Genomic DNA, 126,975 nt, shown 5'->3' with positions numbered 1-126,975 from the left:
GCCCCTCCGCCCGCCTGGAAAACGGAAGCGGTATGGGCGGCAGGGCGGGGCCAGGGCTCCTCAGGCACTAAAGTGAAAAACCAAGGCGAGGCCTCCGCTGAGGCTGAGGGAACACAGGGTTGGGGATGAGAAGTCTTTAGCTTCAGCTGGACCGGTTTTCCAGGCGAGTCAGTGGACCCCCACCTGGGTGTCCTCAAGCAGGGGTAGCCCACACCGCATCCATGCCCCGCACGGATCCAAGAGAACAAGCAAGTCCTTAACCCAGGGAGGGTAGGGGATGGGGTGGAACGGAGAACACCATGGTGGTGTGCAGGCTACATGGAGCCCAGCCTTGGTCTCCGCAAGGTAGACGAGCCCCAGATCATGAAAACCATCCTCAGTCTGGACTGCAAAACACTGAATCTTTCTAGGTTGCAAGAGGCCTGATAAACAAGATTGACAGACACCCCAGCGACAGAATGAACGTTTGGACCTCTTGTAACAGACAAAAGATGAACATGGCTAATAAAAGAGCTCCTTATAGAGATGTATAACTGAATCACTTTGCCGTCCACTTGAAACTAACACAACATTGTAAGTTAACTGTACCTTAATACCAATAAAAACAAAGCAGAAAAGGAAGGGGGAGGGAGAGCTCCCAGAAGCAGTAAGACAGTCACCAGGAAATGTTAGCATTTAATAGGAGTTGATTACCATTTCCCTTCTAGGAGAACTGGGTACCCCAATGAAAGAGCAGAAGAGGGCCTGCCCAGGCCCAAGGTGAAACACTTGTTCATTCCTTATCTCTTCTCCTCCTCCTGCTCCTGATTTGGCTGATAAGGCAACTGAGGTGCCGGCAGCACTTCTCTGGTTAACACTCGTGATTAGCTCCACGTCACCCTTGGGATAAAGTGCAAGCTTTTCAGTCTAGCCCTCTGCCCTCAGCCCAGGCCACGTCTCCGGTAGGAGGGATCTCACCCCTCTCATTCCCTTACACCCTGTGTGCTAGTTTCAGGAATACCTGACTACTCCAGAACTACAGAAGCTCCCATCCCTCTGGGCCTTTGCTCAAGTGGTCCCTCTTGCCTAGAATGTTCTCTCCTGTGCTTTTGCTTGGCTAACTCACCTTTCAAGACTCAGCCCAGAAATAGACCTCCATGAAAGAGGTAAACCTATAAAGCATATAGAATAAAGCATAAAGGAAAAACTTACTGACCTTAGATTTGGCAAAGATTTCTCAAATACAACCAAAAGAAAAAAGCAGAAAAAAAAAAAAAAAAAAAAAAAAAAAACACCAATAGGACTTCATTAAAACTTTTGCTTTTTAAAAGACACTGTGACCGGGATTTGCCTGGTGTTTGAGTGGCTAAGACTCTGTGTTCACACCCAGTGTAGGGGCTGGGGTTCCATCCCTGGTGAGGAACTAGACCCTGCATGCCACAACTAAGACCCAGCACAGCGAAATAAATAAATAAATACTAAAAAAAAAGAGAAAAAGACACAGTGATGCAAGAAAAGAGGCGTCTTTTAATAGACACCTATTCTATTTAATAAAATAGAAGAAATATTTGCAAAAATACATTCAACAAAGGACTTGTCTATACAATATGTAAAGAATCATATGATTCACTAATAAGGCAAATAAGTGAATCTTTTAAGTGGGTAGAAAGTTTCAGCAAATAATTTACCAAAGAAAATAGATGGATGCTAACTAAGCACATGAAACAACATTGAAGTTCATCGGTCATTTTGTTGTTGTTGTTCAGTTGCCAAGTCATGTCCAACTCTCTCAGCCCCCCAGGTAGCAGCACAACAGGCTTCCCCGCCCCTCACCACTTCCCGGAGTTTGCCCAAGTTCATGTGCATTGAATCGATGATGCCAACCAACCATCTCATCCTCTGTTGTCCCCTTCTCCTCCTGCCCTCAATCTTTCCCAGCATCAGGGTCTTTGCCAATAAGTTGGCTCTTCCCATCAGGTGGCCAAAGTATTGGAGCTTCAGCTTCAGCATCAGTTCTTCCAATGAATATTTAGGGTTGATTTCCTTTAGGATTGACTAGTTTGATCACCTTGCAGTCCTAGGGAGTCTCAGGAGTCTTCTCCAGCATCTCAGGTCATTAGGGAAACGCAAGTTAAAACCGGTATGACATACCACTATATACCTATTCAAATAGCTAAAATTAAGGGCTGACTCCTCCTGCTATTGAAAATGCAGACAAAGGAGAACGTTTACTGCTGGGGGGAACATGAAATGGTACTTGCCAGAGGCCAAAGGCCAGAGTGTGCCCCACCACACTCTGGTATAAAGGTTATGCTACTTTGGTATAAGGGTTATTTTGAGCTGAAGACAATTGAGAAACAACAAATGTCAGAAAACCACTTCTCTGCTTTCCCCCTGATTTGTCTGAAAGCAGGCTTAGACAACTCTAGACTCTTAGCCTAGGGACGGCACCCAAAAGAACTGGCATAACAAACCTTTCCAAATTAACCCTTATCTTCCATGAGTTTCCCCGGTATGCTTACCCTCCTGCTGCTTGCTGCCCCCAAAGGCCTAAAGTCTTTTTTCTTTATCTTGTCACCTCTCTACACCCTTATTCTGTTAAGATGCTACATAAGCCTCAGTTCTAAGGACCTTTTGACTAATTCAGCACAGTGTTTCTCCCACATGAATGAACCCTCTGCGTTTTAACACACTCAGCTTCTCTTGTCAATTTATCTTCCCTCGGTTTAATTTCCAGGGCCCCAGGTGGAGAACCTAGGAGGGTAGAGGGAAAGGTTTTCTTCCTCCTTTACAGTACAACCACTTGGAAAAACAGTCTGGCAATTTCTTAAGCGCCTAAACATACACCTGCCACTCAACCCAGCCATTCCACTCCTAGGTATTTATTTGCAAGAAATGAATGCATGTGTCCATACCTGAACATGAATAATCACAGTAGCTTTATCTGTAAAATCCCAAAATGAAAACTACCCATCTGCAGGTAAATGGGTAAACAAACTGTGGTGTGAACATACACTGAATAATCAGCAATGAAACAGAATGAACCACTGATCCATACAACATGAATAAATCTCAAAAGGATTCTGCTGAGGAAAAGAAGTCAGACCTTCCCCTAAAAGAGTACTTACTGTATAATTTCATTTATATAAAATTATATCTAAATAGGGCTTTCCTGGTGGCTCAGATTTCAAAGAATCTGCCTGCAATGCAGGAGACCTGGGTTCAACCCTTGGGTCGGGAAGAGCCCCTGGAGAAGAAAAATGGCAACCCACTCCAGTATTCTTGCCTGGAGAATCCCATGGACAGAGGAATCTGGCAGGCTATGTCGACTTTGGGGTTGCAAAGTCGACATGAATGAGTGACTAACACTTATATATAAATTATATATGAAGTATATATAGAAATACATAAAATTCCAGGAAGTGTAAACTAATATAATCAGCAGTTCTCTTGATGGGGGGGAGGATTACAAAGAACCATGAGGAAACTTTTGGGAGTGATGAATAAGTTCATTACATTGATTGTGGAGATAGCTTCCCAGTATACTCATGTCAAAATTTATCAGTTTGCATCCTTTAAATATATAGAGTTTATTATATGTCAGTTACATCTCAATAAAGCTGTAAAACAAACCAACTCAGCTCAGACTTTTCCTGAAGTTCTTCCCCTTGCCTTATGGGTCCCTGGCTGAGGTCCCTGTCCCCCAGTAGCTTCCATCCTGACTCTAAGATCCTTGAAGATAGCAAGGATCGTGATACTCCCTATATCCAGTCCCTTTGTATTAAATGATCTCTTCATATTAAATGAAGGAGGCTTAGCAGGGTTAAATTCCCTGCCAGTGGTCACATAGCTCACCTGGGACATGAGGGAGGCCAGGTGTGTCTGGCTGTAAAGCATACTGAAGTTCTACAACAATGAACTGTCTAGAAATCCTGGGCCTGAGGTGGTGAGGAATGAAGAAAGACTAATATCTTTTTCTAACATTGCCCAGTCTCCATTAATACAGGTCCAGGGACTGAAAACCACAGCCAGACCAGGCAGCAGTCCAGTGTTAGGGAGCTCAGACTGCTAAAAAGCTTGGCCAATATGAAGCCTGACTGTGGCTCCAAAACCTGGTTGGACCTGGTTCAATCTGATCACAGCACTTCCACAAAGGACTGCAGTCACATCTGGGATTCATGACTTATCATGTATATATATTTCAACACTAAGCTTTTATTTCCTCGTCTGGCAAAACAAGGAGTCATAACAGCATCAGCTCAAGGGGATGTGGTGAGAATTAAATCAGCTCAAGATCTGTAAGAAGCTCAAAGCTGGGCCTGGCACAGGAAGCCTGCAGTGAGTGTTAGCTGTTGTTTTTTCTGAGAGTGGCATCTAATTCCCCTTTCAGGGCCCCCAAGAGCCTTTTTCCTATCTAGAAGTTTCTGGATGGTTCTGAATAGGGTCAGGCTCACTAATATCTGACAAACTTTGCTCTCAGTTGGGAGTTTCGAACATCAGATTTCTCATCTTAACTTTTTTCTCGAAAAATCATCTTTGAAGTAATTCCAAATATACAGAAGTTGCAGAAATATTACAGAGAATTCCTGTATGTTTCCACCTAGATTCACTAGTTGTTAGGTTAGAATTTGGTCCCTTTTGTTTAACCATTCATTCTCCCTCTTTCGATTATATATGTGCTCTTTTTGACATACATCTATGAATTTTTTTTTCCTGGCTCATTTAACATGTAGTATATCCAGAAGACTGTCTCTGGTAAGCTGCAATCCAATTATAAACATCAGGAAATTTGACTTTCACACACATTCATTATATTAAAGCGTACGTTCAAATTTCAACAATTGCCCTCAAAGGTCCTTAACTGCCCTTTCCCTCAGTCCAGGCTCTAACCCTTGCATTTAGTCGTCCTGTTTCTTTGCCCTCTTTGCCTTCTTGTATTCCATGATCTTGTCTGGCCATGATCCGGACCTGCAGTTTCGCAGACGATCCTGCTTTTGACTAGATCCCCATCTCTTAAAGAGGATCATCCCGCCCACCCCACTGGGCTCTGCAATCTAAGGTGTGAAGCCCCCAGCGCTGCTCCTGGCCGCAGGGAAGTGTTAAGTCTCCTAAAACAGGGGTGGGAGGGAGGCGGGCTGGGGAGCCGCGGGAGTGGGAAGAGGAAGAGGGCTCGCTGGGGGCGACTCAGCCGTCAGCCAGGACCAGCGTGATCCAGGGAGTCGCCGCAGCCGCCGCCGCCGCCCGCCGGGTAACTGGGACTTTGCCCGCAGAGATTAAGGCGGGAGCAGCTGGAAGCTGTGACTCAGCGAAAACAGATCTCGGGACCGTGACTCAGCGAAAAGCTGCTGGGGACCGTGACTCAGCAAGACGTGCTGGGAAAGGATTGCTCAGCAGGGCAGGCAGAGCCCGGTCACGTGCGCTGGCGCCCAGGCCGTCCGCAGGATGGGGACAGCGTTCTGGCCTTGACCCCCTGACCCCTCCTTACCGCCTCACCTTCCTGAGCTCAGCTAACACCAGCGCCAACCGTACAGGGCTGGCTACTGGGAGGCTTAAATGAGCTCAGAATGGCAGGCGTTCACAGGGTACCTTAACAAATGACCTGGAGCCAGCCACTTGGCCATTCACTGCCTCCAACAGCGTGGGAACTGTTGGAGCCCTGGGAAGGTGGAATTGGCACAGATGAGTGATCAGCGACTTCCTTCTGCCCAGTTCAGTAAACACTTGGTTGTCTCTCTGGATCTTCAGTTCCTCCATCTTAAAACTGAGGAACAAAGATAAACTCCCTTCACTTAATAACATTTCATGAATCTGTTATCCTCTTTGAATTTTAAATAAATACATTTAAAAAAGAATCTGTTTTTACCTATCACTTATGAAAGTACTGGGCTTCCCTGGTGGCTCAGTGTCTGCAAAAGCCGCCTGCCACTGCAGGAGATGCAGGTTTGATCCCTGGGTGGGGAGGATCCCCTAGAGAAGGAAACGGCAACTGTCTCCAGTATTCTTGCTGGGAAATCCCATGGACAGAAGCAGCTGGGGGAGCTACAGTCCACTGAGTCGCGAAAGAGTCGGACACAACTACAGCAACATCTGAAAGTACTGCATGGCCACTTGGCTCACTGAAGTTTGTAATCTCACACTTGCAGAAAATTAGAGTTAATATGCTAGGCAAACTGTAGCATACTCACAAAGGAGTAAATATACAATATGATGTAAGGTAAAAAACAGTGACCACAGTTTAAGAAGTAGGTGTCTTTCTTTACAGCCTTTTTCTGTGCAAATTCTGTATGTTGTGATTATGTCTATTTTGTGCCTCCCCCCTTTAATTAACTGCTTTCTCAAATTATCACAACCGGCTTGTAGGCCTCATTTCAAAGGCTACACAAAAATCCACTGAGTGGGCATATTCATTCCTTCAAAATGTAGTTAATCTAAATAGCCAGCACTACAATAAACCTTTGGGCTGCTTTCTGTTTCTTTTCTCTTCCTTCCTCCCTGCCTCTGTCCCTCCCTCCCTTCCTTCCGTCAGAAGGGAAAGATGAGTATTTAAAACAAACAAAAATAACCTTAGTGGATTTCACATCCTAGAGGAGGGGCATAATTCATATCAGAGATTTGTCCTTTTTATTTTTGAGCACATTTTGCCTGCCCCACACCCATCCCACAGGGTCTGAAAGGATAAGGTGAAACAGAAGGAGAAAGAGTGAAGAGGGAGGGGCTTCTTAGAAAGTCCTTCAGCCTCAGCTGGAAAGTCAGCCCACGAAAGTCAGAAAACAGTCCTGCTGCCACACTGAGGTTTAGGGTGAGAAAGTTGTGAGTGGCCACTGGGCTTGTGGGCAGAGGCAGCAAATATGCAACTTTAAGGCGCTGCCTGTGCTGTGTGCCCTGAAATTCTCTACCACCACCCCAGATCCTCAGGCACAGGTTCAGGTACAGGACTTGATAGGAAGGAAGGAGAAGAAACGAGATGGCAGTTTCAGAAGCAGGAAAGGAGGGTGGCTAGGGGGACTGTGAGCTCCCCCAACAAGCAGTGCCTTGTTGCGGGGGGGGGGGGGGGGGGGGCTGGGAGCTTTGCATTTGAAAATTAGAAAACAGGGTGCTTCCACATAATCCAAGAAGTTGGGGTGTCAGGGAGGTACAAGCTGGGTTACCTAGCATTGTGAATATCAACAAAAGGAACACCTTCAGGCAAAGTGTTTCCTTATATAAAATAAGTAAACGACAAAGCCCTACCGTGAAGCGCAGGGACAAGTCCACACTGCAACTAGAGTAGCCCCCAGTTTCCACATCAAGAGAAAAGTCTGAGCCCCTGCAAGACCCGGCACAGTCAGAATAAATAAAGGAAAGAAAGACACCTGAATTATAACTAGGCTAAGAAGGTTCTTTGGGACACCATCTTCTCATCTGCTGGATTTTCAAGTAAAGTCACTATTCCTTGCCCCAACAACTTGCTTCTTGATGCACTGGCCTGTTGTGCGGTGAGCAATATGAACTTAGACTTGGTAGCACTTAGGGAATGTTGTGTCCCTCCAGAATTCATATGTTGAAGCCCTAACCCCCAGTACTCAGATGACTGTGTGGAGATGAAGTCAACACAACGCCTGTAGGGTAGCCGTAATCACTGTGACTGGCGTCCTCCTAGGAAAAGGGGAGCTACACAGAGCCCTGGGGGCACGCAAGGGGAAGGGTCACCTGCAAGCCAAGGGAGAAGCCTCAGAGGAAACCAGCCCTGCCGACACGCCCTTCCAGCCTTCCGAACTGGGAGGATGAATGTGTGTTGCCAGCCAGTCTGTGAACCACGGTCCTGGCATCCTTAGCAAATGAACACAGGGTCCCAGACTCTAAAACCCAAGGGACCCTGAGAGATCAGGCTTGTCCAGTTCCACCTTCCTCTACCTCTTCTCTCCCCACGCTCCCCCTTAAAATTTTTAAAAAATGTATTTGGCTTTGTTCTGTCTTTGTTGCAGCACGCCAAATCTTTGTTGCTGTGCTCTGGCTTCTTTAGTTGTGGCCAGAAGGCGTCTCTCTAGTGGCGTGCAGGCTTGGTTGCGTTGTGGCGTGTCAGATCTCTGCTCCTCCCTGGTCAGTTATCAAACTTGTGTTCCCAGCACTGGAAAGTGGATTCTTAACCACTGGACCACTAGGAAAATCCCTCTTTCTCCCTTAAAAAAATTTTTTTTAAGTCTACTTTTTAAGTCTTTATTGAGTTTTTAAAGTCGTTATAATATTGCTTCTGTTTAATGTTTTGGTTTTTTGGCCAAGAGGCATGTGGAACCTTGGGGCCTTAGTTCCCGAACCAGGTGATCAAACCAGCAGCCCCCGTACTTGGAGGTGAAGTCTTAACCTCCGGACTGCCAGGGAATGCCCGCTTTCTCCCCTTTCATTGTGGAAGCATTTCAGACCTCTGAAAAAGCTGAACAGAACAGCACACCCTTCCCTGAGGTCACACACTGGTGACACTTCGCTGCTTTTCTTTCTCTTCCTCCTTTTCTCTTTTACAGCAGAACTTGGGAGATCTTTGCAGGTTTGGATCCAGATCACCACCATAAGGGAAACGTTGCAATCAAGGGAGTCGCATGATTTTTTCGGGTTTTCTCAGTGCATATCAGGGGCTTCCCCAGTGGCGCTAGTGGTAGAGAACCTGCATGCCGATGCAGAAGACATACGAGGCATGGGTTTAATCTCTGGGTTGGGAGGCTCCCCTGGAGGAGGGCATGGCAACTCACTCCAGCATTCTTGCCTGGAGAGTCCCATGGACAGAGGAGCCTGGCGGGATACAATCTATAGGATCACAAAGAGTTGGACACAACTGAAGTGACTTAGCACGCAAGCACACACAGTGCATATCAAGGTTATATTTATACTGTACCGTAACCTAAGTATGCCATAGCATTATGTCTTAACAAAAAAAGATGTATATACCTTAATTTGAAAATTCTTTCCTTATCATACTAAGTGAAATAAGTCAGAGAAAGACAAATACCATGTGATACCACTTATATGTGGAATCTAAAATATGACACAAATAAAACCTATCTATGAAACATAAAGAGACTCACAGAGAAAGTGGACTATTGCCAAGCGGGGAGAAGGTGTGCAGGAGAGATGGAGAGACAGGTTGGTGTTAGCAAATGTAAGCTTGTATATAAAGAGTGGATAAATGGCCAGACCCTACTGTACAGCACAGAGAACTACATCCGATATCCTAGGATACTGACGTTTGTACACTACTATGTATAAAATAGATCACAAATGAGAAGCTACTGTATAGCACAGGGGAAAAAGAAGAAGGTACAATCTGTCCTTAGGACATAAATTCAGTTAACCTTAAAAATGCACTCCAGGACTTCCCTGGTGGTCTAGTGGTTAAGACTTCACCTTCCACTGCAGGGCGCGTGGGTTCAGTCCCTGGTCAAGGAGCTGAAATCTTACATGGCCAAAAACAGAAAACATAAAACAGAAGCAATATCATAGCAAATTCAGTAAAGACAAAAAAATTGCACTTCAGTAGAGACTGAAATTGAAAGAAAGTGTTAGTCGCTTCAGTTCAGTTCAGTTCAGTCGCTCAGCTGTGTCTGACTCTTTGTGATGCCATGGGCTATACCCTGACAGGCTTCTCTGTCCAACGGATTCTCAGGCAACGGATTCTCAGGCAAGAATTTCCTTCTCCAGGGGATCTTCCTGACTTGGTCTTGCATGCAGATTCTTTACCATCTGAGCCACCAGTGAAGCCCATAGATGTTAGGTGCAGATTCCACTTCTACAAGACTCCTAGAATAGTCACATTCGTAGAGTCAGAGAGTACACTGGTAGATGTGGGGGGCTGGGGGTGGGTGGGGAGGAGGGGTAGGAAGTTAGTTTTTAATGGGGACAGAGTTTCAGTTTAGGAAGGAGATGGATGATGGCTAGAGTTTCACAACGGTGTGAATGTACTTAGTGCCACTGAACTGTTCAGTTAAATATGGTTAAACAGTATGTTTTATATTATGTGACTTTTACCACAATAAAAAAACATTTAAAAAATCCTGTGATAAACCATAATGGAAAAGAATATTTAAAAAGGAATGTATATATATGTATATTCATAATGCTAACTTCTTAGCTTTACAAACATATGTATAATATATATTAAAAATATATATATATACAGTCAGCTGTACAGCTAAGAAATTAACACAATATTGTAAATCAACTATACTTCAATGAAAAAAATTCTTTCTAAAAAATGCTAACCATCACTTGACAATACAGGGTTGACACAAACCTTCAATTTGCAAAAAAAAAAAAAAAAAGCAGTATCTGCAATCCCAGTGAAAAGAGGTATGCCTGTACCTTTTTCCAGCACTGTTTATAAATAAACTGAAGATCTCATGACCCTTTATCTGTGAGAACAAGGGCTCACAGTAGCACTATCACAATAAAGTGACCACTGACTCCGTGACGTCCTTCGTCTGTCCACCTTTCATTTCCCCAGGAAGCCCCCAAAACAGTTCTTTAAATGACAACTTCCTCCCTTCTAACCCAGTCAAGGTCTACGTCTTCCTCTTGGTTGTTTTTTAGTGTCTTTTGTGACATTAACTCACAAAGAATTGTTTTGAAGAGTCAGGTCAGTTGCCTTGAAAATGTATGTCCCATGTTTTAGATTTGTCTTTTTTTCTCCTGATTAGATTCTGGTAAGAAAATTAGAGATACCAAGGGAACATTTCATGCAAAGATGGGCTCGATAAAGGACAGAAATGGTATGGACCTAACAGAAGCAGAAGATATTAAGAACAGGTGGCAAGAATACACAGAAGAACAGTACAAAAAAGATCTTCATGACCCAGATAATCACGATGGTGTGATCATTCACCTAGAGCCAGACATTCTGGAATGTGAAGTCAAGTGGGCCTTAGACAGCATCACTATGAACAAAGCTAGTGGAGGTGATGGAAGTCCAGTTGAGCTATTTCAAATCCTGAAAGATGATGCTGTGAAAGTGCTGCACTCAATATGCCAACAAATTTGGAAAACTCAGCAGTGGCCACAAGACTGGAAAAGGTCAGTTTTCATTCCAATCCCAAAGAAAGGCAGTGCCAAAGAATGCTCAAACTACTGCACAATTGCACTCATCTCACACACTAGCAAAGTAATGCTCAAAATTCTCCAAGCCAGGCTTCAGCAATACGTGAACCGTGAACTTCCAGATGTTCAAGCTGGTTTTAGAAAAGGCAGAGGAACTAGAGATCTAGTTGTCAACATCTGCTGGATCATGGAAAAAGCAAGAGAGTTCTAGAAAAACAACTACTTCTGCTTTATTGACTATGCCAAAGCCTTTAACTGTGTGGATCACAAAATAAACTGGAAAATTCTGAAAGAGATGGGAATACCAGACCACCTGACCTGTCTCTTGAGAAACCTGTATGCAGGTCAGGAAGCAACAGTTAGAACTGGACATGGAACAACAGACTGGTTCCAAATAGGAAAAGGAGTACATCAAGGCAGTATATTGTCACCCTACTTATTTAATTTATATGCAGAGTACATCATGAGAAACGCTGGGCTGGAAGAAACACAAGCTGGAATCAAGATTGCCGGGAGAAATATCAATAACCTCAGATATGCAGATGACACCACCCTTATGGCAGAAAGTGAAGAGGAGCTAAAGAGCCTCTTGATGAAACTGAAAGAGGAGAGTGAAAAAGTTGGCTTGAAGCTCAACATTCAGAAAACTAAGATCATGGCATCTGGTCCCATCACTTTATGGGAAATACATGGGAAAACAGTGGAAACAGTGTCAGCCTTTATGTTTTTGGGCTCCAAAATCACTGCAGATGCCGATTGCAGCCATGAAATTAAAAGACGCTTACTCGTTAGAAGGAAAGTTATGACCAACCTAGATAGTATATTGAAAAGCAGAGACATTACTTTGCCAACAAAGGTCCGTCTAGTCAAGGCTATGGTTTTTCCAGCAGTCATGTATGGATGTGGGAGTTGGACTGTGAAGAAAGCTAAGCGCCGAAGAATTGATGCTTTTGAACTGTGGTGTTGGAGAAGACTCTTGAGAGTCCCTTGGACTGCAAGGAGATCCAACCAGTCCATCCTAAAGGAGATCAGTCCTGGGTGTTCCTTGGAAGGACTGATGTTAAAGCTGAAACTCCAGTACTTTGGCCACCTCATGTGAAGAGCTGACTCATTGGAAAAGACTCTGATGCTGGGAGGGACTGGGGGCAGAAGGAGAAGGGGACGACAGAGGATGAGATGGTTGGATGGCATCACCGACTCGATGGACGTGAGTTTGAGTGAACTCCGGGAGCTGGTGATGGACAGGGAGGCCTGGCGTGCTGCGATTCACGGGGTCGCAAAGGGTCAGACACGACTGAGAGGCTGACCTGAACTGAACTGAACTGAAGAATTTTGGGCATTGGAAAAAATACCATGTGGTGTTGTTAAACCCATAAGGTAAAATAAGGAAACTGAGACCTGGCTAGTTGGTGGCAGAGTTTAGATACATCTTATTATCAGATTCTTAATTTGCCTTTATTAGGTCTATGATTGATTACGTAGCACTTTCAGGAAAAGTGCCTTTGTGTCAAGTGGGAGATGCTCACTAAGCAAAGGAAAATAGGATTTATTACTATAAACGATGCTATTGCTTCCTTATAAAGCCTGGTGGTTAAACATATCTAGACCATATTACCAATTATGAATTTCATTAGTAATAAGCTTCGTGATCTAGGCAAGTCTTTTATGTCTTTGGGCCTGGGGGTTTTTTAATCCATAAAATGAGGATACTAATAGTGTCTACCTCCTAGCTTGTGTGAAATGAAGTTACCCATGTCAGATATTCAGCATTGTGGCTGACTTGTTGCAATTGCTCAGTAAAAAAGAATTATTTCTCTGGATGTGTTTTTTTTTTTTTTTTTAATTTTTAACTATTTTCCTTTTAATAAAAAATGACATTAAAAAAAGTTTTTAAAAGAAGCTTCTCCACATGATGGGTCAACTATTTTTTCCCTCAATCACCTCATTCTAGGACTTCCCTGGTGGTCCAGTGGCTAAGACTCTGTGCTTCCAAAGCAGAAGACCCAAGTTTGACCGTTCATCAGGGAATTAGATCCCATGTGCTGCAACTAAGACCTGGCTAAGACAAATTGAAAAATCACCCCATTCCTTTAAGCTATTTTTTAAAATTTTAATATTTTTAATTGCAATATAGTTGACTTACAGGGTTGTGTTAATTTCTGCTACATATCAAAGTGATTCAGATATATATTAATGTATATATAAATATACATTCTTTTTTAAATATTGCTTTCCATTACAGTTTATCATAGGATATTGAATATAATTCTCTGTGTTATACAGTAGGACCTTGTTGTTTATCCATATTCTCTCTCTCTCTCTATATATATATGTATAAAATGATCACATTGTACACCTTTAATACAAATGTCTATGTCAATTATATCTAAATAAAATTGGGGAAAAATAAGTAAAACAGTGGAGTGGCTGAGAGGAGGGATTGTTTCTTACCTCAACGTCACCTGGTCCATCCTGATACCCCATAACCATCGACACTCTTTTCCCAAGGGCCTCTCCTCCTGGCGGCCGCCTCGTCTCTCCTTCCTCTTTGTCCTTGTCAGCCCACTTCTCTCCCATGCTCCTCCCCAAGTGCCTTTCAACCTTCATACCTGCTGCTTCCCACACACTCAGGGGATGGGACCTCAGTTCTGCCCGCCACAAGGCTCCCATTTTACAGAGGAAGAACCAGGGCTCACAGGGCTGGTGAGGAGAGATGGAGACAGGAGAGCAGGGGAGACAGGGGTTGTGGTGAGGGGCAAGGACCGCGTCGCACTCGTCTGTGGCCCCTGCAGAGGGGCACGGCTCTGGCTGGACAAGCTACCCGACTGGCCATCTCCTCAGACTTCCCAATGAACCACCTGCTCCCCTCCCCATACAGGGGGCCCCATGGTGCTGAGCATCAGCGGAGCCTGTAGGGAGGTTCTTTAGAGGATTGGGATGGGCCCTGGGTGGCACCCCTGAGATTCTAGATCTTACTGGGAAAGTCATTCACCTTCTGGGCTTCACTGAACTCCTCTGTGACACAGAGATTTGGGATTAGATGAGAAAACCTGAACACAGAGGCCTCCAGGGGCCTGGCAGGCTGTGTGAGTAAGGGAAGCTAAAGGTTTGGGATGATTGCCTCGCCCAAAGCGAGATTGGAACTCAGCTCCGGCCAGCTCATCATGAGAGACATCCTCATTCATGTATTAATTTTTCAAAGACGAATGAGAATTTTCACGTTTTCGTGTGTGTGTGTGTGTGTGGAACATTGACAAAAAACCCAGTTGAAAAAAAATCCCCCTATAAGAGTTGACAAGGCCCACAAACTGCCAGTGTGAACCCTTTGGGTTAGCTGGGTGTTTCATTTCCTTCGGGTCTCCATCTGGTTTTTTGATTGTTTGTTAGGTCTGTGATTCCTGGGGGGTCAGGTGGGGTTGAACTTAGATAAGATTTCAGAGATGGCAATTCCTGCCTCCTGTCCTTCGGCACATCCCCAGGCTGTCCTGTGTCAGTGAACATTTCCAGGAGGCCGCAGGCTGCACCCCGCAAACATTCCAGGTGAGGAGTGTTCAGGAACCAGAATTGCCCGGTGCCGCTGTCATCATTTCAGCTAGGTGACGTCTTCAGGGATGAATCATCGTGGGCCAGCCCTGCAGGCCTTTAGGGCTGGGCCAGGTTTCACGTAGACTGGAGGCCTGTAGCTTTGTACCAAAAAAAAAAAAGAAAAAAAAAAAGTCCTAGTGTTCTCTGTGTGTCTGGGATGACAAGGGCTCTGACTTATTCCTTGAGGCATCTTCAGAGCCTCAGAGCCTAGCACGTAGTAAGCTCCTTGCAGGGGAGGGTCACAGTGACTGTAGTCCCTTCAGGGCAGAGGCAGGACTTGAAACTGGAATTATTAAGCCCAGATTTCTTAGCTGAGGGGGACAAGACTGAACGAAAACAAATCAGGATCAAAGAGGGTGAGGTGCACCTAAGGGTTTGCCTTAACTGTTAATTAGACTTTTTAGAGTAACCTTTAAATGATTACTTTAAAAGTACACAAGCTTATAAATTGTGAAGCCCAGAGGCAATGCACTTTTAAAAATTCTGATAAAAATACATAACATAAAATTTACCATTTTAACCATTTTAAAATATATTTACTTATTTGTCTGTTTTGGGTCTTAGTTGCAGCATGGGGGGATCTTCGATCTTCATAGTGGCATGTGGGATCTAGCTCCCTGGCCAGGGACTGAACCCAGGCCCCCTGCATTGGGAGTGAGGAGCCTTAGCCACTAGACCACCAGGGAAGTCCCTTTCAACCCATTTTAAGTGTAGCTTTTAGTGGCATTAAGTACATTCACATTCTAGAGCAACCATCACTACCATCCATCTCCAAAACAATTTCATCATCCTAAACCGAAACTTTGTTCCCATTAAAAAATAAGCCAATCAGATTTTTTGGTTGGCTTAATGGTGGGTCAGTGTTGGAGGTCTGGCCAGGTGACATGGGCTTCTATGGGAAGTGGCAAGTGCCCCGTTACTAGGGTGAGCAAGCAAAGACTGGGTGTCAGATTAGGGCTTAGTTGATGGCAGTGGTCTATGACTCCATACTGGTCTTTACCAGAATTCTGTCAGAGGATGAGACAAAAAATCTGAGTTGGGAGGTTTTCTTGTGTGGGGTTTTTGTGTGCTCTAGGGGACATGATTTCACCTGCAGTTTTGTTGTTCAGTAGCTAAACTGTGTCCGACTCTTTGAGACCCCAAGGACTGCAGCATGCCAGGCTCCCCTGTCCTTCACTGTCTCCTGGAATTTGTTCGATTTCATGTCCACTGAGTTGGTGATGTTATTTAACCATCTCATCCTCTGCTGCCCTCTTCTCCTCCTGTCTTCAGTATTTTCCAGCATCAGGATCTTTTCCGATGAGCCAGATCTTTGCATCAGATAGCCAAAGTATTGGAGCTTGAGCTTCAGCGTCAATATTTGCAATGAATATTCAGGACTGATTTCCTTTACGATTGACTGGTTTGATCTCCTTGCTGTCCAACTCTCAAGAGTCTTCTCCAACACCACAGTTCAAAAACATCAATTCTTTGGTACTCAGCCTTCTTTATAGTTCAACTCTCACATTTGCACCCTACTACTGCAAGGAGATCCAACCAGTCCATTCTGAAGGAGATCAGCCCTGGGATTTCTTTGGAAGGAATGATGCTAAAGCTGAAGCTCCAGTACTTTGGCCACCTCACGCAAAGAGCTGACTCATTGGAAAAGACTCTGATGCTGGGAGGGATTGGGGGCAGGAGGAGAAGGGGACGACAGAGGATGAGATGGCTGGAGGGCATCACAGACTCATGGATGTGAGTCTGAGTGAACTCCGGGAGTTAGTGATGGATAGGGAGGCCTGGCGTGCTGCTATTCATGGCGTCACGAAGAGTCGGACAGGACTGAGCGACTGAACTGAACTGAACTGGAAGAACGATAGCTTGACTATACAGACCTTTTTTGGCAAACTGATGTCTCTGCTTTTTAATATACTGTCTAGGTTTGTCATAGCTTTCATCCTAGAAGTGTTTTTTAATTTCATGATCACAGTCACCCTCTGCAGTGATTTTGGAGCCCAAGAAGACCTGCAGTGTACCCATATGAAAAACAAGCTGTCCAGTAAGGCTCTGTTATACCTCACACAGCCCACAGTCTCCTCAGGCCAGCCTGAGTCCAGCCCTCAGACATGGTGAGTTCATTCATGCTCTTGTATTGGAGTGGGCCATTTCCTAAGCCAAGGGACCTTCCCGACCCAGGGATTGAACCTGAGTCCCTTGTGTCTCCTGCATTGGCAGGCAGATTCTTTATCACTGTGCCACATGGGACGCCCGCCCATTCCCTCCCCTTCCAGAAATAGATGCTTGCCCCCTCCACCCTGCAAGAGGGTGCAGTGTATGGTAATACGGCAGACACTGTTGACTGTCTATTCAACAGCCATCCCCTGCTGTCACTTCAATTACAGACCTCCACTTTGGGATTCAAATGAAAACATACTCAAGGGAGGTGTGCCTAGCACCAGGACATGAATCATGATTATTCTAAGGTATGGATTCCAAGCCATCTTGTGATTATTCCATTCCTCTCTGCCAGTGTAATCGGTGCGGTAAATTCCACAATGAATGGATGACTTGGTCAGGAGTGGCTTGTCTGAGTTGAGCGCTGGAGGGTGAGTGAGCTAACTGGCGGTTGGGGTGGGGTGGGGCAGTTCTAGAGAGGACAGCATGTACAAAGGCCCTGTGGTCAGTAGGGTGGGAAACTGCTGAGATGAGAAAACCAGCCTGGGTGTCAAGAGGGCAGAGGATCTGGAGCGTGTGGCAGGGCCCAGAGCCCAGGGGCCTTGCAGGTCAAGGCCAGAAGTGGGCCCTAACCTGAGAGCAAGTGGAGGGTTTTGTGTTTGTGTTTTGGGGTGCAAGTGTTATAAAACATGGACAGATTTGCCTTTTACAATTTATTCTGGCTGCATATGAGGAATTCACTGGGCAGAAGGCAGAGCTGCTGGGTTTAATCCTCTAACTTTATGTCCAGTAGAAGTTCAAAATCCTCCGAAGTTTCAGAGATTCTTGGGCACTTATGTTTTCACCACTTCCCCTGTTGCTCTCGCTTCTCCCTGAATGATTTCTCCTCGGTACAGTGCTGACTCAGATGTGAAACTTGGTCCCTTCTGCATTTCCATAAAACTCCCATCTTGACAAACACTTGTGAGTGGAACATACAGATCTTGGGGTCACAGAAAGCGGTGAAGTGCCACACAGAAGGCACTGCACAGGGCACCTTTCTCCTGGAACTTTCAGGGGAGCTCTGCCCCCTCCCCTCCCCCAGCCCAGTAGTTCCTCTCCAGACCTTCCTCAACCCTTGGTCTGGTCACCCTGGCTCCTCTCTCCTCTTCCCCTCCCCTCCCCCAGGGCTCCCCACTCCCCCTGGGCTCCCCTCCCCCTCACTCTGGGCTCCCTCCCCTCACTCTGGGCTCCCTCCCCCTCACTCTGGGCTCCCTCCCCCTCACTCTGGGCTCCTCCCCCTCACTCTGGGCTCCCCTCCCCCTCACTCTGGGCTCCCTCCCCTCACTCTGGGCTCCCTCCCCCTCACCCTGGGCTCCCTCCCCTCACTATGGGCTCCCCCCCCTCACTCTGGGCTCCTCCCCCTCACTCTGGGCTCCCCTCCCCCTCACTCTGGGCTCCTCCCCCTCACTCTGGGCTCCCCTCCCCCTCACTCTGGGCTCCCCACCCCTCACTCTGGGCTGCCCCCCCCTCACTCTGGGCTGCCCCCCCTCACTCTGGGCTCCTCCCCCCTCACCCTGGGCTCCCTCCCCTCACTCTGGGCTCCCCTCCCCCTCCCCCTGGGCTCCCTCCCCTCACTCTGGGCTCCCCTCCCCCTCACTCTGGGCTCCCTCCCCCTCACTCTGGGCTCCTCCCCCCTCCCCCTGGGCTCCCTCCCCTCACTCTGGGCTCCCTCCCCTCACTCTGGGCTCCCTCCCCTCACTCTGGGCTCCCCTCCCCCTCCCCCTGGGCTCCCTCCCCCCTCACTCTGGGCTTCCTCCCCCTCACTCTGGGCTCCCTCCCCCTCACTCTGGGCGCCCTCCCCTCACTCTGGGCTCCCTCCCCTCACTCTGGGCTCCCCTCCCCCTCACTCTGGGCTTCCTCCCCCTCACTCTGGGCTCCCTCCCCCTCACTCTGGGCTCCCTCCCCTCACTCTGGGCTCCCTCCCCTCACTCTGGGCTCCCCTCCCCCTCACTCTGGGCTCCCTCCCCTCACTCTGGGCTCCCTCCCCCTCACTCTGGGCTCCCCTCCCCCTCACTCTGGGCTCCTCCCCCTCACTCTGGGCTCCCCTCCCCCTCACTCTGGGCTCCCACCCCTCACTCTGGGCTGCCCCCCCTCACTCTGGGCTGCCCCCCCTCACTCTGGGCTGCCCCCCCTCACTCTGGGCTCCTCCCCCCTCACCCTGGGCTCCCTCCCCTCACTCTGGGCTCCCCTCCCCCTGCCCCTGGGCTCCCTTCCCCCTCACTCTGGGCTCCCTCCCCCTCACTCTGGGCTCTCCTCCCCCTCACTCCGGGCTCCCCTCCCCCTCACTCTGGGCTCCTCCCCCCTCACCCTGGGCTCCCTCCCCTCACTCTGGGCTCCCCTCCCCCTCCCCCTGGGCTCCCTCCCCTCACTCTGGGCTCCCCTCCCCCTCACTCTGGGCTCCCTCCCCCTCACTCTGGGCTCCTCCCCCCTCCCCCTGGGCTCCCTCCCCTCACTCTGGGCTCCCTCCCCTCACTCTGGGCTCCCTCCCCTCACTCTGGGCTCCCCTCCCCCTCCCCCTGGGCTCCCTCCCCCCTCACTCTGGGCTTCCTCCCCCTCACTCTGGGCTCCCTCCCCCTCACTCTGGGCGCCCTCCCCTCACTCTGGGCTCCCTCCCCTCACTCTGGGCTCCCCTCCCCCTCACTCTGGGCTTCCTCCCCCTCACTCTGGGCTCCCTCCCCCTCACTCTGGGCTCCCTCCCCTCACTCTGGGCTCCCTCCCCTCACTCTGGGCTCCCCTCCCCCTCACTCTGGGCTCCCTCCCCTCACTCTGGGCTCCCCTCCCCCTCCCCCTGGGCTCCCTCCCCCCTCACTCTGGGCTTCCTCCCCCTCACTCTGGGCTCCCTCCCCCTCACTCTGGGCTCCCTCCCCTCACTCTGGGCTCCCTCCCCTCACTCTGGGCTCCCCTCCCCCTCACTCTGGGCTCCCTCCCCTCACTCTGGGCTCCCCTCCCCCTCCCCCTGGGCTCCCTCCCCCCTCACTCTGGGCTTCCTCCCCCTCACTCTGGGCTCCCTCCCCCTCACTCTGGGCTCCCTCCCCTCACTCTGGGCTCCCTCCCCTCACTCTGGGCTCCCCTCCCCCTCACTCTGGGCTTCCTCCCCCTCACTCTGGGCTCCCTCCCCCTCACTCTGGGCTCCCTCCCCTCACTCTGGGCTCCCTCCCCTCACTCTGGGCTCCCCTCCCCCTCACTCTGGGCTCCCTCCCCTCACTCTGGGCTCCCCCTTCTCCGGGAGCGGGCTGTGGGCATTGGAATGCGGGATTCGTCTTGCTCTGATACACAGAGCAGTTCTGCTCTCTCCAGGCCGCCCTGCAAGCTTGCAGATCCCGTCACAGTTCACAAACCTGACTGTGACTTTTGCCCATTTTCTCCAACCCCTACCTTTGATGGTGCCCAGCCTCCCATTTGCAGCCTTTTTTAACACTTTCAGCAGTTTTGTTAACTTTCTTTTTACTGTTTATTTTTTGGTCAAGCCTCTGTAGCATGTGGGAGCTTAGTTCCCCACCCAGGGATGGAACCTGCCCCCCTTGCAGTGGGAGCTCGGAGTCTTAACTACTGGACCCCCAGAGAAGTTCTCTTGTTACTTTCAAGCATGAAAAGGTTCAAAGTTAAATTTCTCATCCAATTCCCACTCCGCTCCTGCTCATCCCTCAGCTCCGAGGTCCTTGCTGCAGAGATTTGGAAGGGGTGAGGCGGCCTGCTCCTTCACCCCCACTTTCCTCTGTTCTCTGGATCCCTTTCTTCTCTGGTGGCCTATGGTGGAGATGAGAAAGACAGAAAGGTCCTCATCTCTCATCAGTGGCTGCTGCCGTGGTCCTTACTGTGTGATGTCCCTGTGTCTGCAGCCCTCACTGGGGGCCCTTGATGTCCCCTGTGTGGCAGGCATCTGTGCAGTCTGGATAGACGGTGATGGAAGGAAGGAGGTTATACTGGCATTTGGGTTGGATGAACTAATAGAGGGATGGTGGACGGACCGGCGGTGCATGGCTAGAGAGATGGAGGCGAGGCTGGACGGCATTGGGTGTTCTCACCTGGAGGTCTCTGACCACCCTGCCTGGTCCTCAAGCACCTTGGCAGCATCTGAGAAGGCTCAGCAGTGTCACTCTTGGTCCTCAGGGGGTGGGCAATGGGTGGAGCTCTCGGTGGGGGAGTAACTGGGGAGGGGTGAGGAGCACAAGGGGTGGGGCTTCTCACCACAAGTCCGGGTCTAAAAGCTGAGGTTCTCAAGGGTCACAGAGCGTAGGACAAATGAGACTCTAACACTTTGATAGCCTGGGTTGCAGGTGTCATGTGTGCACGTGTGTTAAGCTGCTTGTCCGATTCTTTGCGAGTCCATAGACTGTAGCCTGCCAGGCTCCCCTGTTTATGGGATTCTCCGCACAAAAATACTGGAGTGAGTGGCCATGCCCTCCTCCGGGGAATCTTCCTGACCCAGGGATTGAATCAAAGACTCTTATGTCTCCTGCACTGGCAGGAGGGTTCCTTACCACTAGCGCCACCTGGGAAGCCCCTGGAGGTGTCACAGAGAAGAACAAATCTGACTCCATATTGGATCTGTTTCTTCAATTTAACCTGTGTATTCTGTTGCTTTTGCTACAGGTTAGTCACTAAAAGAATGCTGCCTGTAGCCTGAAATATGGGATAATTCATTCTCAAGACTCTGACCTTTAAAGGGATAACACTTTTCCATTCACATAGAGATAAAAAGCTGCAGAACGGAGAATACATGTGTCTTGGGACTTCGCTGGTGATCCAGTGGCTGCTGCTGCTAAGTCACTTCAGTCGTGTCCGCGACCCCATAGACAGCAGCCCACCAGGCTCCCCCGTCCCTGGGATTCTCCAGGCGAGAACACTGGAGTGGGTTGCCATTTCCTTCTCCAATCCTAACACTCCTCAATCCCAATGTAGGTAGATGGCCTGGGTTTGATACATAGTCAGGGAACTAGATCCCACATGCCACAACTAAGAGTTTGCATGCTGCAACAAAGACCAGCAAAGCCAAACAGATAATAGATATTAAAAAAAAAAAATTATTAGTAAGAGACGGGCCTAGAAAGAAGGGTCAGGAACATAGTGTCTGATGGCTGGGTCTGGAGGCAGGTGAAGGAGTACTTCCCCCCAAATACAAAACACACACAAAACACACAAAAAAGCACACTTGTTTTGTTGGAGGTTTATAGGAACATCGTGACCAGATGCATAAGCTAGGACAAAGGATTCGGGTACCAACAAGTTCGCAACACTCAACCACACCCCCTTCTCTTTCACTAAAAAAGAAGTCTGAATTCTAGCTCAGGTAAGATGGTTCTTTGGGACACTAGTCACCACCTTCTTGGTCTGGTTTTACAAACAAAGTCACTATTCTCTGTCCGACAACTCCTCTCTCAATTCATCAGCCTGTTGCGCGGTGAGCAGTATGAGCTTGGACTCAGCAACAGAGTCGAGGAGGGAGGTGGGGAGCAGACTGCGTCCATGAGGGAGGGGCCGGCGCAGAAGCCAGGGGTCAAGAATGGTCGTGTGTGGCAAAGGTGAAGGCCGAGACCTGTGGGCGCCTGGCACGGTGCAGCAGCCCTCGGCTCCAGCCCTTCGGGTGATGGGGCTGCCCCAGACAGTGGATGGGCCCAGTGGGGCTATTTCTGACTGGAATGAGAAGGGCCTCCCTATGTGCTGCAGTCTGATTAGGACACACAAATGGTAGGGCATTTACTCCTCAATGCACTGCCAAGTGTTCTGTAGGCAAAAAACCGAGACCAAAAGAACTTGCAAGTCAGGTCCTGGAGAAGCCGTGATAAAGGAAGTCCTTGGTGAGAGGTTTAACATAGTGTCTGAGGTTTAACATTCCGTGGGAGCTGGGGTGCAGGGAAGGGCCAGGAGGTGTTTCCACGGAGGGACTCCTAACTGCTGTCATCTCCCCACTTCCTGCTGGGCCGGATCTGTGGGCGACCTGATTTCTAATCCTGGTTGTAGCACAGATTTGTTTTGTGACTTTGGCCAAGTTTCTGCATCACTCTGGGCCCAAGAGACTCTGCCTCACCCTGGCAGCCCCCTTCCTGCAGGTGACCAGGACGCTCACGCAGACTAAAAGGTGCATCCAGCCCACTTCAGGGGCACACACACATTTATTTGTGCAAGCATGCACTTATGATGCACACACATGTGTGCACACAGACTTGCACACATGATGACTCTTCTAGCCCCAAAGCAGCCCTAGGCATTGCCCCAGTATCAGAATAAAATGCACCTCATCTGACCCCCCAGTAGGACTCTCTCCTCCAAGGAGAGGGGCCAGTCCACTTCCCAGCAGTGTAACCTTGGATTGAGTAGTTGACCTTTCTGAGCCCACTTCTCTCCTCCACAAGATGGACATTCTTTTTTTTTTTTTAATGTTTATTTTTGTCTGTGCTGGGTCTTCACTACGGTGTGCGGGCTTCTCATTGAGGTAGCTTCTCTTGTCGCAGAGCACGGGCTCTTGGGTGCGAGGGCTCCAGTACTTGCAGCGTGTGGGCTCAGTAGTTGTGGCTCCCAGGCTCCAGAGTGCAGGCTCAACAGTTGCAGTGCATGGGCTCCGTTGCCTGGATCAGGGATCGAACCCGTGTCTCCTGCATCAGCAGGTGGATTCTTTACCGTTGAGTTGCCAGGGAAGCCGTGATTCCTTTCCTTTCCATCTCAAGAGCCCCAGGACTGGCTGCTCTCACCCCTACCCTGTGCAGCCCAAGGGCAGGTTACTCTCCTGGTGCACCACTAGCTTCCTCTTTTCAGGGGCTATCCTAGGGCTGGGGCAGGGGTGGTGAGTGCAAAGAGGTTCGCAGCTTGGGTTTCACTTCCCTTCTGCCCCTGGGGCTGCCAGCTCACCGGAGGGGCAGCTAACATGGCCCAGGGCCTCCCCTACCTGCTCTGCTGTCCTGGTCGGCAGCCGTTTTCCCACTCCTGTGTGTCCTGGAGCGGGAGAAGAACCCTGAGACCCCATGTTGCTACCTCTGTTATTAGGATTTCTAGCCTCATATATTTCGGAGAAGGCAATGGCACCCCACTCCAGTATTATCGCCTGGAAAATCCCAGGGATGGAGGAGTCTGGTAGGCTGCAGTCCATGGGGTCGCTAAAAGTTGGACACGACTAAGCGACTTCACTTTCACTTTCCACTTTCATGCATTGGAGAAGGAAATGGCAACCCACTCCAGTGTTCTTGCCTGGAGAATCCCAGGGACGGGGGAGCCTGGTGGGCTGCCGTCTATGGGGTCGCACAGAGTCGGACACGACTGAAGCGACTTAGCAGCAACAGCAGCAGCCTCATATATGTATATTTTTTTCTTTCAGAGAGAGGACTGTGGAGTTTGGGAGTTGAGGGAGCAAAAGAGCAGAGTGGGAGGGAGTCCCAGGATCACTTAGTCAATCTCTTGGGTTGACAGCTGGGGATACTGAGGCCCCAGGAGGGAAGGGCTTGCCTCAAACCACACCGTAAACCAGTGGCCGTGTGAACCATCCACTGTGTCTGCTGACCCCCTGCCAGTGCTAGGCCTGCACAGCCTCTAGCCTGATAAAGAAGGCCCCCTGCCCTGGCCTTCCTGAGCTCCTGGGGTGGGCTGGGACAGCGAGGCAGTACACCTGCCCAGACAGGGCCCCTCCCCTCTCTAGGCTGCTGTTTCCCTCTCTGTGATAACACAGTGGCCCAGCCAGCTGTAACTCGGCATGAAGCCAGCTGGACTACAGGGGAAAGAGGTACAGGCTGGCCTCAGGCAGGGGCTGGGAGAGGCCACGAGTCCTGAGTCAGAAGCAAAGAGAGACGAAGGGGCCTGGTCCTGGTGCCCCAGGGTGGGTGGAAGGGAACCCCACCAGGTCACTCCCTTGGATCTGCTCTAAAACACAGCAGGTGGCAACGGGGTCCAGGACAGCCCCTGGCCTAGGCTCTGGGTGTCTGTGGTCTCCTTGCTTTCACCTCCTTCCCGCTCTGCTCTGCCCCTGGCCCCCATGGCTGCTTTCTTCGACCCCCAATGCCAGACTGGCCCAAGGATGGATTAAACTGCCCTCGAACCCTTACCAGGGGAGGGGACATGGAGAGGGTGGAGGTGGGCGTGACACATGGTCACCCCTCTGCAGAGCTGGTGTGGGTCATGGTGATCCTGTTCTGGGACAGGGGCCAAAGCAGAGCAGGCATGCCCTAGGAAGATGGCCAGAGGGACACTGTATATCTGAGCACGTGGACTGAATGTGTCTCCCTCAAATTCATCTGTTGAAGTCCTAGCCCCTAAGACTTGAAAATGTGACTATATGTGCAGACAGGGTCTTCAAAGAGGTAATTAAAATAAAATGAGGTCACTAGTGAAGTGTGAGACAGAGTCATGCCTGACTTTTTGCGACCTCATGGACTGTAGCCCTCGTGGCCCTAACCCAGTATGACTGGTGTAAGAGGAGATGAGGTCACAGATACACACAGAGGGAAGATGGCTGTCTGCAAATCAAGGAGAGAAGCCTCCAGACAAACAACCTGTTGGCACTGTAACCCCCGTGGCCTGGAACTATGAGATAAAACACTTCTGCTGTTTAAGCCCCCAGTCTGTGGAACTTTGTTATGGCAGTCCTAGCACATGAACCCACTAAGGCTTTTTGTGTTTTGTGATATAAGAGGCAGGCAATGGTAGCTTGGAGGTGCAAATTCTAGATTTGTGCAAACCTTTGGATGGTTTGTGGGGACAATGGGACTCACACATCACCTTGGAGAGGCTTTCTCTGACCATCCTTTTTTTTTTTAAAAAAAAAACCAAACAACTTTTTGGCTGTTCTACGTGGCATGCGGGATTTAGCTCCCAACCCAGGATCAAACCCGAGCCCCTTACAGTGGAAGCAGGAAGTCTTAACCACTGGACTGCCAGGGAAGTCCCTGACCATGCTTCTTAAAAGTGAAATCCCCTCTTCCTCTTCCGTCCTGAGTAATTGGTCCAAAGTCATTAGACAGTACCAGGCAAGGCAGGAAGCAGCCTTGGGGTGGGGCTGTGCTGCGGTGGCCCCAGGTAGGGTGGGGTCTGAGCAGGGGTTCTGGTGGTCCACCCAGGGATGTCGGGATCCAAGGAAGGTGAGTACACCTTCAGGGTTGGGCCGGTGGGGGCAGAGGGTGATTGGCTACCCACGGGGCTGAGCAAATAGGTCTGTACATGAAGGGCAGCGGGAACCAGGCTCTGCAGTTAAAGGGGGGCACAGGGAACGGAAAACTGGAGGGGATCTGTGGTGTTGGGTTGTGACTGTATAAACTTGTGCTATCATGCAAATACAGGTAGAACTAGAATTACACGTGGATCCGCATGCTGCGTCCACTGAGCGTCCCCTCAGGAATGAATGCACCCTGTAACCTTGTAGGAGGTACTCGCAGCTTTGGGGAGCTCAGAGGGCCAAGGCTCCATGTTGCCCACCCAGGGCTCTCTTGTGGGTCCCTCCTTTCGTCAACTCAGAGGCGCTGGCCCCACTGGCCCTGGGACATGGAGTACTGCTGCCACCTTGTGGTGGCTGTGGGACACTGCCCTGAGCCAGAGTCACCCCTGGAGAGGGCGGGGATGGGACCGGGGGAAGGCTTTCCGAAGTGCCTGCCGTGAGTCAGCAGGACCATCCAAGACCAGTGGGCAGATCCTGCTTCTCTCCCACTGCTTGGATCAAGGTACCACAGCCCCACTCAGGGGCAGCAGCTGTTGTGGAACCCAGGTTGTCTGGGAGGCAGCCAGCACCTTTGAGAACTGGAAAAGCAATACTGGAGGCTGAACTGGGGTCTCTGAAATTACAGGGCAGTGCGCCTGGCTGTGTCTGATGCAGAGGCCGCTCTGGTTGGAGGTGGACATGTTGGAACATTTCCTTGACAGGTGTTATGCCTCTTAATTGACCTCGTAACAGTCCACCAGGACGTCCCTGGTGGCTCAGACGGGAAAGCGTCTGTCTACAGTGCGGGAGACGCGGGTTCCATCCCTGGGTTGGGAAGATCCCCTGGAGAAGGAAATGCAATCCACTCCAGGACTATTGCCTGGAAAATCCCATGGACAGAGGAGCCTGGTAGTCTACAGCCCATGGGGTCCCAAAGAGTCAGACACGACTGAGCGACTTCACTTCAACAGCCCTATGAGGTAGCAACTGCCGTCAGCTCATTTACAAGTGAGAGAACAGGAGGCACAGGGAGTTAAGAATTTGCCTGAAGCCACACAGCTCAGAAGGGCTGCACCATGACTGGCTATTGTATGACAACTGGGAGGGGGGAAGTGGGCTCACTGTCCAGGCTCAGGCTTGGGTTTGGTGGGTCAGGGAAGCCTGGAGGGAGCAAAGGGGTGGAGGCTCTGCCAGGGGGCTTTGAAGGCAGCTCTGGTCCGTACTTCCCCTCTCCCTACCCACCTGACTGGCTCCACTCTACCTCCCCAGACCCCTGGGTGGGTACCATTTCCGAGGCAGTTGGGCCCAGCAGGAGCCGCTGGCGCCTGGATAATCCTGCCCCCGCCCACAGGCCAAGGCACCCCTGCAGTTGGTCCTCCTTTAAGTGGGGCCCCGCAGCTTCCTGATGCTGCGATTGACCTGGGGCTTGTGGCCTCAAACACGGCCTGGTGCCAGGAGATCCAGCCTGGCCAGCGCTGGTGGCTTCTGCCAGGGTTCCCTCACCCGTCACAGCCCCAGAGGCCCTCTCTCTGGAGGGGCCCTAAGGCGGGGCTGCGCTGTGCTGCCCCCTCCAGAGGAAGCCTGGACACCTTCGAGGCCAGGCTTTCTGGGGCAGGCCCCACCTCACTGGCCTTGGGCCCTGTCTGACCTCCAGGCTCTGTTCCCTGGCATCAGCCTCCGCTTTCTTCACGTCAGAGTAGGTGGTTTGTGTGGAACTTACACCTGTGTCTACTACCCCTTGCCCTCCCATGGGGCCCACTGGGCCTGGCACATTCACCTCTTGAGTTCTCAGTACACAGAACCACATCTGGTGTGCCACTGGGGTACCCACACGCAGGAAAGAACAGGCGACTTTAGCCATGCACAGGCCACGAGCCCCTGGAGCTCCCACTGAGGGTTTCCTGGCTCGCCGTCACTCACCTGGAGCAGTGGGGGCAGCGAGGAGCAGGGGCAGCGGCGTCCAGAGCACCGGGTCCCACCCTTCACTCCCGGCTCCCCCGACCCCGTTTCCCACTCGAGAGCGGTCAAAACCACTGACTCCACAGGACCATTGTGAGGTGTGGAAAGGCCCAGGCTGGGGGAGGGCCCGCAGCAGCAATGTGGGGTGGTGAGACCTGGGGGGCTGCAGGGGAAGGGCCCCAGCCTCCGGGGGACCCAGGTCAGAGGCCTGGAGGCTCAGTGAGCAGGTGGGACACCTGCCGGAGCTCAACAGCATAGCTTGCCCACCCCCCCCACCCCACCGTGTGTGTGAGCGTGCCCGGCAGCAGTCCCGTCAGGCCAAGGGGTGGGGGGTAACCCACCTATTATCACTACAGTCCTCTTATCTGACCACCAGAGGCTCGCAACCTCATGATACAGGTGGGTATTATGAAAAAGATGGTCACAAAACGCAGGTGCTTTGGGGCCTTCCTCCCACACAGAATTCAGCTACCACCCGAGGCTGGTGGTCTGGTGCACTGTGCTGACCACTGGCCAGAACAGCCCAGGAGGGAGCCTCTAGAAGCCATCTGCTGTCCTGAGTGCTGTTGGGGGGTGGCAGCCTGGTGAGTCCGGCTGCGGTCCCCTGCACCCGGCCACCTCTGCGTGACCTGAGGCAGGAGAAGGTGGAGAGGTGCTAGGGACGGTGTGCCAGCCTGGTACTCCAACTCTGGCTTCTCCCCCATTCTGAGTCTGAGCATCCTTGGGCAGGGCTGGCACGAGGGTCACTGCCGAGTAGCCAGGCAAGGCTGGACCGCATCCGGGAGATGCGTAATATTAATCTTGTGAGAACCAGAGCCTTCCCACTACCTGGGCAGACACAGCTAATTCATGCAGGATGCAGGAGGTAACCTTTAGACCAGTCAAGCTTGGTGTGACTGAAGGGTCCTAAAAAGTTGTCAGACCAGGCTGACACTGGTTGCCCAGGGACAGGGACACAGCTGCTCCCCAGAGGGTGGTGGGGAGAGAAAGGTGGTTCAGGCTGGGGAGACAGGTCAGAGGTCACATTCAGCCGTCTTTCTCCAGGCTCGCTTCTCTTCACGCTCCGAGCCGCGGCCTGGACAATGAGCCCCCTCCTCCCTGCCTGGCGGATGGACTCGCCTTTGGTCCCATGTACCTGCTTTGCAGCTACTCCCCTTGCCCCAGCTCCTCACGGAGGGCTGGCTGGGCCTGGTCTCCTGTGTGCCCGGCTCCAGACCATGCCTCGGAACACACAGCCCACCTGTTGCTCACGGGACATGGGGGTTGCTGAGGCCCCTGGATCCACTCCGGTCACTCAGCTCCCAGGCCCAGGTACTCCGACTTCTGCTCTCCTCCATACGCTGACCTTTCAGGCAGGTCAATTGTTCTAGCCCCACACCAGCCCCCTTCCCTTCTACCACCGAGGAGTTGCTGGGTTGGGGGCTCCCATGTGCCTCAAGCAGTGACTCTCGGGGAGCCTGGTGTGAAGATTCCAGCCCGGAAAAGGCTGTGCTCTGAGACCAGGGCACCTGAGCTGCCACAGAGATGAGAACTGACACCAGCACCTGACCTGTGGCCCAGCTCCTGAGCCTCAGCGCTGCCATCTGAAAAATGGGGATGATGTACTGACGCATGAGAAAGTGCCCAGCACCTGATAAACAAGTGCACCTGGAGCGGCTCACACGACCCACCGAGTCAGAGACTCGGCCTCTGGAAAACGAGACGCAACTTTGCTTCACCCATGGTTGTGGATTCGGTGCCATGAGCTCAGGGAGAGCCTGGCACCTGGGCCTTGGACCGCGTGGCTGCGTCCTCCCTGCAGGCTCAGTGGCCTGCCACCCCCACACCTGCTCCGCCTCTGTGATCACAGAGCTCCTGCTGCTGGGCAGGGGCTGGCCTGAGGATGCGGACAGGTCACCCACAGAGAGCAACGGGGCCGCCTGGCAGGCAACTGGTGGCGGAGCCTGTGCTGGTGTGGTGTGGCTGGGTCCTGCCGCTGCACCTACCCCACCTGCAGATGTCTGTCTCGTGGGCGGCCCTCAGCCCAGCCCAGCCCAGCCCAGCCCAGCCCTGGTTAGGCCAAGTAGCTTCCTCCTGGAGACTGACCACTTTTACGGTGCTCTTCTACCTTTATTGGGGATACGGAAGGCACCTCTCCCAGTCAAGAGGATCAACCGACAGGTGGGCGGCCCAGTGCCCGGTGGAGCCCTGCGAGGAACAGAGGAAGGAGGGCAAGGCAGTGGAGGTCATGGGAGGTCCCAGGAGCTACAAGCATCGCCGGAAGCCCCCTGGCGGCCTCGGGCTGGCGAGGTCTCCCCCCATCACATGCAGCTTATCTGGACAGTGTGCTCTCAGTAGAGAGCCACAGGCCCTGCCCTCAACAGCTGGCCAACCCTTCGGGCTCCATGGCAGGCACTGGGGAACAGGCCTGAGGCTGTGACAGAGACTTCTGCTGTCTCCAGCCTCTGGCTAGGCTTCGACTGGCAGTGTGGGCTCTGAAGACAGCTCCTCTGGGGGCGGGTCCCGGGAGGAGATCACCCAGGACAAGGGGAGTCACATTGGGCCACCAGGCGACCAGCCTCTCCAGCCTGGGGCCTTCCTGTCCTCAGCAAAGTCGCAGTGGTTGGTGGGGGTGGGAGGAGAGGCATGAGTGTCCAGGGCCCCAGAGTAGAACTCACTCACTCCCCCAGCTCATCCAGCTGCCTCCCGCACTCCCAGGCAGCATGGCCCCAACCTCAAGGGGAAGAGAAGGACTGATGTGACCAGCCACCCTCAAGCAGCCTTTACACCAAAGGAGGGACAGGCCCCCGCCACGGGGTGTGGGAACAACTGGGGCTCGGGCAGCAGGGCGCCAGGCCCCACACTCATAAGGCAAACAGCATGTCGTCGTCTTTCTCCTGGGTCTTCTTTCTCAGGGCAGTGCCAGGTCGAGGGCCTGGGGGCCCCTCGGTTGAGGGACTGGAGAGGTTGGGCAAACGATCAGCCACTTTGGCACGTTCTTCCAGGAACTTGTCGAATTCTAGAGCAACGAGAGGGAGGCTGGGGCTGGGCTCCGAGGCTAGAGTGCGGGAAAGGTGGGCAGGGCCAGGGTCTACTACCTTCACTGGTGACGCCCTTGGGCTCCTCCACGTCATTCCCCTGACAAGGCAGAAGGAGGCAGGTTAGCTGCGGGCACGGCGGGGCTCAGCGGCTGACCCAGAGGGCCCAGACCTCGGCCCCACCACTTTCTGAGCCACAGGGCCTTGGGTGTCACTTTGCTTCTTTGAGCTTCAGTTCTCTGCTTGGTGACACTCACGGGGTAGTTGGCAAGCTAAAGCGGAGGACTTCCCGAAGAATGCCAGGGGCAGGGTGTGGTGCCCTTGAGGGCACAGTTCCACCCTTTCCAGTGTCCAAAGGGATGGGCAGACTCGCTCATGGTGGAGAGGCTGACACCCAAACCTGTGCCAGCTACACACACTCAACTAGGGGCCAGGCTGGAGGTGAGCCTGTACCCACTAGGCAAAACGGATGGACCGTGGGCATAAACACGGTCTTGGCCGCTTGTAGAAGGCGGCCTTGGAGCTAGGAAGTGCCCAGGCACCTGATCCTTGGTGCTCAGAATGAGCGGTGGGCTGGCAGAGGCTGGGGAAGAAACCTGGAAGGGGGCCTGGACTGACTGCCCCTCCTGCACACTGGGGGCTCTGGAGGGTGCTGGGCCCCCTTCTCCTGGCACAGCACCCCTGACAGTTGCCCATCAGTCTCCGCTCTGCACAATGGGGCTCCTGGCACCACTCCCCGAGCTACCCCAGGTGCCGAGCTCAGGGCTCTCACGTCCCTGCTGCCCTCGGGCGGCCCGTCTTGCCCACAGTGGGCCCTCACGCAGGCAGCAGGCTTGGGCAAGGGGAGGCCCCAGAGGCTGCAAGGAGTGTGAGGCTTCCGCCTCTAAGGCGAAATACTGGGAAGCAGCAGGGGAGGAGGCACTGGCCCTGCTGATGCCACTCACCAGCTGCTGGCCCTGCCCCCACACCGGCCACTTCCTCATGGGAACATGGGAGCCCCAGGTGAGGTGGGTGAGGAGCGGGCCCCACTTACCACGTCCGTGGACAGCCACTTCTCGATGTCCTCCATGAGGCAGGCCTGGGTGACGGGGATCTGGAGGGGAGGGCAGGGGTGAGGCAGGGCAGTGCCCCTCACCAGCCTGAGTCCACTGGCTACGGCCCTGGGGGAGTTGCCCAACCTGAGCCCCTCACTCATGGGACGGGGCCAGTTGACCTGCCCAGCCCCATCATGGCAGTCCCTCCAAGACAGCTCTGGCCCAGCTGCCTGGGACGCTGAGGTCTCCCCGAGTTCTCGCTGTGCCAGGCTGTGGGCGAGGCGGATGTGGGCCAGCAGGCTGAGCAGGGGATGGAGAGGGGCTCCTGACAACTGGCATGGTATTATTCAAATCCCAGGAAGTGGGCAGCCAGGCAGAAGGGCTGGGGCAGGGGCACGGCCGCGGGCTGTCCCCACAAGCCTCCGCAGACTCAGAGTTCCTGGTGGAAGTGGGCAGAGGAGGGCCAGTGAGGAGGCAGGGGCCGAGACGACCAGAGGTGGCCAGGCTGGTGGGCCCAGAGGCGATGGGTCACTGTGACTCTGCCACACAGCCCTGCACAGGGCGGGGGCTGAGGGCTGGTGTGGGGTCTTCCCATTCGAAAGACATCTGAAGAATCCAGCCGGAGGTTATGGGCACAGACTCTGGGGTAAGAGAGACCAGAAGCTGGCTGGGCTCCTGCACCTGGAGCAGGTGACTTAGCTCTTCTCACCCTCACTGCTCATTGTTAGAGAGGATGACAGTACCTACCGTCTAGGTCCAGGTCGTTGTGAGGATTAAAGAGACGAGGGAGATAAAGAGCGCAGCTCTGCACCCAGCACAGGGCAGACGCTCGGGAAATGCGAGCTACCACTCAGCTACTCTGAGAAACAGAGGGAGAGCGAGTCCTCCTCCAACCAAAGCCAGCTCAGGCCCCAAACCCTGTCCTCAGCACCGAGACCCCAGAGGGGGTGGGGACCCCAGAGAAGCGGCAGAGCTGGCTTCCCAGCAGCAGCAGCAGCAGCAGCAAGTTCTCTGGGCTGCACCTTCCAGCTCGCTCTGCCGGCATGTGGCCCAGACCCAGACGTGCCCCGGGCACCTCCCAGCTGCCAGAGGCGTTGCCCAGGCCTTGCTCCGAGGCAGTGCCGAGGGGCCGTGGAAGCGAGAGCAGGGGGAGCGGGACTGTGCTGGGCGCTGGGTGGGGCCCACAGGCCCTCGGCCGACCCTGCGCTCCTCTGGTTGTGATGCTGGCGCCACCTGGGCAGGCCCCCGCGAGTGCGCCTGGCCCGTCCTCACCATGCCTTGCCTCACCATCCAGTCACTGAGGCTCTTCTCACTGCCGCCTCCCATCTGGGTGAGAGAGAGTCGCGCTGAAGGTGGTGGGGAGGCCAGGTCACTGGTGTACTGGGAGCCTCCTCCAGCACAGGCCTGCTACTGCCTCGAGGGGTTGTGTGTGTGTGTGTGTGTGGTATATATGTGTGTGTGTGTGTGGGGTGTGTGTGTGTACTGGGAGCCTCCTCCAGCACAGGCCTGCTACTGCCTCGAGGGGTTGTGTGTGTGTGTGTGTGTGTGTGGTATATATGTGTGTGTGTGTGTGTGGGGTGTGTGTGTGTACTGGGAGCCTCCTCCAGCACAGGCCTGCTACTGCCTCGAGGGGTTGTGTGTGTGTGTGTGTGTGGTATATATGTGTGTGTGTGTGTGTGGGGTGTGTGTGTGTACTGGGAGCCTCCTCCAGCACAGGCCTGCTACTGCCTCGAGGGGTTGTGTGTGTGTGTGTGTGTGTGGTATATATGTGTGTGTGTGTGGGGGGTGTGTGTGTGTACTGGGAGCCTCCTCCAGCACAGGCCTGCTACTGCCTCAAGAGGGGTGTGTGTGTGTGTGGTATGTGTGTGTGTGTGTGGGGGGGTGTGTGTGTGTGTGTACTGGGAGCCTCCTCCAGCACAGGCTTGCTACTGCTTCAAGAGGGGTGTATGTGTGTGTGGTATGTGTGTGTGTGTGAGGGGGGGGGTGTGTGTGTGTGGGGGGGAGTGTGTGTGTGTGTACTGGGAGCCTCCTCCAGCACAGGCCTGCTACTGCCTCAAGAGGGGTGTGTGCATGTGTGTGTGTGTGTGCACACCCATGTTTGTATAGGTGTGGTGGCTGGGGAAAGGGAACAGGAAAGGGGTCTCCCTGTGGGGACCCCAGAGTCCTGGATGGGTGGGGCAAAGCCTTCCCCACTACTTTCACCCCACAGATCCCGGTGGGTGTGCTGAGCAGTCCTAGGATGGAGTAGGCCGCCCTCCACTGGCTCTCAGGGGGTTCGGAAGGGCACCCAGTGTCAGGAGCACTGCTGTACCTGTTTCCCGTCATGTTTGTTGATGGGCAAACAGGAGATGCCCAGGGCCCCAGAGCAGACGGATAGGGGAAGAAGCCTAGGGTCCTGGCTCCTGGCCCAGCAGCCCGTGATCGTCCTCCCCAGCCAGACAGACCCAGCCTGGGGCCTGGCACAGGCCGTCCAGCATCCTCACCTCCCAGGATTCATCAACCCCTGGGGGCAAACACCAGCCGGCCACCTACAGGGTTGACGCGTGAGTCCTTCGGTACTTTGCTGCCTGGAATCATGTTTTGACGGCTGAGAGGGAGAAAACCTTAGCCCTCGGCCAGATTTGAGCATCTCGTGAGCAGATGTCTATGACCTACTTTGGAGGAAGTTGTACCCTGATTGGTAGAACTCACTTAAATCTCTCAAGTCACCAAAGATGAACGGGCAGGCAGAACTTGCTTTTCTGCAGACAGAGGTGTGTGTGTTTCCGTCCCAAGGCTGACGGCAGGTGGGGCAGCAGCCAGGAGGCCTCGTCCCAGTGCTCGTCAGGTCCCTGAGCTGCTCTGCGGCCCTAGCAGGTGACATCTGTCCCCCACCACCCCAATTCTGTAGCAGGAAGGCACACGGCTGAGAGGCCAGTCTCTGCCCACAGGAGACCAGGTGGCGGTGGAGGGACGCGCTCCCTACTGTCTGGACTCCTCTGGATTCTTGGAGCCAGACTGATGGCCCATGGAAAAGGAAGGTTGAGCATGGGAGCAACTCTGCTCCTTGGAGCTCTGCAGGTCATCTGGGGCTCTCGTTACCAGCACTGGTTTCCGTGCTGGACAGACCAATGGCTGTGAGATCATGGGCAAATGACCTCAATTCTAAGCCCTGGTGTCTCCTCTGTAAGTGAGATGACCACACTGCAGTAGTGCTATGAAGGTAAAACGTTTCACTACGTGCCAGGCACTGTGCGAAGGACGTGAGATCTGTGGTTTCACTCACCCCCTCTGGGACCCGGCTTTCTCATCTGCAAAGGGGACCCCTTCAGGGTTTGTGTGATGACTTAGTAAGTGGGGGACACAGAATGCTCACTCAGCAGGGGACACAGGGTCCAAGTGGGAGGCTCTGAGACTCAGGGCGTAAACGCAGTCCGCGTGGTGGCAGATCTACAACACACCCAAGGAGGCATCTGAGCCCTTTGCTGGTTCTGCCCCGTTCTGACTGGGAATGACTCCTGGGACACTGGGGATGCAGCTGGGAATCCCTCCCACATCTCCTGTGCCCCCCTCCCCACTCCAGAGGACAGGGCAGCTTCCACAGCCTCCTGACTGCTCTCCCAGCTTCCAGGCTGAGTCCTCTTAAAATCAAGTTAGATAAACGTCCCCCTGCCAACCTCTGCTCCAGACTGCCCAGGGCTCCCACCTCAGGCAGGAGAAGCCAGTCCTCCCAGTTGCCCCTCAGGCTTCACCTCACAGCGCCCAGTCCCACCTGCACCTTTGAAGCCCTGGGCTGTGACCAACCCCCTCCTTGGCCCTGCTGTTCACTGGCCTTGCCTCTCCAGCGCCCAGGTCCTGCACGTTGTAACTACCACTCTCTGCCCAAAAGGCACCCAGAAACAAATTTAAAGGCAAGGGAACTGTCCTTGGAGCTCCTGCCGAGGGGGCAAGTGGCTGGTACAGCGTGCTCTGTGTGGCAAGTGGCTTTCATTCCACATATGCCAGCAGTTAAATGGAATACAAGTGGCACCTTTGGGTGCCTCCCTGTGGTTTTAGGGTCTGTCCTCCAGCCCCTCTCTGTCCACATTCCTGCAGATAACAGGGCTCTGGAGGGGCAGAGGGGCTGAATACTAGCTCAGCTCCAAGTCAGTGCCGAGCCCCTCCCATCCACACTCTCACACCTCCTGTCATAAACCAGGGGCACTGCCCAGCCTTCCTCTGGATAGGCCCCTCTGCTTACCGCTCCAGTGCTCTGCTGCCGGGCATCCAGGGCTCCAGCCAGGCCATCTGTTGCTTGAGGGGCTTCGTATTTTACCCTGAAATACAGAGGCCACTGTGGCCATTACCTGCCACCCTCACCATACCAGACATGCCAGCCGACATGAGGAGGGAAGGGGTTGGGTGGGCAAGGGCTAGACCCACATTCTGTGTGGACTCAGAATGTGCCTGGGCAGGAGCCCCAAGAGGGGCACCAATCTGCAGGCCTGCCTTGAGATGGAGCAAAAGGTCTCCTTTCCTGCCTTTGGGAACCTGGGTCAGACATGTGGCCTGCATGACAGGCAGAGCGAGGCTGGAGAAGCGAGGTGTTGGGGGTCAGAGACCAAGTCCACTGACCTCCTATTCCTGGATTTGGCCACACTACAGGGATGAGCACAGCGTCCCAGACCCCATGGTCATGGATAGCTCGTATCTAGACCCTCTCCAGAGCAGCTCCCACAGCGTAATTTCAGAATCTGTGGTTCTGTGAAGGCTGTGTGTCAACGGGGGAACCTCACTCTGCAGCTGAAAACAAACCTGCAGACGGCGGGTGAGGATTCTGCATGTGCTCGGGGGTGCCAGCCCTGGTGACTGGGAGGAAACGCAGGGGACACTGTATCCTCCGAGCAGAGGAGGATGGGGAGGGAGGGATCTGCTGTGTCTCCAGTGAAGGTTCAGGGGGAGCGGGAGGAAAGCCCGTGCTAACAAGGGGGCTGGTGTCTCTCTGGCTGCTGCAGAGGGGGACATCCAGGGAGGCCTCGGGGACATGGTCCAGCAGCTTGGGAAGAGCTGTCATTCTTGCCCTGAACTGCTGGCAGAGAGGCGGTGAGACCGGGTCAGTCTTTTTTCTTCTGGTGGTCATGCATGATATGTGGGATCTAGTTCCCTGAAAGGGATCGAACCTGTGCCCCCTGCATTGGAAGCATGGAGTCAATCACTGGACCATCAGGAAGTCCCTGGGTCAGCTGTTGAGGTGAAGATGAGAATCTTGGGATTCTAGCCTCAAAGGAAAGCCCTGCGCCATTAGGGAGGAGGGGTCTTCTTCCAGGTGGGGTGGGTGGGGAGCACCTCACACTGCTGGAGCTGGGCTGGACCAGCGCAAGCACAGCACATGTGGCTCTGATAGCGCCAACCTGCCTCCCTGGGGACTGGGTAGGCTGGCAACTTAAAGGGGCCTCTAGAATAAACCCCCAAATTCTCAGGCAGCCTTTCTGAAGAACAGAGGTAGCCAGGAGGGCATGGGAATTGGCGAGTTAACCCTGTCACATGGCTCACCATGCAAAGGGGCTGCAGCCAACCAGAAAACTGGGTGTCTCACTCTACCCCTGCCTCTGACCCTTTACACGAGCTGATCCACAGCCTAGCACTGCACAGCAGCGGCCCACAGGCAGGCTACCTCCTACCCCCAAGAGACTGCAGGCTCTGGAGGCAAGCTCGGGGTGTGCTTTTCTCTGGCCTTCAGGGCTCCCCAGAGTAGGGACAGCACAGCTGCAAACCTCAGCCGGGCCACCCATCTGGCGGCAAGTCCCACCAGACTCATTAGCCTCCAGTCATACAGCAGCCTCACTGCGCCCCTACCTCCAAGGTGACCATGAGCCGCTGGTCCCAGGGCACCTGGGCTTGGGAGCACAAACTCCGCCCCAGACTCATGGGTTTGGCTCACAGGGCAGGGCTGGCCAGCCAGTGGGTGGGGCTGTGAGCAGCCCTATGAGCCAGGCTGGCTATAGCCTGTCAGGTTTCACTGGGACTGGCCAGAGTGGATGGGGGACCCCTGGGCCCTCTGGAGGCCTATCAACAGCTCCCAAGGAGACCAGAATGGAGTCTGCCAAGAAGTTCCCTTAGTCCAGTGCTTTCCTTGGTTGTACATCCTGGTTACCTGGTACCTGGTACCTGCCCCGGGGTTACAAGCAAAAGGCTGATAACAGCCCTAAGCAAACCCTGTCCCCTGACCAGCTGTATGGAGCTGGTCCTGGGAAGCTGGCCTGGTGGACATTTGGCCATGTGGCCTCCACTGCTAAAAGTATCTCCCTGAAAACAGACAGTCCCAGGAAGCATAGAGCCCAAGCTCGAGGGCAGGGCAGGCAGACTCGAGTGGGATAATGCAACTGTCGTGGAAATTAAGGCTGGTTGCAGAATAGCAGAAATCACTGGACCAGTCTCTGAGGGCTTGGTACATGGTGTACAGTGCAGTGGGGAGCTGGGCTGGGTTGGAGACACTGCGTTTTAGAACCAGACAGTCTGGGGTTCCCGACTCTGTCAAACATTAGCTGCCTGAGGTGGGGCAAATGACCAGCCTCTCAGAGTCTCTGTTTCCTCATCTGCTCGGCTTGTGTAAGATTCTGGAACCAAGCTGGTCGTCACCCAATGGGCGTCCCTCCCTCATCCATCCCAGGCCATGTAGGACTGACTCAGGGGGAAAAACTCTGCCATCTTGAGAGGGTGCAGGTAGGGGCTGGTGTGCCCACCCATACACCGAGCTCAGGGACCTGGAGAGAGGCCCTCCCCTGACAGCGGTTGACCCAAACCGCAGGAGCCCAGGGTGGGTTTCAGCACTCACTCTTTGCGTTGGTCAGCCAGTGAGCTGCCCCGCGTCAGTGCAAACATGTCAAACTCATCTTCCAGTCGGCCAGAGGCCTCCAGAGACTGCAGGCCAGCCCTCACGCTGCTGGAGCCCAGGTCTGTGGGGACAAAAAGACCACATGAAGGGTCTGCCTGGCTGTCCTTGGAGTCGTGGCTGGGCTGCTTCCTGCCAGGCCCAGGTCAGTTCTGGAGAAGCAGGGCAACTTGGAGTGGGGCAGGGTGGGGCATATGGGTGGGACAGGCCACCTGCTGGCTGAGGGACACCAGGCACCTCACCTCCTCTCTCTCAGTTACTTCTGAGCAGGCAGCCGATAACACTTAACAGATCAAGTGACGATGGTGCTGATGGCTGACGTGCACCAGGAGCCCATTCTGGGCCTGGCCTGGTCTAAGCCCGCTCTGTGCATAAGCTTATTCAGGAGAAGAGGGGTCCAGGGTGTCCACGTTATGTGTCCAAGTTCACCAGATGATCCAGGGGCAATCACACAACAGCGGGGTTTCTGAGATCTAAGCGGGCTCAGGGGCCATGGGGCTGGGAGGGAGAATCTCCCGTGTTTTATCCCAGCTGTGCAGGAAGACATGAGCCCCACAGCTAGATTCAGCAGGGGACCCCGGGGAGGTGGGGGCTGGGCCGACATTCTGCTGTGGGCACTCCAGCCCCAACTGTGTAATGAGAGGGCACCCAAAGAGCTGCAGGGGTACCCATGGTAGGTAACGTACCCTGGCCAGAGCCCCCAGTGCTGCACTTACTCATTTCTGCCAGCTGGGATGAGAGACTGCCGGTGGCTACAGGGTCAGGGCCCATGTCGATCAGGTCAGGGGCTGCCTCGGCCTCACTTGGGGCCTGTGGGGAGGGAAGAGGCCACCATCACCCTCTGACCGGAGGTGCAGCCTCATTCCCTTCTGCTCTGAAGCACTGGCACCTGCATTCTTTGCCTGAGGGTGTGTCATTAGGCTCTCTCCTCCCCTCCTCACCCCCAGCAGCTATGACTGGGCGTCAGGGAGTCTTTCTTCCTCCCCTCAGCCTCTAGCTCAGCTGGACCCGCTGGGAGGTTCACAAGACCCTAGGGCATCAGCTGGTGGCAGAACCTTGTTTACCCTAAAGGGACAATGACAAAAAAAACTTAGAAGAAGCCTTTTCTAAGAGCCTGGCTAAGAAGACACATTTTGGCCAGGATACCTGGGGAGAGAGGTGGGCACAGCCCTTCGTGTCATTAATATGGAGAAGCTGCCTCTTACCTTGGTGGTCTGGCCTGTTCGGAGGCGTTCAAACCTATGGGACAGAAAAGACCTGGGTCAAGGAGACAGACCAGGCCAGAGCTTTGCCCACTGCAGGTCTCGAAACCCACGGAATGGGTCACAAACAGGGTGGTGACTGGCCAGGTTTGCCCCGGACAATCCAGTGTATGCCCCAGGGGAGTATTAGCAGGGTGCCTCTTTCACCAGCAAGTGTCCCAATTAGATGATCGATTATCTAGTTACAACTAGCATTAAACAAACAACAGGAAGAGACTAGAGAGGAAAAGGAAAAGGGGGTGCACGCACATAGTAAAGGTGTGGATTTTTTTTTGGACCTTGTTTGGTAACCAACATTTGTGCATGTGGTGAGTGTCTAAAGTGGTGTAAGGAGGACACACATCTCTTACACTACTTCATGGAGACTCTTAAACCACCCTAGACAGGCCAAGCTGCTGCTGGGTGGGCTGAAGACCTCGGTCTGGGATCTGCTCTGGACCTGGTTCTGTCCCTCTGTGTGTGACCCCAGGTGAATTACATCACCTCTGAACAATTAACAAGGGGGTGACAGTGCAACCTGCCTCCCAGGTGTGAGGATCAAGCAAAGACACTGAGGAGTGATTAGAAACCGGAAACAACCAGACAAACACGTGCTCCGATGAGTGGGTGTCAGAGGGGTCCTGGTCACCTCGAGACTGGGCCTGTGGGCCACCCCCCAGCCCACACCTCTAGTGGCAGGGGCTCTTAACGCCACTGGCCCAGTGAGCAGGAAAGGCTGGGCAGATGTTATCTGCTGCAGCCCCATCCCCATCACCTGATCCAGAATCACTGAGCAAGTGTATGCTGATGGATAAACATATGAAATGAACTGGGAGCTGGAGGCAGCAGGCATAATTAGCACCCAGTGCAGACAGCCTGACTGACAAGGCCCTTACAGGAATAACTGCACAGGCTGCTGGTTATCTACAAGGGATCACAGCTTCATTGTACAGACAAGAGAAAAGAGTGGGGGTGTGTTGTCTCTGCAGGCCCAGCACCTACACGCTCCTCTGAGGAACTGCTTCCCATTTCCTGTGACCCTGGTGGGACTGCCAGGATCAAGGGGACCTCTCCCTCCTACTCCTGTGGGCACAAGGAAGCTGAGCCAATCTGAGTGTCTCCCGGGGTGCTGACTCTTGGACAGAATGATACCCCCCGAGGAGGTGTTTGGAGCCCATGTATTCAGGGTAACACCCTGGGATCACGGTCCAGGCATTATTGTCCCAAGACCCCTGAGCCATCCTGGCATCCTCCCTTCTGCCCCTTTGGGAGGGCTCACTGTTTTATTCTTCTTTGGGCTCTGAAAGCTACCCATTCAGTAAAAGCTGTTCTCCTAATGACTTCTTTTTCTGCTTAAGTTAGCCAGAAGCGCTTACCGAGTTTGCAATCAAGGAGCCCTAATTAAGTCAAGTCATTTGTCCAGGGCCCCAGAGCCAGGCAGTTGGGGGTGGGGTGGTGGTGGTGGGGGGGCAGCAGGGACAGAATGGGCCTGTTCGGCTGTGGGCCGGCGCGCTCAGCCACCACCAGTGCTAGCCCGGAGGCGGAGGCGGGATGCAGACACACGGGTGGCAGGAGAGGAGGGGTGGAGGGGGGGCGGGCATTGCGGCCTGCGCTGGATGAAGACAGTTCAGAGTGCGCACTGGGCGGGTGGCCTGGTGTTGGGAGGGAGATGAGGGGTCAGCGGGTGTGAACAGAGGAGCTGGTGGGGCCGGAGCGGGGCAGGCGGTGGGGCGGGGCCGGAGCAGGGCAGGCGGTGGGGCGGGGCCGGAGGCGGGGCTACCGTTCGTGGCGCAGGAAGACGTTGTTGAGATTGTCATTGACGATGAGCAGCTCCTCGGTAAGCTGCTCGTTGGCGATGCGGGGGATGAGCTCCAGGACCCGCTGCTGCATGGCGCGGCACGTCCGGTTGAGCTCCTGTCGGGGAAGGAAGGGATTCAACTATGGCCACTGGACTGGGAGTGAGGCTGTCCCTTCCGGATGCCCGGTCCTCGGCGCGCCATGGAGAAGCAGCGGTCTCCACACTGGACTTGAGGTTGCAGGGAACAGCTTTTGGGGTTCTAAGGACGATCACCGGCGTCTCATTTCTAAGTGTGGAGCACACTGGACACAACCAAATGGGAACTGCGCTGTGCGTTTACCTGGCTCTGTGCGGACCTCTGGATGGAGCTCCTGCCACCATCTCCGATTTGGGGCAAGGTGGCTGATGAAACACCTGCCACTTATCAAGGGGCAGGCAGGTTTTTTTGTGACCAAAGCATAAAAATGAACTGGGTGATCCACCTATTATCCACAAACTCCCACTCCAAATTTCTACCTCATTAGTCTAATTTCTTTTTTTAATGCCTTTTATTTTGGAATAATTCTAAATATACAGAAAAGTTCCCAAGGTAAGAGAGCACAGGGGTTCCTGTAAACCCTTTCACCCAGCCTCTCCTTACCTTAGTTTGGCATTTGCAAAACTAAGACCTTAACATGGGTACACTGCTATTAACTGAACTACAAGCTTCACTCAGGTTTCACCAGCTTTTCCACTAATGTCCTTTTCCCCTCTGTTCCAGAGTCCCACACTGCATTTAGTCACCAGGTCACTGACTGACTTTTAATCAGTTAGTGTTATGTATTTAAGCTTGTTTGCGAAAAAGAAAAAAAAAAAAAGGAGCTGCAGCATCACAGGCTTTTCATTTGTAGGACTGAGCGCTTCCTTCCCCGGGGCCTGCCATCAGGTGGACAGGGGTCCAGGTTAGAGTCTTGAGGTCCCAACAGACCGCTGTTGGGCGCTGTGGACTCAGCCACAAGCCAAACTTTTCTCCTGGCATCATGAAGACCACTGACTTTGGTTGTTTGCAGACCCTGTTGCCCCTCCCCAACTTAGACCCTCTTCTGGGATTTCTTCTGCCCCCTGAGCATGGGGCAGGGCAGCCCAGACTCCTTCCAGCCTCCCATGGGCCTTCCTTCTCCTCCCCCCATGACTAAGCACACTGTGACTTTGTTCCCACTTCCTCACCTACCCCTCTCAAGAGAGGAAAAGCAGCAACTGGACACTGGCCCAGGAGCCAGGGCCCTGGGTTCATACCCCAGCTCTGCTGATGACCAGCTCTGTGACCCTGGGCATGTCCCATGACATCCCTTTGCCTCAGCAGTTTGCTGGCCTGGGACATGGAGACAGTGAGAGTATCTACCTTATGGGGCGAAAGGGGAGGATTGAGTGAGTAACCCTGTATCACATGCCCACATCAGAACCTGGCACATGGGACATGCTCAGCGCCTGTCAGTTGTCCCAGGGTCACCCCGTCTGCCAGCCAGCCTCCTGAGGCCTCAGAATCACTCACGCCCGCATGGCCCTGGCATGAGACACCTGAACTTAACTGCACTACAGTAATCCTGTTGCTTCCCAACTCACTCAGGCTTCTGTCATTTACACTTCATGTTTGTGGGTTCACCCAACTCTGAGACTCCGACTTCACTCCTCCCCTTGGCTCTTGCAGTAAGGTAAGGGCCACATAGCTCAGTTGGGCCTGGGGACAGAGAGATGAGAATGACCCAGCTCCGCCCACCAGAAATGCGAGGGTCCAGCAGGAAAGCCACCAAATGAGTTGATCACATCACGCCCTCTGTCCCCTCACAGGTTCAGGTGGCTCCTGGGCCTTGGGGGTCCCCAGGGATGACCTCCATTGGGAGGGTGCCTTTCCCCACATACAGCCCCTTCATGCCCAGCTGGGGCGGGGGGGGGACCCTGGGGATATCACCTGACATACGGGAGCCCTGGCCGTTAGATCCCAGCTCATGCCTGCCTGCTAGGCTTCCTCTTCTGATGGCTGGAAACCTCACCTTCCAGCTTTCCTCAAGACACTGATTGGGAGCTATGTGGAACCAGGCACAGGAAGGGGTGTTTACATGCAAAGCCTTATTTAATTCTCATGTCAAATGTGAACCATAAAAGCAATCTTGTACATATGAGGAAACTGCGATAAGAGGGGCTTTACTGTTTACACCGTCAAGTGGTAGAAGCTGAGTTCCAATCTGATGGAGCCTGGTTTTAACCTCTCCCACTGTGACCTAGGAGCCCAGAGTCGCCATGGAAACTGCCCTGGTGGTGGGGAGCGGGGAGGCTGAGCAAGGGGCAGCGGCCACTCACCTGTAGCAGCTCCAGGTCCGCCGGCTCCGTCTGGGTGGGCACCAGCTCCGTCAGCATCTCTGACATCACCCTCACGTTCCCGCTCACCATCTCCAGCTCGCTGCGCAGCTTCCCAATCTGGAACACACAGTCGGTCTTGCTGAGTGAGGCTAGGGTCCAGAGCCGCTGCCCCTCCCAGAGCCTGGCACCACTAGCCCAACCTGCTAGCACTCTCTCCAGGCTCCTGGACCATAGATAGCCTTGTGTCAGGAGGCCTGTGGGGGGCTTATTCCCATCCCCACTGACCCGCTTACACAGGTGCTACCAACCGTTACCATCTCCAAGCCAGGGTGCCCAGAGCAGGGAGAGGCCAGGAGGAAAGAAGCTGAGCACTCCAGCATCTTATGGATGCCGGCGCCTAACGAGGCCCTGAAGGGCAGTTCCCCCGAGGGGAGAGGAGGGAGGCCGTCCTCCTAGGAGGATGGGGTTCTGTCTTGCTCCGGCCTGCTCTGGTGTCCCAGATTCTACCGAGGGTAAGTCCTAGTGCCATCCCCCACCTGAGTATGCATGTGAGCAGATTCTCAACGACCAGGGTCCCAGTCCTGGCTTGGGAAATAGCTGCGCATCAACTCGCAGAGTCTTAGCACCCAGGTGAGGTGATGGAAGTGCCCTGGTGTAGCATCTCACACCGTGGGGCTCTGTGGGGTGTCTTGTGTCCTCATGGACAATGTGGACACCGTGAACGTCCAGGAAGGGACCCTTGTGGACGTTGCCAGACATGACCTGGTTGATGAACCCTTTGATCACGGGCTATCTCATGAGTCTAAGATTTAGTGGCCTACATTTTGGGAAATGCTGGATGTATTCTAAATTGGGTGACCCAGTTGATTTCAGAATACAAGTGTTATCATATAAATTCACAGTGGCTGTGAAGGCAGTTGCCATTCCGATCACCTCTAAGTGACAAGCACTTATCGTATGTTGCTAGTTAACCCTGACCACAGTCTCATGAGAAAGATATCACTACCCCCCACCCCTTACAGATGAAGAAGTGGGCCTGCAGACACAGTCTACTGCAGTCTGCCAGCACCTTCCAGACCTGTGAAATGTTTGGTACATTTGGCCTGTTTAATGAAGGCTCTTGGTAGAAGCGAGTGGAAAAATGACTGATCACAAACCCCACGTGTCTGGGTCAGATGGGACCTAATTACAAGGAGTCTGGGAGTTACATCAACGTGTCCCAAAAGACAGAAGGGCCCTCTGAAATTAGACTACTCAGGCTACTCAGTCTTGTTTAGCAAGAACCTTCTTCCACTGGACATAAGCAGTCTTAATCTACACAGAGGCCAGACTTCAGGCAAACTGGTTAAAATTATAACCAAGTTAGATCAGTTTTGTCACCCTGCTTATTTAACTTATATGCAGAGTACATCATGAGAAACGCTGGGCTGGAGGAAGCACAAGCTGGAATCAAAATTGCCAGGAGAAATATCAATAATCTCTGATATGCAGATGACATCACCCTTATGGCAGAAAGTGAAGAGGAGCTAAAAAGCCTCTTCATGAAAGTGAAAGAGCAGAGTGAAAAAGTTGGCTTAAAGCTTAACATTCAGAAAACTAAGATCATGGTATCCGGTCCCATCACTTCATGGGAAATAGATAGGGAAACAGTGGAAACAGTGGCTGACTTTATTTTGGGGGGCTCCAAAATCACTGCAAATGGTGACTGCAGCCATGAAATTAAAAGACGCTTACTCCCTGGAAGGAAAGTTATGACCAACCTAGACAGCATATTAAAAAGCAGAGACATTACTTTGCCAACAAAGGTCCATCTAGTCAAGGCTATGGCGTTTCCAGAAGTCATATGTGGATGTGAGAATTGGACTATAAATAAAGCTGAGCACCGAAGAATTGACACTTTTGAACTGTGGTGTTGGAGAAGACTCCTGAGAGTCCCTTGGACAGCAAGGAGATCCAATCAGTCCATCCTAAAGGAAATCAGTCCTGAATATTCACTGGAAGGACTGATGCTGAAGCTGAAACTCCAATACTCTGGCCACCTGATTCAAAGAACTGACTCATCTGAAAAGACCCTGATGCTGGGAAAGACTGAAAGTGGGAGGAGAAGGGGATGACAGGATGAGATGGTTGGATGACACCACCGACTCAATGGACATGAGTTTGAGTAAGCTCCAGGAGTTGGTGATGGATAGAGAGGCCTGGCATGCTGCAGTCCATGGGGTTGCAAAGAGTTGGACACGACTGAGGGACTGAACTGAACTGAGATCAGTTTTGGATCACAGGGTGATTTTACAATATTTATGCACTTTTTATTATTGGGCCTATTATTTATTAGGAAAACTTTTCTAGTAATATTTGTAACTCTGGGGATTGACTTCATAACTTGCGAGAAGTACGGAATTAAATAGGTTTGAGTGTGAAGGCTGTTGGTAAGCTTATTTGTTTCTGAGGCTAAACAATACGTAGACATTTGTAAAACACCTCAGAAGTGATACCCCCGGTGCACAGGCCATGAACGACTCCCATCCACAAGTAAACGGACCGAACACCCAGAGATGCTGGGCATGGCTGTGGATGTCCCTCATAGGACAGAAGCAATGGTGCTGGCCTCAGGGGCAGGAGGGACAAGTGGCATGGTCTGAAGAAGTCCTGCAAAGTTACTCATGGGGCGCCAGAAAACCCTGCCCAGGATTGGCCTCCAGGATCTTACACTACATACAACCCCAATCCTCTTCTTAGGGCTTGATGGGAAGTATCATGGTGTGAGACAAGGGTTTAACATTTTTTCTGTGCAGATGTTTGAGAACCATTATTTTAGCAAGAACCTCTATTTAAATGAAATCTTACGTGAGCGCCTGAGCAAACCCTTGCAGGGAGTGGAGCTGCTGTGGATGAGGGGCTGTCTGCTGAGTCGTTCCTCTTCCTGGTGTTGCCCAGAAGCCTCCCCAGAGGAGACAGTCTGGAGAAGGGCCCAGGAGCAGGACAGACTTGAGCTTGAATCCTGGCCCTGTCTTCACTGGGCTGTGTGGCTCTGGGCAAGTTAACTGACCTCTCTGAGCCTCATCTCCCAAATAGTGAGCCCCTGTGGGGCTGCCTGAGGACTGGCTGGAGTACTTCCATACTGACAGGGCCCCCTCCCTAATGTGCGGGGAGGTGCCGGGCCTATGGCCTGACCTGCATGGCTGTGACCCAGGTTTGATTACCTGCTCAGGGGTTGGCGTTATGGGCGTGTCGCTGGGGAGTAGGGCTGAGGTGGGCAGGGGTGTGGTGTGTTGGTTGGAGTCCCCTCGGTGGCTGGTATCCGGGCCCACGGAATTCTGTCCTGACTGTGTCTCTGAGTTGAACACAGTCTAGAAGGCAACAGGCTGAATCAGCAAGGCTGGAAGGTCAGGAACCCCCCCTCACGAAACAGCCACAGAACCCCCTCTGGAGTGACCCCCGCCACCCCTGCAACTGCCCCTCACCCTCTGGGGCGTGTGGATAGGCGACAGCATGTCCAGGTCAGTCATGGGGAACTCCAGGCCCTTCCTCCGCAGGTCCTCGTAGACGGCCACCACACCTGTCAAGTCGGGCGAGCTGCGGAACGCGTCAGCCCAGGACTGAGAGGGGACAAAGGGACAGGGCTGATAACCACTCCTCAGTGGCTCCTCTGCAAGCCTGCCTGCCACCCCCAGGGAGCAGAAATTCCCTCCTGGACTCGCTGGTCCTTTGGCAGCATCACCTGGACAGCCAGGCCTCTGCCAACCAGGCTCCCTCATCCAGAAGTCCCATCCGCAGACGAGCAAAATGGTCCCAATGAGAGAAACCGGAGTAGACAGGCAAAAAGCAGCACTGACGGGGGCGCCTTCTTCCCCACCTTCCCCGGGCTGCCCGCACTCACCTGGATGAGGGTGAGCACCTTGTCGTGCACGATGGTGGGTGGGTTGTTTTTGGGCAGGATGGTCCTCACTAGTACCCCCTCCACAAAGTCCTGGCTGGCCACCAGCACGTGGAAGCGGTGCCCACAGTTCTTGACGCAGGTTTCCAAGACCTGGGTGCCGTGTGCTGCCTGTGAGCACCTGGCAGAGGACGGGGGGCACCCAGGACCCCACCCTCACCCCCAACCCATGTCCCAGCATAGAGACCCCACAGAGGACGTGGCTTTCTCAGTTGAGACCCAGACATGGAGGAGCAGGTTCAAGGCTGGATTCAGGGGCTGGGTGGCTTGGGGTGAGCCTGGGGTGGGCAGAGGGCTGAGTACTGGCTGGAGGTCCCTGGCTAAGTGGCATTGGTACCCACAGAATCCTCTCCTGAGGCTGCCTCTGAGCTGAGCACAATCTAGAGGGAGGTGGCTCTTCAGGTAGAAAGCAGAGAACTTTCACTGAAATGGTCACCCTGTGGCCTGGGAAAAAGGTGTTCAACTTCCTCCCCTATCCCTGTCCCCACTTCCTGGCAGGAGCTGCCTTTGCTTTCAGTTTAGTGGACTAATCCGAATAGAAGTACTGCCTGGGGGAGGCAGAGCCAGAGTCCTCCCAACCCCACTCCCCAGCCAAACCTATCCTGACCGCCAGGCTGCCAGCTCATGTCTGTCCTGCCCTGCTGTGGGCAAGGACTGGCCTTGGCCTCTGAGATTTGCATCATGTTCATTTCTCAAGGCCAATTAGTCCAAGTGTCAACTGGAACTCAACTTGGGTACTGCCCCCTAGAGGCTTGTGTGCACTGAGCTTCTGTGTCACCAGGCAGGTCCTCAGCCCAGGTGTCCCATGACGTGCCCTGGAGGGCTGTGGGCCTCCATGTATCTGTTCCCCACACCAGTAGGATGGAAAGAACTTTTCCAAATAGCCTCTCTTGTCACTCCATGTTGGCCAGCTGTACAGACAGGCCAGTGCTTTGCTCACAGCCCCATAGCTTGGCCGGTAAAGAATCTGCCTGCAGTGCAGGAAACTTGGGTTCAATTCCTGGGTCAGGAAGATCCCCTGGAGAAGGAAATGGCAACCCACTCCAGTATTCTTGCCTGGAGAATCCCACGGACAGAGGAGCCTGGCAGGATACAGTGCATGGGGTCACAAGAGTTGGGCACGACTTAGTGACTGAACTGCTACCACCTGGAAGACGGGCCCCAGGGTGGCTGGGAGTCCTGCCAGGCCCCTGGTGGACTGTGGTCCCCCATGGATGGAGGGATGGGGCACTCACCGTGAGAGCTAACATCACCTCATGGAAGTTCTTGTTCCCCACGATTCTCTTCTTCACGGCTCGGAAGGCATCTTTGGGACTGGGCAGAAAGACAAGAGGAAGGATGGGCAGAGGATCAGAACCTCCTTATCCAACAGGGAGGCTGTGTGCCTGAGATCAGGAGGTGCTGGGAGACGGGAATGGCTCTCACCCACCCAGGGGGTGTGGGGTGGGTGGGTGTGGGAGCCAGGGAAGCCTCCACCTTCTCCAAGGCCCACAGATGAGCGTGAAGGTCCTGAGATGGTTTCAGCTGGAAGGAGCGGGGAAAGTGGTTCAGGTAGTAGAGGCAGGAGTCTGGACCTGGCCCAGGTGGGGAGGAAATGAAAGGAGGCCATGTGTGTGGTGGCAGGTGAGGGAGGGGCTGGTGAGGCCTGTGGTCACGGTAGGGAGGGGAGCACGGTAGGGAGGGGAGCGCGGCAGCTGCTCTCCCCACTCCACCTGCAACCCCACGGCCATCTGCACGCCTCAACCCGCATCCTTGTCCCTCAGCCCTGTGCAGGGGATATCCACACTGCTTGGACTGCTCCGGCCTAAAAGCCTCTGTGGCCCACAACCTGCACACCTACCGAATAAAAGCCCATCTGAAATCCTGCTGATTCATGATCCTTTCCCAGTCCTCATCTAGCTGCATTCACCCCGGGGGGCTGCCCAGCTAGAGAGGACACCCCCTAGAGGCCGGGGGCGGTATTCTCCTCTGACACTTTGCCTTCCCAGAGCCCGGTGCATTGCAGGAGCTCAAGCAATACTTCTAGGCTGGGGAGAGCGGGGAGGGGGCTGTCCTACTGTCGGCTGGACGTGTTGGGCTGTCAGTGCCAAATCCATCAAAGGCAATGTAGGAGAGTCGGGAACCCTGACGGGGGCTCCCTGACAGGAGTGAAGGAGGCAGCCAAGGCTTCCTGGGAACAGACCTGCGTGGAGGGCGGCAGGGACATAGGTGACACGAGGGGTGAAGGACCATAGGGCCCTGGCCGGGGAGGGACCCTGCCCCTGGGGTGTGAGGGCGGTTTTCAACCCAATGCCCTGGGGCAGCTCCTCAGCAGCCCTCAGGGCTCCAACCTGGGAGAAGCTGGCTTCTGTTCCTGGCTTGGCTGCTCACCTGTGGCCACGTCAGCGCTCTGAAGGGACGAGTCTCCACTTCTTACCGAGTGACCAGAGAAGGAGCGCCGAACTGGGAACCAGCATTTCTGGCCCGTGTCCTGTGGCTACGGGTCTCTGACTCTAGTTCTAGTCTACGGGCCTGCGGGTCTAGTTCTCTGCCAGGGCACAAGGTGGACGACAAGAAGGCCGCACCCAAGGCGGCAGTAGACAAGAGACAAGGGCTTAGATGGCCAGTTCAGTGAGGTCAAGGGTCGTGTCTGCCCTGCTCACTGCTGGGCGCGCTGGGCCTTGCGCAGAGCCTGGAACTCAGGAGGCACTCACACCAACAGCACCTGGACAAGCGTGGCCCCAGTTCTGCCGACGCCTACAGCGAGATGGGGGCTTGCTTCTCTAAGGACACGCAGTGACCTCCAGCCTCGACATGCACAACCAGGCTCTGCGAGGTTTCCTGCCTCAGTCCTCTCAGTGGCCCCACCACCTGCCCAACCACTCCGCCACACTCAGGAGTCCAGACGCAGGAGTTTGTGTCCCCACCCAGCAGCTTGGCAAGCCCAGGGCACACGGCCGGGGAACTGGAAGGCTCTGGCAGCCACTGAGCGCTCCTGACTGGCCCTGACCGTGTGCCGCAGACGCCCACAGCCTCCTTGGCTCTGAGGTTGGTGCTGCCTGTCTGCTCCCTCCACATGGTGAGGGAGCCCTTGCCGGGCAACTGGACCACCGCAGGGAGAAATGGGGGGAGCGCTGAGAGCCTGCTCCAACTGCTGAACCTCATTTTCCAGACAGAGGCTTCCTCTGGTAGCTCCTCCGGCTGGCGGTGGTCATCACACCCCTCCCACCTCATCCCTGGTTTTTCATGAGAAGGACAGTAACCTTGTACCCTTCTCTGCTCCCCTCAGGGCCTTGGACAGAAAAGAGCTTTGTCTCTGAGGACAAAGACCTGGGGAGGTACAGTGATTTGCCCAAGGTCACACGCCAGTGAGCAACGCTAGTCAGAGCCCAGGAACTGGGACCACGGCGCCTCCGCCACACCACGTGTTTCAGTGGGATGCCCTGACCCCGAGCAGGAGGCCGTGCCCTGTGCTCCAGAAACACTAACTCTGCCCAGCCTCTCTCAGTTCCGCTGCATGTTCACTGGCCTCCCTGTGATCCCGACCCTCTGTGCTGCTTTTAGATCTTAAGGAAATGAAAGTCTGTCCCTGCTCACGGGGAAGCTAGGCATCCCTGATGCACAGTCCCTCCCACGGCATGCAGAAGGGGCTCGGGGCCACCTTCAGATTCTAGGAGCCTCCGGCTGGCTTTGTTCTGTGAAGATGCCGCACAGGTGATGTCCCTGGAAGAGCCAGTAGGCTGTGCTGTGGCTGCTGGGTGGGAAGCATCCAGGGGCCAGCTGGCCGGCTGAACACCCGGCATTTCTGGGCCTCTCACCCACCTGATGAGATGGTCAGACTAGATCACGGCTCTGAAATGTTTAAGATGAGCTGCAGTGGCTGCCCCGCCTGCCTCCCTCTCCCCCCGCCGTCCTCACCCTTCCTCGGTCTCGTTGATGATGTCACAGATCTCCATGTTGAGCGCCCAGTCCTCACTCTGCAGGGAGCCATCCGTGGCTTTCTCTGAGGACAAGAAATCGCAGGTCACAGAGGTGTGCAGGGGTCCCGGGTGGACAAACGCAGAGAGCGGGAGTGGGGAGGACAGCGTCTGCTCTCTGGGCACCGAGATAGGCCAGCACCATGTATATGGTGTCACCTTCATTGTCCCGTTTCGTCTCTTAATTCCTATAGTAGCCATGTGAGGCCAGGAGGGAAGCCCCGGCTGAGTCTACCACGTGGGCAGCGGATGGATTCAGAGGCCTGGCCTCAGTGTGCTTATTTCTGACATGACAATATTGAGACAAGGTTTGGTTTTATACTGCAAATAAGTGTTCTTTCTTGCCTTTTTAATCACCTTTGGACTTGGAATCCCTTCTGAGGTTCAAAGTATAAAAAGTTCCAAAAAGACATCGAATGGAGAGTCAATCTACCTGCCTCCCCTGCCCCCAGCTTCCTTTTCCTCAGTTTCCTTTCAAATCTCCCAGGGATGTTCTTTACCTCCAGAGCCAAGGACACGGGGTTTTAGATCCCGACTCTGTTACCACAAGGCCTGGCCACGGCCTTCCCCTTTGAGTCAGCTCATCCACAGAGAGGTGGACCCCAGCCGCCCTGCAGAACCGCCCAGGGGAATCCGGAAATGCAAACCAGCATCGACAGGATACTTGGTGCCAAACTGGTGCTTGTAAGTGGTGATGGGTCTTTTTCTTATTACAATTGAGGCAAAAGTCGCAGAGAGTGAAATTCACCATTTCAGTGGCATTTAGCATATTCGCAAAGGTGTGCAACCACTCTGCCTGTCTGGATCTTAGGGTGAGGTCTCCAGGCAGCCAGCTACGAGACTCTCCAGGCTGGGAGAGGCCGTGTTTAGAGGTCTTCTGCTGTAAGATCTGCTCAATGTGCTCTCGTGTGAGAGGTGGTGGGTGGACAATGAACAAGCAGAGAAAATTCTAGGACGTTCAAAAACATTAAGAGCAAAGCGCCAACCTGCGTTCACACTGCCTGTTTTATCTGACCTCTGCACCTTCTAGGTTCCATCCACACAGACCTAGGTTTAAAAGAAGCTCCAGCAGAGCGCATATACCCTGCTTGTCTCAGGCAAGAGTCTGCCTTGCGCGTTACCCCTGCGCGTCTGTCAAGCACGCACATGAGTGTTTACCACTGGTTGGATCAGTGGTTAGGACACTAGTCAAGATCCCCTGTCATGGCTGAGTTCTCAAGCTTGAGAGCCCAGCTCCAGGCTAGGAGCGCTCCTGCCTGTAGCCTCGGTGCGCCCCCGGGCACTGCGCAGCAGGGTATCTCCCAGGAGCCCCAGTGGACCAGGCACCCAGAGCTTACTACACACGATGGCACAGGGGAGGTTCCCGCACCACCCTGCTCATGGGGTGACATGCCAGGCCTGCTCTAGGCGCCGGGGGTACAATGTGGACAGATGGACATGGTCCCTGCCTTGTGGCGCTCAAAGAGGCCGAGCTCTCAGGACAGATGAGTAGGCTCTGTGAGACTGGTTAGGGTTCTCCTCTAGCCGGCAGGCAGTCCTATCCTGTGGGGCAGAGCCTGGGCTGGGCTGGCATAGTCAGATCCCTAGGACAGTGGCTTCCATGCTCTTCGTTTGGAAACTAGAATGACTTCAGCTCCACCCTGGGGCCCCCTTGGGTCCTGGAGGCTAGATGGAGGCCTGGGTAGCTCAGGACATGGGCCAGGCAGCTGGGCATCCAGGTATGGAACTGGCAGCAGGCAGGCTGCTTGGCCCCTGGGTTAGGGCTGTGGGAGGGGATGACAAAGGGCTCCCTTTAAAAGGGTGGAAGAGGGACTTACTCATCCCACAAGTATGTCCTGGGTGTGGCTTCTCTGGACCACACTCCCTACCCCTGAGACTTACACGCCTACTGAACCACATATGAAGAACCGAAAGAGCTGACAAGTGACCCCCAGGCAGGGGAGGGCCGGGTCTTACTTTCGAGGGTCTGGGGGGCAGTGGCTATCAACCATGCAGAACAGCACCTTCTTCAGAAGCCACATCTCAGTGACCCCCAGTCCCACGGCGGGAAGGACTCATCAACCCAAGTCCTGACTGCCTCTAATGATCCACCAAGTTCTGCCAGTTCCAGCCCTGGACACTCTCTCCATCCCAGCCCCTCCCTTCCCCGCCCTGCTCTCTGCCAGCCAGGCCACCTCCCTGCCTTGCTCCCCTCACCCATCCTCCATGCTAACCAAGAGTGAACTTTCCGGAACTTGCAAGTGATTGTGTCCGTCCATTCCCGAATCCTTCAAAGGTCCCTTAGCCCCCCCGCTGGACCTACAAGGCTCTTCCACAATGGTGATATTTTCACTTCCCAAGTTATATTGCTAGGTAACACCCAGCTGTTTACATAAAGAAGGTGACTGGGCCCTGGCACCTATAAGGTGTCATTACTGCCCTTGTCTAACTAATGGGGAAGCTGAGGCATGGAGAGGTCACACGGTGGTGACGGAGGGTGGTTATGGCTGTCTCTGCCCTTATCTCTCATTGGGCGTCAGGCACTCTGCTTTTCCAGAAGGATGCACCCAGACCACTCAGGCCATCTGCCCCCTCCTTCTGGACCCTGGCTCCACCAGCAGCCCTCAGTGGTTCCTCCTTATGCCCTCCCCCAGGGACTGCTGAAAACCATGGCACCTCCCTCCTCCTGGGTCTCAGAAGGGATTATGATCATTTTGGAAAGACAAGCGGCTGTTGAGGGGGCAGATGGGACATTTATGAGAGAAAGCCATCCTGAGGAATCAGGGTGGGTGCAGTGGGACCCCAGGAGCGTGGGTCTGACGCCAACCTGAGCACAGGGCCAAGCTCTTTAGTTCCTGAGTGCCAGCCGTGGGCGGAGCCACTTGGAAGATGGAGCTTTTTGTAAGGGTTTTGGGGTAAAGGGGGTGCTGCAGTCAGTCTGAGCAGGTAAGAGGTGAGGAAGAGGCAGAAGGGAGACAAGAGACATTTGAGCAATTCCAGCAGAAGGGAGGTGTGCCCAGACCCCTCCCTTCAGGGCTGGGACAGTTCTAGGACTTCCTCAATAAAGATGTCCAGAGACTTCCCTGGTGGGGTGGTCCTGTGGTTAAGACTCTGTGCTGCCAATGCAGGGGTCGCGGGTTCTATTCCTGGTTAGGGAGCTAAGATCCCATAAGCTGAGCAGCTTGACCAGATGATTTAAAAAAAAGAAAAAGATAGGAAAAAAAAAGAAAAGAAAAAATGGTGCAAAAAGGTCCAAGGGGTATGCTCTATTAAGGGCAGAAATTTAAACCCACAGGAATCTGGGGATGTGTGTTTTGTTTTTGGTTTTAACCGCAGAAGTAACTCAGCTGGCTATTTTAAGAAGGCGGAATAAAAACACTGACAATAGTTACTAGTTCCAAAAGAATGACAGCTGACTTCTCGAGCTCTCTGCTGTTGGCTGTGACCTCTGGAGGCCCTGGGGCGATCGTACCTTTGTCCCCCAGCTCCCGAGGAAGCCGGGCCCTGTGAATCACCGGCTATCATGCGGGCGGGCAGGTGGAGGTTGGGATCTTGGGGCGTCTGTCTGTCTGCTCAGCAGTCTGTCCTCTCTGTGTGGGGCTGGTGCCAGTACAGGCAGAGTGGTGGCATGGCTTTGGAGGGGACAAGCCTGGCCTCACCTCTGAACTCAGAGACTCCGGGCAAGGGTCTGAGCCTCAGAGTCTTGGTTTCCTCATCTGGGAAGCTGGGAGAAGACGGCCGCCCCTAGAGGCGATGGGACTTTTCGGCCTGACAATGTGCAGTGCGTCAGCTGAAGAGCAGCGGCAGGTCACTGCTGAGCCCCATGACCATGGCCTGGGATGGGAGCAGCAGAGGGCGGCCACCGCGGTCTCCAGCTACAGGCCCCTGGAGCCAGCCTGCTTGGCCCGGGGGCACCCTGAGTTTCTGGAGAGCCCACCCTCTCTGCCATGGGGGAAGCCCTGCTTCATACGGGGCCATTTCTGTGGGCTCAGGGGACCTGTGGGTCACCACTGTGGGTGCCCGTCCCCCTGACCGCCTCCTGCCAGGTCAGCGCGAGGGCAGCAGCCTAGAGCTGCCTCCCCACCACCCTGCATGTTCCGTCCCCAGGTCCCCAGGGGCCCAGCTGCTCAACGTGTCTCAGAGGTGCCCACCTGTGCCATCACGGTCGCAGCTCTGGTTCCGGGCCTGTCTCCCACCCAGCCCTGTAACATCACCTTCACACTCTCCTCTCCCAACATAAATCCAACCAGTGCTCTTCTCTGTCTAAATATTTTCCATGATAGCCCACTGCCTGAGGGTTGAAAACCAGATCTCTTCAGGGGCTGAGAGGGACATCTGAGGCCGAGCTTGGCCACGATCGGCTGTGGTCTTCCTCCCTCCCTCAGCTGCCCTTGTTCTTTCACGCGTCAGGGCTTCTGCTTGGGGCACCTGGCTCCCCTCCAGGCAGGCACCAGGTCACAGGAGATGGTGAGAACCCACCCCTCACCACCAACACTTGTCGGCTTCTCAGAACAACCAAGCCCCGGGCCCTACACTTCTCATCAGCCCCACTGCGCTCACCACAGCCCCTAAGGCAGAGGGTGGAGACACTGAGGAGCAGAGAAGCCAGTGGCTTGCCCGTGGTCATGCAGCGTGCGTGTTGCAGAGCAGAGGTTTGAACCCCAAGAGTTTCTTAGCTACTAGGTTGCGTGCCTCTCAAACATACTGAACACGTGCCATCCGGGCCCCGGGAGACACTGGTGAGCAGAGCTGGCCAGGTCCTGCCTTCAAGAAGTCTGCAGCCTGGTGGGCAGCCACAGTGGCATCACAGAAGGGAAAACGCCTGGACAGAAAAGAGCAGGTGCTGAGACAAGCACAGGAGTGTGCGATTCAGATGTGCCAACGGGAAGACCTGTAAGGCCCTACCCGTGTTAGCCCCGCAGTGTGCCTCCAGCCAAGTAAACCGCGCCAGGCTCATCCTGCCCCTCGCCACTGGCACTGTGGACAACAGCAACCAGATGACCGGCCTTCCCTGCTTGTCAGCCTGGGACCCTCCTCTCCTGTCACCACCCTACAGCTCACACCCACACTCGGAAGTGGAGGGTGGGGATGCAGAGCCTGTCTAGGGGGGTCTGGACCTGTGCGCTCCCCCTCTGCTCTGCTCCCGCCTGCCTTGGCTGGATGCTGAGCTCTGGAGACATCTCTGTCTCTCCAGGCCCACCCTCTGGTGGGAGAGAGAGTAGTGGCTCAGCCAATGTTTGTGGAAGGACCAGCCGAGGCTCCAGGCCACCTCGCTGCTGAGCACCCGTCCCTACTCTGTCCCGGGGAAGATTCCTCGTGCTTCACTGACCTAAGCTCCCTTGTCCACTCTTGAGCCCCTCTGCTGCTGGGATGTGGCTTACAAATAACGACCTGTCAGAACTCAGTTGGTAGATTTTTCTTTGTAGATTCAATGAAATACGGTTTGCAAACAGTAATGAAGTGTCTTAAAGGGCGAGGTCGACAGCTCAAGTCCCACCTTGACTGTGACCAGGCCTGGGGCAGGGCTCACCGACCTGGGATAGAAGGTGAGGTAGCTGAGCATGATCAAGCAAGCAGTGACATGAGGCGTCGGCTCGACCCAGAGCGCCCACGGGCTCTCTCCAGATCCTCCTCCTATGACTAGCTCCCCTGTGAGGGTGCCCACAGGCCACCTGATCTTCAGGAACTGTCACCTTTCCAGTGTTCACGGCACCTACATCGCTCAAAGGAGCCATGGTGAACCCTTGAGATCTCCCTTCTAGTCTTCACTGTTTTCAGGGTTTGAAAAACACATCAGCATAATTTTTTTAAAGATGTGTAATGGTACTGTGACTATGGCTCATTTGTTTCTGACTACAATTCCTCTCCCATATCCTTAAAAGACACAGAAATATTTATGAGTGAAATGATATGCTGTTTGGAATTCACTGTAAGTAGTACTCACCCCTCCCTCTTCTCCCTGCCCCTCTCCCCACCCACATCTGCCTCCATCGCTGGCCCAGTGCCCCTTTGCCCCCTCTGCCCACCTCCCCACTGCCTCTCAGGTGCCCTCTCCCTCCCATGACACACTCTGAGCGGCTCCTGTTCATCCAGCCCTGCACCAGGTGCCAGAGGGACAAAGATGAACAGAATCCCTGCCCTTGGGGAGGCCCAACAGCAGTCAGTGAAAACAGCTGGAGAGATGTGTTTAGAGGAAAAGGACAAGTGATGTGACTGAGGTCAGTCCAGGGCACTGTGGAGCCGCAGGGAGGGGTCAGCACCTGCGGGAAGAACCGGGAAGGTTCCAGTGAGGAGGTACCTTCTGGGCTGAGCACAGGGCATGAGCTGCTGGGCTGGAGGAGATGAGGAGGGACGTTCCTGTGAGAGGAAGAGCATGAGGTGAATGAAAGACTCCAAGATGAAACCTCAGGGGTGAAGAGGAGAAGAGGAGCGACAAGGGGCTTGAGGATCAGTCTGAAGGGCCCCAAAGAGGGAGAAGAGGCTGTTCTGAGACCAGGAAAGATCCAGGAGCTGGAGGTGGGCTGAGGGTCCTGGAGGGAGCAAGGCAGCCAGAGGAGAAGGGCAGTGATGCCAACAGCCTGGAAGACCAGTCCTCAGAGCAGGACAGAAGGAAATCAGGCATGGACACCCCTAGCCTGCCCCCTAGCACCTCCTCCCTTGTCCCCACCCAAAACAACAACCCCGCTACCCACTGGCAGTGCCCAGTCCAGGAGTGGGCAAGCCACCTAGTCCTGATCCCTGGGGAGCATGGGGTGTCTGCGGGGCTGAACTGGGGAGGGAAGAGTTTCGTCTCGCTCATTCCTTCCTTCACTTCTGGGAGCCAGCATGGGAGCACGGTGCCTGGAGCTCAGGCTGAGAAGCGGACACACTCAGGAGACAAAGCCGACACGTCCAGGACCAAGAGTCTGGGTGTTGAAAGACATCTGTGGGCTGTCAGACCAACCCTGAAACCTCCCACCTTCCGACTTCTTGCCAGGTAAGCCCAGCATGTGGGGCTGGCTCGGCTGTGTTGGCTGGGTATCTATCTGTCACTTGCAGCCAGGGTACCGCAAAGCTTGGTGGCGGGATGTGGTGTGAGACTGGTCTTCTCCCCACTTCCTCCTCCCACCGCCCCGGGCTTCTGCCTGGGCCCTGCTTCCTATGGGGCCTGCCTGGATCCCCAGAGGGCCTTGCCCTCCATGCTGGGCCAGCGGGACTCTGCGCAGACAAAACTACAAGCTCTGTTCAGTGTTACGGTCACTTTGCAGTGTCTACTGCTTTGTTTCTCCGTCTCCTTCCTTAGGCTGTGAGCTCCAGGCTGGAGATTGCGAGTCATGGAATTCTCTACACCAGACCGGATGACCAGGCCTGTGAAAAACCTGCAGGACGTGTTTGATGAATGACTGAATGAAGGATGAGGCCATATCCACCAGGACAATAAGCCCTTAGAGCACTTTAATTTAAATGTACTACTCCCACCCTTGGCCCTCGTAGACCCTTTAGTAGCAGCTGTGTAGAAATCCTAATCTTCCTTCCACTTGGCAGTCCTATGAACTTTTAATTTTTTTTTTAACTCTTTTGCCCATGCCACGTGGCATGTAGGATCTTAGTTCTCTCTGCCCGCTGCATTGGAAGTGTGGAGTCTTGACCACTGGACTGCCAGGAAGTCCCAGTCCTACGAATATTTTTAGAAACTACCTTGCGTGCGTGCTCAGTCAGCTCAGTCATGTCAGACTCTTTGTGACCCCATGGACTGTAGGCTGTCAGACTCCTCTGTCCATGGGATTCTCCAGGCAAGGATGCTGGAGTGGGCTGCCATGCCCTCCTCCAGGGGAGCTTCCAGACCCAGGGATCGAGCCTGTGTCTCTTATGTCTCCTGCCTTGACAGGTAGGTTCTTTACCACTAGTGCCACCTGGGAAGCCCTAAAAAGTGCCACGTCCCTCTTTAATCTGACCTCCGCGCTACATCCTCAGTTCCTGTGACCACTCCACTCTGGATGTGACCTCCAGCCATCATCCCCTTGGGACACTGGCCAGCTGTGCTGTCCTGGAAACGCACTGTGGGAACTCACGCACCTGTCCACATGGGAGGCGGTATCCGTGTTAACTCACCCTGGGACTACGTGAGATGTTTACTCACTCCACGGTATGGACCTGACCCCTACAGAGTCTGTTGCTGTGAAAGACACTCTCCACTGGTGTCCTCTATTTAGGTGTTCCAATCTCCCTTGCAGTCAGAAGAGGCCCTGTGGCCCAGTGCTGGCCTCTGAGCTTACTGGAACTTTCTGGCGGCTCCCAGGGAAGGTTTCCTCCCCTGGTAACAGAGGCAGTGCTGGCAGGGGCTAACCGTGCTCTGTCACATGCAGTCCAGCAGGAGGAGGACACCAACACGCTAGAGGCTGGGGGTGGGTGGGTGCAGAAATGCAGCAAGGAGAAGCATGAGCACACTCAAGCTACACGAATTCTGGACCCACACACTTCCACTGCAAAGGAAACCCGCCGGGTCCCTGTCAGTTCTAAGGGGAAGCAATGAGGTGGGAAAGTTAGGAGAGTGGGATCTGGACACAGACAAACCCCAGTCCCAGTCCTGACGGGAGCACTCGCTGACTGTGTGACCTGAGTGAATTCCTTAACCTCCCTGTGCCGAGCTCCCCTCCTGCAGAATAGGGGAAAGAATAACTAAAGCACCGACCCTCAGGGTTATGTGCGGAGGAAATGGGAGAAGGCACTTCATGTGCCCCACGTCCCAGCCAGCACAGCAGCCAGCCCCCAAACAAACGTTACCAACTGGAAATATCAATCCCCAAATTATTGCTTGAAAATTTCAAGCATCCCCCCAAAATAGCTTTTTAAATCACATACATGCAGAAACCATTCTTTTTTTCCCCCAGCCAGCAAACTGTCCTAAAGCCCACTCTCCAGTGAGTAGCCCTTTCCAGATTCAACATGGAAAGTTCTATCATTCTCCTAAGTTGCTGAGCCACCCTTCCCCAAAACCCTGGCTACCTCTCCCCTGCCATTTTGTAACCACAGGCCACAAGAGGAACACGAAAATACCTCACAGAAGGCGTAACTTTGGCAACCCATAATTTTAAAGTTGATACAGCTAACTATAGTACCTAAACTGAAGAAAATTCCAGTTTGCTGAAAGAGGGCTTTTGAAAAACCATCCAAGTCAGAAGGAACAAAACTGTGAAAACAGAGGTTTGAAGGGGCTGGCCAAGGCATATATGACATTCTTTTTTTCTTCCCCCAACTCGAATGCAAAAGATGTTACTGACGTATGTAGGCATGTATGTATTTATGTACCTATCTGTCTATAGAGAGATTTAAGGGATTGCTTGTACTATTGTGGAGGCTTCAGTATCAGCTCAGTCGCGTCTGACTCTTTGCGACCCCATGAACTGCAGCACGCCAGGCCTCCCTGTCCATCACCAACTCCTGGAGTCCACCCAAACCCATGTCCATCAAGTCGGTGATGCCATCCAACCATCTCATCCTCTGTTGTCCCCTTCTCCTCCTGACCTCAATCTTTCCCAGCATCAGGGTCTTTTCCAATGAGTCAGCTCTTCGCATCAGGTGGCCAAAATACTGGAGTTTCAGCTTTAACATCAGTCCCTCCAATGAACACCCAGGACTGATCTCCTTTTAGGATGGACTGGTTGGATCTCCTTGCAGTCCAAGGGACTCTCAAGAGTCTTCTCCAACACCACAGTTCAAAAGTATCAATTTTTCAGTGCTCAGCTTTCTTTATAGTCCAACTCTCACATCCAACACCATAGCCTTGACTAGACCGACCTTTGTTGGCAAAGTAATGTCTCTGCTTCATCCATTCCAGTCCATCTTAGTTCGCTGATTCCTAGAATGTCGATGTTCACTCTTGTCATCTCCTGTTTGACCACTTCCAATTTGCCTTGATTCATGGACCTAACATTCCAGGTTCCTATGCAACTTTGCTCTTTACAGCATCGAACCTTTCAAAATCTGCAGGACAGACTAGCAGGAGACAGATGCAGTTCAAGTACAGAGGTCATCTGCTGGCAGCATCCCATCTTCTGGGGAGGCCAGTCTTTCTTCTATGCAACTGGTCAGATGAGCCCCACCCACATTATAGAGGGTAATCTGCTCTTCTCAAAGATGGACTTAAATGTTAATTTCATCTAAAAAAATACTTTCACAGAAACATCTAGATTAATGTTTGGCTAAATATCTGTGTGGGCTTTCCTGGTGGCTCAGCCAGTGCAGGAGATGCCGGTTTGATCCCTGGGTCAGGAAGATCCCCTGGAAGAGGGCATGGCAACCCACTCCAGTATTCTTACTTGCAGAATCACCTGAACAGAGGAGCCTAGTGGGCTACAGTCCATGGGGTTGCAAAAGAGTTGACACAACTTAGTGACTAAACAACAACAACAAATATCTGGGTACCATGACCTGGCCAAAATTGACACATGAAGGGAACCAACCCAGGGTTTATCCTGCATCAGTGTATTCCAGTTCCAGGTGAACAGAGGACATCTCTGCCTGTCCTTCAGTTCTCCCGGTCTCAGTCTCTGTGACCTGGCTGGCTCTTCCCTCCCGATTCCCTCCTTCCCTTCTCTGCTTTCCCCACAGGTGTAAAGCCCAATTCCTCCCATGGGTCCTGCAGAGCTGCTTGGCTCCTCATGGCACTCTGGGGTCTCTACCAGTTCTCAAGTCTTCCTTGTCCGTGGAGGCAAAATCCCCTTGGAGGTTCTGTCACTTGCCTGGGGAGGGGAGGAGCCAGTACTTGAACCCAAATCTTCCGATGCAGGGTCTATGTTCTGAACCTATTCAGACTACTTACGTCCGAGTGGCTGAAATGTGCCATCTGGGATCACGAGCAAACCTGGGATCAGGTGGGCTCATGAGCAAACATAAAGACATTTTTGCTGCTGCTGCTGCTAAGTCACTTCAGTCGTGTCTGACTGTGCGACCCAATAGACGGCAGCCCACCAGGCTCCTCCGTCCCTGGGATTCTCCAGGCAAGAACACTGGAGTGGGTTGCCATTTCCTTCTCCAATGCATAAAAGTGAAAAGTGAAAGTGAGGTCGCTCAGTCGTGTCCGACTCTTCGCGACCCCATGGACTGAAGCCTACCAGGCTCCTCCGTCCATGGGATTTTCCAGGCAAGAGTACTGGAGTGGGATGCCATCGCCTTCTCCCAAAGACATTTTTAGAGTTGCCTATTTAATGTTGAGTAGCTTGTCAAAGTCATGATTTCAGGATGTATTACACTGGATAAGGCCAACTTTAAAAAGGTAAGTGAATAAAAGGAAAACACTATGAAGATAAAACTAAAGGTGGGACCCAAAGGGCAGAAGTCTGGAGAGAGCTAGCTTAGGCAGAGACTTCCGTGATAAGGAGGTAAAGAGTTAACTTGTCCTGACTCCTCTGCCTTTCATGGAGTGATGGCCCCAGGCTAATTAGAAGACTGAGGGTTTTTGTTTTTTTCTGAAACCAGAAGGGCAGAAATCTGGGACTTGACTCTTATTTCTTTGAGCTCAGGGAGGGAACAAAACCTATTCACCAGTTCCATCTGTAGGGTCAGGCAAAGGCTTTAATTCCCAAGTGAAAACCGGCTCCACCCGACAGCCTGAAACCTGACCTGTCTGTGGCTGTGGCTGCCACTGCTCATTCCCAGTAGCACCAAGACCAGACAGAAGCTGTGCTGGGGCCAGGGCCCTAGGTGGGTACCCTGGTTCCCCGGCGACCTTAGACTCTGCCCCAGCAATGATGATAACACCTGGGGAAAATCACAACAGCTGACAATTATGGACAATTACTGTCTGGTGGGCACTGGGCCAAGTGCTTCACAACGTGGCCATATGAGAACCTCCCTACATGGCTGAACTTCCCAATCCTGACTGATCCCTGCTATTATTATCTTTATTTTTAAGACAGGAAATTGGAGAACAGAGAGGTTAAGTAACTTGCTTCAGGTAACAAAGCAGATGATGGATAAACCAGGATTTGGACCACCTGGTCTGACTCAGGAACACACCCTGTGCGGCCATCTGACTCAAAGTCCTTTCTAGATATTAGTCCCTGTTATCCTTAAGACACAAATTTTGGATTCTAACCTGGTGCCAGCACTTACAGATCAAGGAATCGGAGCTCCAAGTTGCAAGGGCTCCCCATAGCTAAGAGTAGGAAGTGGTAGAGATTCTGACTCAGGGGGTCCAGAATTGGAGCGTTCTCAAGCATCTCTAACAGGGATGCTTTGGGACCCCATTTTGAAGCACAATGCCCTCAATCATTTTGCCTCTGGTCAAGAGGTCAGCAAACTATAAACTCATGTGCCAAAAGGAGTCTGCTTTTGCATGGCCCACAAGCTAAGAATACTCTCTACAGTTTCAAATGGTTGAAAAAAAAATTCTAAAGATCATTTCATAATATGAAAATTACGTGAAATTCTCATTTCAGTGTCCATAAATGAAGTTTGATTGGAACACTGCCAAGTCCCTTCACTGACATTGTCTGTCTGCTTTTGTGCTCTGAGGGCAGAGGCCAACGGATTGCAGCAGAAGCCATACGGCCCACAAAATTGAAAATATTTACTCTCTGGCCCTTTATAGAAAAAGTTTGCAAATCCTGGTCCAGTCTACCCTGCCAGCCACGCAACATCCTGTTTACAGCCTCCTTCCCCTCCATACCCCCAGTGGTGGGGAGCTCACCCAGTCCTGCTGTGAACCGTGCTGGCACTGGGCTCCTTGGAGTGATGGAATCGGTTCCATCACTCCTCCCCCAGTACCGATCCATTTCTTTCTTCTCCCTAGTATCAACCTACCCCGTCCTCACCGTCCCCTCAGTTGTTCAGTCCTCTGTGAATGAGGGAGAGTGATGGTCCCTAACAGAAAGTGGCGAGAAGGAACGAGTCAGGAGCGAACGTAAGCCGGACCCAGGTCTTCTGCCACCTAGCCTGGTGTCCCCTTGACAACACACCTGAATGTCCAGTTTGGTTTCCACTCATTGCTCCCCAAAGGGCAGCCCTGAGGGCCTGTGGGGCTCTCTTCCTGCTAATGCCTGTGGTCTCCCACCTATGATGCCTTCTGGTAGCCCCTTGGCTTGGCCTTTGTGGGGCTAAGAGCGGCTCTCCCTGACCTTTCACCTCTCCCATCCACCCCAGGGCTCAGGGTTAGGCTCTGAGCTTTCCTCCTGCCCCACGACTAGGGGGTGGTCCCTAGGCACTGCCTGTGTCTAGAGTCTCTGCTGTTTGCAGCTGGCTCTCCTGGGTCAGCTGTACCTCCAGTCAAAGTCCTGGGTGAGCTGACAGCTGGAGGTGGAAAACTGGGTTTTTAAAACACGGCCAGCCAGGGCTGTCATCAGAGAATACCTGAGATGAGTTTTTAAATCCTTGGAAGAAGAGGGCTGTGTCAACACCAGCTAGTACTCACTATCTGGCGTCCTTTCAGCCACAGGCTGCTGTCCACTGGAAGCTTTCCTGATAGATAAAGCATCACCCACCATTTCAGTAAACAAAAGCACTTGTGGCCATCAAGCCTTTGGTTACAGCGCACCCTCCCTTCACTGAAGTGCACCTTGAGCAGAGTTCAGGATGGAGAAAAAGAGTATACTGGGCCTAGATAGTGAAGATGCAAACCAAAGGAATGACTTCAAAAAGCCCAGACTCTTGCAGCCTCCCACACAGAGAAAAGCACTAAAACATTAATTTGTGGTGTCTGCTTTTTGTGATTAGCAGTCATCTTTTAATGTCTGACTGTGTGTCCCCCCACCCCCCTCCATCCGCCTTCCCCCAGCAAAAACTCCTGTATCTCCTGGCTTCTCCCTGACCTCTTTGGAACAGTCCCTCAGAGCTATCCGAGAGACTGCCTCCTGGGCTGTAGTTCTCAGTGAGGGCTCCAGACAAAACACAAGCCTCAGCTTTCAGGTTGTGCATATTCTTTAGTTGACAGTGGATTCTTTAGTGATCTGGAGGAGGAAATGGCACCCCACTCTAGTATTCTTGCCTGGGAAATCTCATGGACAGAGGAATCTGGTGGGCTACAGTCCACGAGGTCACAAAGAGTTGGACACGACTGACTGACTGAGCACGAGTGACCTGGAAACATTCAGGGCCCAGCAAGCGCCACAAGCGGAAAAGCTGGTCTGTGGGTCAAACAGTAACTGTGGCTGCTGGAGGGCTGGGTTACTCCAAATTCCAAACAGGTGTTGACCAGCCAGAGGCAGGATGGTGAGGGTGCAAGAGAGGACCTCAGTTCTGCAGGCAGAGACCTGGGTCTGGGTCCCGACTCTAGGAAGCTGGGAAACCTTGGAAGTGACACCTTCCTTCAGGCTTACTTATGGTGATTCGAAAAAACAGCAGAACCTTGTATGCTTGAAACAGACTCCCCTTAAAACTGAGTTCCTCTGTCAACTTCATATTAGTTTCTTTATTCAAAACTTTATTCCCTTTCTTGTCCCACACCTGTTCCCCACAAGACTGAAGAGTATCAAAGAAAAAGGGGCTTTGAAAGCCACTGGTATCCTGCAGGGCCCTTCTGGGTACGAAAGCTTTTCAGTGTTCCCTGTTTCTTGTTTTTGCGGAAAAGTCATCTGTCTCCTAAATCTTCCCTGAGTTCCAAAAGGCAGATTCAGTTACTGATTAGGGGAGGGAGGGAACCCAGAAACAAAGGAAAAGCAATCAAGAAACAATAGCGCAGCAATAAAAAAAGAGTCCTAGTTCCTTCTCGAGGGATTTACTTGACAATCTGATACACATCTCTGAGTTCTACTGTAAGAGCTGGGGCCCCACCCAGGTGGATGATGGTGACTTCAGGTCTGCACAAGCACGGAGACCACAGACTGGATGGAACCAGAAGGCTGATGCCTAAGATTCCTGGAGCCTCACCTTGTTACCTCCCACCAACCAATCAGAAGATATTTACAAACCCTGGAGTTCCACCCTCCTCCTAATTTTGCCTTTAGAAACTCCTCCCTGAAAAGCAATGGGGTCTTGGGTCTTTGAGCATGCACAGCCCAATCTCCTTCCTTGGCCCTTGTAATACACTTTTCTCTGCTCCACACTCCCGCTTTGGTTTGTTTGGCCTCACCTCACATCAGCACACAAACTTGGGCTTGACAATAGGACTGTGATACAAGTATGGAACCTGGTGTTTGCTCACAAACTGTTACTTTCCTTTCTTCCCTCCAGTCGTGTGTCAGCATTATGCTAAGTACCTAGGGTCTGGATCAGTAAGATTCAGCATCTGCTCTCACAAAGCCTAGTCCAGCAGGGGAAACACACGCACAACTACTAACAGAATGCCACGGTGCTTTATTAGTGTGACGTCGGTGAAAATCATAAAAATGATGACGATGTATTCTGCAAACTAATAATGTGCCAGGCCCTCTCCAGGGAGCATCTCACTTCACTCTCACAACCACTCTGAGAAATGGATGCTGCCATAACCACCATTCCAGCCAGGAAGCAGAGCCCAAAGGCAGACAGGGAGTGAGCCTGAGGAGCTAGGGTGATGGGAGGGCACAAAAACAACGGCTGGATTTGAAGGGGTCAGCGAAGGCCTCCTGGAGTAGGTGATGATGCCTGGAGCTTTAAGGAGGCACTGGCAGCAGGCATTCCAGGCAGAGGGAGCAGCAAGCAGAAAGGGGTGTGAATGGGTGACTGGAAACTTTCTGAGTCGAGAGACACTGAGCTCTGATTTACACCATCACGACCTACTGTGCTCAGCGCTGCCAACTGGACAGGGCTCTATGCTCAACCGGGGGATGAAGTTGGCAGGCTTGAGAGGAGATTATTTCAATCCTGCAGTTTATAGAAATGAAAGCAGCTCATACTAGGTCATTAGTAATTACAGCTGATCAGGGCTGTTGCTCCCCCACACCCTGGGGGTGAAGAAAAGAAAAGGAATACTGAGGGTATTAACTCAAATAGCAGACATTATTCATTTAATAGTACTTTTAGAGCCTCTTCAGCTTTGGTTCAGATTTCACGGACTCAGAGGGGTTCCTCTCAGCTTTCTGACCACATCACTGGGGTCTTGGGTGAGTCCTATTTTCCACCTTCCCTCTCTTGGCCTCAGTCTCCAGTGTAGAATGAAGGGGATGGGCTACAATGGAGGTTTTCAATCTGGTGGCCACCTCAGGTCTACAGTCACAAACTCTGGGGGTGGGGCCCAGCCTTTGATGCTTTAACAAGTCTTCCAGGGGATTCTGATGATAGCCCTGGATTAGAAGAGCCCTAGGATAAGGACTGTTCCTGCAGTAAAACATGGTCTGTGCTCTAAGGGACTAACAGTTTAGTAGCATGCTCTTTGGACTGAATATTTCTTGCCCAAGACAGGTAACCCTTCAGGGTAAGAAGAGAAGCTCTTTTGTTTGACTACCTCAAGCCTGGAGTCCCAAAGAGCTTTTCTAGAAAGACTAAGGCATATTTGGCTGCCTGTGAACCAGAATTTTTTTCTTTTTTGGGGGGTGGGTGTGTAGGAAGTCTCACATTTGACATGTGATAAAAGCAGAGGTTTCTGCAGTTGGAGAAATACAGACAAGAGATGAACTGCCTTCTCTTTTCAGCTCCCAAACAATGACTCATCAGTGTGTGTGTCTGTTTGTGTAGCAGGTGGGTGAGGGTCCTGAGAGAGCAGCTGCCCCTCTCAGGTCCAGGAGCTTCCTGGTGTGTAAATACTCTACTGACAGCATCCTCTTGAATACATTTGATTACAAAACCTCAAAAGAGCCACAAACAGCCGCAGGCGGCGATTTCAACACAGAGCTGGGTTAACAGACTTAAGTGAGGTTTGACTTCTAAGACACCAAGAATGAAAAGAATGAGAATGTATTGTCTAAAAGATCCAGTTTTCCCAGTCTGGACTTAAGGCTAAAAATCATCCAAAAGATAGAGAGAGGCTTTCACAGTACTTCCCTCGATTTATTCAGGCGAGGAAGCACAGCCAGACTGTTCTGGAGAAGTGTCCGGGCCATGGCCTGTGGGTCCTCTCTGAGTTGGTGGGCAGGAATGAGTGTCTGTGAGACCAACTGTCTAGCCATTCTCAGGATTTTGGAACCCTCACTTGGTGGTGTCTCAGTAACAATAATAAATATTACCACCTTCTTTTACAGAGCATCTGCCACGTGGAAGGCCCTAAACCCTTCACACTTACGAACGAGTTTAACCTAAACAACACCAAGGAGGCAGGGATTATTATTATCCCCTAATCACTGGGGAGGGATCCTCTCTACAGACAGCCAACGCCGCACCATTACTAAGCCTCCGCTCAACAGGTGCCAAGAGAGTCAGGAGCCTGGGCTCAGAGTGAGCCTGTGTCTCGCCCAGAGGACTTGGGCCTCCCATCTGCTGAGAAATGAGGGAGGCTGAAATCAGGTGGTTTCGAAGATCCTTTCCAGCTCTGAGTCTGCGACTCCACGCGGTCCATTCGGTGCCGGCTGGTGAGGCGGCTATGGCCGGCAGTTCCTGAGGATTTGGCCTGGCCTTCTCGTGGGGTGGGCTCCCTAGCGTCTAGCCCCGGCTTGGCGGAGGAAGGGCTCCCAGCCGCCTGCCCGCCAGGCCGCAAAGCCCCAGCCTCCTGGTCCTTGAGAATGGACTTCCAGCCCTTCTCAGGTATCCGTGTTCGCAACTCCAGACGAGCCAGGAAGGAAATGGCAAGAGCCCAGGTGGCGCAACCCGTGCGGGGGAGGCGATGACAGAAACCATCGAGGGACCCAAAGACTGCAAAAACCACGCAGTCCCTTTAACCCCTAAAACTTTCTGCCTGGATTCGCGACCCCAGCAGCTGCACATTGGCTGAGCCGCGGCCGCCCGGGCCCGCCTCCCCTCTTTATTTATTGGCTTCCGTGGGCATCCATCACAATCCGAAGCTTCCTAGTGGACAGTGGCTTTTGTCAATCAAAGCAGGCGGGAGGCAGGGCGGGGCCGAGTCTGAGAGAGACACGCCAGCCTCACTCCCCTCCCTGCCTCCCTCTGGTGTGTGACTCGGGACCTGGAGGTACCCTGGGGGGCCGGGGTCGAATGCGGAGTGCTGCGCTGGGCCTGCGCGGGGCCCCGGAGACTCACCGATGCGCTGTCCCACCGGAGAGCTGAACGGGTTCCCCAGGAGAAAGTCCATCGCCACTGCTGCCGCTGCCACCAAGCCGGGGAATCAGCTGACAGCAACCGCCAGCGCCGCGGACCCGTCACGTGATGCGCTGGACCGTCCTCGAGGAGGCGCGGCTGGGGCGGGGCAGAGGCAGTCTGGAGCCTAGACGCAGGCCCCGCCTCGGACGTGGAGTGTCGGCTCCCTGAGGCGGAGGGCGATGACCTCACTGCGGTTAACTAGGCGTCGGCGGACGTCACGCAGTACGTAGGGCGACGAGGGGGCGTGGGTTTCGCTAAGCCACGCCCCCACGCTTCCTGAAGGATTTAGGGGCGTGGTCTTTGAGCTCTTAACACCTGGAAAACCCAATCTTAGACCCGGGAAATGATTTGGGTGGGCTTCCCTTGTAGCTCAGTCAGTAAAGAATTTGCCTGCAGTGCAGGAGACCTGGGTTCGAACCTTGGGTTGGGAAGATCCCCTGGAGAAGGAAATGGCAACCCACTCCAGTATCCTTGTCTGGAAAATCTCATGGACAGAGGGACCTTGTGGACTGCAGTCCATGGGGTCGCAAAGAGTCGGGCACGACTGAGCGACTAACATACATAACATACATATATAAGGGTACCCAGCAAGCCGAGGCCAAAGCTCTAGCTCTCAGTCTAAGCCGCCGGGACCTCAGTATGACTACACATCCGCTGCTGGGGTTGATAGCCTCTCTGGCTTGTTGTCTCCCTACCCAGAGAGGACGCTTCCTGTTTGAGGCTGAGGTCTTCTGGCTGCAAAATGCTTCATGTTTGCAGCCCAGATTCCCTTACCTCAAATAGGAGGCAAGGGCCAAGGCTTTTCGAGACCTTGACACTGAGAGACAACTCAATGAGTTGCAGCTAGTGATGGGCTAGAGCTCAAGGTGGCAGAAAGCATACAAATGTTATGAGTGGGTCCTAGGACACATCTCTGCCATTCATTTACGGTGTGATTCAAACAGCAGGCTTCCATTTTCTCTGAATTCTGGAATTAGATCAAGGACTTCTAACCTTTATTTTCTTAGGTCACAGGATCCTTTGAGAAATTGTACAAAGCACTGGAGCATTTCTGAAGAAAAAAGGCAAGATAGAATTGTACCTCAGGGTGGTTCTGGGGTCCCTGAGGTACACCAGTGGACTCCAAGCTAAGAATCTCAAAGGCTTTCTCCAGCTTTGTAATTCAAATGTCTTCTTCCATGCTCCCGTGCGCCATGTTTCAGCTGTGTCACTTACTCATTAGATATCTTATCTATTGGTTATAGTTTTTTCCTTCTAATGGCATGCACTCCAAAAGATAAAATAACCACTGCTTTGGTAGTCTGAGCTACTGCAAGGTGCTTTAGTATCTATCGAACATATTTGTGAATTTTTAATTCGAAAGGCTAGTACACTTCACATATTTAGGATGATAGAAAACCTGAATTACAACTTTATCACTTCTTATGTTAACTGTTTGAGCAGTCAATAGGGTAGAAGAATTGATGCTTTGGAACTGTGGTGGAGAAGACTCTTGAGAGTCCCTTGGACTGCAAGATCAGCCCTGGGATTTCTTAGCTGACATCTTTATTGTACGATATAAAAGCTTTATTGAAATCATGTACTCCTGCGCTTTGAAGTGTTTTAATAATGGTCATGAGACATGTTAATATATGCCCAGTCCCCCAGTAGTCTAGATGCTCCTTGAGTCGGGGATGCTATGTCTGTTTCTCTCACTGTTGTCCAGCATGATGACTAATGCTTGAAAATTTAAATTAGCAGTGGCATTTAGCCTATAAAGGGGGGATGTGCACTTATGACCATTTTCATGTCAGGTAGGTACCTTCCTTTTTTTTTCATTTAAGCATATTGCTTGTTAGTATGGCATGTATTTAGCATGATTTTCCTTTGGATTCTTCCATTAATCTTTAATATCCATCCCTATGTTGGATGACTGGAAGTTCTTGCCCTCTTGCATCACTCTGGTTTGAAGTGATCATAGGCAGATCTTGGCTTTACTACAGAGAATAGAACAGCCATAAGTTTTATCCTTCATGGTAAGAAAGCAGAAACAACCCACATACCCCCAAACAGGGAGTGAAATTATATTAACTCCATGCAGACAGAAAGTTGTACAGCTATTAAATTAGAAATGGAAGTGTGTAGATTTTGTCAATACAATAAATAGTAACGTAAATGGCAAACATTAAGTGCAGTACAAAACTATGTCTTCAAACTATTTCCTAACAGGGAAAAAACTCATTTAGTAAATAGTCTTTAATTTTTCCTTTTAAGCGTTTTAGCAATATCAATATTAAATGCCTTACTATGGATAAAAATGTTGAAGTCCCTTAAGATTGACAATGCATAAATGTAATATAATTGATTATAACCTTTAAGTACATCTAAACAAAATAATTAAGATTATAACCTTTAAGTACATTTAAACAAAAAATTTAAGATACTCTGCTTCCAAAATTTAAAGACCATAGTATGACAAGAAAAGTGAGATCCCTATAGCAAAGTCCAGCTAGGACAAAAGAACATTTGGACAATGAAAAGTTCTGACAGTTTTCCTGCAATCACATTTGCTCAGGACTGCAGATAATGGAGAAGGATTCCGATGAATTACATACAGTTTAAATTCGAAGGTGGCTTGGGGTAGAAGAATTGATGCTTTTGAACTGTGGTGTTGGAGAAGACTCTTGAGAGTCCCTTGGACTGCAAGGAGATCCAACCCGTCCATTCTGAAGGAGATCAGCCCTGGGATTTCTTTGAAGGGAATGATGCTGAAGCTGAAACTCCAGTACTTTGGCCACCTCATGCGAAGAGTTGACTCATTGGAAAAGACTCTGATGCTGGAAGGGATTGGGGGCAGGAGGAGAAGGGGACGACAGAGGATGAGATGGCTGGATGGCATCACGGACTCGATGGACGCGAGTCTGAGTGAACTCTGGGAGTTGGTGATGGACAGGGAGGCCTGGCGTGCTGCGATTCATGGGGTCGCAAAGAGTCGGACACGACTGAGTGACTGAACTGAACTGAACTGGGGTAGAAGAGAGCCTCGGCTTTGGGGTTTGCTGTTCCAGTGTGCTTATTCTGGCTTTGCCATTTACTTAGCTGTTTAAACTCAGGGAAAGTGCTTTCCTGTACCTGTCTCCTCTTTTGTAAAAGGGGATAATATTGATAAAGCTTTGGGGGAGGATTAAGTGCAATAAAATATGCAAAGCACTCTCTTCATTCAGCAATATGGTGATCTCTTTCTTGCTGCCTCTCTGTAAGAAGTGAGGCTTACAGCCAATATTTTGCTATTTATGACTGTTTATGACTATTTGCTATTTATGACTATTAACACCTAGTGTTTGCATTGAAAATTTTACCTTGAAAGGTCTAATCTCATATATTAGATGTTCACAGTATTACTAAACGTACATGTCAGGCTGGCTGGCTGCAAGGCTTGGAGACAGGGAAGTGACATTAACACTTATAGACAGGACTGTAGATACCTATAAAAATTAAGTTATTTATCCAATCCAGTGTAACTCAGCAAATCAGAACAGTGCTGAAACACATGATTTAGCACACAATTTGAATGTGACTCTTATACAAGATTGATAGATATTTGACTTAGGCCAATAATGTAATGTGCATACAATTTCATTTGTCAGTGAAGATAGCTACACTTACAGAGCCACTGGGTTTGCAATTAGCAAAAGAGAAGATGAAAGTCCTCAATGTAAAAGTTAATAGAAACAGAGCAAGATGTTTGTTAGGAAGATAGCTTTGATCAGAAACTTGACCTCTATTCCAGATGGGCTTTTTTTTTTTTCAAATGTGAAAGACAGGTTTAAAATTTCATAGGAACTTTGGTTAGCCACAGGAAAAAGATAGCTGACACTGGACTACAAATATTAAAAATGTGATTTTTAATAATATAAGTACAAAATTTTATTTCTTTATACAACTGTAATGGGATTTGGATCAAACTGCTAGAATTTATTTAAAAAACAAAATAAAACAATGATATAAAAACTGCAAGAAGGTCTGAATCCAAAGTTTTTCCGCTAATAGTACCAAATACCACAAGGAACAGATTATTATACAAATGTGTACAAATTTTAAATACAAATACAATAGGGTTGGACTTTAAAGGAAAACAAACAAAAAGCAGGCTCTCGTCAAGACTTCGTTAATGTGTACAGATGACAATGGTGGGACTGACTTCTCTCTGTACTAATCCATGTCTCTGAGGCCCCTTCCTTGATGCCCTGTGTCCAACAGGAAACTGGCATGGGTAGAGAGGAGGTGTGTGGCAAGCACTGACACATGAAACCAAACCAGGATTTCTGCTCTTCGTAATTTTGGTTCCCAGACGTTCCTGTTCCCTTCTGTTCCCCCAGTTCAATCTCAAAGCTGCTCTGAGGTGAGAAAGGCATTTGGCAGCCAGAATACCTTTAAGGAACACAGCCCCGTGGCCACAGGGATGGGAAGGAAGGATGGAAGGAGTTACACAGGATGCAGGCTGGGGGCACTATCCTCAAAGATCGACTCTGATGCCTCAGTGCTCCATCCAGGCCAAGGGAAGCAAGCAGTCACCTCAGAGCTTGGTTTTGATGTGGACTCGCACAAAATTTAAGAACAACCATGAATGGCTCAGCTGTTTTCTTTGGAACTGGGAAGCAAAATCTGGTTCTTTGGAAATGAGGGCAGCTGGGAATGGTAACATTCCTTTTTATTTCACTTTCTTGACATTATTTAATTGTAAAGAACTAGAATCCCAACATAATGATTCCGTCTTGAGGCACGATACCTTAAAGTGTGGGTGATCTGGAGTTTGCAGAGGAGGCCAGAGGAAGGAGGAGAGGAAGAAATGACAAATCTAGTCTCTTCCACATGCTGTTGCTGGTGGAGGCTCTTGTTTTTTAAATTATATATACAGAAATTTACAGGATAAATTAAAATCTAAGGGAGTTTAAAGAGTTAAATACACATAATTAAAACACATTCATACTCGCACATAAATAAACCTACATGAGAACACAGTACTTTTTTTTTCTTTTCTTTTGCAATTCGCTTATGTGTGGAATGCGAAACGCCATGTATCTGGCCAGCAGGGGAGCCAAAGAGAAGATCCCAGGAATTAGGCTGGGCAAAGCTCACCTTCCCAACAACCAAGAGGGAGAACTGTGAGCTGAGCTGATGCTGCCCATGGAAGATACCAGCTCTTGGTGATGCAGACCAAATGCTCTGGATCAGCTCACAGTACAGACTGTGCAACTGGTGACACTGATGGCTTTACCCACTCCAGGGCTCACAAAACTCCTTGGCCCAGACAGAGGCTGCCAGTGGTACCAATGATTACAATAAGTATTGAGACGTGGACACCGACAGAGCAGGAATTGGAATGAACCCTCTACTAAGTTCACTTAGGCCATCACAATAACTTTCCGGTGGGAACGATGTTATCGCCTCCCACCTAGGTCACTTCAAGTTGAAAAGCTTTGTATTTTCAGTTAACTGACGTCTTCCCATAATCTTTCCCATTACATTTCAGACTGTAAGACAGGTAAGGCAAATGGTCAGTGATGGGTCTGGAGGTACAACTGAGTTTGGAAAAAAAATCACATTTTAGCCAACCTTACTGTGATGCACTAGGCATCCAAAACTAGCCCCCAGCCCCCAAGTTACATTGATTTTTAAGGCAGATTTATCCACCACAGGAGAAGAAAGAATTCCAAGCCCATATTCATGCCAAGGTTTCCTCTTGGCTAAACTTTTGCCATTCATAAAATTATTAAAAGCAAAGTACTTACAGTCCTATGTATATATTTTACATTTTACATATATATATATATATGTGCATATATATAAAAATTTAAAACCTACACCCAGAGGCAAGTGAAGGGATCTGGAACAGTCACATACACACAAGCCAGCAACAGGGCAGGATAAGGTTTCTGTCCCAAGAGTCTTTGCTGTCACAGTCCAGGCATGATGTAAGCAATGTTGTCTAGTGTGTTTGACTGCAAAACAAGGGGAAAAGTTTCAGTTGAAGAGTACTTTACCTTAGTTCCCTGAGACATATTTCTTTGTTTAGGGGAGAGAGATCAGAAAAGGAGTCTGGAGTTAGAGAAAACAGGGAGAGAGGATGGTATTCTGTTGTCTGTTATGCCGGGAGCTTTTCTGCTGATGTCGCCCATTAATCCTAGTAAAGCAGTGGCAGCAGACTCTCTTCATCTCTGGAAGAGCAAATAGGAAACACAGGCGGTGCAGTGCCTTAGGGGCTACACTGCTTCTCTCCAGAGGAGAGAAATCTTAGGAAATGGTGCGTCTGCGGTTTCACTGAGGGTCCAGTGCACATTCAACAGTCAGTGTCACGTTCCGTCGGCTGACAGCAGTGCAGTATCCAGGAAGCTTTAAGAGCCTGGGCCTGATAGGGCTCCCAAGGGTCTGGCCCCTCCTAAATCCCAGGAAACAAGGAAACTTACCAAGACCTGTTTGGGACAGCCGTTCAACTCAGGTAGTTGTGTGGTCAGACACGCCAAGGGGCCAAGTGCACAGATGATGGAGTCCAGAAGCACGGACAGACTGCCGGACACAGCCACCATGCCCTGAAAGGAAGAGCGTGAGAGGAGGAGGTTGCGGCCTGCATCACACTCGTGAGGCTCCCTCCAGGCCCTGGGTACTTCCTCACATGGCTCTCTGAGTCTGGGGCAGTTTCAGGAAACTTGCGGCAGAAATGGAAGGTTTCTGCTTTGGTAACTCAATACACTCCAGGTTTCTGCTTTGGTAACTCAATACACTCCAGGTTTCCTGTCTATATTTCTAACCCGTTGCATCCTCTGTGAAACCTTGGGTTGGTCACTTAGAAAGAGTGGGGGCTGGGCGGGGAACAACCCTACACTTAAAAATATTAAAAAAGGCCTCACCTATTGTGGAGAACTGCTGGCAAGATTTGTAGAGGTCATGAATGCAAAAGTTATTTTTCTCATGAACTCCAAAAATATAGCTCAAATGTGATAACCATGAGAATTCTACACGTTAATGTTTAATATAAGCACACACACACAAATTCTCCACATATGTAGCTTTTGACAGGTGAGGATACCACTTTTCTGTTCTTTTTAAAATTTAACCTCTCCTAGAATTAATACTGTTTGTTATCTCTGTGATTCAAAGAGATAAGAAATAAGATTGCTTGCTGCAAATACGGCTGCCGAGCTCGTGTAATCTGCTTCAACTAGGAGTACTGTGAGGGTATGTGACCTAGAAGGCAGTGTAGCAGAGTCCGTCAGAGAAGGAGCTCTGGGCTTCAGACAGCTGGGTTCAGAACCTGGCTATCTCACTCACTGAAAGGGGCAAGTTGCTTTCTAGGCTGTGTCTGTACTAACAGTACTAACAGCATCTGCAGCAAGGAGGGGATTAAGTGAGATAACAGATGTAAAGTATTTGGGGGTGGTTCTTGCTACCTGGTAACTGCTCAGAAAGTATCCATAGTGCTTACTACTATTACCAACATCTTCATCTCCAAAACTGCATTTCAGGCTTCCTGCTAGATTTTCCGTTTTGGGTATTTCTCAATCTCAACACACTGTAAAGAGAAATAACCTACCGTTCCTCCTAGCATTCCTTCCTCTGCTAAAGTCATCATCACTCACACACCTGCCCAGTCTCAAAGCCTTGCCACCACTGACTTTTCTCTCCCTTCATTCTCCTTGTCCAATGTCTCCCCCTACTTCCAAGTCAGAAAATAAAGCAAAGGGTTACAAGAATGGGCCCTGAGGTCATGCCACCAAAGTCAAGGCTCCATTTCAGCACTTAGGGGCTAAATTCCAGAGAGAGTTCCTTAATCTGAAAGTCTATTCTTCCTTCTGTAAAATAAGGGAACAACACAAATTCTGTTTTACAAAACACACAATGTGAATTAAATGAGAGACTCTATGTATAGCACTCACAAAACTGCCTGAGTGAGAGTTCAATGAAAGATAGCCAAGTAATAGTATTACTCCATACTTTAACAGTTAATTAGAGGTAATATCAGGAGAAGGCAATGGCACCTCACTCCAGTACTCTTGCCTGGAAAATCCCATGGATGGAGGAGCCTGGTGGGCTGTGGTCTATGGGGTCGCTAAGAGTCACTTTTCACTTTCATGCATTGGAGAAGGAAATGGCAACCCACTCCAGTGTTCTTGCCTGGAGAATCCCGGGGACGGGGGAGCCTGGTGGGCTGCCATCTATGGGGTCGCACAGAGTTGGACACGACTGAAGCGACTTAGAAGCAGCAGCAGCAGAGGTAATATTTTCTGTCTGACTCTCCCAATAAGCATCCTGAGGGTAGAAACCAAGTCCTATTCTTTTTTATATCCTCCCAATAACTACTGGGGTTCTGTATAGTGTAATCCCCCAATAAATATTTGAATTAAATTAAAATCTTTGTCACGTCTAGACTATTGTTATAACGTTTCCCTAATTCTGCTGTCTTCACTCTCAATCGAAAGTAGAAGATATTCTCAAAGAAAATCAAATGAGAGCTGTGATCATTCCTTCTACTCAAAACATCCCTGAAGCTCCTGAGCCCTCATTTCCTTCTGCAACTTGTACTGGGCCCTTCATAGTTCAGCCTTCCCCCACCTTGTGCACTGGATGTTCTAGTTTTTAATCATTTAAGCAATAAAACCCTTTGAAAAGAAAACCTCAAGTGGAACCCTAATACATAAAAGAGTTAAAAGATCTGGTGAAGGTAGGAATGGGGGTTAAGAGCCCCACTAGGTCTCTTCTGACCCATCTCGGCAGAAGATGCCAGGGCTGAGAAGCACATGTGCACTGCGGTCTTGGTTTAGGATACCATCTCCATGATGCAAGTCCTGCCTGTCCTTCCGGGTCCTGATGGAACCCCACTTCCCTTTCAGAGCCTCTCCTGACCCCCTAACTCTGCTCTAACTGCTTCAGGTGGCAGAGCTGTAGAATGGCAGCAGACTGCACAGTGGGACAAGCTAAGCTTGTTCACAGTGAGTTGTGTAGACTTATAATAATGGTCACAATTATATTAGGCTTCAGGTATTCAATTTTAAATGAGCAACTGTATAAGTCAATGCTCCTTGAAGTGTAGTAGTTTACTAATTTCAGGTGGCATACAGGTGAACATTAATCAGTTGATAATGCACATCCATTTTTCTAATGTACATTAGAAAAAAGATTAGAATACCACACTTGTGATATCCAGGATATCACTGTGAAAGCATGGATAAATTTATTTAAATAAAAACACACAATAGGTAACAGTATAAGTGGTCTGAGGAAATTGCAAAATTGTGAAGATATATGCAAATCATTAAAGTCTGGGGAGAAGTGGATTAGAAGGGGAATTACTGCTTACTGCTGACACATTGTTGTTGTTTAGTTACTAAATTGTGTCCAATTCTTTGCAACCTCATGGACTGTAGCCTGCCAACCTCCGTTGTCCATGGAATTTCCCAGGCAAGAATACTGGAGTGGGTGGCCATTCCCTTCTCCAGGGGATCTTCCTGACCCAGGGACTGAACCCTCGTCTCCTACAATGGCAGACAGCTTCTTTACTGTTCAGTCACCAGGGAAGTCCACTGCAGATACATACGGGGTCTCTCTTGGGGGTAGTGGAAATGATCTGGCATTAGACAGAGGTAATGGAGCCAGAAATCTGTGCATATACTAAAAGCCACTGAATTCTACATTTTAAAAGGGTAAACTTTATGGTTGTTGCTGTGTTAGTCACTCAGTTATGTTCAACTCTTTGCGACCTCATGGACTGTAGCCTGCCAGGCTCCTCTGTCCATGGAATTCTCCAGGCAAGAATACTGGAGTGGGTTGCCATTCCCTTCCCCAGGGATCTTCCCAACCCAGGGATTGAACCTGGGTCTCCTGCACTGCAGGCAGACTCTTCATAGTCTGAGCCATGGTAGTTATATTTCAATGACTGTTCCTTATGTTTTTAAAAAAAGTGGAATGGAGGGTCTGCAATGTAATTTTCCCCTTTTCAGTCAATACAGACATGTAACCCTTCCGTGGCAACTGCTCACAGAAGCTGGCTTGTTTTATTGGCTAATTTTGTATCTATTTTATCTTTCCAGTTACACTGCAAGTTTCTTGATGATATGAAATCATCAGGAAACTATTAGGAATTCTCCTCCTCCCAGTTTTTGGAATTATGCCTAAGTATTCAACAAGTATTTGCTAAACTAAAAGGAGATGGCAGGGAAAATCTGTAATATGGGAGGTGAATTTTATTGTTCAGTCGCTCAGTCGTGTCTAACTCTTTGCAACTCCATGGACTGCAGGATGCCAGGTTTCCTTGTCCTTCAACATCTCCCGGAGTTTGCTCAAACTCATGTCCATTGAATTGGCGATGCCATCCAACCATGTCTTCCTCTGTCATCCCCTTCTGCCTTCAATCTTTCCCAGCATCAGGGTCTTTTCCAGTGAGTCAGGCTCTTCGCATCAGGTGGCCAAAGAACTGGAGCTTCAGTGTCAGTCCTTCCAATGAATATTCAGGATTGATTTCTGTTAGGATTCACTGGTTTGATCTTCTTGCAGTCCAAGGGACTCTCAAGAGTCTTCTCTAGCACCACAGTTTGAGGGTATCAATTCTTCAGTGCTCAGCCTTTTTTATTGTCCAGCTCTCACAACCACACAAGACTACTGGAAAAACCATAGTACTGACTATACAGACCTTTGTCAGCAAAGTAATGTCTCTGCTTTTTATTAATACACCGTCTAGGTTTGACATTGCTTTTCTTCCAAGGACAAGTAACTTTTAATTTCATGGCTACAGTCACTGTAACTTTTTTTGAAACATAAGAATATCTAAATATGAGAAATAAGTAAGGGTCCCAGAATATTTTCTTCTAGAAATATCTATATCCATTCAAATATCCGAGCCTACCAGGAAGTGTCTCTTTTTGACACTTACTAAATTTTGAGAAATTAGCCACAGAATTTAGACAAAGCTTCATCTCTTGTGGCCTCTGGCATTTTATTTGTTGAATAGTAATTCAACTTCCACATAAAAGCAAGTGGGTAGTTTTATATTTCTATACTGACTTCTCAGCTTAAAAATGGCTTTAGGAACGGAGACTGATTTCTTTACTGCAATGTCCTACTAGGACCCGGTGGAAACCTGAAATCCTACACCACTGAGTTAGCCAGGGGACAGTATGATTAGAAGTGGAATATGGTAACAGAAATGGAACATGACAGTTTTGCAGGTTAAATGATTTTGAAACTGAAGCTTAAAAGGACAAAGATCTCCTTAGGGTATACAACACTGTATAATTCAAGTGCAGAGTAATGAAGAGCTTGGACACCTCAATCTCCCCGTTTGCTACCTATCTTCAAAGCTGTAGAGGAACTCTTACTCCCCTGGATAATCTAACCTGTCTATTCAAAACCTTGCTGGAAATGCATAGAAAAATCCTAATTCTCTTGGAAGTAAAAATGATGAAAGTTTCCATGGGATTTGGACTAATTTTTCAAAAATAAAAGTGAGTTGTAGGGTTATATGTCAATTATTTCTCTATAAAACAGAGGGGAGGGAGAGGAAGTGTCAGGGTAATTTTCTTTTGTGTCATTGTTTCAGTAGAAAACTATCAGTGTAAGCTTTGAGAGCCAGCTTCCAAATCTCTAGGTGTTTCTATTACCATCCCATTTCTTTAAAAAAATTTATTTATTTTTAATTGGAGGATAATGGCTTTACAATGTTGTGATGGCTTCTTCTATACAACAATGTGAATCAGCCACAGGTATACACATCTCCCCTCCCTCTTGAACCTACCCTCCACCCCCTACCTCGTCCCACTCCTCTAGGTTGTTACGGAGCACCAGGCTGAGCTCCGTGTTACATAGCAGCTTCCCACTAGCTATCTATTTTATGTACGGTAAGGTATGTGTTTCAATTTTGTTGTCTCTATTTGTCCCGCCGACTCGTTGCCCTGCTCCGTTCAGAGGTCTGCTCTCCATGTCTGCATCTCTAGTCTTGCCTGCCAACAGGTTCATCAGTAACATTTTTCTAGAGTCCATATATATGCATTAATAAACGGTGTTTGTTTTTCTGATGTACTTCACCCTGTGTAACAGGCTTTAGGTTCATCATCTCAGTAAAACTGACTCAAAATTCGTTCCTTTTTATGGCTGAGTAATGTTTCACTGTATATACGTACCACAGCTCCTTTATCCATTCATCTGTCAGCGGGCATCCAGGTTGCTTCCATGTGCTGGCTGTTGTAAACAGTGCCGCAGTGAGCACTGCCACTCCCCTTATCACTGTGTCCTGAGCACCCGGTGTAGCAGCACACAGCAGTTGCTCACTGCGTGTATGTGGAATGAGCACATGGGTCCAGACTCTACCAGCAGCTGGAGCTTGCTGCTGATGGTGCCCTTACCTCAGTTTCCTGCAGGCGGTGTCCGATGAGGCTCAGGGACTCTCCCAGCAGCTGGAGGTGAGCAGCCACATCAATGGGCTCTGTCTCAGGAGCTTTGGCTGGCGAGGCAGGTAACAGCATGGCGGTGGGAGGGGATTTCTTCTGGGGTGACAGTACTCCCATAGAAGCAGCTGAGAACAGAGAAGAAACAGAGCGATAAAGCTTGCCCAGGGCCTTGAACCACAGAACTGTTCTTCCTGGTTTTCCCTTTTTATGAGCTCCACCAGGCATACGCTAAAACTGTAGACTGCAGGTCGGATCTGGCTAGTAACTTACTTTGTATGGCCTGTGAGCTAAGAACGGTTTTAGATTTTAAAATGGTTGTTGTAGAAGAAATAAAAATACATGACAGAGAATGCATATGGATCTCAGACCTAAAATATGTATTCTCTGGTCCTTTACAGAAAAGTGTGCTGACTCCTGACTTAACATTTTCTAAATATTGGGGGCAACCTTTAATATCTGGTATCTGGATATCAAGATCTGCTCCTCATATAGGCCACTCTCCCCATTTCTTAGTAAAGAAGCAAAATTCACAGAGCTGTGGGGAAGAGAATGAAAAGAGGAGAAGGATGTGGTCATTACCTTTCACTTTCATGGAACCTTCTGAGCTGGATGCTTTTCTTTTCACAGTTGTAGCTTCTGCTTTGTTCTGTTTGTGTTGTAGATACTGAGCTTTTTGCTTCCAAACCTGCAATCAGATCAGGGCAAAAATAAATTTCAAAGGGCAAAAAACTGAAAGGGAAAGCAGTCATGGAAGAACAGAATGAAGAAAAGAAAAGGAACAGTGGAGGGGAGCAGACAGAGGATTAGTGTTTCTTTTTAAGCTGGAAGGTCACTGCACAGGCTTCAGGCAGTGGAGACAGCAGCATCTCAGGCGAGGACTAGGCACATCCTTCAGTGCTACTGCTCAGACGGCAGCATGCACTCTGCGATCCCTCTACCTAAGGCTGGAATGTAAAAATCACAGAGGAAACCTCTGGCTCACCTTTATGTCCATCTAGTTTAAATATTTCTTCTAACCTGTCGGCTCGCAACACCAACAGTAGGATAACAATGACACAAAACCCAGAAACTAAAGATAATCTACCTGGGTGAAAAATACATGTCATCTCACCTAGGTGAGCAGTACCTTAAATAAAGCAAAATGGAAATTCTAATTCCTAGACCAGCTTTACATCATCTGACTGTAAGTGACTGTGAGTGATTCAGGTATGACTATATCATTGTCTTATTAGTGTTTTGATAGGGCGGTATATTATTTGGTAATGGTTGATGGAGGTGATGACCCAGAACCTATCTTCCTAATAAACACACTGTCCCATGTTTTTATTATTTGCTGTGACTATGGACCTCTTTCCTCAGTTCTCAGACCATAGCTAACTACTAGCTATAGTCAGGGGCTCTGACTTTAGATCCTCTTTTAACACGTATCATTGCCCAAGGCAGGTCATCTTTTGGCTCAAACGTAAGGTTGCTGAGAAAAAAAATTAGATGAGGTTAGAAGACAGCCTCCCTGCAGCTAAATCCTCACCTAGAGTGAACTGGCACCAACTTGTTTACTGACCTCTAAGCCATTTTCCACCAATCTATAATTTTTCTTTTTTTCCCTATTTTCAGTGTTAGGGATTTCGGACTTCGCCAGGGGCTCAGAGGTAAAAGAATCTGCCTGCCAATGCTGAAGACATGGGTTTGATTCTTGGGTCAGGAAGATCCCCTGGAGAAGGCTATGGCAACCCACTCTAGTATTCCTGCCTGGGAAATCCCATGGACAGAAGAGCCTGGTGGGCTACAGTCCATGGGGAAGCAAGAGTCAGACATAACTGAACAACTGAACAACAACAACAACATAAGAGGATTACACACTTTGGAAGGACAGAGCAATGAGAAATGTGTCTGTGATAAAGTCTGCTTACCAGTTTGTCCTTCTCTGGCAACTGCTTCCACACCTCAGCCAGTTTTTTACTCAGTTCCCCAAAATCTGGCACAAAAGAGTAAAAAAACCCGGGAAAACTGAATACAGTAAAGGTTTAACCATAAGCAAAACAGAAGGCTGAATAGAACAAAAACTAGGAAGATGGTTTTGAAGATCAGATTTAAATAGCACAAGACTCTTTCAGAAAACCAAACCAAACCCCACCACTTCCCTTGGGTCTTTTATAGAAGGAAGGAGCTGTTTGGGTCGCTATGAGACAGGCTCAAAATCTCACACATCTACTCTTTAACGATTTATGCCTGATGCATCGTATTGGTATCTTTTAATATGATCCCATGAAACATGGCTTATCTACTTAGGTTAAAGAAAAAATGTTATGTAGGATTTGATAAGAAATGTTAGGTTTTTACCAAATTTCTGAGAGCTCAGAAACAAAGGAGAATTTCTCTAGAGCAGCTCAGAAGCAATCTTTCAGATGTGTAATACTGTGCTCCCCACATTGTAGAGCAAGCTCACACTTTATAAAGCACATCTGAGTCTTTTCTGATGCTTCATGTGTGCCTCACAACAGCCCTGGTGAGAGGGCTGAGAAGCTAGTCCACACTCTAGGCAGATGAGATTTGTAGATGTTACCTGACTTGTCCAAGGGCTGAGGTGTAGCGTTCTCACCTTACCAACTTCGATATAGAGACAAATAACGAATAATGTAATATGTCATCTCCACAACTCCAACCCTATACCCAAGAGGCAGTCTGGGGAAAAAGTCAACTGTAGAAGAATCTTGGAAAGAAACAACTGTATGTTTACATACTATGCTTTTGGACAGGGTGTACTAAGGCAAAATCTAAAGTGACTTGTATAGTTGAGGAGAGAAATGAGATTTGTGTCCTTTTCAGACCATGGGAAGAACTTCGCCTGCTGACTGAATTAACTGCCTTGCTTCAAAGACAGACATGGAAAGTACGAACACTAAAAATGAGAAATGTTCTCACCTATGCCTGGATGGTCAGCCACAATGGTTACACGGTACTCCTTGCAGAACACTTGGTAGGCCGACATGTTCTTCTTTTTTGGCTAGTACCACATAAAAATAGAACAGGGTAAGACTTAATCAGAAGCCAAGTTGAACAACTTTGCGTCTATGAGAACAAAGCAGAAAAGTGACCTGCACTTTTTCCTCAAGGGTCCTAAATTGCCAACCAACTTTCCTTAAACAGGATAATTATTAAACCATGTCACTTATGACTCAGAGATGAGTAACAGTTTTACTTTCAGAAGGTAAAAACCAGATGCTGATTTTTAGATTTTTCAGGTTGTTGCAGCTCCTTGATAATTGTTTGTAAAGCTCTTCATTCATCCTACAAATGTTACCTAATTCTTTTAGAATTGAGTGCTAAGCAAATCTACCTCTCCTGGGGTAGCTATTTTTCATCTTTAAAATAAGAACCACATAACTTTCCTTTACTTTGGGGCTAGAAAATCAAGAGCCAAATTTACGTTCATATTGTGCCTCTGGTTTTCATTTGTTCTTCTTTCTTTTGGTTCTGTGGCATGTGGGATCCTAGTTCTCCAACCAGGGATCGAACCTGCGCCCCCTGCATTGGATGTGCAAAGTCTTAAACACTGGATCACCAGGGAAGTCCCTGGCTTTGATTTCTAATCTTAAAATTTTCTTGATCCTGCTTTGACTGTCACTTGTAGTTTATTGTTATTTTATTGTTCACATTCTTGTGGTCCAAAGGTGAAAAGTAAATAAATAACTGAGGACAATTCTTTGGTACTCAATGTAAGATGAACCTCTTTCACATCAACAAAGTGCTTTGTACTACTTGAAGTATGTTTATGCTTCATTGAATTATGACAATTTCAAAAGCAACACAGGATTTTTGAGAAATAAGCTTTTAAAACCAACCAAGTGTATATAAAACAGAAGGTATTATACATTACCATGCATTCCATTTTACAATTAACCATAAACTTGGAAGAAAAAAGTTTTCCTACCTGAAAAGGCACATTAGATAGCACCTGTCCAACCCCCTCACTTTGAGGATGAAGAAAAGGAAACTCAGAAAAATAGTGACTTGTCTGGGTCCTGCAGCTATGCCGGCTGTAACACCAGAATGGCTACAACCCAGGCACCTGAACTTTAGGGCTATGCACTATGGGCCAAGGGAAAAATACATTGCTTCCTTACAGAAAAAGTTACTATTTCAGACTAAAAGATTATCCCTTTATAACTTTTATCTAATATACTGAGATGTTTTCAGTCTGGCTTTCCTTACAACCTCATTTGTAAGTATCAAAGTACAATGATTGGTCCTCCACCTCCTTCCAAGATAGTCCTTTCTGGTCCTGCAAGTTATTATAACCACATGAATGTCTGGTGCTTTAAAAGCTGCTGGAAACTTTTCTTTGCCTCAAGAGTTATATTTTACAATCAAAACAAAACAACAAACAACACCGTGCCTGTCTCATGACTTCAGAGCTGCACCTTGTTTAAAACAAAGTCTAATCACGCACTTTGGGTTCACCTGACTTAATTCTTAATATTGTTTTCATAAAACCACTATCCTCAAAGACCAAAGGCTAGCCAACACTTTTTTTGTTGTTCAGTCGCTCAGTTGTGTCCAACTCTTTGTGACCCTATGGACCGCAGCATGTCAGGTTTCCTTGTCCTTCATTATCTCCTGAAGTTTGCTCAAAGTCCATTGAGTTGGTGATGCCATTCAACCATCTCATCCTCTGTCACCCCTTCTCTTCCTGCCCTCAATCTTTCCCAGCATCAGGTCTTCTCCAATGAGTCGGCTCTTTGCATCAAGTGGCCAAACCACTGAAGCTTCAGCTTCAGCATTAATCCTTTCAATGACTATTCAGGGCTGATTTCCTTTAGGATTGACTGGTTTGATCTCCTTACTGTCCTAGGGACTCTCAAGAGTCTTCTCCAGCGTCATGGTTTGAAAGCATCAATTCTTCAGAGCTCAGCCTCCTTTATGGTCCAACTCTCACATCCATACATGATTACTGGAAAAACCATACCTTCAACTATATGGACCTATGTTGGTAAAGTGATGTCTCTGCTTTTGAATATGCTGTCTAGGTTTGTCATAGCCAACACTTAAGACAATAAAAGAAGCTGTGTGACAGCTCTGACTTGAATTCCCAAAGGAATTCTGAAACCATTTTTGAAGAATGGAAACAACCCTGAGACATCTCCCAAAGTACCTGCTCTGAATGAGATAGCACTTCTTTGGCTATAAAAATTATGGCATGTTTGTTATAAATTTACCTTCAAAAATTTCAGACCAGTTTTTTTAAAAACAGCTTATTCGTAGAACTGACATTTGGCCATATTATAAAACTTGAAAGGAGTTTTAACAATGTTTCCTTAGACAAGTTATAAGACTGTGAAAGGTTATTGCCCTCTATTTCACAAGGCTATCTACAGCTATAACATAAAACTAAAATGATTTTTATAGAATGAATCACAACTCTTATTCAATACACTAGATCCCAATCCACATCCTGAAGAAAGGAGTTCCTCTCATAGCTCTCATAAGGACTTTATTCAGTTGTGTAGAAAATAAGCCTGAATTTTTTGAGTACCTGTACTGGGTATGTGAAGTTGCTCAGTTGTGTCTGACTCTTTGTGACCCCATGGATTGTAGCCTACTAGGCTCCTCCATCCAAGGGATTTCCCAGGCAAGAGTACTGGAGTGGGTTGCCATTTCCTTCTCCAGGGGATCTTCCAAACTCAGGAACTGAACCCGGGTCTCCCACACTGTAGTCAGACACTTTATAGTGAGTAAACAGGATGAGCTTTTGAAGCCCAGATCTTATTCTAAGGCAGTCAAGCAGCATAAAATGGTGGAAAAATTTTAAAACATAAAGTTCGAAGGCCCACCATCTTTTCTCAGCTTCACCTTATACTAACGATTTGATCCGGAATAAAACACAGGAGAAATGGATAGCTCTTCTGACATGTGACGTTAAAAGTATTTCAGTGGCAAAGAAGGAAAAGCAGAGACTAACAAGGAGGAGATCACAAAGGAAACATAGTAACCCATCAAAGTACTCTGTACTCTTCATTTCTTAATATTTACTGAGCATCCACTCTATGCCAGACATTGGGAATACAGCCAAGAACCAGACACAGAATCTAACAGAGGAGACAGATAAATGTGTCATCATAATACAATGTGACAACATTACAGGAGAAATACTGGCTGCTATAGGAATATGCAACAGGACCGCCTCACTCATCAGGGAGTTGAAGAAGGTCCTCCTTGCTGGAGGAAAGGACATTTAACTTAGACGCTAAAGCTGAGTAGAATTCACCAGGTGAAGAATGGTACAGGTGTTCCAGGCTCTCAGCCTGGTGACACTCATCAGAGAGGGAGGTAGGAGATGACGTCAGAGAAGCAGGGAGTGCTCAGAGATGGATGCCATGTAAACTGTATTGAAGAGTAAGGGTTCTATCTGAAAGAGGCAATTATTTCAAGCAGGAAGTCACTAGGACAGACTGCAAATTTATGACCATGGAGAATGGACTAGAGGCAGGGAGTCCTGTGGATGTGAGACGGCTGCTGCAGGAGCACCCGGGAGGGGTGGATGAAGGCCCATGGCCAAGACAGTGGGGTTGGAGAGAAGCAGGTCAATTGAAAGGGAGGGAGAAGTTAACAGGATTTATCAGACACAATGTGGCAAAAGAGAAAGACCCTGGGCTTTGGGGCCGACAGAGCTAGGTTAGTATCCTGACTTTAGTTTCCCTGTAAGTAAAACCTGGATGATACTACTGAGCTTGGATAATACTGTTTTCAGAGGTGGGAATTCATCAGTTTGGCACTTCAGGAGGTACTCAGTCATGTTATCTCCGTGGTAGGCAGGATCCTAAGATGGCACCCAAGATTTCTGCCCCTCTGGTGGACATGCCTTGTAAAAACGCCCTCCCTCGACTGTGGGCAGGACCGGTGAATACCAGAGGGTGTCACGCCCATGGACCATATTATGCTGTATGGCAAAAGGGGATTTTTACTGGTATTAATTAAGGTTCCTAAGAACCTATCCAGATGTAATTAAGGTTCCTAAACGAATTGAATCCGAGTGAATCAAAGAGAGATTATCGTGAGTGGGCCTGATGTTATCCAGTTCAGTTTGGCTGCATCCGACTCTTTGTGATCCAAGATATTATCTGGTGAGACCTTAAAAGAGGTGAGACCCAACAGGAGACACTCCCCTGCTGGCCCTGAACAAGTTGCCATGAGTTCTACAACTGAAAGGAACTGAATGCTGACAACAACCTGGCAGCTCTCTAGCCTCAGCCGAGAACCCAGTTCTAGCCAACACGTGGACTCAGTCTTGTGAGAAACAGAACAGAGGGCCCAGAGGAGCACTGGCTGAACTTCTTGAGGTGATATTAACAAATGGATACTGTGGTAATCTGTGATGCCATAATAGAAAAGTTAATTTCTATTCCATGTTTTTTTTTTTTTTTACACAATAGAAGTTGTAGCATCCAAAAAGCCAATATGAGTTTTCTTAAAAATATAAATTCTGGTGAAGGGGGATAGGGTGAATTCATCTTAAACAAGACGAAGAAAACAGTGGCAAGGCCCTTAAACATTTCATTTAAATAGTAAAGGTCTTAGTTTTAGTATTCTTCTGATGAAGCCAGTCCTGTTCAGAGATGCTACAGGAGTGAGTTCTGGGTGCTGTATCTCCTTTATTAACTGAGTAGCAGCCTCATATCCCCAGATGCGCTAAGTGTTCTAGTCCTTTCAAATCTCCGTTTATTGTGCTCAAGATAAAATGAAGTGGCATCACAGAGAAAGATATGAGTTCACAGTTCTATACTTGGCCATGAGAGAGAGAGGGCGCTACGGACTGACCAGCCTGGGTGACTTTGCTCTGAGGACCCAGTCCTTGGAGCGAGTGTGACGGAAAGCATCAATCTGCTTTCCTCAGATAGTTCCTGTATGTCTCCCTCAGTGTGTGCGCCTTGCTGCCCAAGGCTGAGTCTGACGGTGGAGCCGACATAATTACAAAATAAAAGTATGGCTTCTCAACATACACCGATGACTTCATCTGGTGAAGAATGGGCTGACATTCTGTTGGACTGAGCATCTACTGGCCTTCAGCTTTCCTAAGGGATTTTCAAGGGAAACTCTTAACAACTTTCACCTTATGTGCTGACCTTAGAACCTAACCTTTGTGTTATAAGATGCAACTCCAGCCTAAGGATTCAAAGTCTGGAATTCAAACTTGAGGGTTAAATTTTTTTCCAGGGCATAGCCATTTTTTCCTAAATTAACAGCCAGAAATAACACATATAGTGGATGATCTCCAGATAAACAAAATATTTCCATATGATTCTAAATGCAAGGCCAGTAATTTCACCCTAGAAATTTTTTCTGCTGTCCCACACAGTATGTTAGAATCTTAGTTCCCCATCAGGGATTGAACCTGAGCCCTCTGCACTGAAGCTCAGTCTTAACCACTGGATCCCCAGGTAAGCCCACACCCTAGACTTCCTATTTTTATAGCAGAAATAGGATTTTAATATATTCAAGTTTAGCACTTGCTGTTTACAATAAATCACCACTCCTCCCCCACTCCCAAACTGGTAATGGAGAAGGAAATGGCAATCAATTCCAGAGTTCTTACCTGGGAAATCCCATGGACAGAGGAGCCTGGCAGGCTACAGTCCATGGGGTCTCAAAGAGTCAGACATGACTTAGCAACTAAATAACAAACTGGTAAACCTTTTTTGTTTCACCTATTATACAAACATTCAATCCCTCTCCCTACCGCCAAAATCTTGTGACTTATAGTGGTTACATCTGGAATAACTAGGGGCTCTCCTTTAACAAAATGTTAATACTTTGAAAACTTGGATACTTTATAACTAGTAGCAAATAACTGCAACAAATCCACTTAAGCATGACTCAGGAGGTTGTAATTTTACAGCCAGACCTCCTTTTAAATGTTTGAAGACATGTGTCCCAATATCAAGACCTTCCAAGAGCAACTTCTTAATGTGTTGTATAAAGCAGTCATGCTGAACTCCTTTAGAGCACAGAACTCTTTGTGAAAGTCAGATAAAAATCACTCCTTGAACCCATCTAGGACTCTAGTTTAAGAACCTATTTTTAAAGGGTAAAATATCTGGGGGTTAAGGCAAAACATCTTCCCTGGTTGCTCACTCGGTAAAGCATCCGCCTGCAAAGCGGGAGACTGGGTTCAATCCCTGGGTTGGGAAGATCCCCTGGAGAAGGCATGGCAACCCAGTCCATGGGGTGCCTGGGGAATCCCCATGGACAGAGGAATTTAGCAAAACATAATTTATGAGTTTTCTAAATAAACTTGGCTTTCTTCTGCTGCTGATGTAACCCAATCTCTTCACTGATGTTAATACTGTGCAGGAGATGGTTACCAAGGCTTTACCTGCGGAAATTCTTTTACTGCTCCCAATAACCCTACAAGGTAGGTTTCATCATTCCTGCCATTTTAAGATGAGAACCAGATACCTGAGGCATAATGTTTATTATAAACATTCTTTCTGTGTCCTTTTATCAGAAAAACTTGGGGTCAAACCCTTGTACTGCCACTAAACAGGTATGCATCCAGGGGCAGATTATTTCACTTTTTTGAGCTCGTTTCTGTGAAATGGAGATGAAAATACCTACACCTCATTGGGCTCTTGTGGAAATTCATCAGTACACCATAGATTAAAAAAACTTAGTGCAGTTCTTAGACTGTATGAGCAATTCCATAGCAAAGTTCTTATCACCACTGTCATTTACTAATGCCTGCTTCCTGCCTCCCGCACGTTTTCCACCTTTCAGCTGGCTGGATTCCCTGTGGGTCTCTGAACGCCCTGCCACCGCTCATGCCTTCACACGCACTCTCCACTTCTTGGCTGGAGTGCCCACTCCTCCTTTCCACCCTTCAATTCCTGTCTGGCCTTAAGATTCAGTTTTGGTGCTGCCTCCCTTTGAAAGCTTCCTGGTCACCCCTAGGCTCTCCTTGGCACTCGGCACACATCTCTGCTGAGGTTCAACCCACTGGGTACTTTCCAACCCCTCTTACTACATCGAGAGCTTTTTGAGAGCTGACACTGTATCTGATCAGGGCCTGGCACAATGTACGTGCAGAATAAATATGTATTTTATGCATAACCAAGTGTCAGAATTGTGTGTGAAAAGCACATTCATTTGTATTCCCTCATCTGCTTCTGGATGAAGCAGGCTGGGTGCTTGTTCATTAAGACTGTGCAGAAAAGAATAGGGCCAGAGTGGCCCCTTGATGCACCTCCAGCTGATGTTCCCCTTCCCCAGCGCCCATGAAGTGCTCCAAGGATCTGCTGTGAACTTGTTCTGTGACATCTGCTTTTGCTCCTTAGGGACCCTGTTTTCTTGCTGGTTCTTAACTGCTTTCCAAATAGATGCTGGTTGCAGAGGTGGGTTCCTAAAACGTGGGTGTTAATATGAAAAAACAAAACAGAAACAAAACCATAAAAGCAGCACCCCCTTGCTCACTCTAATTTGTGAAATGAGTGGCTGAAAAAAAAAGTTTTGTTTTCAACTATATGTTATGCTTCCAAGGAACTTGGGATGAAAACAGTTGCTGTAACAGCAGCTCTTGATTGAGCCACGCCCTGTGCCAAGCATGTTACTCATTCACCTGATTTACTCTGGCAACCCACTCCAGTATTCTTGCCTGGAGAATCCCATGGATGGTGGAGCCTAGTGGGCTACAGTCCACAGGGTCGCAAAGAGCTGGACATGACTGAGCGACTTCACTTCACTTCTTCAGCCCCTTTCACAAGTGAGCAGGGAAGCGAGGAAGCCATCTCCAGAGAACAAGTCTAGTAAGTAGCGACCAGAACAAGAACTCCCTGGAGCAGGAAATGGCAACCTGATTCAGTATGCTTGCCTGGGAAATCCCATGGACAGAGGAGCCTGGTGGGCTCCAGTCCATGGAGCTGCAAAGACTTGGGCATGACTGAACGACTGAGCACAACACAAGCAAGAACAAGAACTCAGGATGACTGAACTTGAGTCCAAGCTTTCAGCCACTTTATTACAACATCTGCCTGTCTCCACAGCGCTGATCTCAGACACCAGCGAACGGTATCAGTCTCAGTTCCCCTAGGACCTACATTTAGCTTTGTTGAAGGCTTCCTGTGGCACTGGGTAATCATCTTAAGTATTAGAAAGGCATGCACTATAGTGGAAAGAGTACAACATTAGGGTTAAAGAAACCTCTATTAAAATTCTGGCTCCGTGTCTTGTCTTCTCAGCTACCTCCTCTGTGAAAGGGAGCTAACCATACCTATCAGTCAAGACCCCTCTGTGTGCAAAAAGGCCTCAGAGAGCCTGGCATGTGGCAGGCCCTCAGAGATGGTGCCTCCTCATTGGTACCACTTCTGGCTATTGTGACTCATTTATGTAATACCATGACAAGACAAGTCTAGTTATCTCTCAGAATTTAGTTTATTTGTAGATCAACAGCAATGTCTGAGCGTGCCAGGCACTAGGCCAGCCTTCGTTTGCTTAGAGCAAATGAGATCACTCTGGAAACATAGAGATAAGTGAAGACATGCCTCTGAAGTGGCAATGTCACAGATCTTATTTCAAGTGGTAGTGAATGGGGTTTTACTGATTTAGTAAAACCGAAAGTAAGGTATCTTTGGATTTCCCTGGTGGTCCCGTGGTTAAGAATCCTCCTTCCCGCGCAGGTGCCATGGGTTTGATCCCTGGTCTGGGAAGATTCCACATGCTTCAGTGCAACTAAGCCCATGCACCTCAACTACTGAACCCACATGCTGCAACTACTGAAGCCAGAGTGCCTAGAGCCTGCGCTTGGAAACAAGAGAAGCCACCACAATGAGAAGCCTGAGCATCACAACTAGAGCCCCGACTCGCTGCAACTAGAGAAAGCCTGCACAAAACAATGAAGACCCAGCACAGCCACACACACACACACAAAAGGAAAAGTGTCTTGGAAATGCTACCATATCCTGCTCCTCCAATATAAACCAAAAGACCCCCACTCCAACAGCATGATCTTAAAGGGGAAATGATGCATCAAGGTACCACCTCACAATTTCTCTATTCCTCCTGGAAAGCAGGATTCAGTAACAAAGGAACAAAGAGGCAAACAAAAAAGCAAAAAACCTCCTCCAAGATAAAACTCCACACTGAAAGTGTCTCCATGAGGGAGACAGTCAAGTCTCCCTTCTTTGTATCGACAGTTATGGTTCTTTAGGAAGAGCTCCCCCCATGTCACTTCTCCTTCTCATGTGTACTCTGCCAACCTGGCTTCCGCTCTCCCCATTACACCCAAACTTCTGTCTTTACGAGGCCCTCTCTGGTCTCTCCTCCAGCACCCAGGGCCTCTCTTTCCCCTCCAGGGCCTTCGTGTGTGTTACATGATTCCGCTTTGGGCTCGATGACCTCTCATACACTCACACGTTTCATTTACTGCCCACAAACACCCAACTTCTAACCCTAGTTTCCGGTGGTCCATCAGACTCAAAGGCCTCACTTTTCTAGTGCTCTCTGGAAAACCTACTGAGATGATGACTTGTCACTGATGACTTGTCAGTGACAAATTATAAGTATCGAATGGTCTTTGGCTAACGTGCCGAACACTGTGCAAAGTCAAGGGTTTCCAAACTTTGTTGAGTCACGGTGCCTGTGCAGGTCTTCAGGTGGTATACGTGGTTTTTTTTTTTTTTAATTTATAAATTTCCTTGTTTAAAAAACATATTTCTTTTTTTAGCTGTATGGCATGTGGGATCTTAGTTTCCCAACCAGGGACTGAACTTGTGCCTCCTACAGTAGAAACTGGTGTCTTCAACACTGGACCACCAGAGAGTATATGCTTTTTATCACAGCAATCACTGAAAACCTAGCTTTGAAAAGATACGGCATTACGGAAAGGAATGGAGTATAAAAAGATGTTGAAACCGTGAATTACCTCACTCCAGTAGTTCAGAAGGTACTTGACAGATGGCAAATATGGCTGTTTCTCTTGAAATTTTAATGTTGAAAAAAATCCTGTGGCACCCCTGTGAGTTTGCTGTTGGTGCCCCAGAGGGCCTTGGCATACAGAGGCCCTAAACATCTTTCCATGCATCACCTCACAGAACCTTAACAACCCTACCAGGTCGGTCCATCCTCACCCCCAACTAATAGAAGGAGGAGTTATGCACCACACCCAGCACTGCACAGCTTCTAAGTGGCAGAGCCAGGAATGGAGCCCACGGCGCTGGCTCCATGGCCTCGCTCTTCACCACTTAGCTTCACCACACACTTAGCTCTGCTGAATCTCCAGATTCTTATGTCTTGGAATCTACACCTAACTTTTCTTCTTCTTCCAAATCAGACATTGTCTTGCTTCTCCACGTTTACTGCTATCCTGGTCACAGAACCTAGGATAGAAAGGGTACCTGGAGGCCTACCACTTCCACAGTGAGCTCCTTGTGTGTGTTTTCTGCAGGCCAAGGGAAGCTGTTCCTGAAGCCTTCCTTTCTATCTTGAGGTGAATTTTCAGATAGTTCTATTTTTTTTGGCTGCAAAAAGTAGCATGCAGGATCTTAGTTCTTCAACCGGGGATCAAACCTATGGACCCTGCAGTGGAGGTGCTCAGTCCTAACCACTGGACCACCAGGAAAGTCCCTCAGATAGTTTTTTTATACTGAAACAAAGCCCAGGGAAGGATTTTTTTTTTCAAGCTCCATGGAAATTTTCATACACAGTGGAAACTCAGTGTATGTCCCATAAATAATCTGTTGGAGAAATAAAGAATTGCATTCAGAGTAATCAGGTTTTAGCTGTGGACAGTCACAATCAAATACTGATTCACAGTAAGACTTTTTGCTATAAACTCAAATTCATTTTTCACTAGCAACTGCTCACCACTTGGGGAAGTTATAAAAAAGTCCTTACCCTTGAGGAGATTATAATTTTATCTTCCCAGGCACCCAGGTTCAAAACCTGAAGGGACATCTATGTACTCACTCATGTTTCTAGCTCCCCAGAGCCAAGCCCAGCTGCCAGATCTTGTCACTTTTTCCTTCAGAGTCTCTCCTGAATCTGTCTCTTCAATTTTATTTCTAACAGGCTTTCATTACTGACCTCTGACTATAGTAATTTCCTGGGTGATCTGCCTCAAGTCTCTCCTCAGTCTAAGCCACCAGGTATAGCTTCATCATTTTATTCTTAAATTATCATTTACCGCATATTTAAACCCTGCTCAGAACCCAAAGTGCCATGGCCAAATCTCTCACTTTGGCATTGGAGATTCTTTACCATTTGTTTACAACCTACATTTTGGATGCTGTTTTCACCCACATATTCATTCATTTGACATGCGTCACAAAATGCCTACCAAGGACATCAAGGAGTTGAAAGTAATCACAGTAGGTGGCTAAAAGAGTCCCTAAGGAGCTAAAACATCCTGAAGGAGCTTACCATCTTCAACAGGGGAAATGGAATACACACAAAGACAAATCCAATATAAAGAAGGAAATAAGTGCAATAACTGCCCATAGCAAGGGTGTTCATTAGATACTTATAACTGGAGGGTCAGGATGTCTTAGAGGAGGTGGCATTTGATTGGGTCTTGAAGGGGAAGCAGAGCTTCAATATGTGAAGGAGCAGAAATAAGGGGAAGAAGGTCACTGCAAAATACAACCCAAAGAGTGGAGGTCAGACTGTGAGGAGCAAGTCTGGTTTCTGCACAGTTGCATGCAAATCAGACTACTAACAGGTAAAGCTGAAAAGAGAGGTTTCAGGCTAAATCGCCATTATGAATGCTTGGGCAAGGGTTTGGACTTTTGATATTTATTCATTCAACAAGCATTCATTGATTTTCGACAATGGGCCAGACTGCAGATTATGTATTAGGGACAGAGTGGACAGCAAGACAGACATGGTCTCGGTCCCCCTGGAGCTTATGGTTTAACATGAAGACAGTAAAAATTCACCGAGGATGTTGAGCAGACAACTGTTATCAAGTGATACTTACGTTCATTCTGGCATCAGTGTAAGCCTAATCAACTGCATGGGGGAAGAGATGGAAAGAGGGCTGTTTATTACATTAAGTACTGAGAGATGAGGCAGTGGTGATAGAGGGCATAAAAGTGTGGAAGTTATTAAAAAGGAAGAATATCAGGCTCAAACCTTAAGTGGAGGGAAATGTAAAAATGAATTATAAGGTTGGAAAAAAACATTAGAAAAAGTGGGACTGACTGAGAAGGGGTATGAGAAATACCTCTGAGTATCTGTGATGAGGGTAGTACCTGTATCATGATAGAGGTTTGGTCACATAGGTGTGTGAACATATCAACACTCATCAGATGGTATACTTAATATTTGTGCATTTTTGCCATATGTGAATTTTACCTAATAAAAGCCCAGAAGACAAGTATTGAGCTTAAGTTAATGATATGCACACTGAAGTGTCTAGGGGTGAAGTGTATGATACATACAACTTACTTTAAGATACATTAACAAAGATAAGATAAATGGATGGATGGTGAAGCAAATGGCAAAATACTAACTACAGAATCTCAATGGGTGGCATATGGTGTTCATTGTACAATTCTTTCATGCTTTTAGCTTGAAAATTGCATAATAAAGTACTGAGAAAAATAATAAGCATATAGATTTGAGTCTGGGTTGACTGGTAGGACATGAGGATTCTAGGAGGTGATGGAGGGGGAGAAGCAGGTTTAGGGGTCTGGCGATGAGGCTTCATGAGTGATACACGGTCGTAGCCAAGGCATTCAGGTAGAAATATTATCAGAGTTGGAAACATAGGACCGGAGTTCAGCTCTTTTGCTGTCCTGCTTCCTAAACATCTCTCTGCCTCCATGTGTTCCCTTCTGCTGATTAACCTTTGTCTCCTTTAAGCTTTCTATGGCCACTTTGCCTTCCCCACATTTACTAGGAGGTTAATTAATGGCATTAGCATGTATCACTAGAGTGGAAATTCTTGGAATAAACAGTATCTTACACAGGAAATGTATTACTTCGTGAAATAATTTTGGAATAAACAATGAATAAAACCTGCCCTGGAATTTGACTGTCCAGTTCTTGATGATCCTTAGATCAGAAGGTACAGTTTTTTCCTTTCTGATCTGTATATTGTCTTAAACGGCAATCTTACTAGTGGGGAAAATCACTTGTGCCTCAATTATAGGCCGAAAGGAAATCACCAATCCCATATTCTTAATATAGTTGATTTTCTCTTTCTTAGTTGCTTTTCTTTTCTGATTTTACCTGACATTTAACTTTGCAGGGGAAAGGAAGAAAATGGTTGTCCTTGGGTGGTAAAAACTATGATTGATTTTTTTCTCCTATTCTGAATTTCTAAGTCTCTAGACAAATAACATGCTACTTTGATAACTGGGGGAAAAAAAGTTTATCTTTTAAAGGAAACCTGTAATGACACAGCCATCAGCCTCCAAAGTACAACTGCTAGAAAATTTCTTGAGTTGTGAGACAGAAATCAAACCAAGGCGGCTGATTTCTATTCCTTTCTTCTCAGTAAATGGTGAGCTTCCTGAGATCAAGAGCTATCGGCCCCTTGCTCCTCTTCCCACCTCTTAACTCATACGGCAGCACTGGTCTTGGCACACAGAAGAGCACTCACACGGTGAGAGAACACATCTGTGACACTAAAAAGAACACCACACCGTAGCCAATATCAGTTAGTGGGAAGCCATTACCTTATTTTGTCATTCTAATTTAAAAAATCTGTTTTTCAAGATGAACTCACAGAATGAATACCTTTTCATCTCTCAACTGCCTTAGGCAGACTGCACTGCTGAGTAAAAGAAATGGGGTTTGGCTCCTTCTATGAATTCCAAGGGCCAGTCAGAAAAAACCGTGGTATTTCTAAACCCATGCTTGGCACAGTGGGAGAACAACTCTCTCAAGAAAACCCATGAATAATTAAGATGGCTCCTATTTTTGTACCATTGGTACTATTTTATGAGTGAACGTGTTAGTTGCTCAGTCGTGTCTGATTCTTTGCAAACCATGGACTGTAGCCAGCCGGGCTTCTCTGTCCTTGGATTTTCCAGGCAAGAATTCTAGAGTGGGTAGCCATTCTTTTCTGCAGGGGATGTTCCCAACCCAGGGATTGAACGCGGCTCTCCTGCATTGCAGGGAGATTCTTTACCATCTGAGCCATCAGATTTATATTTCAATAAAACTGTTGCTTCTGTTAAAAAAAAAAAAGTGGACTAGAGATTGTGCAATGTTCTTTCCTGAGCCACCAGGGAAGCCCGGCGCTATTTTCTACTCTGCATCGTTCCAGTGGATTTATCTTGCTACATTCCCAATGGTTCACCTGCTTAATTCCGAGTCCACTTACCACGGTCAAGGAAAAAGCCTGCTTCACCTCTTGTCCTCCATCATACTTTAAAAACATGCCTTACCTTTTCTCCTCGGTCTCTCTCTCTGTCCTTCTCCTCTCTTTTCTTTTTTTTCTCGCTGTGCCCGTCTGTGTGGAGGCTGGGAAGCGGCGGGGGTGGGGTGGCGGCTCCAGTGTACGGGAGGCTGGGAGCAGAGACAGGCGGCACGGGGACCTCTCCTGCCACCGCTGCAGGGGGAAGCCCGGAACTCCTCTTGGACTTGGAGTGTCGCTTCTCTTTATGCTTCTCCTTGTCCTTCTTCTTTTTGCTCTTCTTTGACTTCTTTTTCTTCTTGATTTCCCGGTAAGAATCATCGATCACTAACTCCCCAGCCTCTAGCTCCCCGCCAGAGGAGGAGTCTGATTCTACCAGGATAGGTTCCAGCCCTGAAAGGTCAAGGTTAGCACTGTGGGATTCTGGGAACTGGGAGGCCTCAGAGCCACAGCCTTCGGGGCCAGGAGACGAACGTGGGTCTGAGGATGACTTGTGCTTCTTCCGGGCTGTTTTTAGAAAGCTCTGTAATTCGTGTCCTAGGAGTAAAGCACCCTGCTCATCCCGAGCTGACTTCTTAGAGGATTTTTTCACAGTTGCTTGTTGAGAGGGGTACTGAAAAGACTCCTCGTCAACGGAGCTGCTCCCCTTCTCCTTGGGCGAGAGGATAAGTTTCATCTTTAAGCCGTCAGGCTCACGGAGGGTCAGTGTCTCTGTGTTCACATAGAGCGGTTTCATTTTTTTGGATTTGTGGGAACTGCCATCCTCCAGGGACAGCTCCCCACTGCTTCCGCTGACTTTCTTCCTGTGGTGTTCCTTCTTACTCTCCGAATGGCTTGAGGAACTGGACGACTTTTCTCCTATCTTTTTGGAGGGTTTGGCGCCTGTGGCCAGAGGGGAAGTGATCGCTTTCAATAGGTCCATAGCTGTATCAGCAGACTGTGGGCTGGACTTTTTCTTTTTCTTCTGTGACGGCTCCAAAGACGAAATATCTAGAAGTAATCAAGAAAAGTAATTGTCCCTATTGGCAGAGTAACTTCTAGCAAGTTTCCTCTCTCACCAAAAACCCCCAACTAAGATGAGGAAGAGGCTAACAGGAATGACTGGAGGGGAGGCCCTTCAACTGATTGTAAACATTCAGAGATGATGCCCACGTGCTTCTTGGCTTGGTAGATCCTGCCTCTGACCCTGAAGACAGTTCTTGCCACTCAAGATGTTTTTCTTCACTGAGTCTTCACAAGCCACCAAAGACAGCATGCTCAGAAGGATGGACCGTGGCTGCGGGGTTACGAGTAGTTACAACTTTAGATTATGCTGAAGACAAAGCATCATTTGTTTCTGGGTTCAGGACAAATCCGTTCTAGCAAAGAGTCGCTCTCGTCAGCTAAGTGCATAATATAGCTAAGAAAAGCTGGTCTTTTGAGTGGATACGCACTGGAGTGAGAAGGAACCCACAGGCGCAGGCTGGAGGGCCCAGGACTACAAATGGCAAGAGGGATGCTAATAATAATGGGCACAAGATAAGTGGATGATTGGGGGGAGAAGGAACCTGGTACCTGGTGTATCACAAATGAAGACTGTTCTTCTATGCTGAATCCTCCAAAATACCAGCCCTCCACCTCTCTCCTCCTTCACACTGGTTTACCGGCACTCAGAACAAGAACCACTGTCCTGTTAAATAGGCCACTGAGTCAGCAACATCTGGATCTCTCTCCCCTACCCCGACTCCAAGAACCAGTGAAGAGTCTGTCCCACCTGCTGCCACTCCCCAGCCTCACCTCCATAGTAGTAGTCATCGGAGGAGTGCTTCCTCTTTTTCCTGTGTGTGTCCGTCCCCAAGAAGTAAAGCTCACTGTCCTGGAATTCAAGAGGAAGGAGAACTGAGCAACGAATAAGACGATGAGGCACAGGCACTTTGGAACCAATGTTGTTTTCTGACTTTGGAAAATAAAGTAACACACAGGAAATAGTAAAAAAAAAAAAAAAAAGATGTGAACGATGCTTATCTTTCTTTTTAAATGTTTTTCAAAGAAACATGTTTCTTCGAATACTAGGAAACACGCTATGAACTAGTTTAAACATTCCTAATTCAAATGTTTAGAATTTACCTTTAATTTCTTCTTGGAAGAATTCCTGACCTGAGCAGCGATTTCTTCCTCTTCCCTTAAAAAATCTTTGTAAGAACGTTTCTTTTCTCGTTGGCTTCGGCCAGCAGCTAGCCCTATGTCCTCAAAGCTGTGATCACCATCAAAGCAATCTGAGAAGCACAGGTTCGTTTGGGAAAGGAAACAAGAAAGTCAAGTAAGTCAAGACTGTATCACCACCCATGAAATGCAACAGTCCCTCCATTTCCGAATTAGAATCATGTCATTTGGTAAGTCCACTGGAACACAGGGCTAGATCCGAGGGGGTGAGCATTATGTCCTGATGAGTTGGCTGCAAATACAAGAATCAGACCTGAAGAAACAACACTTCCATGCTATGCAAAGGCCCAAGGTGCGTTCTGAGACATGGTTTCTTAGTTGTGATTTGGCAGGTGGACACGGACTTGCAGAAGTAAGGCTGAAAAGAATAAGGATTCATGTGCTGTGCTGCTCTGTGGGCGTCCACTGTGATTCCTATCCCCAGGCTCCTGCACACGGGAGCTGGCAAGGACCACGAGTGCTGCTGGGGATCACCCCATAGACTACAGAGACTTATGGCTCAGACTCTTGGGTTAGAACCCTGTCCCAGTTTGCGTTTCCATGGGCCCAGTCGGGGGATGATGTGAAGTTTTACTAGTGTTCTGGGTCATCACTTGGGAGTCCAGGCTGTGATGGCCAGTCCTGGTCTCTATGTCCATGGGCTGCAAGGATTGAAGAGGACACCCCCTTTGGAATGCTTCTCAGGTTAAGGGGTCATACCTTCTTTCTTCACGGAGTCATCATAAGCCATGGTGGTCCTGCAGGGCCTTTGAGAATGGGGTCCCTGTGTCCAGGCTCCTTCCCGTCTACAGGACCAGGTCTGAGAAACAAAGAAGGAAAACCCTCCTGTAATGCGAAATCACTGTGGAGAAGCAACCTTCCAGGTGGAAATGCGAAGTGATCCAAGGGCGGACTGGAAGGGCAGCAAGGAATAAAGGAGGGTCTTGTCACCACCTCCTCTTTCTGTTTGTAAATATACTAGGGATGAAGCTGTAGCAAGTGCATTAGGCTTAATTCGATTTGATTCATGAACTAAAGCTGTCAGTTGGGGAAGTATATAAAATACTTCCCATTAAAAAAACAAAAAACTTCAAAAATTCATGAGAACTTGTGAAATGCCAACAGGTCTAGTTACACTGAGACAGGGTGAAAGCCGACATGAAGTCAGAGGGTTAGGTTCAATTACGGTCACAAAATGCACAGACAAAGCAGGATGCAGAGGAAGACAGATCATGCTACGCATTTGAGACCACAATACCCTACTGGTTGAACTGGTGACAGGCTAAAATCTGTTGTACTGCAGTTTAAGCAGAAATGATGACAACATGACAGGGATAGTAAAGATCTTGAGAGCATAATTTTTTGGTGTGTATTTTGTTGGGCTCTTTGAATTTGCTCAAAATCACAGAAGTGTAAAAGTAGGCACACTTCTTACATTAGTTGCCCATAAAACAGCTTTAATGCTATCAAGCCTTTCTTAAAGGCTACAGGTGAAAATGGGCTTCCCTTGTGGCTCAGCTGGTAAAGAATCCGCCTGTAATGCAGGAGACCTGGGTTCGATCCCTAGGTTAGGAAGATCTTCGGAGAAGGGAAAGGCTACACTCCAGTATTCTGGCTTGGAAAATTCCACGGACTGTATAGTCCATGGGATTGCAAAGAGTCGGACATGACTGAATTTCACTTTCACTGGTGAAAATAAGGAGGAATTGCCACCTGTCCACTGGTGATGAAACTTTTATCATTATTAAGATTTTTACTAATCTGAAGAACTATTAAAATTTAAGTGTTCTAAATACTGCTTTAAATTTATTAAAATTACTTTTTTGGCATTCAACTTTATATGTCCATTTTGACTTTGAAGATGATGAGCCATAAACTGCACTCAAAGGTAAGGTTCTTCAAATATTTTTAGGACAGCCAATGTCACAATTCCTGCAGTAAAAGTTTTTGCAGGAAGTTTAAATTTTATATACTAAATATATTGAAAATGCCCTCATTCTGTTAGTGAAATGCTTAAAAGTTGATCTGATTATTTACTTATATTTTATTTTACCTTCGTAACTATAGTGGGGTTTAGAAATGCTGAAGGACACTTCAACGAGATATTGACAATCCCTTTGAGGAAGGTACAGGTAACTGTGAAGTATGTAACTTTTGGGAAAGAAAAGATGAATGAACAAGGGAAACTTTCCTAAGAGTTACATTTAAAATAAACCAAAAGAAAAAAGACCTACTTGTACAAGTCAGATAAGATACAATGCACAGATAAGCTTATGTTGAAAATAGAAAAAGAACTATTACCAGGAAGGATTTACAAGTAACATTCAGAAATGTAAAAAAGCATTTCTCCACTTCCCTAAGGAGAGGAAAGAAGAATGGACTTGGTCAAGGTAAGAGAAGCTTGAGTGAAGTGAAGAAATGAAATGAACTGGGTTCTTTTACAAATAATTGGAGAACTGCTTACTCAAAGGGCTTTTCACAGGAAATTATGGGGATATGAGGTCGGGTCTCATGTAGAAATTCATAATATAGCCAGTTTTTCTTTTTTTTTTTTTATAGCCAGTTTTTCATGTTCCAGTACTAAGCGTTAAACTTTCTCCAATAGAAATTACTGTTGCCCCCATCCACCCACATGGTGCAACTTCAGGAGGGGTCAGAGGAGCATCATCACAGGGAATTACAACCATTTCATTTAAAAACAGCATATCTGCTTACTCGCACTAAAGCATAGTAAGTTTATTAGAAGAGTATATGGACCCCATTCATTTTCATAGGCTGATAATGCCAAGAAATAGCACAACTTGTGACCTCAAGTTAAATGTTTTCCATGCCAAATGGATTCTGGCTAAGAACCTTTGAGAAATAACAGGCAAAAAAATCTGAAATATTCAACGCCAATGCGGCCACCAATCTGTGGTCAAGAACAAAATGCTCTTCTGTATGAAGTGAAGGCAGGTCCTGAGACTTATAACCAGGCCTTCCCTTTGGAAATATCAAAACTAACATAAAACAGAGCTGAACAACTAACAGTCAGAATAGGAATAAGTAGCTCTGAAGACAGCTCCAGAAAGAAAACAATGATGTCACTTACTGGACTATGAAAAGGCACTCATGGTCTCTTAACTGACTGCTTTGAAAAACAACCAGTGGATGAAAAAACTGTACAAGGGAACAGAAAATTAGGGGCTGATCCTCAGAGGCACAGAACAGCACAGAAAACGTGTGCTGGTGTTGGCATTTTGTGTTACAATTAGGTCTGCTATTATTTAATTTTTCTAAAGACACAGGAGGAGCATTTTATAAATTACAAGATTAAATAACCTATAGTAAAAAATGAACGGGGCCTGAAGGCAAGTCCAACTCAGTAAAGAACTGGGACAGTCAAGAGCTTAAAAAACTAAAATTAGATACAATGGTCTCACTCACTCACAGCTTGGGCAGACTGATGGACCCTGAACTTCTAGGTTCTTTCAAGTGAGGATATTATTGCAACCCAGGGGTTAGTTTTGGATGCTGACTCATAGAAGGAAGATGAAACCAGATAAAGAAGTCTCAAGCAACAGTGTGGAGGAAAGGCAAAGTTAGGGCAACATTTATATAAGATAACTCTCCTGATGTTCTTTCCAGGTCTTGAACATTATCCATGATAAATTCAGAGTCCAGGCTTAGGCAGCAGATTGTGAGGATTAATGAAATTGAAAAATATTAGGCTGGATATTCACATTAGAAAATAGAGGCCATAATTACATTAAATGTTGGCAAATGTAAAAACTCATTTAGATGGTTAAAGCTCATTCTCCGGAACTCCATAAATTTTGGTGTGTACAGAATTCAAAATTGTCAACTTCAAGAGGCAGGATAATTTTACAATTATATTCCTTTCAGTGGGTTAAGAAATGACAACAGAAGTAAAAGTTCATTATTTATGTTGTTTGTGGAAGTAAGAAATATGCCATCATGAAAAATGTGTACTTTTGGAAGGTGAAAATTATCAAACTTGTGGACTTCTCTTCAAGAGATGAAAAATGAGACAGAGCTACTCTTCCACTTGTAGGTAAGTATATGGTGATGTTTAGGCTTTGCTTTCGGAGTTATCAAAGCAATCAGGAAAAAAGGGGAAATCATCAGACATAGTACTTTGTTATTTTGAAAGCCTAAATTAAAAGTACTTTGGAAAAAAAGTTTCAGAAGATGGTGTTTTGAGGTCATCTCAGCCCCAGCATTCACTAGCAAGCTTCATCATCCCAAAATGTAAGTGTGTTTTGAAAAAGACAAAGAAAGCCTCGGAAACCCGAGGCAGTAGGCGAAATCCTGAGGCGCGGGTCCAGTTCAAGATGCAAGTCTTGCTCAAGATTTTCAAGATTCCACGTTCTCTTCTTCCAGCCCTTCTTTCAGGAACTCAAGCTGCCAGTCGGTGCAGGAAAAGGAAGATGCACATACAGCTGTTGCCAGTTTCTGAGTTGCTGCTGTTGTTACTTTGAGGATAGGAGCAGGGGATGCCTTCTCATTTTCGCCCAAATTTCCTCCAATCTCAGAACCCAGAGACTCGGAATTCTTGCCACTCCCTTCTCCACGAACCTACCTATGCAGCACTCACAGCCCCTGCCAGCTCTGGAAACTGCAGAGATCCCGACAGCCAGGGTTGGGGATTGAATCCTCTCATTGGGATGCAATTGAGCGGAACCACGACCACCACACAGATCTGCTGACAACACACATTTCCAAAAAAACCCAGCGGTACAAATTTTGACAAGCCTTATCCAATCAACAGGCTCTACTCTAGATTCAGTGGTTTTTGTTTTTGTTTTTATATTCTGCTATGGGGTAATATAATCAGCAACCAACTTAGCCATCAGGTAGCAGAGAGATAAGATGGTTCTCCTCTTCTGCCCGATAGAAAAATTAAGTGAAATCTACTAGCAACAGCTTTGGGGGGGAAAATGGGTCTGGATGGAGCAGATCCCACTAAGGAAGGCACGTTCAAACTGGGTCGCACGCAAAGATTACATACCACACAGGTTATTGCTACAAAGAGCCCCCAAGACCACCATTTTTGTGGTCCCCACGGCAAACCAACGGGATTCTCTTGGCAGTTTTGCAGCAACAGCTAGTTCAACAAAGCTGGGCGAAGAGGGAAAAAAAAAGCTCGTAGCATCCACTCCTGCCAGCCGCGCCCCGGCCCTCCCGTCACCCCGGCTCCCTTGCCCCTTGACAGCCCGGGGACCCTGTGTTCCAGGTCCTGAGCCGCAAGGCGGCCGCGACCCGGGTTCCCGCGTCCCGGCGGCTCCAGGCGCCCCCGAGGGCGGAGACGGCCGGGCAGGGGGAGGGGCGGCCTCGGCCCGCGGGCCCCCGGGGCGGCCGCACGCCCCCTCCCGGCCCGCACTTTCCCGCCTTCCCCATTTGAACAGCTCCCGCCCGCCTTCCTCCTTCGGCCCGCTCCAGCCCCTTCCCGGGGGCGGACTGCGGCCGCTACTCCAGTCCCCGGCTCGGCCCCTGGGCTAGGCCGCGAAGGGCCCGGGGCGCTCTCGGGGCGGTGTCGCGGCCCGAGGCGGCGGGTGGCAGCGGGGCGGGGCCGCTGCCGCCTGGGGGTGGGGGCCTAGCTCGGCCTCGTGGGGGCTCCGCTCGCCGCTACCTTCACTAGGCTCGCCCGGATCCCGCCTCAGCGCCGCCGACCGCCGCCATCTTGGAGAAGGAGAGAAAAGCGCGAGCGACCAGGGAGCCTCAGTCGAGCCCAGAGCGCAGACTCTGCTTGGGAAGGGGAATCCCGCTGGTGCAAGAGCGCCGAGCGCATCGAATGAGACGCTGGGCTTGCTGAGCCCCGGAGCTAGTCTGTAATAAGAATTTGTCCTGTGTCAGGCTTGGGCTAGAAGCTTTACGAACAGGACAGCATTTGATCCTCACTGCATCTCTGTGAGGTAGGTTCTGTCACATTTTACAGATCAGAAATGGGTTTCAGAGGGAGGGGTTAAGTGACTTGCCCAAGGATACACAGGTAGTTGGAGTGCAAGACAGGCTACCAGCCACTTCTAAGAGTTCTGATTCTTACTGAAGTGCTCTTTCCAAAAGACTCAGCTGTTTCCTTCAATATATTTTTATACAGTAACTCCTGTCTTTGCAAAGTCGTGCAGACTTTGCAGTGCTGCTTGTCTGGAATTTAGCATCTGCATTTAGATGACTGGCGTATTTGGGATGAGGTAGGCAGAATATATCTTTATAACAATGCACTGAAAAATAATTTGCATGGCAAGTCATCTGCATTTCTCCCCATAAATCGTTTGCATTTCAAAGTTAGAAAAAGTTTTCAGAGAAATGAAGAGCTGTTACACAAAGGAAGGAAAGTGTTTTGTTTTTTTCCCCATTTTGCTGTGGGGAATTTAGATCAATGGGTAGAAGTTACAGTGTGCAGCTCTTGGTTCAATATGAAGACGAATTAATTTTTCCAGCGCAGTTCAGTTATGTTTGACTACTTTGTAAGGTAGTGAGCTCCCTGTCACCAGAGGAGCCTAAGCAGAAGCTAGTGTCATAGTTTCTGTGGAGCAGGGAGTTTAGAGATATAGAATGGCTTCTCAGTTCAGTTCAGTCGCCCAGTGGTGTCCGACTCTTTGCGACCCCATGAACCGCAGCACACCAGGCCTCCCTGTCCATCACCAACTCCTGGAGTCCACCCAGACCCATGTCCATTGTGTCGGTGATGCCATCCAACCATCTCATCCTCTGTCGTCCCCTTCTCCTGCCCTAAATCTTTCCTAGCATCAGGGTCTTTTCCAATGAATCAGCTCTTCGCATCAGGTGGCCAAAGTACTGGAGTTTCAGCTTCAACATCAGTCCTTCCAATGAATACCCAGGACTGATCTCCTTTAGGATGGACTGGTTGGATCTTCTTGCAGTCCAAGGAACTCTCAAGAGTCTTCTCCAACACCACAGTTCAAAAGCATCAATTCTTCTGCACTCAGCTTTCTTTATAGTCCAACTCTCACATCCATAAATGACCACTGGAAAAACCATAGTCTTGACTAGATGGACCTTTGTTAGCAAAGTAATGTCTCTGCTTTTTAATATGCTGTCTGGGTTGGTCATAACTTTCCTTCCAAGGAGCAAGCGTCTTTTAATTTCATGGCTGCAATCACCATCTGCAGTGATTTTGGAGCCCAGAAAAAACAGGCAGCCACTATTTCCACTCTTTGCCCATCTATTTGCCATGAAGTGATGGGACCGGATGCCATGATCTTAGTTTTCTGAATGTTGAGCTTTAAGCCAACTTTTTCACTCTCCTCTTTCACTTTCATCAAGTGGCTCTTTAGTTCTTCTTCACTTTCTGCCATAAGGGTGCTGTCATCTGCATATCTGAGGTTATTGATATTTCTCCCAGCAATCTTGATTCCAGCTTGTGCTTCATCCAGCCCAGCATTTCTCATGATGTACTCTGCATAGAAGTTAAATAAGCAGGGTGCCAATATACAGCCTTGACATACTCCTTTTCCTATTTGGAACCAATCTGTTGTTCCATGTCCAGTTCTAACTGTTGCTTCTTGACCTGTATACAGGTTTCTCAAGAGGCAGGTCAGGTGGTCTGGTATTCCCATCTCTTTCAGAATTTTCCACAGTTTATTGTGATCCACATAGTCAAAGGCTTTGGCATAGTCAATAAAGCAGAAATAGATGTTTTTCTGGCACTGTCTTGCTTTTGATCCAGCGATGTTGACAATTTGATCTCTGGTTCCTCTGCCTTTTCTAAAACCAGTTTGAACATCTGGAAGTTCACAGTTCACATATTGCTGAAGCCTGGCTTAGAGAATTTTGAGCATTACTTTACTAGCATGTGAGATGAGTACAATTGTGCAGTAGTTTGAGCATTCTTTGGCATTACCTTTCTTTGGGATTGGAATGAAAACTGACCTTTTCCAGTCCTGTGGCCACTGCTGAGTTTTCCAAATTTGCTGGCATATTGAGTGCAGCACTTTCACAGCATCATCTTTTAGAATTTGAAATAGCTCAACTGAAATTCCATCACCTCCACTAGCTTTGTTCGTAGTGATGCTTCCTAAGGCCGTCTTGACTTCACATTCCAGGGTGTCTGGCTCTAGGTGAGTGGGAGTGATCACACCTTTGTGATTATCTGGGTGGTGAAGATCTTTTTTGGACAGTTCTTCTGTGTATTCTTGCCACTTCTGCTTCTGTTAGGTCCAGACCATTTCTGTTGTTTATCGAGCCCATCTTTGCATGAAATGTTCCCTTGGTATCTCTAATTTTCTTGAAGAGATCTCTAGTCTTTCCCATTCTGTTGTTTTCCTCTATTTCTTTGCATTGATCACTGAGGAAGGCTTTTTTATCTCTCCTTGCTATTCTTTGGAACTCTACATTCAAATGGGTATATCTTTCCTTTTCTCCTTTGCTTTTCACTTCTCTTCTTTTCACAGCTATTTGTAAGGCCTCCTCAGACAGCCATTTTGCTTTTTTGCATTTCTTTTCCATGGGGAAGGTCTTGATCTCTGCCTCCTGTACAATGTCATGAACCTCTGTCCATAGTTCATCAGGCACTCTGTCTATCAGATCTAGTCCCTTAAATCTATTTCTCACTTCCACTGTATAGTCATAACGGATTTGATTTAGGTCATACCTGAATAGTCTAGTGGTTTTCCCCACTTTCTTCAATTTCAGTCTAAATTTGGCAATAAGGAGTTCATGAGCTGAGCCACAGTCAGCTCCCAGTCTTGTTTTTGCTGACTGTATAGAGCTTCTCCATCTTTGGCTGCAAAGGATATAATCAGTATGATTTCAGTGTTGACCATCTGCTGATGTCCATGTATAGAGTCTTCTTTTGTGTTGTTGGAAGAGGGTGTTTGCTATGACCAGTGAGTTGTCTTGACAGAACTCTGTGAGACTTTACCCTGCTTCATTCTGTACTCCAAGGCCAAATTTGCCTGTTACTCCAGGTGTTTCTTGACTTCGTGCATTTGCATTCCAGTCCCCTATAATGAAAAGGACATCTTTTTTGGATGTTAGTTATAGCAGGTCTTGTAGGTCTTCATAGAACCGTTCAACTTCAGCTTCTTCAGCATTACTGGTCAGGACATAGACTTGGATTACCATGATATTGAATGGTTTGCCTTGGAAACAAACAGAGATCATTCTGTCGTTTTGAGATTGCATCCAAGTAGTGCATTTCGGACTCTTTTGTTGACTATGATGACTACTCCATTTCTTCTAAGTGATTCCTGCCCACAGTAGTAGATATAATGGTCATCTGAGTTAAATTCACCCATTCCAGTCCATCTTAGTTCCATCTTAGAAGAATGGCTTCTAAAGTTGTGAAACTCATGAGACTCTATGCAAAGTTATGTGTTTGTGCACATGTGTATTTTTCTGGGGTTTAGATCCTATCAAAGATTAGGAACCTCTATCCTAGCAGGCTGTTCATTCCAGAATTGGACAGGTGCTTGAAGATGGTATAGTCATTCTTATCACTTTACAGACTTACAAATCAAGAGGAGCAGGGGGATTTGTCTCAACCCATGCTGTCAATTAGTGATCAGATTAGGATTAGATACCAGGTTATTGGACTCTTGGTTCACTGCCATTTTCGCCATATCATGCTCTCTCTTCCTTTATGCTATGTGGAAGATCAGATTCTGTTTAATTACTATTCTTACAACTGTGAGATGCTGAGATGTGAAAACACTTGAGACAGAGTTGTTGAATATATCCCTCAAATGTAAACACACACACGCACACACAAAATAACTCTAGCATAATGACCTTCTGCACAGCCCATATCCTGCTCACCAAAAAGACTGGCAATGAGTTTCACCAAATGGTATGGGATTGCACTTCTGGGACACCTACCTGACATTAGCATCCTTGCTAAGTATTTAAGAGCCTCAAGAATGTATTTCTCCCTTCTTCAGTATTGGTCAGGATGTTTTTAGTTGTAGGCGACAGAAACCCAATTCAAAATTGTTCAACAGGAAAGGAGAATTTATTGGCTAACATTATTAGCCAGTGCATTCAGCTGTGGCCGGATCAAGGGAGGAGCTCCAGCTGCTCTCTTGACATTTCTCTTTGGTGCTTTCTTCTGAACTGGCTTTATTCTCAGGCTCCAGGTGGTGACTCCAATAGTTTCAGGCTTTATTATCTTTATTGGTAGCAACATCCCTAGAGAGAAAGTTTCTTTTTCCTGTTTGTTTTGGTAGATATCATGGAATTGACTCTTCTTTCCTGAATTGCTGCATATGTCCAAACAGAAAGCAGTCAGTACGAGCAAAGGCATGGGATATGCTCATTGGTTAAATTAGGTCACATCCTCACCCAAGAGTAGGTCAGGCAGAACCTTAAGGAAAATCAGAGATTGTTGTCAGAAGAACTGTAGGGAGAAACAGACAAACACAATTATGTCAGAGATTTCAACAACCATCTCTCAATAACTGATAGAATACCTAAATAGAAAATCAGCAATGCAACTAAAACCTTGAGCAGCATGTTAATTGGCTTCAGTTCAGTTCAGTCGCTCAGTTGTGTCTGACTCTGCAACCCCATGGACTGCAGCACGCCAGGCCTCCCTGTCCATCACCAACTCCCGAAGTTTACTGAAACTTATTTCCTTTGAGTTGGTGATGCCATCCAACCATCTCATCCTCTGTTGTCCCCTTCTCCTCCTGTCTTCAATCTTTCCCAGCATCAGGGTCTTTTCAAATGAGTAAGCTCTTCGCATCAGGTGACCAAAGTATTGGAGTTTCAGCTTCAACATCAGTCCTTCCAATGAATATTCAGGACTGACTTCCTTGGGATTGACTGGTTTGACCTCCTTGCAGTCCAAGGGACTCCCAAGAGCCTTCTACAACACCACTGTTGAAAAGCATCAATTCTTTGGTGCTCAGCTTTCTTTATAGTCCAACTCTTATATCCATACATGACTCCTGGAAAAACCATAGCCTTGACTAGAAGGACCTTTGTTGGCAAAGTAATGTCTCTGCTTTTTAATATGCTGTCTAGGTTGGTCATAACTTTTCTCCAAAGGAGTAAGCATCTTTTAATTTCATGGCTGTGGTCACCATCTGCAGTGATTTTGGAGCCCCCCAAAAATAAAATCTGCCACTGTTTTCACTGTTCTCCCATCTAATTCCCATGAAGTAACAGGACCAGATGACATGATCTTTTTTTTCTGAATGTTGAGCTGTAAGCCAGCTTTTTCACTCTCTTCTTTCACTTTCATCAAGAGGCTCTTTAGTTCTTCTTCACTTTCTGCCATGAGGGTGGTGTCATCTACATATCTGAGGTTATTGATATTTCTCCCAGCAGTCTTGATTCCAGCTTGTGCTTCCTCCAGCCCAGCATTTCTCATGATGTACTCTGCATATAAGTTAAATAAGCAGGGTAACAATATACATCCTTGACATACTCCTTTTCTTATTTGGAACCAGTGTGTTGTTCCATGTTCAGTTCTAACTGTTGCTTCCTGACCTGCGTACAGATTTCTCAAGAGGCAGGTCAGGTGGTCTGGTATGCCCATCTCTTTCAGAATTTTCCACAGTTTCTTGTGATCCACACAGTCAAGGCTTTGGCATAGTCAATAAAGCAGAAATAGATGTTTTTCTGGCACTCTATTGCTTTTTCGATGATCCAGTGATGTTGGCAATTTGATCCCTGGTTCCTCTGCCTTTTCTAAATCCAACCTGAACATTTGAAAGTTCATGGTTCATGTATTGTTGAAGCCTGGCTTGGAGAATTTTGAGCATTACTTTACTAGCATGTGCCACCCAACCACATACATGCTTTGTAGGAGCACATGGAGCATTTACCAAGATAGACTATATATTGAGCCATTAAAAAAGTCTTAATAAATTTAGAAACGATTCAAGTCATGTAAAATATGTTCTCACTGTAATGGAACTAAGCTAGAAATCAGTGACATAGAGATAATGTCTTTATGGAAAATTCCCAACTATCTGGAGATTAAATAATATACCTTCAAATCATGCAGACATCCAAAAATGAGTCAAAAGGGAAATTAGGAAGTATATTGAACTGAATCAAAACAAAAAACACAAAACATATCAAAATGTGTGGAATGCAGTTAAAGTAGGGCTCCGAGGAAGATTTATAGTACTAAAATCTATGGCACTAAATCTGTCAACAAAAGACAGGTCTCAAAGTTTCAAGTCAGTAACATGAACTTTCACTTTAAGAAATTATCAGTGGGTTGGGGGTTTCCCTGGTGGTCCAGTGGTTGGGACTCTGTGCTTCCACTGCAGGGGTACGGGTTTGACCCCTGGTTGGGGAACTAAGATCTCACATGCTGCACCGTGCAGCCAAAAAAAAAAAAAAATTAGAGAAATTAATTAAAATTAAACTCAAATAAGCAGAAGAGAGGAAATAATAGAGGAAGGGCAGAAATCATTAAAATGGAAAGCAGACAAATGATAGAGAAAAGAAATGAAACTGAAAAACTGATTCCAGGGCTGGGGAAGAGAAAGCACAAATGAGCCTGAAGCATGCTGCAGTACCAGAAAGTAAGAAGAGTTCTTCACGAAGAGAAATGGAGAGTGTGTGTGTGTGTGTGTGTGGCAGGGGGAGCAGAGAGGGTATGTCAAAGGGACAGATGAATTGACCTAAAAGAGCTCCCAATGGTCAGAGCTGGAGCAATTCAAGAAACTAACTAAATGGTATCTATTGGATCATAACCAAGGTTATAAAATAAGTATACAGGACTTGGTAATGATATCAATGATTGAATAGATAAATAGGGGAAAAGAGACAAATATGCATTGTAGAAAAATCCCAAATAATACCCCGCCAGGAGGTTGAGCTTAATTCCCACCTTTCCACTTGAGAGTTGGCTAGACTTAGTGACTCAGTTCTGAAGACTATAGTCATGGAGAGAGAAGGTAGTAATTGTAGATGTCAAATTCTGACAAGTACTACCTTAACCAAGTGATACTAGTTACCTTTGATATGACAGGATGAGAAAGACACTTTACCTTGAGGTAGGCTTCCCCTGGCTTCTCAGGTGGCTCAGTGGTAAAGAATCTGCGTGTCATTGCAGGAGACGCGGATTTGACCCCTGGGTCAGGAAGATCTCCTAGAGTAGGAAATGGCAACCTGCTCTAGTATTCTTGCCTGGAAAATTCCATGGACAGAGGAACCTGATGGGCTACAGTCCATGGGCTCGCAAAGAGTCAGACACAGCTAAGTGACTGAGCACATGTTCTTCCCTTAAATCCATCACTGCAGCGAAACCATGATAAAACACATCAGATACACACCCAAATTGAGGGACCATCTCCAGAACACCTGACCAGTACTTCTCAAGGCTGTCAAGGTCGTGAAAAATGAGGGAAGGCTGAAAAATAGTCACAGACCAGAAGATACAAGCACAGCAAAATGCAAAGTGGTAATCTATGCAGTGTAATGGATCCTGGAACAGAACGAGGACATTAACAGAAAACCTGGAACATCCAAAGTCTAGAGTTTCACTAATACTAATGTATCTTTGTTGGTTTCTTATATTTTGACAAATATACAACAGTAATGTGATCTAGTAACAAAAGGGGAACCTGAAACTGCAGAGTGTATGAGAACTTTCTCAGCTATCTTTGCAAGTTTTCTGTAAGTCTAAAATTATTCCAAATAAAGATTTATTTTCAGAAGCTTGTCCTTTGAGAAGATCTGTAAAATGGATAAATTTCTAGTTGGGCTGATCAGAGAGAAAAAAAGAAAGAAGGCATGAAATAGCAAAATCAGAAACCCAGCTGCAAAATGCACACACAAATTTTGCCTTCGCTGTCCATCTGTGTTGACGCATGTACATGAAGTGATTTATTTTCACAGCTGCATAGTATTCTATGGTGGCAGTGTGCCAGATTTTATTTTTTCATTTTCATCACTGTGGGCATTTACATTGTATCCATTTAAAAAATTATTAGAGACTTCCCTAGTGGCCCAATGGCTAAGATTCAGAGCTCCTGATGCAGGGGGCCTGAATTCAATTCCTGGTCGGGGAACTAGATCCCACATGCTGCAACTAAGAGCTAGAGTGTTGCCACTAAAGATCCTGAACTCCAAGTCTCACGCATACCACAACTAAGACCTGGCACAGCCAAAGAAATAAATACTTAAAAATGCTTATGAGCAGTAGTGCAGCAATCTTGTTTGAGTGCCCTGTGCAATTGTGTGAGAGCTTCCTCGAGAAGTCTGCTAGGAGCCAAAATGCTACGCATGTGTGCTAAGTCGCTTCCATTGTGTCCGACTTTTTGCGACCTTATGGACTGTAGCCCACCAGGCTCTCTGTCCATGGGATTCTCCAGGCAAGAAACTGGAGTGGGTTGCCATGCCCTCCAGGGGATCTTCCTGACCCAGGGATTGAACCCTCATTATGTCTCCTGTGTTGGCAAGTGATTTCTTTACCACTAGCGAAGTTCTTTACCACTTGGGAAGCCTGGAAATACTATAACCTAGGAGAAGGCAATGGCAACCCACTCCAGTACTCTTGCCTCGAGAATCCCATGGATGGAGGAGCCTGGTAGGCTGCAGTCCATGGGGTCACTAAGAGTCGGACACGACTGAGCGACTTCACTTTCACTTTTCACTTTCACGCGTTGGAGAAGGAAATGGCAACCCACTCCAGTGTTCGTGCCTAGAGAATCCCAGGGATGGGGGACCCTGCTGTCTATGGGGTCACACAGGGTCGGACACGACTGAAGTGACAGCAGCAGCAGCAGCAGCAGCAGCAGTGCATATCATTATCTTTACTGATATCACCAGGTTACTTTCAAAGTGGTTGAATGAACTTCTGCGTTTTTCCTACAGTTGGCTTCCTGAGTTCCCGTTCTGTCTCTGCTTGGGGGCTTCCATCTCTCTCCCTCCTCTCCATGCCTTTCACCTATGAGATGACCAATTAAGGTTAATCCTAGATGATGGAAACCCCCAGACCTCCTGAAAGACATTAATAACCTCTTGAATTTTGCTCTTTCAAAATATGATCAAAGCTTCAACCTCCTGGTGAAGTCCAGTGTAAGAAAAATCAACATGTGTACATATCTGGCAATTTTCTGTATGACCCAATAAACTGAAGGACACATTTGTAGATACCAAATCATTTGCTTGGTCATTTGAGACATACATTGTATTCTCATAAGTACTCCTTTTGTACTGGCTGGCTTCATTCTACTGGTTTTTCAGATATGAGGAGTGACTTATCCAAGGTCCCATAGTAAATTGATGGCAGTACTGAGATGAGAGGGCTTGCCAGGTGGCTCAGTGGTAAAGAATCTGCTTGCCGATTCGGGAGACACAGGTTCGATCTCTGGGTCGGGAAGATCCCTGGAGAAGGAAATGGCAACCCACTCCGGTATACTTGCCTGGAAAATCCTATGGACACAGGAGCCTGGTGGGCTTCAGTCCGTGGGGTCGCAAAAGAATCAGACACAACTGTGCGACTGAGCACCACCACCACCACCATCAAGATGAGAACTCACTTTCTCTCGACCCCACCAGAACTCAAGTCATTCCCGACCCCACCTTTGTGTCTGAAGGCTGGTTCAGCGCCCAGGGATGCAGAGAGTGTATCCTGACGTTCTCCACTGCGTGGACCCAAGCGCAGCTGCATATACAAACCTGCTCAAATGGCAACTGCTCTGAGCCCTCAGTTTACTTAGAGGGGGTGACTGTTCTCCCTCAGGTCTCCTAAATGCCCGGAGGTCCCGTCACATACCCATGATTTGGCTTTCATCCTGCCACTCCTGGTCCCCAACAGCCCTCCCTGTTCTCCCCCCTCACTGCCTGTTCCCTGTGAACCCTGCTTTGCCTTCCTCCTTCTCTGTGTTATGCTCAGCTGGGGAGTCACATGGGTCCCCAAGGGTCCCAGCTCTTCAGTGATGAGTTCCCAGAGGATGATGGCAGTTTTGTCTTGTCCCCCTGGCACACCCACAGTGCCAGGTGGCTGGACCATCCCCTCTCCTCAAGGACAGAATCTCAGTGCGGAGTCTAGTCATTGGTTCATCCTCATGCTTCTCAGTTCCCAGCCCCTCACTGGAAAGTGAGCTTCCTCCCAGCATCTTCCTTTCCAGCAACCAAGCTCCAGCTGGCGCTACCCAGTCTGTAAGACATGTTTTAATGACTTTAAACTACAGAGGGAAGGGATCAGAGTTCTCTTCCTTATTCCTGTGGCTACAGATAAATAAAATGCTAATGGGAAGGATGACATCCTATTACTTTCCAGTCTGGCTCTAAATACCAGGCGCTTGCTGAGCACTGTCATCCTGTGACTTTAAAAATATACTTTATTCTCACCAGCCCCCAAACCCACTCATCTCCCAGTCTTTCTTACTGGTCAAATTGGTGGCACCATTTGAGGATGAAAATAAACCATGGGGAGCAGATTTGCTGGAGGAGGGCATGGCAACCCACTCCAGTAGTCTTGCCTGGAGAATCCCCGTGGAGAGGAGAGCCTGGTGGGCTGCAGTCCATGGGGTCACAAAGAGTCGGACACAACTGAGTGACTAAGCACAGTATGGCATAGCATCGTAGCAAGTTACAACCCCGTAATAAAGGAAGAGCCACTGAGTGCACTGGTAAAGGTAATACGTAAATTAAAAAATGGGCTAGAAGAGAAAGCTCTGCCTTATGAGAAAAACCAAATAAACAGAAAAAAAAGATGGCATGAGACAATCATTATTTGGCAACTATTATAGTTACAACTGAGATGAGAGTTGACAAAGGATGCGGATATAGCAGGTAAAGTTGGGGGCTCATGGATGTTACACAATCTCAGATTAGCTCTCCACAAGGTACTTATTTACAAAGGAAAACCCAGCAACATTACTGGGGCAAGCTGGCAAAGGCCACTTTAGCCAGGCATCAAAGATAACATCACCAGCAAATGGACAACTTGACATCATGTGCTTCCCAGTACAAGGCCCTGAGAAGAAAACATCACTCGTGTTATTTTTACCAAAGATGCACAACCCAAATCTAACTACGAGGAAACATCAGACAAATCCAAAATGAAAAATGTTCTACCATTTTAGCCCATCCTCTTAAAAATGTCAATGCCAGGGAAATCTCTGTGCCTCCCTCTCAATTTTGCTGCAAGCATAAGAAAGCTCTAAAAAAGTCTTTAAAAAAAAAGCCAGTGTTGTAAAGTATGCTCGTGCATGAATGCATGTGAGATTGAGAAACTGGCTCAAATTCATGGGGACAAAAAGACGTAATGATTGAATGACACGCATGATCCTGGATTTCCTTTGTATTGCTCTTCAGTTGCTAAGTTGTGTCTGACTCTTTGCAACCCCATGGACTGCAGTATGCCAGGCCTCCCTGTCCATCACCAACTCCTGGAGCTTCCTCAAACTCATGTCCACCGAGTCAGTGATACCATCCAACCATCTCATCCTCTGTCGTCCCCTTCTCCTCCTGCCCTCAATCTTTCCCAGCATCAGGGTCTTTTCCAGTGAGTCAGTTCTTCACATCAGGTAGCCAAAGTATTGGAGCTTCAGCATCAGTCCTTCCAATGAATATTCGGGACTGATTTCCTTTACGATTGACTGGTTGGATCTCCTTGCAGTCCAAGAGACTCTCAAGAGTCTTCTCCAGCACCACAGTTTGAAAGCACCAATTTTTTGATGCACAGCCTTATTTATGGCCCAGTTTTCACATCCCGACATGACCACTGGAAAAGCCATAGCTTTGACTACATGCACCTTTGTCTCTGCTTTTTAACGTGCTGTCTAGATTTGTCACAGCCTTTCTTTCAAGGAGTCTTTTAATTTCGTGGCTGCAGTCACCATCTGTGGTGATTTTGGAGCCCAAGAAAGTAAAATTTGTCCCAGTTTCCACTTTTCCCCCATCTATTTGACATGAAGTGATGAAACTGGATGCATGATTGGGAGAGTTGGTAAAACTGGAATAGGATTTGTGGAGTTGCTAATAACATTTATTGCATTTATGTTAATTGTCTGTTTTTGATCATTGAACCGTGATTATAGAACAGCCTGTCCTTGTTCTTTTTTTTCGGTTGTGCTGAGTCTTCATTGCTACCTGCACGGTTTCTCTAGTTGCAGCAAGTGGGGATTACTCTCTGCTGTGATGCTTGGACTTCTTGCGGTGGCTTCTTTTGTTGTGGAGCACAGGCTCTAGGCCCGCCGGCTCATGTTATTTAATCTTAGAGTAAGTAAAGTCACTCAGTCGTGTCCGACTCTTTGTGACCCCGTGGACTGCAACCCACCAGGCTCCTCAGTCCATGGGATTCTCCAGGCAAGAATACTGGAGTGGGTTGCCATTTCCTTCTCCAGGGGATATTCCTGACGCAGGGATCGAACCCAGGTCTCCCGCATTGGAGGCAGACGCTTTAACCTCTGAGCCACCAGGGAAGCTTTAATCTTAGAACCACTCTGGAAGTAGACATTTAATTTAATCATATTCAGATACATATTATTTACAGGAAAGGAGATTGAAACTCAGAAGTGTAAAGTTACTTGCGTCAGACTCAACTACAGGAAACTGTACATTAGGTGCTGATCTCTGAGCCTCTAGTAATAATTACACAATTTGGGGGTCCGTAGGTGGAGGTGATGAGAAACTTCTGGGGATCCAGCAGTGAAACTGGCCTGCCTGGCTTTGTTGGTAGTGGAGTCGGACCTTTGGGGCTCTCTGAGGCGTTCCTGCACAAGTCCACTAGAGGGCACTGCTGGCCCAATTTAGAAGTATTGGTACCCACTTTCCAGCTTAGGTGTGGTCAGAGTAAAATTGCTATTAAAGCCCAAAACGCTTCAGCTTCTGGGTCTCTCACTTGCACAAACCCCTTCTACTTTTGTACGCAGTTTTGCATTCATAATTTTATATTATTTTTCCATGATAGGATTTTCTCAATAAGCTTCAGACCCCTCCAAATGTGAATTTACTCCAACTCTTAAAAAAAAATTATTTATTTATTTTATTTTATTTTTTCCACCTCTTGCAAATACTTTAATAATTAAGGGCTGGGAGCTTTGTGACACTGATGCTCATGAGCAGCACAGAGAGTCTCTCTCCATGGGACGAGGCTGTCCCCTCGGGGACTCTGCTCTATTTGACCCTGATTCCTGGTCTGTAGCACATGGTAAGGTGTCTGTACATGTTTGTTGAGTGAATAGACGAGGGGCGGACATCCACCAGTGCCACTGATTTTATCTTTTCCTCTTTCTCCTCTTTGGGTCTCAGTTTCTCAACTTCAGAGGTGGGAGGATGAGATCTAGAATTCATTTGAGGCTCCTTCCTTCCAGTCAGAGATTCATTCTCGATTCTCTCCTTCTCTCTCCTTTTTTCCCCTCTGCTGCCTCCCTTCTGACTTTTTATTTCTCTATTTCTGCCCCCTTCTGCCTCTGCCCTCAGCCTGTGCCTCCTGGTGAGAGACCTCTTCCTGGTGTGCAGACAGTTGCCCTCTCTTTGGTCCTCATATGGCAGGAAGGGAGCACTGGTGTGCCCTCCTCCTCTTATAAGGCCACTAGTCGAATCACGAGGGCTCTACCCTCATGACCTCAGGTAAACTTCACTATCTCCTAAAGAGATAACTTAGGAGATAATTAAAGGCATCAGCTCCAAGCATCATCACATTGGTTCCACATAGGAATTTTAGGGGGAGATGATTCAGTTCTTAGCAGCTTGTTAAATGATGATGGTTTATTTCTGTCCATTAAAAGCTGTTTCTACTTCTTTATTCCTTATCTAGGGAAAAACGGTCACTCTTTTCATCCCTGATTCCCTCCTCCTCTCATGTCCAGTCAGGTGTCAAGTCTTATCAATTATATTTCCTACGCGTCTCCCACATTTTCCCTTTCTGTCTCTTTACAGCTTCTCTGTGTCAAACCCTCACCATTCACATCAACTAGGATTGAGTACCAGGAAGCTCTGGTGCAGTGGCTTTCAAAGGAAAAGGGTGTGTTTCTCATGTGCAAAAGGAAGTTTGGGACAGGCAGTGCAGGACTGGAACAGAAGCCCAAGGATGTCAGCAAGGACCCTGGCTCCTCCTGCTTTTTCCCTTCTGTCATCCTCAGTGTTGGTACTGGTTCTCATGATCACAGTATAGCTGGTGCTTCTCCAAGCATCACATCCACATTCTGGGCTATCACTTCTAATTGAGAGCCTTTGTCTTTTTATTTGGGAAGGGAGTCTCTCTCTTCCATCTATGTCTCATTGGCCAGAACTGTGTCACGTGAATCCCCCTGGCTGCAGGGGGTGGGGGGTGGGGTTTCACTTTCCAGGCTCTATAGAAGAGAGAAGCAGGGGAAAGAGGGATGCAAATGGCTTCAGGTAGCCAATCTTGGCATCTGTTATGTCATCCCTCAACCCAGCAGCCTCTGTATTGATCTTTCTGTCTCCATTCTCCCCAGAGTGTTCCCATTGACAGTATGTCTGTCTTAGGGGCATAAGAAACCATTATATCCAGCAAATGAGTTACAGTACAAATGCAACAGTAATACTTACGGCAAATGTCTATTAGATGTGTCCTGGTGTGTCAGGCTTCCCTGATACCTCAGTTGGTAAAGAAGCCACCTGCAACGCAGGAGACCCCGGTTCGATTCAGGACCCCTGTTCAACATTCAGGACTTGTGAGGTGTAATCCTAAAAGTCACTTTATTATTGTCTCTCCCTATCCCTCTAACTTTGGCTTTGTCCCTTCCCTGCCCTGGAGGAAAACTCTGGTGGTCCCTTATGGCTCTGCAGGTCAGCTGAGGCAAGGGAAACCCCTATGGTCACTCTAAGTACAAAAGAGAACCTTGGTTCAGAAATTGGAATGTACAGTCTGAGCTTCCCAGGTGGCTCAGTGGTAAGGATCTGCCTGCTAGTGCCGGAGCTACAGGAGACCTGGGTTCGATCCCTGGGTTGAGAAGATCCCCTGGAATAGGAAATGGCAACCCACTCCAGTATTCTGGAGAATCCCATGGACAGAGAAGCCTGGTGGGTTAAAGTCCATGGGGTTGTAAGAGTTGGGCACAGCTGAGCATGCATTCACTTACATGCATCCAGTCTAGATCTATTCAATATTAACACTTCAGTGGGTTTCCAAGGTAAGTCGCCTCCCTCTCCCTCCCCCATCCAGCTGGACTGCAGACAGGGCTCTGGCTTTGGGAAGGGGATGGTCCTTCTCTTTTCTTCTCATGGATAGCTGTTATTTCTGGCTCCTCTGGGACTGTGGAGCACTGGGCAGGGGAATGTGGAGGGAAGAAGGAAAGGGGAGTCAGGGGAGGTCTGTTTGCCTGGGAGTGTCATCACGTGCCTTCCTGACCTTTGGACTGGCTGATGGAGCTGACCCTCTGCCGGACATTGGATAGATTTTCCGGGAACCCCCCTGCTGCCCTCCACTCCTATTCTGTTCCCCTGGACATTGCTGCTCCATCAGCTCCTGGCTTTCCCACGTTCCACTGTCGCAGACGCTCGTGGTTGGTAGAAGGCTCCCGACTGCAAATCCTGTGTCCTTTCCCAGAGGCAGACACTGAGATCAGCCTTTGTATCCACATGGTTTATTAAGGAGATGCTCCCTGGAGAAACCTGTAAGCTAGGAAAAGTGGACAGGGAAGGGGAGGAAGCCAAGGTGCAGGCGAGAGACGTCGGGAGAAACCCCATCATCAGTCTGGTTCTGTAGGAAACTCTGGAGTGGATATGAGACCTCAGAACACCTTCCCACTCAGAGCAAGATGCTGGTCTTTCATAGTGTCACACCAGAGAGCAGCCTCCGGTCCAGGGTAGGATGCTGCAGAGCGGCAAAGCTACTCCAGTAGCTCGTGGGTGGGCTTCCAAAGAGAGTTTGCACGTGTAGCCTTTATAATCAAGGCATCTCGCAACTGAGAGATGGGCACACAGGACGGGTAAGAGCTATCTGTGTGTTAGTGGTAGTTGTTTCAGTCATGCCCGACTCTTTGCAACCCTGTGGGCTGCAGCCTGCCAGGCTCGTCTTGCCTATTGTATTTCCCAGGCAGGAATCCTGGAGTGGGTAACCATTCCCTTTTCCAGGGCATCTTCCTGACCCGGAATAGGGCACCAACAGTGTCCCCAATACCGTCCCTACTTGGATGGTTTTATTTTATTTCCCAAGTTGGTTTGTCCAGTAATCAGCCCCCTTGTTTATCCTCATACCTCAGCCCTCCCTGGCATTTTACTTCCAAAACCCCTCACTAGAGGCTGAACCCAGCTGCACTGGAGGAAAAGCCTGTCATGAGCCTGAGGCCACCCCCCACCCCCACCCTTCTCCCAACATCTGTCACAACTCATCACCTTCCCTGTAAACTCGGACATACACTTTGTGTATTTCCATAATGTTGTCAGCTGCCTATATAGCACTGAGAATATATTTCCCCATTTTAGAGTGCTGGTAACTCAATTTATAGCGATTTATTCCGCAAAAGCAGACAGTAACTCAACTGATGAGAGGGGGGGCAAAAAACCTACCAACCCACCACTGTCTCTCTGCGCTGGAAATCAAAATGGTAATTCATGGAATAGATTACGGCAAGTAATAAGCTTGGTCCAGAGACGTGTGAGCTGAGTTAAATGCCTTTTAAGTAAATCTCAGTGTGAGTTATCTGTTCACTCAGACGTGCCTGCATGGAGACAGAGGAAGGCTGTGTGGACAGACGGGCACACGCTGTAACTTTCATTATCACACACTGAGGTTCTTTGTTAATAACCGCAGTCAGAGGGACTGCACATCTTCTGATCACTGTGACAGGTGGCTATCAGTGTGAGGTTGAGGCATTCATTCGTTCATTTGATCATTCATTCCCCAAGCCTCTGTGAGGCCCAAGATGCACCAGGCATTATGCTGGGCATTGGAGGCACAGAAATGCAGAGATGGATTGACAAGGTCCAGCCCCTGCAGAGCTTACAGTCTGGTGGGAGGAGATGAAATAATAAACAGGTCAGGTGATCAGATATTCATGCGCTATGAGATTTGGCAAGGTCACAGGCTCTGGCATCAGACTGCTAGGATTCAAATCTGAGTCCTGCCATTTACTTGGGCAAGATACTTACCCTCAGTTTCCTCATCTGCAAAGTGGATAGAAATAGTGCCTATTTGATAAAGTGGATAGAAATAGTGGATGGGAGGTTTAAATGACACACGCATGGCAGACTGCCTGGTGACATTTAGTGCTCAATAAACGTCTTTTGCTGATGTCTGTGTAGGGCCAGCGTCAGAAGTGTTAAGAATGGTTTGATGGAGTGGGTGATGCTTGTTGGGAGATTTGAGTAGTTCTAGTGCATCTAAGCCAGGAAAGGGCCCTAAGAGCAGGGAAGCAGGATGAACAAAGTTCAGAGTGAAGGGTAGGTGGTGGGGCACTTTAGGAAGGTGCTGGTATATGTCTTAGTCTGCTCAGGATGTCAGAACAATGGACCACAGACTGGTGACTTGAACAACAATTATTTTCTCACAGGTCTGGAAGCTAGAAGCCAACGATCAAGGTTCTGGCTGATTTTGTTTCTTAACGAGCATTCTCTTCCTGGCGTGCAGGTGGCTGCCTTCTTGCTGTATCCTCGTATGACCTTTTCTCTGAGCAGGTGGGGAGACAGAGGAAGAGATATCAGCGAGGTCTTTCTCGTTGCTGCCCCTTCCTCTTCTTATAAAGGATACCACTACTGTAGGATTAGGGCTCACCCTTATGACCTAGTTTAACCTTAATTACTTCCCTCAAGGCCCCCTCTCTAAATACAGTCACACTGGGGATTAGGGCTTCAACATACAAGTTTTGGAGAACACAAACATTCAGTCCATAACAGAGCCGTTGGAAAACTGGGTCTAAGAACCATGTTTCTCCATTTACTAGATGCGTGGGCTTAGGTCAATTATGGCTAACTCTTGGGATTTTGTATGAATTAATTCAGGTAATATTTTGTGTTGAAGTGGCAGAAAATGTTGAAGGCTGTGGTTTCTTAGTTGGAATGGTGGAGATACGGCTCTCAGTGGCAGGAGAACCATGCAAGGGCAAGAGTGTTTTCCACGCCCACTGGTGGTGAGGTCACCTAACCCAGTGGCCCACTGACCCACTGTGGAGTCCGAGCCCAGGTGTCTGCAGCAAATCTAACTTCTGTTGTGGGATTTCCCAGGTGGTCCAGTGGCTAAGATTCTGTGTTCCCAATACAGGGGGTCTGGGTTTGATCCCTGGTCAGGGAACTAGATCTCACATACTGCAACTAAGAATCCCGCATGCTGCAGATTTTGAAGATTGAAGATACCATGTGCTGCAACTAAGATGCAGAACAGTCAAATAAATAAGTATATATATAAAAAAGTCTAACTTTTGCTGCAAATCCATCCAAGACTTCATCTCCTGATGCTTTGGACAGTGTGTGCTGCATGAGCTCTTGGGGCCTTCTGTATCACAAGATACTGTACATGTCACCTGCTGATCAAAACCACACACAACAGATCTCGTTGGTGCTCTCTCCATTCTGTACATCCTATCTTACCACCTGTCAGTAAGTATGTCCTTCCTTAGCTAGGTCATGAGTAAAACACAGAAAGGAAATTTGGACAATCTAACAAGACCAGACAACAAGCTGCCTGGGGATCAATGAATCTCAGGGATGACTTTTAAGTTTGCAGTGTGTCGAGCGAATTCTACGGCATTCTCATTTTGCATAAGACTGGCATCTCAAAGATATCATTGCTGATTGACTAATGCTATGGCCTCCTATGAGGTTAAAAACATCGTCACTCATATAAATTGTAGGCCACTTTTTCTCTGTTCTCAATGGGAATCCCATGCAAAGAATGATCAGTCCAGAATCCAAAAGTAATTGAACAGGCAATTTAATTTTTTATTGCAATCCTCTTGAGAAAATAACAAAAGAAACTGGCATCAAAAGGCATAGCAAAACTTCTTGAAGCTCCTTTCTCCTTATTTCTTATACTCTTCCTGTCTTTCATATACATAA

General features: G+C 49.0%; 2 protein-coding genes across 4 annotated transcripts; both read right to left on the bottom strand.

The window, feature by feature from the left end:
• Positions 1-29,993: 29,993 nt before the first annotated feature.
• Positions 29,994-70,202, bottom strand: TOM1 (target of myb1 membrane trafficking protein). Its single transcript, XM_052639352.1, has 15 exons — positions 70,069-70,202; positions 52,007-52,091; positions 49,345-49,423; positions 48,053-48,202; positions 47,637-47,771; positions 47,376-47,522; positions 44,173-44,289; positions 41,818-41,951; positions 40,002-40,035; positions 39,513-39,606; positions 38,740-38,860; positions 36,166-36,241; positions 31,946-32,005; positions 30,973-31,012; positions 29,994-30,893 (listed from the first exon to the last, which is right to left on the bottom strand). The coding sequence occupies exons 1-15, from the start codon at positions 70,118-70,120 to the stop codon at positions 30,739-30,741; spliced, it is 1,479 nt and encodes a 492-aa protein (XP_052495312.1). The 5' UTR covers positions 70,121-70,202; the 3' UTR covers positions 29,994-30,738.
• A 5,414-nt stretch (positions 70,203-75,616) lies between these two features.
• HMGXB4 (HMG-box containing 4) lies at positions 75,617-107,761 on the bottom strand. Of its 3 annotated transcripts, XR_008199358.1 has the most exons (11): positions 102,796-102,863; positions 102,001-102,149; positions 101,671-101,749; positions 99,926-100,884; positions 85,467-85,548; positions 84,455-84,519; positions 83,124-83,229; positions 82,500-82,669; positions 76,575-76,697; positions 75,973-76,109; positions 75,617-75,641 (listed from the first exon to the last, which is right to left on the bottom strand). XR_008199358.1 is itself a non-coding variant. In XM_052640200.1 (10 exons), exons 4-10 carry the CDS (start codon positions 100,814-100,816, stop codon positions 76,065-76,067), a joined length of 1,482 nt encoding a protein of 493 aa, XP_052496160.1. In that variant the 5' UTR covers positions 100,817-100,884; positions 101,671-101,749; positions 102,001-102,149; positions 107,708-107,761; the 3' UTR covers positions 75,906-76,064. The 3 variants fall into 3 exon arrangements, 2 of the variants coding, with proteins under 2 accessions (XP_052496160.1, XP_052496159.1); XM_052640200.1 differs by lacking the exons at positions 75,617-75,641; positions 102,796-102,863 and adding an exon at positions 107,708-107,761 and having other exon boundaries at positions 75,906-76,109; XM_052640199.1 differs by lacking the exon at positions 75,617-75,641 and having other exon boundaries at positions 75,906-76,109.
• Positions 107,762-126,975: the final 19,214 nt, after the last annotated feature.

Source organism: Budorcas taxicolor, chromosome 5 (assembly GCF_023091745.1).
Source record: "Budorcas taxicolor isolate Tak-1 chromosome 5, Takin1.1, whole genome shotgun sequence".
NCBI classification, from domain to species: domain Eukaryota; kingdom Metazoa; phylum Chordata; class Mammalia; order Artiodactyla; family Bovidae; genus Budorcas; species Budorcas taxicolor.
This window is presented reverse-complemented; position numbering and strand designations above follow the sequence as displayed.

Excerpts from the sequence above, each read along its gene's own strand:
- TOM1 (XM_052639352.1), bottom strand. The coding sequence starts at position 70,120 with ATGGACTTTCTCCTGGGGAACCCGTTCAGCTCTCCGGTGGGACAGCGC. Across the intron at positions 52,092-70,068 it reads TCCGGTGGGACAGCGCATCG|AGAAAGCCACGGATGGCTCC; the intron begins GTGAGTCTCCGG and ends TCTTGTCCTCAG. Across the intron at positions 39,607-40,001 it reads GAACAGGCCAGACCACCAAG|GCCCCAAGTGAGGCCGAGGC; the intron begins GTAAGAGGCAGC and ends CCCTCCCCACAG.
- HMGXB4 (XM_052640199.1), bottom strand. The coding sequence starts at position 102,826 with ATGGCTTATGATGACTCCGTGAAGAAAGAAG. Across the intron at positions 100,885-101,670 it reads CGATGACTACTACTATGGAG|ATATTTCGTCTTTGGAGCCG; the intron begins GTGAGGCTGGGG and ends GATTACTTCTAG. Across the intron at positions 76,110-76,574 it reads GCTGTCCCAAACAGGTCTTG|TCAAACACACTAGACAACAT; the intron begins GTAAGTTTCCTT and ends CTTGTTTTGCAG.